General features: G+C 44.2%; 23 protein-coding genes across 28 annotated transcripts; 9 read left to right on the top strand and 14 right to left on the bottom strand.

The window, feature by feature from the left end:
* Positions 1-453: 453 nt before the first annotated feature.
* On the bottom strand, positions 454-10,984 carry LOC128299624 (14-3-3 protein epsilon). Of its 3 annotated transcripts, none has more exons than XM_053035637.1 (5): positions 10,796-10,984; positions 3,317-3,471; positions 2,895-3,209; positions 2,612-2,802; positions 454-2,457 (listed from the first exon to the last, which is right to left on the bottom strand). In XM_053035637.1, exons 1-5 carry the CDS (start codon positions 10,857-10,859, stop codon positions 2,400-2,402), a joined length of 783 nt encoding a protein of 260 aa, XP_052891597.1. In that variant the 5' UTR covers positions 10,860-10,984; the 3' UTR covers positions 454-2,399. The 3 variants fall into 3 exon arrangements, with proteins under 3 accessions (XP_052891597.1, XP_052891598.1, XP_052891596.1); XM_053035638.1 differs by having other exon boundaries at positions 454-2,459; positions 2,617-2,802; XM_053035636.1 differs by having other exon boundaries at positions 454-2,455; positions 2,622-2,802; positions 10,796-10,983.
* A 205-nt stretch (positions 10,985-11,189) lies between these two features.
* LOC128309977 (GPN-loop GTPase 3) lies at positions 11,190-12,329 on the top strand. Its single transcript, XM_053046496.1, has 2 exons — positions 11,190-11,320; positions 11,394-12,329. Exons 1-2 carry the CDS (start codon positions 11,276-11,278, stop codon positions 12,240-12,242), a joined length of 894 nt encoding a protein of 297 aa, XP_052902456.1. The 5' UTR covers positions 11,190-11,275; the 3' UTR covers positions 12,243-12,329.
* On the bottom strand, positions 12,256-13,992 carry LOC128309974 (polymerase delta-interacting protein 2). The gene is made up of 3 exons (XM_053046494.1): positions 13,756-13,992; positions 12,964-13,591; positions 12,256-12,891 (listed from the first exon to the last, which is right to left on the bottom strand). The coding sequence occupies exons 1-3, from the start codon at positions 13,854-13,856 to the stop codon at positions 12,415-12,417; spliced, it is 1,206 nt and encodes a 401-aa protein (XP_052902454.1). The 5' UTR covers positions 13,857-13,992; the 3' UTR covers positions 12,256-12,414.
* A 264-nt stretch (positions 13,993-14,256) lies between these two features.
* Positions 14,257-15,626, top strand: LOC128309317 (SWI/SNF-related matrix-associated actin-dependent regulator of chromatin subfamily B member 1). The gene is made up of 2 exons (XM_053045669.1): positions 14,257-14,413; positions 14,473-15,626. Exons 1-2 carry the CDS (start codon positions 14,333-14,335, stop codon positions 15,499-15,501), a joined length of 1,110 nt encoding a protein of 369 aa, XP_052901629.1. The 5' UTR covers positions 14,257-14,332; the 3' UTR covers positions 15,502-15,626.
* Positions 15,180-19,449, bottom strand: LOC128309316 (uncharacterized). The gene is made up of 5 exons (XM_053045668.1): positions 19,372-19,449; positions 16,322-19,313; positions 16,126-16,248; positions 15,966-16,043; positions 15,180-15,913 (listed from the first exon to the last, which is right to left on the bottom strand). The coding sequence occupies exons 1-5, from the start codon at positions 19,447-19,449 to the stop codon at positions 15,657-15,659; spliced, it is 3,528 nt and encodes a 1,175-aa protein (XP_052901628.1). The 3' UTR covers positions 15,180-15,656.
* A 301-nt stretch (positions 19,450-19,750) lies between these two features.
* Positions 19,751-21,289, top strand: LOC128298167 (uncharacterized). Its single transcript, XM_053033909.1, has 3 exons — positions 19,751-20,275; positions 20,341-20,611; positions 20,694-21,289. The coding sequence occupies exons 1-3, from the start codon at positions 19,847-19,849 to the stop codon at positions 21,212-21,214; spliced, it is 1,221 nt and encodes a 406-aa protein (XP_052889869.1). The 5' UTR covers positions 19,751-19,846; the 3' UTR covers positions 21,215-21,289.
* A 798-nt stretch (positions 21,290-22,087) lies between these two features.
* Positions 22,088-39,896, bottom strand: LOC128298432 (protein purity of essence). Its single transcript, XM_053034180.1, has 8 exons — positions 39,775-39,896; positions 39,534-39,631; positions 38,896-39,332; positions 35,979-38,528; positions 35,379-35,899; positions 31,423-35,312; positions 22,569-31,346; positions 22,088-22,489 (listed from the first exon to the last, which is right to left on the bottom strand). The coding sequence occupies exons 1-8, from the start codon at positions 39,894-39,896 to the stop codon at positions 22,353-22,355; spliced, it is 16,533 nt and encodes a 5,510-aa protein (XP_052890140.1). The 3' UTR covers positions 22,088-22,352.
* Positions 39,897-40,233: 337 nt separating this feature from the next.
* LOC128297964 (uncharacterized) lies at positions 40,234-42,033 on the bottom strand. The gene is made up of 3 exons (XM_053033684.1): positions 41,701-42,033; positions 41,330-41,635; positions 40,234-41,270 (listed from the first exon to the last, which is right to left on the bottom strand). Exons 1-3 carry the CDS (start codon positions 42,031-42,033, stop codon positions 40,407-40,409), a joined length of 1,503 nt encoding a protein of 500 aa, XP_052889644.1. The 3' UTR covers positions 40,234-40,406.
* A 201-nt stretch (positions 42,034-42,234) lies between these two features.
* On the top strand, positions 42,235-44,836 carry LOC128296799 (GATOR complex protein WDR24). Of its 2 annotated transcripts, XM_053032286.1 has the most exons (3): positions 42,235-42,403; positions 42,465-43,958; positions 44,007-44,836. In XM_053032286.1, the coding sequence occupies exons 1-3, from the start codon at positions 42,298-42,300 to the stop codon at positions 44,777-44,779; spliced, it is 2,373 nt and encodes a 790-aa protein (XP_052888246.1). In that variant the 5' UTR covers positions 42,235-42,297; the 3' UTR covers positions 44,780-44,836. The 2 variants fall into 2 exon arrangements, with proteins under 2 accessions (XP_052888246.1, XP_052888244.1); XM_053032284.1 differs by having other exon boundaries at positions 42,465-44,836.
* A 265-nt stretch (positions 44,837-45,101) lies between these two features.
* Positions 45,102-49,250, bottom strand: LOC128302442 (uncharacterized). The gene is given in 5 exon segments (XM_053039270.1): positions 45,102-46,904; positions 46,995-47,186; positions 47,263-47,714; positions 47,717-48,537; positions 49,237-49,250. Coding segments are annotated over 5 exon segments (3,282 nt in total).
* A 566-nt stretch (positions 49,251-49,816) lies between these two features.
* LOC128302461 (opsin-1-like) lies at positions 49,817-51,178 on the bottom strand. Its single transcript, XM_053039293.1, has 2 exons — positions 50,465-51,178; positions 49,817-50,388 (listed from the first exon to the last, which is right to left on the bottom strand). Exons 1-2 carry the CDS (start codon positions 51,176-51,178, stop codon positions 49,984-49,986), a joined length of 1,119 nt encoding a protein of 372 aa, XP_052895253.1. The 3' UTR covers positions 49,817-49,983.
* Positions 51,179-52,685: 1,507 nt separating this feature from the next.
* On the bottom strand, positions 52,686-53,887 carry LOC128302486 (ceropsin-like). The gene is made up of 2 exons (XM_053039324.1): positions 53,159-53,887; positions 52,686-53,087 (listed from the first exon to the last, which is right to left on the bottom strand). The coding sequence occupies exons 1-2, from the start codon at positions 53,885-53,887 to the stop codon at positions 52,686-52,688; spliced, it is 1,131 nt and encodes a 376-aa protein (XP_052895284.1).
* A 579-nt stretch (positions 53,888-54,466) lies between these two features.
* LOC128302506 (uncharacterized) lies at positions 54,467-55,405 on the top strand. Its single transcript, XM_053039348.1, has 2 exons — positions 54,467-54,641; positions 54,722-55,405. Exons 1-2 carry the CDS (start codon positions 54,467-54,469, stop codon positions 55,018-55,020), a joined length of 474 nt encoding a protein of 157 aa, XP_052895308.1. The 3' UTR covers positions 55,021-55,405.
* Positions 55,034-57,307, bottom strand: LOC128302471 (opsin-1-like). Of its 2 annotated transcripts, none has more exons than XM_053039313.1 (2): positions 57,283-57,307; positions 55,034-56,179 (listed from the first exon to the last, which is right to left on the bottom strand). In XM_053039313.1, the coding sequence occupies exons 1-2, from the start codon at positions 57,305-57,307 to the stop codon at positions 55,098-55,100; spliced, it is 1,107 nt and encodes a 368-aa protein (XP_052895273.1). In that variant the 3' UTR covers positions 55,034-55,097. The 2 variants fall into 2 exon arrangements, with proteins under 2 accessions (XP_052895273.1, XP_052895264.1); XM_053039304.1 differs by lacking the exon at positions 57,283-57,307 and adding an exon at positions 56,287-56,425 and having other exon boundaries at positions 55,034-56,217.
* Positions 57,308-57,507: 200 nt separating this feature from the next.
* LOC128302497 (opsin-1-like) lies at positions 57,508-58,889 on the top strand. The gene is made up of 2 exons (XM_053039335.1): positions 57,508-57,634; positions 57,707-58,889. Exon 2 carries the CDS (start codon positions 57,709-57,711, stop codon positions 58,810-58,812), a length of 1,104 nt encoding a protein of 367 aa, XP_052895295.1. The 5' UTR covers positions 57,508-57,634; positions 57,707-57,708; the 3' UTR covers positions 58,813-58,889.
* Positions 58,890-58,941: 52 nt separating this feature from the next.
* LOC128302452 (cilium assembly protein DZIP1L) lies at positions 58,942-61,558 on the bottom strand. Its single transcript, XM_053039281.1, has 2 exons — positions 61,456-61,558; positions 58,942-61,376 (listed from the first exon to the last, which is right to left on the bottom strand). The coding sequence occupies exons 1-2, from the start codon at positions 61,556-61,558 to the stop codon at positions 58,945-58,947; spliced, it is 2,535 nt and encodes an 844-aa protein (XP_052895241.1). The 3' UTR covers positions 58,942-58,944.
* A 91-nt stretch (positions 61,559-61,649) lies between these two features.
* LOC128298088 (DNA replication complex GINS protein SLD5) lies at positions 61,650-62,638 on the bottom strand. Its single transcript, XM_053033821.1, has 2 exons — positions 62,501-62,638; positions 61,650-62,434 (listed from the first exon to the last, which is right to left on the bottom strand). The coding sequence occupies exons 1-2, from the start codon at positions 62,636-62,638 to the stop codon at positions 61,859-61,861; spliced, it is 714 nt and encodes a 237-aa protein (XP_052889781.1). The 3' UTR covers positions 61,650-61,858.
* Positions 62,639-63,108: 470 nt separating this feature from the next.
* On the top strand, positions 63,109-102,429 carry LOC128299096 (AP-1 complex subunit gamma-1-like). Its single transcript, XM_053034958.1, has 11 exons — positions 63,109-63,347; positions 63,409-64,030; positions 64,113-64,273; positions 77,422-77,533; positions 98,469-98,536; positions 98,613-98,943; positions 99,391-100,348; positions 100,413-100,611; positions 100,956-101,076; positions 101,161-101,404; positions 101,489-102,429. Exons 1-11 carry the CDS (start codon positions 63,137-63,139, stop codon positions 102,131-102,133), a joined length of 3,672 nt encoding a protein of 1,223 aa, XP_052890918.1. The 5' UTR covers positions 63,109-63,136; the 3' UTR covers positions 102,134-102,429.
* Positions 65,603-67,026, bottom strand: LOC128299098 (sugar transporter SWEET1-like). The gene is made up of 3 exons (XM_053034961.1): positions 66,744-67,026; positions 66,279-66,684; positions 65,603-66,205 (listed from the first exon to the last, which is right to left on the bottom strand). The coding sequence occupies exons 1-3, from the start codon at positions 66,911-66,913 to the stop codon at positions 66,107-66,109; spliced, it is 675 nt and encodes a 224-aa protein (XP_052890921.1). The 5' UTR covers positions 66,914-67,026; the 3' UTR covers positions 65,603-66,106.
* Positions 67,836-69,144, bottom strand: LOC128299097 (sugar transporter SWEET1-like). The gene is made up of 4 exons (XM_053034959.1): positions 68,969-69,144; positions 68,614-68,899; positions 68,430-68,549; positions 67,836-68,352 (listed from the first exon to the last, which is right to left on the bottom strand). Exons 1-4 carry the CDS (start codon positions 69,142-69,144, stop codon positions 68,254-68,256), a joined length of 681 nt encoding a protein of 226 aa, XP_052890919.1. The 3' UTR covers positions 67,836-68,253.
* A 77-nt stretch (positions 102,430-102,506) lies between the features above and the next one.
* Positions 102,507-104,152, bottom strand: LOC128299099 (dynein light chain roadblock-type 2). The gene is made up of 3 exons (XM_053034962.1): positions 103,990-104,152; positions 103,812-103,890; positions 102,507-103,656 (listed from the first exon to the last, which is right to left on the bottom strand). The coding sequence occupies exons 1-3, from the start codon at positions 103,990-103,992 to the stop codon at positions 103,445-103,447; spliced, it is 294 nt and encodes a 97-aa protein (XP_052890922.1). The 5' UTR covers positions 103,993-104,152; the 3' UTR covers positions 102,507-103,444.
* Positions 104,153-106,228: 2,076 nt separating this feature from the next.
* Positions 106,229-109,808, top strand: LOC128310125 (glutaminase kidney isoform, mitochondrial). Of its 2 annotated transcripts, XM_053046677.1 has the most exons (3): positions 107,206-107,566; positions 107,781-107,877; positions 107,946-109,808. In XM_053046677.1, exons 1-3 carry the CDS (start codon positions 107,424-107,426, stop codon positions 109,542-109,544), a joined length of 1,839 nt encoding a protein of 612 aa, XP_052902637.1. In that variant the 5' UTR covers positions 107,206-107,423; the 3' UTR covers positions 109,545-109,808. The 2 variants fall into 2 exon arrangements, with proteins under 2 accessions (XP_052902638.1, XP_052902637.1); XM_053046678.1 differs by lacking the exon at positions 107,206-107,566 and adding an exon at positions 106,229-106,242 and having other exon boundaries at positions 107,781-109,808.
* A 507-nt stretch (positions 109,809-110,315) lies between these two features.
* On the top strand, positions 110,316-110,726 carry LOC128298757 (uncharacterized). Its single transcript, XM_053034535.1, has 2 exons — positions 110,316-110,324; positions 110,373-110,726. Exons 1-2 carry the CDS (start codon positions 110,316-110,318, stop codon positions 110,724-110,726), a joined length of 363 nt encoding a protein of 120 aa, XP_052890495.1.
* Positions 110,727-115,057: the final 4,331 nt, after the last annotated feature.

Below are 115,057 nucleotides of genomic sequence, written 5' to 3'. Positions count from 1 at the left end.
GCACTGTTAATAAACAAAAACTTTCCGAAACTTGCCAAATTCGCATTTTTGATGCTCCACCACAACAAAGCCAGCACATGCAACAGTCATACTTCCAACTCTCAACGCATAATCTAGCCACACATTGCTATGGGGGCTATAGTTTATATTACTTATAACAAAAAAAACGAACAAAACCCTACTATCGGACACCCCCATCACCATCCATTTAAAGTCCGCGTCAAATGTAATCAATTTCCTTCCATTCCATTTTCCCATTTCTTTTATTGCATTTGTTTTGCTGATGTGACTTGGCGCGCTGTTGATTCTACATCGCTTACGGTTTTCCATAGTTATTTCTTTATTTTAATATATATTGACAAAAACAATACACATTCAATGGGTTTGATTGATGATTTTTGTGTTTCTCAATTTCTTTGCCATTTTTCTTCTTCTTTTGTTCACTGCTCTGGATGCTTTACTTTAATTTTCATGTTTATTGAACACGCTTTACTCTTCCTCCCGCTGCGTGATAGTGTGTATGTGTGTGTTTATGTGCTTTTGCATTAGGTATACCGCATTATGTTATTAGTATCATCAAAAGCTGGGACAATTAACACAAGCCCTGGTGGAGGTCGTCACGGGCTGGAGGATAGAGTGCGCTACACTATAGCTTTGCCACACACCTCTAGAACTGTTCTTCCTAGAGTCGGAACAATACACACACGGGCAATAGTTTGTTGCTTCCTCTTCGGTAAGTGCTTGAGTAACAAAAGCGTCTGGTAAAGCAAAGTTAAAATAGATGAAGGATGTTTCGTGTGGGAATGGAAAAATGCGTCAAGTTATACTTTTAATTCCCTACTCCCACACAGCACTGAAAATTAGAAACGAAGTAGTAGTGGCGATATAATCGCTTTACAACTCCATGTTGCCCGTCGCCTGCAATGACTCCACAACCCTACGTAACCATCTTAATTAATTAGTTGCAATATATTTTGCAGGCAGAACAGAGTGCACTTTCATACATTTGTGTGGCTGCTAGAAAGCGTTTGGATCGCATCAGGATCCACAATTCGAAAAACATGTCACACACAACACATGTGATTTCCGACACGTAGCAATAAAGCGAAAATATTTCAAAGCTGAGAATCTCCTACAGACGCTCTTGCACTAACTCTAGTCTACTGTTACACTGTGGCACAGAAGCGAGGTAAGAGTGATGGATATCATTGAATTATACGGCATACGCCGTATATGTACGCCGCATATCATAAGGAAAACTGAGAGTGGAATGATTGACCAGGTCGATCGTGATGTAGGCGCAATGACAACATCAGGCTGAGCTCGCATAGAAGAGATATCGAATAGGCGGGTTGTGATGATGTTGTGATTGCAGATGACGGGTGGATCAGTGGATGTGAAGTTGTTCGTTTTGCTAGGATGAAACACGAAACATTTTCTTCCTTTATCTATAACTATGAGAATGTAGCTAATTTTACTTAAAGTATGAAGTAGTGTACTACGAGGGAGGCCGGGTATGATAATGCCTTCACAAAGCTGGTACAAAAACGCGCAAGGAAACGTTCCGAGAGACGCAAGTGATTTATGCAATGAAACTTGGGGGGAGAAACCTGGGACAAGACAAAAATGCGGAGAAGTACAAGAGAGTGTGTGTTTAAGTAAGAGTATGTTCTTTCCGGGAGCCTCGAAATCTACATAAACTGCACATATCATTTTAGAGGTTTTGTTTTGAAGTTACTGATCTTGTTCGGTTTTGCTGTGAGTTTTTCTTACATTGTTGCGCGCTGCCTGTCTCTCTCTACAATAGGAAACTTTCTCTCTTTCTCTCCAACACAGTGTTGTATGGTTGGTGTGTGATATCCTACAAGATTAGATTTTTCTTTGCGCTTCTGTTGTTATTATGCTTTTTTACGATTTTGCATTGTTGTTTAAGAGATAATTCGCTTTTCACGCGTGTGTATGTGTGTATTATTTTATGAATAAATGATGTTTTATTTCACTCCTTATTTTTCAATGAATTCCCATTTTTTGCTCTTACTCTCTCGCTCTTTCCATTTTGATGGTCTTCCTCTACGTAAGGTGCAATCGAAAGTACTGCCTTTAATTATTCCTTTCATATTTAGTCCTGTGTTTTACGTTCTAGTCGCTCTCTGTCTTCTCTGGAAATGTTGGTTAATAATGCTACCGGGACTGGATAATTCACACTTGAACTGCTGCTGGGGGAGTGGAACGATCATTTGCAAGAAGATTTTTTTCTTTTATTCCATCCCTTTTGCTCTCTATGTCTGTGTTTTGTGTATATTTCTTATGTTTATTTTCTTATTTCTTAATGCTTATCTCTTATCTTGCTTTTTTTAATTAATAAAATAAACTCACACATAAAACGAGACGCGCGCAAATTACGACACGTCTTGGTCTTCGACATCCTGGATTTGTTCCTTCTGTTCACCTTCTCCTGTGTGGCAACGAGAAGAAAAAAGAAAACAAAACACATGAAATTGGAATTAGTATTAGCTTCTATCTAAAATCTGTTTGATTAAGAAAATAAGCGACACATAAAACTGCTAACAAGCGATTGAGTTGACAGAAACACAATTCGCTTTAATGTTATTTCTTCTTACCGTCAGCCTGCATGTCGGATGTCCATAAGGTGAGGTTGTCTCGAAGCAACTGCATGATTAGCGTTGAATCTTTGTAGCTTTCTTCGCTCAGAGTATCCAGTTCGGCAATAGCATCGTCGAACGCAGCTTTCGCTAGACGGCAGGCACGATCCGGAGAGTTCAGGATTTCGTAGTAAAATACCTAAACAGGAAATAATACAACAAAAAAGCGTTGGTTTCCATATTCTACCTATTTTCTATTCGCTCTTAACCAAAACTTGCAGAGTTACTCACTGAGAAGTTCAAAGCCAATCCCAATCGGATTGGGTGCGTTGGTGGAAGGTCAGTCATCGCGATATCACTGGCAGCCTTGTACGCAACGAGCGAGTTTTCGGCAGCATCTTTGCGATCGCCACCGGTCGCAAACTCTGCCAGATAGCGATGATAATCGCCCTTCATCTTGTAATAAAATACCTTGCTTTCACCGGTCGTTGCACACGGGATCAAATGCTTATCGAGCACCTCAAGGATGTCTGAGCAGATATCGCGCAGTTCCTTCTCAACCTGTGAGCGGTAGTTCTTTATCATTTCGAGCTTCTCCTCGACTGCCTGTGATAAATAAGGATAAAAAGTAAAGAAATAAAAATCATTTAGTGAACAATTGTCCTTATCTGCGGAGGCTTTTTTGCATCCAGTACAGTTCATGGAGTTCACACCTTATTCTCTTCCTTCTGCTCTATCGAAGAGATTATCCGCCAGGAAGCACGGCGTGCACCGATGACGTTTTTGTAAGCCACCGATAGCAGATTTCTTTCCTCAACCGTTAGCTCCACGTCCATAGAAGCAACCTTCTTCATGGCTTCGACCATTTCTACAAACAGAAATCAAACAAAATAATCATTATAAAATGCGGCATAACTTATCGTATAAATTTTTGGACATATTTTGCACAAACCAAATGCCTGAGGGAATCGTTGAAATTTAATGTTGTTCGTAATTCATTTGCATTATATTACAGTCTATATGTTACTTTATTGTGCTTTATTCTTTTTCTTTCTATTTCTTCCATTTTAACATTTACACATTCCACACACCAACGGTATGTTGAGAGCAAGTCAGTTGGCAACAGCAATATTAAACAATAGGAAAGCATAACCATTTAAGGAACCACCGGAACCATTTATACCAGCCTTTAGTTTACCTAATGGACACATGGGTTTAGAATTGATTGAATTAATTCATTTATCGTTTTAATTGTCGTTGAACAAGCATAATTCCACCCATTTTGAAGTTTTTTTTTCCATTAAAAATTGTAATGCAAAACTTTTGATTAATTGTTGGTAAGTAGTGCTACTGTCTTACTGGCCCATCATGGTTTGGCTCTCAATTCATATGTGACATATTACACCGAAATTCATCATTAGCGATATGTTAATAGAATACGCTCATCATTATCCTAAACGCAGGCGCATAACTACACCTTTTTTCTCCGATTTATCATGTGTTGCATAGCATAGAATGTGAAGTAGTGGTGGGTCATACGATTCATTTTGCGACCCGACCCGGAGTCGGGTGCGAACCCATCGGAATCGATTCCGACCCGTGGGTGCAACGGGTACGGGTCGGAATCGGATCCAAGTAGGTTCAGTAGGTGCAACGATTCCGGTAGGTGCAAGCGCCCATAAGCGACTCCGACCCGTGGGTGCAGCGAGTTCGGGTCGGAATCGGATCCAAGTAGGTTCAGTAGGTGCAACGATTCCGGTAGGTGCAAGCGCCCATAAGCGACTCCGACCCGTGGGTGCAGCGAGTTCGGGTCGAAATCGCTTATGCTTGCTTGCACCTACCGGAATCGTTGCACCTATTTGTACCTACGGGTCGACCCGAACGGGTTCGGGTCGCTTATGGAGCGCTCCGACCCGGTAGGTTCGGGTCGACCCGCACATCACTAATGTGAAGGCAAGACAAATTTGCACTAGCTAGCAAATTCCTGTTTTAAAGGCAGCGCCTATTGCACTGCTATAGTGCTATAGTGTTTGTTCAATTTTCGCGTTATAGTTAACCACCTGGTTGCTTTGCACGGAACTAAGAGATGGATGATTTTTCGCGATGGCAGCAAGCAACAAGAGTACTTGGTGCCGGTTCACCAACAAACATAGGAAGAAGATCTATGCCGTTTCGTCGTTACGCAGCCGCCAGGGCTTGAGATTGCCGTTGTCCAAAACAGCCGCCAGGCGTTTCGCAGCGAACGTGCCGAACGAACAGTTACCTTTCTCATTCACATTCGCTCTAAGCTCATTGTTGCAGAACATGAGAGCATAGTGCCGTACATACACACACATACCCGTGCGCACACATTTGCTAAAAGACACGTTTGCTTGTTAAAACAATGGCTCAGTGTGGTACATTCTGCTTAGCATGATAGGTAAGGTAAAGGACATTGGAAATGTGGATGTACTTCAGTGTATTTTAGTGACTAGTGTTCCAATTTCTACAAACTTTCAATGCATCCGGAAACCACATTTTCTTTCCGCGCCAGCTACGCAATAGGTAGGGAACCTTTCACATATACACGTTTTTTCCACACATTTTTAGCCGCCAGAAAAGCCGCTAACGAGAAAAAACACACACACATTCACGCGCGCCCGCGAACAAACGCGATGTATACGCACACCGGCGTTGCTGAACACCGCGAACAGTCTTTGGGCCAATGGAGCGAAACCGCGGAACTTTTCTCTCGCTGCTCACCGCCTGCTGGATTTTGTCAGCCCAGAAACAGTAACCGCACATTCTTTTAACTTTACGACAAATTTGTAAGGTTAATTTCACGATTTTTTGGATTTAAGATCTTTAGATAAAAGTGTCACTTATACTACAAATTTTATAAAAGATAAATTAACCCTCACCAAGGAGTGTATCGCTCGCTTGTTTTAGTTTTAATAGTGCTATGGAAATACAACCGGAAACTGCCGAATATTCAATAAGATAAATATATCTACGCTAGCCATAGGAAACACAAAATCTCATAAAACATCAAACTTTTGAAAGAGTTATCAATTTTAAGCGATATAAATCAACTCCGAAATGTCAACACATGCGTATTAAACAAAATGATACGAAAAATATCTAAAATTCTCATTCTTCTATTGACTGCCAATTTGAAAGATGTCACAGCGTATCACAAAGAAACCAATGAATGTAAGTGATAATATATCACCACTACTACCGCCAAACCTCTAAACACAATACAAAGCTGGCAATTACGCAACGGTGGAGTAGAGTAGAAGAAAAAAATCCCTGCAAGTATGACAGGCGATACATCTTCTACAGTAAAATAAATTTTCATAATTAAAACATTTTTTTTAATAGATTACAACAAGTGGTGCAAAAAATTTCAGTTTCACGAATTCCGGTCAATTTTCCATTACAAGTAACTAATGAAGTAAAAAAAAAGGAGCTTGGACAAATATTTCGAATGAAGATATATTTTTTCCAAGGCACACAAGGAACGGACATGGGGAAAGCAATCTTCGCGTACAACGTAACCCCACCCACACAGTTTTACATTGCTATCCACGAAGAGTTCAGGTTATCTAGTCTTTTGATAGAATCGGCAAAAAATCAAATCAATTCACTCACTCGGGATAAGAGATAAATTCTAATCAATATGCGTTCTCCCGCGTCGTGCTGCCCACGAACAGTCATATCATTGCTGATAATTAATTTATTTATTTTCTGATTGAAATTCGTAAGACTCAAGGCATGATTATGTTTTACATAACAACATACAACACAGTGAACCACACCCTATCATACACGACTATAGCACACCACTCGAAAACCAATAGTATTCTCAATTAATAATCGCGGAAATTTGCCGATTAAAACTTTTTCCAATTCCTAAATTTGCGTAATACGTCTTCCAGTAATAAAAAAAAAGTTTGTGTAACACGAAGAAAAAAATCATATCGAAAACCCCTCAGCTTACTCAAATTATTAGGCTCAGAAAACATACAACTGCACAACGGTGAAATTAAATGAAATGTGCATGAAAAAAGCATCAACCTTCCACAATCAGAGCACAGCAGCGGCAGTGGCCTTGTGTACATCAAATTAACATCAATTTGAACCTATTCTGTTGAGAATGTAATCAAACCTTCCTACTTCAATAAGCTGGGGCTCGTGTGCTTTTCAACCTCCATGTTGTGAGGGTTTTTATTTTACGTGTAACACACCTAAACCCGCCTGTCATTTGTGTTCAAATGCCTTTTCTACAACATTTTTAAAGTATACTTCTGTTTCGCGTGAAGCCATTGGTTACATACATTCACACAAACACAAACGACGACCAGACCAGAAGCACACCAAACATTATGTACTAACATGATTTTTCAAAGGGTTCCAAATGGAATCCGACAAAAAAAGGCTGATGAACTAGTCACGCAGAACGAACGAACAAATAGCACACATCCAACAATGCAGACGACAACCTCCCTCCTCCCTCGTGGTGTGTCTTCTAAGTAGAACACATTCTACGTGGTCAAATCAATCGTCCAATAAGCCGATTCAACTCTTTCCTTCTTATTGCGAAACACGACAAGCTCAAAAAATGTATGCTTTAGCAACAGCAAATCTCTGCAGTTCTTCACAGTGTATTTTTGTATTCTCAATATTGATTTTTGCGCACCCGAGACTAATTCATCATGGTTACCTACTTACAAGCAGACCCCACGGAAGGCCTCGTGTTATCAGGGCGCCTGTCCATCTATTACCATGTGACCCCTTATATGCTACAATTTTATCCACACATTATTAAACCTTTTTATTTCAATCTGGTATTTGTGGCAGATGAAACGAGAAAACATTACCAGCTTTCACGTAGCCGGTTTCTGGAAGGTGGAAAATCCTTTGTCCAACTTGTTAAGACAATCCTAAACTAGACATCTCGTTGAAAAATTAACCCTGCGCTCGCGACTCCAATGCTATTAAATCGCACGTTTAATAATAGAGAGACCCGAGACAAGAGTACACCCGACGAGTTGTAAATTTGTTGCTTAACTTTCCGGGAAAAATCGCAAATCCTTCTTTAGCCGGTATTTGTAACGAGCAGCATAGTGGTCTGGCTTACATATAAATTTTTATACATATGAAATGTGTTTTGGATGTCCATATCATGGCAACCATTCCGTAATTCATAAGACTTGTTTTTGCTTGAATAACAGAATCCTGCAAGGGGTGTGGCTGACAAGGAAAATGTATACAAAAGAGATTCAATTCGCGACACGTTAAACCTGAACGCCAAAATTTTCAAAATCATGGGAATCTATCAACAATCATTCATAGCCTTAACCCATTAATTGTATTTAAAATCGTAATTCTGAACAATAGAATCATTATATTTCGATATATAGGTTCTTCAATACGTGCAAACACTACACAACCATCGAACCTGTCGCTTCCTTTTAATTATTTTCCCTTTCAGGGTTAAACGATACTGCCGTAATTGATGCATGACATTTACATACCAGTTCTTTAATATGAACTCCAAAATATAGTAAAACACAGTCCAGATCGATCTTTGAAGCTGGAACGGAACTGGAACGCAATCGTCTAATACTGGTGATAAATCTCAGGTGGACCCCGACCGTGTGTTGTACCATGTACCATCTAACAAGCTTTGGATAATTCAAATCTTACAGATCAAGACCAAGATGTTTTCTTTAAAAAGAACATGTCGTTTTTCACGTTTAATTTAGCTCGATAACCATCAGCAGCTGGAAAAGTTGATAACAATTTCATCAAACTGCCGCATGGTACCAAAAATAGAATTGTGCAAGATATTCACCGATAGCTTTAGGTCAACTTTTCCATTTTTCCTTCAAAAGCTACGGAGAAAGTGGAAAAGACAATGTACATTTTTGATCTGGTGTACGGATGATCTGGAAACGGACCTGCGCAGTGAACCAAATGGCTAACCATCAACTGGCATCTTCTTCACGTCACAGCCTGTGTGAATTTTACTCTTATTTCATCCATGAGTTTTGTTGCTGTAGAGTTTTGTGTGACCGTAGTCCGGGAATATTTTTCAAATAGTTCAGAAGATGTAATATGATGTAGCTCTTTTGTCATCATTATTACCTATTTTATTACTCCTCTCCCTTCTCCTCCCACATAATAATTACGAGTGTAATTGTATATTATTTAAACAAAAAACCTTGCCACTAAAACTGTAGCAAAGCTAAGGAAAATCTTAAGTATACATTTCAGAGAACGTTAAAAATACTACTCGCGCGCACCTGACACGCGCCTACCATTTCGTCAGGGAAGTACGGGCGCACACACCTATCACAAGGCCAACTTGGCAAGTGTTCGCATGTGAGTGTAGGAGTCGATTTTCTACCTCCAACTTGTACAATTTGTGCTCTTTGGAGTGATGTAAAAAATTGACTACTATTAACAATTGCGTGAAGTTTGAACGGGAAGTTCATATAACGCGTGTAGGATGATGTCAAGGAAACCATCAAATTCCGAATGAACTGAAAAAAGAGAAAAAAGGTAGTAGAGCAACGACGACGACGACCACGCCAGTCGTCGAGCCTCATTCCAATTGCGCGAATTGGGTTGGTAGTGGTGGTTATTCGACGCGATTCTACGATCGTACACACAAACACGCTTTGCACACATTCGCCATTCTCAGTAGTCAACCGACGATGAACTAACACATCAATAAATGATTTCATTCCATTGTGTGCAAGAACGTTTACACCTCGTGCGAATGTGTTGGTGTGCACAAATCCATTCCTCGGTTTTTCAGTCCATCCTTACCGGAAAACGGATACCGGATGGCAGATAAACGCATTTTTGGCAAACTACTACTCTCCGATCGTTATATCAATTTCATTTGATTGAAAACAGCAGAGAAGCCTGCCTACTATGATTGTGAAAACTGCCCAAAATTGCAACGTTTTTTCTGTGCTCGGAAGCCGTACACATAAAAAAGTTCACTCCTGAATATGACGCATCGAAATTCGAATGAAAAATTATAAGAGTGCTTGCGCTCTCTCCCCCCCGTGTCATATTCACACACCTTCCCCTTTTATGTGTGCTTTGGTGGCTCCCAATAGAAGCAGCTGCCCTTCATCGATTTTTCTCCTTTCCATCCTTCCACGGGTCCAACTCTACACCTTTTTCGTTGTCGATTTTTTCTTCCTCAACCTCGCCGCTCCTACATTGCTAGCGGCGTCGTATACACCCTGACCCGCTTGCTCCGAGTATTGCATGCATGTACAATTCCAACTCCGGATCTCAAGCTACTTCTCCGTACGCGATCTCAGCGCTCACGTACCCTTCTTCTCTTTCACACCAACGATCCCAAAAAGCACGTTGCTAACTGCTGCCCGTCGCTAAAACATTCCCGCGCATACTCTCTTCCGACGGGTGTAGCCTCTCTCACTCACCTTCACTGCGGACCCCGTGTCTACCATCCTTTTTTATCTTCTCCAACAGACTTAACCTTCTTCCTGACGTTGTCTCCTCTTCTTCCTGCTCATATACTTCCACACTCTACACCTAGCTTTCTACCTCATGCCCACACATACACACACACACGCGCGCACGCACGTTTCATGAGCTCATCAGCGCGCGCGTACCGTAACCACACTCACACAACTAAAGTGAAAACTCCGCAAAGGAGCCTTCGTTTTTTTCTCTCACATGAATGTGACCCACACCAAATTTTCCTCGCTTTTGCACATTTGGCCAACTTTTTATAATACTTTGTATCGAAAATTAAGACCACTTCCTAATTTGTGGCTGTTTTATCGCATACGCGAAACACGAAAATTGCATGCGGCGTGTCCAGAGAGAGGCTAGCGGCGGCGGCAGATTTGGCATCTCACACACATGCACACAGTCACGAGACGACTCATCGCCACTTTGTCTTCGCTTAACAACGGTTGTTTCTTGAAAAGACAAAAATGTACTATTTCCGCTATCTCAGCAGGCTGAGAAAGTACGATTTTCTTCACATGTTAATTCCTAGTTATCTGTTGCCCGATGATTCAAGCTTACAATACAGTGTCAAAAGATCTCGAAAACCCAGGACTCCTCCCAGGTATGCGGCAAATTGGAGGGCCTCAGAGAGATAGCGTGTGCAAAAGTGGTCTCTCGAGAAGAAAAGTAGCTTTTATCGAACTTACCGTCGTACCGCTCGGCCTGTTCGGCCAGCTTCGCCTTATAGATATTATTTTCGCGTTCCGACATTGCTGCAATACTAGAGTACCTCGTAGGGGTTTGAAGAAGTTCAGTAAAATCTTCCTTGACGGTTTTTCTAGATCGCGCACGAGAATGACGACTACCACGAACGAACTCTCTAAATGAACTGACAAAATGGCTGCCAACTGGGACCGACTCACGCACAACCACAACCACAGCCTTCTTCCTCCGTGCTGTCAAACTTCGGGCCGAATTATCAAATTTCGACCGTGTTCGGCTACGTTCGTATTGGTATAAAAATTCTAATGACAGTTGACGCCTGCCCAGGGTTTAGAAGGAATTGTAGCTTGCCCAAGGTGAGTAGGGACATTTTCTGCCGGGAAATTTGTTGCGACTCCACATGCCGTTTGTTTACTTGTTTTTGGTGCGTTCAAACAATCTATTGGTGAAATAAAAGGGACGCAATGCGGTACGGACAGCTCGTAATGGGGCCTGCTGGTAGTGGCAAGGTTTGTGATATGCTCTTTGCATCTCATTTGGTTTAGTTTTCCTCAATTTGATTGAAGCTCAACTCCATTGCAGTCTACATATTGCGCGACTATGCAACGGCACGGCTTTGACGATAAGCGGATGATAAAGGTAGTGAACTTGGACCCAGCCGCGGAACATTTCGACTACCAGCCTTTCCTGGACATACGAGACCTGATCCAGTTGGATGATGCTATGGAGGACGAAGAGCTCCGGTATGGTCCGAACGGGGGTTTGATCTTCTGCATCGAGTACCTCATCGAGCATTCCGATTGGCTCCGAGATCAGCTGTGTGGTGTCGGTTCCGAAGATGAGGATGATGATACCGGCATCGAGGAACCGGACGACGATTATATACTGTTTGATTTACCTGGCCAGATCGAATTGTACACGCATCTTAAAGCGGGCCATACGTTGGCACGATTGCTCGAATCGTGGAACTTTCGCCTTTGTTCGGTGTTTCTCGTAGACTCGCAGTTCATGATTGACGGTGCAAAGTTTTTGTCCGGCACGATGGCCGCTCTAAGCGTGATGGCTAACATGGAGCTTCCACACGTGAACGTACTGAGTAAAATGGATCTACTTAGTAAAGGACACCGTGGACAGATGGACAAATACCTCGACCCTGATGCACATGCACTGCTCGGCGAGGTTACAAACGAATCGGCATGGGGTCGTAAATATCGCAAGTTGTCCGAAACGATCGGTATGCTGATTGAGGATTTTAGTCTGGTTCGATTTACGCCACTTAACATCAATGACGAAGAAAATGTGGCCGATTTGTTATTAATGATTGATAATGTAATACAGTACGGTGAGGATGCGGACGTTAAAGTGCGTGACTTTGATCCCCCAGAACCAGACGAGGTGGAGGATGACAGTCGATACTACCAGGACGACTGAAAAGCTGTTTTGTGCGTGTTGTCCTAAGATACGTTTATATTCTTCTTCAAGTTTAATAAATTTAACGATTTAGGATTATTTACATGAGTTCTGACTGAGCGTGCGTCTTCCGTTTATGGCTCCAAAACTGTTTGATATTGCCAAAAATCAAACCATTATTTTCTGCCAATGATCAAACATTGTCATCTCCATCGTTTTTGTTATTTTTAGTGTTTGGTTTCGTGGATGTCGTTGTTGTTGCCGTAGTGGATGAGGATACAGTTTCATTGCCCCCGCTCGGACCTGTCCCGGAAGACGGTTGTTTCGAGGATACACCAAGGGTTGAACTCGTGTCGTCGATACTGCCATTGCCGCTGTTATCATCTGGTTTACTTTCGAGCGAGAACGGTGGAATACGGCAATCGAACATGTGACCATCCTCGCGCTCCATACGAAACGTACCCCACATATGACCGCTGGGTGCCTGCAAGCTAACGTGCGAGCTGTACTGGAAAGCGGGAAGACGCGGACTTAGGATGGGTTCCTGACCGACTACACCTCGTCCGCGAACTGTTTCGAGTGTACCGGAAAGTGAAAATATTCTCCAGTGTCTTTCCCTTAGCTGTACGCTTAGCTCGCCTAGGTTTTCTAATCGAATACAGTAGCGCCACTAGAAGTAAACAAACGATCAAATTGAAGCAAAACAGATCGTTGCGCACGTTAAATTTTGTTCATCCTTTACCCAGTAAACGGAAGCCGCCGGAGTTTCTCTGCAGCCCATGTAGAACGGTATGACTGTTACGCGAATACCTTCTGTCGTTTCCTTATGCACGTCGGACAGTTCCAACCACGGATGATTCTTCTTCTGCCAGGCTCGTAGTGTTTCCTGCGCTACAAACGGTGGATCTTTGTCTGGCTGATTGGCTAAGAACTTGTCGAACAATTCGTGATGCAAAGGATGCTGTTCCCCAGAGCTGTATGGTAGTATGTCTTCGTGCGCCACGTAATCCAGACCAGGAATTGCGTATAAACTCCGGCTTGATTCTTGATTCCCCAAGAATGTTACCGCTTCCGTTTGCGCTCGTATGTACGGACAATCCCGCTGATCGATCAACACTTGATAGAACGTGTGCGTTTTCTTCTGAACTTCTTTGCTCGCATTGCCAGCTGCACCGCCTTCGGTCGACTCCGAAGCAACAGTTTCCAGCTGGTTTCCTTTGGACTGATTCGGCAGATCACGGTCATACACTCGGGCAAGCCATGGGAACAGTATCACACCGCGATACCCAAATACTCGGTGTAGGAATAGCTGACCCGTTTCGTATTTGCCTTGCGCCTTTGGTAGCTCTAGTCTGCCTACCTCCGCCAATCTGCAACGTAAATAATTATATAACTTACACAAACTGCACATAAAATGAATTGCGGATTTGCTGAACCCGATGCTTGTTGCGTGCAGGGACAACCGTACGCAGGCTACAAGGGATCCAGCTTACTATCCAAGCTTTTGGCTTCCCAAACAATTGCACCATCTCACCGTGTGTTGTGATAAATAGATACTGAAAACAAGCGAACTACCAAATTGAACCCTGGACGGAAATGGCAAAGCGAGGACGCCTTGTACATTAGCGGACTCATCGTCGATAGATAGCAGGCCTACTGGTTGGTCTGGAAGGTTCACGATTATCGAGAAATCGTTTTCTCCAAAGCGCCGACGTAGTACAATTAGTGAAATTTAATAATAACTTTATTACTATCGCTATTGCACACACAGTTTTTTTCAACACAACACAATCAATGAAAACCGAATGTCAAACGTGCGGATGACATTTCTGCGGATTGCCGTTTACAGTACGTGATGGAGGAGTTCCGATCTGTACTGGAACGTGGGTGACTGTCGCTTCTGAGCTTTTTTGATGTACGTTTATATTTTTCGATGCACAAAAGACTCAGATAAGATAGCATATTGAATACTGCAGTAGAGAACCGGCAAGCTTGACATAATTTTGTGTGTTTGTAGCATTTGTGTAGAACGCCCGTAGAGCGGCTTGTTGTTTTACGGAAAGTGGACAGAGAATCGCTGTAAATTATTCGAACAAAACGTAATTTCTATCATGGCATTAAAAACCTACGGCGATAAACCGATAAGCTTTCAAGTGGAAGAAAATGGCGAATATTACTGCGTCGGATCGGAGGTATGTGCCCGATTTAGGACCAACACAAAGCTCGGCTACTAATGTGGTGATGTTTTCAGGTTGGAAATTACTTACGCCTCTTTAGGGGCAGTTTGTACAAGAAGTATCCGGGCATGTCCCGGCGCTTACTGACCAACGAAGAGCGTAAACGTTTGTTAGATTCTGGCATCAGCAACCACCTGCTATCCAGTTCTGTTTCACTGCTAAAAGCGACCGAAGTACAGGATGTGCTCGACGGAAATGATGAAAAGTATAAGGCGGTGTCTGTGCATACCTCGGAGCCTCCTGCACCGAGAGAAAGCAAATCAAGCAAGAAGCAACCGCCATGGGTTCCAACAATGCCCAATTCGAGCCATCTGGATGCAGTCCCACAGGCAACGCCTATTAATCGGAACCGTGTATACAACAAAAAGGTGCGCACGTTTCCGATGTGCTTCGATGACACTGATCCGACGCTGAACGTAGAGAACGCATCTCAAAGCGAAATTTTGGTTCCGATTCGTCTGGATATGGAAATTGAAGGTCAAAAACTGCGGGATACATTCACGTGGAACCGAAACGAATCCATGATCACACCGGAACAATTTGCAGAAGTGCTGTGCGATGATCTGGACCTCAACCCAACTCCGTTTGTTCCAGCGATTGCGGCTGCCATAAGGCAACAGATTGAGGCGTACCCGAACGAGCCGGTAGTTCTAGAGGAAGGCTCCGATCAGCGGGTTTTGGTGAAGTTGAACATTCATGTCGGAAATACGTCATTGGTCGATCAGGTTGAATGGGATATGGCAGAGAAGGAGAACAACCCGGAGGAGTTTGCCATTAAACTGTGTGCAGAACTGGGATTGGGGGGCGAATTTGTTACGGCCATCTCGTACTCCATTCGTGGCCAACTGTCGTGGCATCAGCGCACCTATGCGTACAGTGAAACTCCTCTAGCCACGGTAGAGGTACCCTTCCGGACACCGAGCGAGGCCGACCAGTGGGCACCATTCCTCGAAACGCTTACGGATGCCGAAATGGAAAAGAAGATACGTGACCAGGATCGAAATACGCGGCGTATGCGACGTTTGGCTAATACCTTTACCTAAGCTGCCAGGGTTTGTTTCGGTCATACATCTCTCATCACCATTCATCCTGGCTAATTCTGTCCATGATTCTATACATTTGTGCGTGTTGTCATAAGAAATAACTAACGATCAATAAACGGATAATATCGAATTGAAAATATTACACTGGAGTTGCGTTAATTAATTGGTGTACGTTCAAATTCCTCTTCATCGTCACTGTCTTCGCAATAAGAGGCATTATGTCGTGCGCGCAACATTCGAATAATATCAACAGCGGTAAGTGGTTCGGCCATGAGCTCTACGTTGCTATCGAGGTTTGTGTCTGGAACCGGCTCCGTCACAGCATTGTAGACCTCTTCAGTGACAGGTGCGACATCAGATTCGTTTCGGTCCTTTGGCACAATGCTAGTTTCTCGCTTTTCTTTCTCTGAAACTATAAAGGTAACAGTACGCTATAATGATTCCTCAATTCAACAATAACTTACTTTTATTGGGATGGAGCGACTCGAACGGTGCAACTAATGTGGTCTCCACAGATGGTTCTTTTTCGCATTCAACAACATCTGAATGAAACACAAAATTCAATTTAGCATTAGCTTTGTGCTAGATTAACATTATATGCTATAATACCAAGGAAGTACTCACCAATAAAATTATGCGCCATGGAATTTCTCTCGTATGCAACCCGGTTAAATGGGACTACAAGTATGTTCTGTTTCGTTACAGCAAAACATTCCAGGTCTTGATCATGATCTAGATTTTCGACATCTAAAAATAAAATAAACCCTTAAAATGTACAATTATGATGCTTCAATGAACAACGGGTACCCCTTTTACATACGTGTGTTAGAAATTATAGTATTCGGATCATTTGTCGGATGACGATCAACATCGATCATTATAATATCTTCGCTAGCAATTACAGGACTGGTACTGATCGCATCTACTTTCGAACATGAACTTCCTCTTGGAAGACTCGAAAGTGCATTGCTCATCATATGTTGCTGAGGCAGCTCCAACGGAACGATGACTCCTTCCAGTTGCGTATCTCTGTCTTGAACAATACACGTTTTCCTTGGGTCGTAAAATTGTTTAAAATGATACCGTTCGTCAATTGAACTCATTTTAACGTTTGTTTGTTCGTCGTAAATAATATTATTGTGTGACGTCCCTTCGAGTGGGGTGCTGTGATTCGCAACGGTACTAGCGTTCTGCTGCTGCACTAATGGCATTTCTTGTGGTATTTCGATAACAGTAAATGTTGGTACATGTTTTAGCATTTGATTTTCAACACCTTGAATGGTGGCCCTAGACGTCGTGGAAATCATCCCAGGGTTACATTGTTCATGTAGAGCTTCATTTGTTATCGATTTTCCCATATTGTTCGTTTTCAATCTAGGATATGATTTTAAGCTTTGGCTGTTAGGTGTGGGGGTTTCAATCCCGTCGTGCAATGTTGCAAGGGACTCACTTAAGTACTGATTATCACATTTAAACTCAGTTTGCTGGCCTGGAACATTTCCCGGAGCAGCTGGAAGATCCTTCGGATCGATGATTGTTATGTTCGTTACAATGTTTAAATTGTTTTCATTTAAAGCGGTTGCCGAATGTGGTGTGTCTGTGTTCACGTGGTCCGATTGCGAAACATTGCTCGATACGTTCATCAGCTTATCCACCTTTACCGGTACAATGTTGTGTGACAATGTTGTTGGATTGTCATGCCTTTTGTGGGACATACCAACGCTAAGATCTGGGCGTGATGATTCTTCATCCTCAAGCGAAACATCATCAATGTTGAGCATCATTAGCAGCATGGTCCAGTGAAATATCTTACGGAAGCGATCTACAAACGCTCCTATTGCCTGATCGTACATTCGTTGATTGAACGCGGCAAGCTTTTTAGGTTTTGGTTCGAGCAAGGTTTGTCTAGTTTGTACACTGCAAGCATTCAGGCAAAGACCGCGCAAACCCAACACCGTATTATAGTTGGGAGGAAAACGACAGAACAGCATAGCTTCACCCGAAGGTGTCATCTTGGGTTGCATAATAGCCACGATACTGGCCCAGTCCAGAGGACGACGAAGTACGGTCTGCATCATCTGAAGTAATTCACCGTTCGGATGCAACATGCCGCTTGGAAATCGTTCCGGTTCGGACGACAACTCTTGAAATCCTTCCAAAAGATAGAGCACAATTTTCGTCCCCGTATAAACGTAATTGTGTCTCTCGTTTACTGCCAGCTTGTAGCCGAACTTGTACCGGAAGCAAAATTTCATCTGTTCGTACAAACTCCACTCGGCCACTGTCGGTCTACCGACCTCTAACGGATTAAACGGCGCTCCAGCATTCCGATCAACGGGTGGTGCACTCTTAATTTCCACGATGGTTTTTATCCAATTTTTATCCGTCACGCTAGAGGAAAGCTTTTTCTTTTCTCTTCTAGGTACACTTTCCAGCGTGGCGTTCGGATTCCGCTCGAGGAATTTTTCGATGGTGTAATACCGAGTGCGGCAACTTAGCCGCGAATGGTTGCCGAGATACTTTGAACATTCGGCCCAGGAAAGTTTTGCCGGTCCTTCCTCGGTAAGATTTTCAGCGATGTAGCTCATCAGGCGCTTGTCCTCCTCGAGGCTCCAGCCGACGTGTGAATTGACGAAGCGCAGTGTATTCATGTATCGAGCCCGAACCTGTTTCGTCGTCCTACCCGGTAGTAGATCTTCGGGGAAAAATTTAAAATCATCGCCAAACTGCTGCACGTACGCGGTAATGACACAATCTTCCTCGGCCGTAAACTTGGCCCCCCTAAGCGGACGCAACAGGGTGTACTTGTACCGATGGTATACTTGTACCTTGTTTCGGTACGGCATCCTTTCTACGATTTTGTTCCAAATGATATTGTTTCCAATACGATTTTCATTCACCAAGCGCAACAATAGATCATCTTCTTCCTGCGTCCAGGGCATCTTTTTGATTTGCGACAGTTCCGAAAAGTTAGTCTGATAATGCACAAAGCATTGGTACTCGGAACGATTTTCCACGCTCACCGCTATAAGCACCCAGTTGCTGCGTCTGTTAGCTTCAACGGCCGCGACCAGTCTCGATTCTTCATCCGGCGTCCACATGCTTCTTTTCAAGCCGGGCATGAGGTAGTTGTTCCACATGCCCTCACAGGCGGCCGCAGAATGCCGTCCATTCATGATGGCGTTCGATATTTTTAACCAGTCCACGGTGAATTTTAGGCGCCCATATTTACCATCGTATGCTTGCGCTTCGTGCCAGATCTCTTCCAAAGGTAGCGTTTTCGATTCGATTCGATCCTTTATTATGCTCCGCGCATTGCCCGAATTGATGCACATTTTCTCCCGCAGCTGGGTTTCCCTTCGCACGAACTCGTACGCCTGGTTCGCTACGCTATCCTTTACCATCTTTTTATCATTGCTCGTCCAGAGCGTTTCAATCGATTCGAACATATCCAGTGGGAAAAACTCTTTCTTCACGTTCTTCCGGTACAGATAGTCCTCGTTGTGTGGACCGGGGTAGAGATCGTTATCTTTAAAGAACGGTTGTCCACAGATGTAACCCGGATGCCGGGGTCGTGCAGGGCGCGTTTTGAGCGTTAAATTTAACCGGATGTCATCTAGATTTTTTTCTACCTCAAGCATACGATTTTGGCATTGCAAAAGCATCCCTTCCAGTTTCTGCCGTAGAGTCATTAGTTTTGCTTTGTAATGGTGGTTCAGACCGACTGCATTTTTTGTCGTTACGTCCACATGCCCGCGGATAATATCTTCCACCTCAAGGGTGTGATTGAACTGTGCTGACGATTCTCCTTCCTGTGGAAAAAGTTCTGAGACATTGGTTCTGCTTCTCTTGATAATAACGAGTTCTTACCTCATGTGTAATGTAATCACTTTCTGCTTCGGATTCCGTATAGTACGAAGATTCACAGTCAGAGCTCACACTAGACATAGCTTTAGCGGATAGTTCACAGTCTCCAGGTTTATGTTTCACGGCACTAAAATGGGATTAAAAACTTTACTATTGAAGCGAATCGTGGTACATTAGCGTGCTGTTAGTAAATCTCGCTCGACAACTGCAGGCGGTTTGGATGTTTGTCTTTTGTTGTTATTTAGCGGTAACTGTCATTTCATCCCTCTGACAACAATATTTTCTCTCTCTCCGACAAGAATGATGGTTTGGCTGAAAGGATGTAAACAAAGCATCCATCGTCAACAAGCAAGTTGAACAATTCCCAGGAAAACGTACCAAACGCGAACCATCATCGTTTCAGCAGTTTGATCGTCTCGAAAACACTGCCCAAACAGTTTCATCGTTCTGCTAGCCGTCTTCGCATTTCTTTTTCGCAATGTCGCAAATTGATAATCCAATACACATTACGCATTACATTAATCCCCATCGATTCTATTACAAACCGGAAACGGCGTACATGCAAGAACATGAACAAGCAAGGTTTGCGGCCGCATTCAACGAGTACTGTGAAACCGAGTACGGTATAATTTACGAAACGGTTCGTAGCACTCCATCCTGGAAACATCCAAAGCCGGGCGATTTGGTAGCACTGCGCAGTAATCAGCTCCAGCGATGGATACGCTGTGAGATGGAAGCTGTTATGGTGGATTTGAATGAAACCACATGGTACTATCTGTGGGCCATCGATGAAGGCTTACCTATTAAAACACTTACCATATATGTAAGACCGCTACCGCAAGCTTTCGGGCAGGAACCGGCGCACGCGAAAAGAGGCGGCATGATAAACCTTCTACCAGGGGAGACGGTAAGTATCGTTGAAGTATTCCTATCCAAGCAAATATTTTTATCCTGTTTTTCCCTGCCATGCAGCAATATGATTATATGGAAGACAAACCAAGACTGGTACCCAGCACCAAGTGGAGTTGCGGCGTAGTGAGCACATTAGAATTGATGTTGGAAACTGCAGAAAGCATTTCGTTTTTCCCAACCGCTCAGTACGTATTGCAAAACGAAACGATTCATGTTGGTGAATTGTTTATTACCACGCAATCAAACGCAACACACAACGTGGGGGAAAAGCTTCGTGAAGCGTGCCCCAATCAATTGATACTTCCTCGAAAAGATGCAACATATTTTAAAGGTAGCGATCGTTTGGTCCATTCTATTCGATGGTTTGCTCAGAAATCGTATTCATTTGATCTTGCTCGTTTAATGTTTTGCAGGAATCGTGTTTCTCGAAGCGTTCTGTAAGCAGCGATACGTTAATAATGAAGGGTTGGATAATCATGTCGTGAATACTTTTGTAACCAAAATTAACCGTTACGATCCAGCTAGCCACGAAAACTTGGACACTCAAACGGATACTAAGGTGGCAATGAAGGTATACGAATGGTTGAAACAAAATCAAGAAGCACGCATTGCAATACTGGCACAGCAAAAGGCTGATAAAGATCGAAACAACGACGAACCAGCAATCGAGCAAACTATCATCATACCAGCAAAGAAGAATCTTGCTTCAGCATTTGCTTTGAAAAAGTATCTAGAATGTGCTAAATGCGAAATGGACAAAAAAGATGGGACGACAATTGTGACCGATCTTTCTATCCAAAAACGTGACGAGAGTGAAGTTGCCACTGTCTCGAATAGCAAGCCATCGAATTTAATCCTGAAAATGAAACGCCAGCAGATTATACGGCAAATGCCGAACATCGGTAGTGCAAGATCATCCAATGCTTCGGAATAATGAAGCGTTCTCGAGAGGAAAAGAACGAGTCCGGATATGGTGAATCAGGAATAAAACCCAATAATATTAGTTTACATGCACTAATTTACAATGCACATTTTGTAATAACACAAGTCATATTTCACTTTATGAGCGTTATTTTTTCTGTATTCATTATTACAATAAAACACTTTTTTTTGTTGTTAAATTTATTCTTATCTAGAATATGCATATTCTATGTTAACGAATTAACGTGAGAACGAATTACATTGAAGATAGGAATATTTTTTTATCTCTTCTTCTACTTATCCCGCTCATAAATGAGCACGTTCTGCTAAACCAGGCCAAACAGTGGAGGATCAATCCCCTTGGATGGAGGCCCAGGGCGGAATTATATTTGGGGCTTCTAATTTTAAAAAGTACACCGATTGAAAACTACCTTGGGCGTCAAATCGTAGAAGTCGTTCGTAAATGGAATTCGTAAGGAATCGTAAATGTACGTAAATGTGTATACATAGGTCCCCTCTCCTCATGCAAGAAGGGCCCTCGCAGGGTACAAGAGACCCCTGGCGAAATTTGAGCGCGGCCACTCCCCTACTGTTGAATATATGCAAGAACTACCCGGGGGGTGATTCAAAGTGAGTTCAGGGGCCCCTTCTTACTGCGCTTTTTGCTTTGCCTCATTTCAAGGGCCTCAATGCCCCCCTTCCCCCTTCATTGTTTTTTAAATTAGAGGCCCCATTAGAGTGGAGGAGAGGATCCTCCACTGAAAGGCTGTGTTGAAGTCAATGGCCAGATGGTGCGTTCACGAAGTGGACATTTGGTCGGTGATGAGTCTTCTTTCAACAACCTCGGCTACAAAAAATACTTTATCGTGTACTTGTAAAATACTTGTAATTATACTGTATAGTTTATTTCAATAAACACCATTTAATGACAGAATAAAACATAGTTTCAATAAGCATTTTCATTATTTTAATTTTTTAATATATATATGTATGTATTCACCTCTTCTCTCCACAATGAAAAGGTGGCTACATTGCAGCATGTGTTGCAGATCTTACATGAAAGCATCACATACTCCAATAAAGTAAGAAAGTTGCAATAGTTGAATTTCGCTAAGCATGATTTTAATTTGTGTACCGCGTTGCACCGTTTTCTAATTCGTATTGCTGGCTCCAGCAGTCGCTCCGGAACCACTTGGACCTGCAGCTGCAGATGAACCGCCCGGTGAAGGCAATGCTTGCAGTAGCTCTTCCATCCAAGCATCGGGATTCTCGATGTCTCCAAGTAGTCCTATTTGAGAAGCGAAAAGATCAACGTTAAATTATTTCGATTATTTTATTTCGAAGTGCAAAAAAAAACGTGTTCTTACCTGCTACATCGCAAAATTCACCAAACGAAGCACAAGGCAGATATTCTTCGGTGAATGTTTGCAACGTAGAGTCGGCCGTCTTGAGCAACGACTCATCGTTTCGGCGAATGTAGTTAAATAGCGAGATCGGCCAGTCTTCATCCTTCGGCGTCCCAACGGTGCGGAAAAAGTTGCGATAGATCAAATCGATCAGTCCCCAGAACATGAGATACGGCTTATAGATGTTGTAATCCTTTGGGCGTTTGTCGGCTGGTGCCAAGAATTTGCAAACTGTATTTGGGCTAACGTGCCGAGCCTGTGCGATCGCAATCAGACGCTGAAGATGTACTTGCTTATGGCGTGACCACAAGTCGGGTGTATGCAAAGCCAATGACATGGTGAGCAGATACAGTGGGCCTTCCGCTTCGTAAGCACACTCCAACCAACGTTCCGAGGGTTTGTGGCCAATGAAACCACTGAGTATCATCTCTTCTCGCGAGTATGAACGAGACGAGAGCAACGTGTACAGTCCATAAAATAGCAGATATGCTACCAGATGCATGTTCGACTGTGGTCCACCACCACCCGCATCCTCGTGGAAGCTTTTTTCCTGAGCAAAGCGCCAAAGTAGCAGCTTCAGATCGTGCATCGAGCTAGCGAAGGTGATTTCACATCGTTGCGTGCATTCCTGCATGTAGTTGTTGTGGCGTGCCATCGACGACGAGAATGAAGATTCACTCACATCTGGCCCCCACAACGGAAGCAATCCATTGCAGCGTGTGTTTGCATTCTGCAGCGATGCACTCTCCCACTCGTCACGAGATCGGGCCAATCTGATCGCGTTCATGTGACAGTCCACGTGCACGACGTTGAAATGTGTCACCGTAGTGTAACCGATCGTCTTCTTTTGCTTCATCTCAAACTCCTCAACGTTTGCGCGCTTGGTAAAAGTATAGATGCCGAGCACTTTGTTCGGTTGGCAGGCGTACCCTTCGCGGCATATGAAACACGCCAGGCCTGTTTCTTCGCGCAGTTTTTCAATCTGCGAGAGGATCGAACCCTTCGCTGTAACCTGCCCCTTTTCGTTCGTACGCATTCCAAGGGCGTCCAACTGTTTCTCGCGGGTCGCCATTGCAAGTCGCTTTTTCTCAGCGCGCGTAAAATCGCGCACCTCTTGGACACGCTTCGCGGTCGCCGGTTCAGTGCACAATGCCTCCAGAAGATTCTCTGCAAGCGATCCAACGTGCTCGTCGCTTGACACTTGTTCCAGGCGATGGATGATCGGAATTATATCCTGCGCAACTGCTAGCTGCGTCGCTTCGTGCTTTGTCGCTAGACCGGTAAGGAAACGGAGGATGTACTTGAGTGAGGCTCGCGATATGAATTCCTTCAACTCGTCCGAGTCGGTGCGCAGCAGCGTCGGTTTCACACACGGTGCATGGGACTTGATGTAGTTGAGTGCTTTCTCCACGATTTCCAAACTCATGATGTAGTCTTTCAGCGTTCCACCGATGGAATTGTGCTCGATACCGGTGGTCAGTACACAAAACAGCTCCATCTTGAACTCTTCCTCGGCACTGCGTTCCGCATCGAATCGATCGAAATCGAGCACGGATCGGAAATGTTCGCACAGGAGCGCCATCTTGATGTCATTTCCGTACACTAGAGCTGCAAGCACACGGATCAGGTGCCGCAGTACAGAAGGATTGCAGCGTACGTTGGAGCAATTGGTGCACGATAGTAGTGCTTGCACGTACTCCGGCCCTCCGAACGTAAGTGAAAATTGCAAAAACGTGTCCAACGTGTCGGAAGCAGCCTTGGACAAAATCGTTTCCATGATCTCCAACAATTGCTCCGTTACGGCAGACTGCTGCGTATCGCTCTCACTGCTTTGCAGACACAATTGTAACACCTTCAAAAGCGTGTTTATGGCCCCCAGTTCCGGTTGGCAAAGTACCTCCTGGCAACGGGACACCTTCACGCTTAGCAGGAACAATTTCAACAGAACCTGCAGTAAGGTGCGGGATTTCGATACGTTCTGCAAGCTTCCGATACGTTCTAACATCACTTTAAGCCCTCCACAATCGGCCAACACATTCGCCATCCGGTACAATTGTTCGTTATCAACCTCCTCTTGGCTCTTGGCATTTAGTGTCTCTATGAACTCTTCGGTCGCATCACCCAGCAAACCACGCATTCGATAGACGATTCGCAAACTGTCTCGTTCTCCGCCTTCTTGAAGCCAAATTTTCTTGTACACTTCCTTTACCGGCAGATCTAGGCTTATGATTTTGTTGTGAACCAACAACTCCATACCATTGTCGTCGTCCAGCAAAGCCACCAGTTCGCAGTCGATACAGATTTTGTTTTTAACATCACGCATCAGTGGGCCCAGACCTGCCTCATGGGAAGGATATGGATTTCCCAGCATACGGCCCTGCAGGTAATCCTCTTGCTGAGGATCTTTCTCTAGCGTGAGGAAAAATTCACCCACATCGTTTTCCTCCGGATGGATTATGGAGCACAATCGCTCGAACATGAAGACCGGTGTTTTTACGTCCGTGGTTGGTGTACGCCGCACCGTGTCAATGCAAACCGCCATAAATGCGGCAGTTTCTTCTTCCGTTCCCGTAGTCATTTCCTCCAGCATTTCTAGCAGCTTCTCTTGCGCATCATCGATTAAACGTGTGCGTTGTACAATCAGCTTACGAAGATCGAGATAGCCCTGAAGCACCGGTCCCAACAGTTTGCCCTTGTACGCTTTGCGAATTTGCGGATTTTCTAAGAAAAGTGCCATAAGCTCCACCAACTGCCGTAATGCATATCCTTGAGCTAGATCGGTTGAAAGTGTCGTTTCTTCTAGGCAATGGATCTTCTCAATTTCTACAGTCACCAGTTGAACAAGCAGTGTTAGGACGCCCTTCAGCGCAAGATATTGTCGCCATGGCGTTTCATCCGCCAGCATACGGTAAAGAGCCAAAAATTCAGCACTCGCTTCTCCACTATCACCGACGTAGCGTAGAAAACTAGTTAGCAGATCAAGAAGTTCCCGCTTGCGTTCGTTTGTGCGACTAAGCGATGTAATGAGAGCACAGGCTAACTGCCGTCCAAGACGCGAATTGGTATTAAAGAGGATAGGTTGCAGCCAAGCCGCTTGTAACTCCACCGGAATTGATAAAACTCCTTTAGCCAAAACCTTTTGCCGCCATCGTTTAGCGTACTTTTCCACAAGATACGCATTTCTTATAGTAGCTCGCCGATGTTCCAGGGCTGATCGGAATCCAGTTCCGATTGGAGGTGGTGTTACTGCCGCAGTGTTCATAGAAACCGATGAACTTTCGCCAAACGTACGGCGATTGGCGCCCACTGTAGCGCTTGCATTAGCTGTCGGAGGCATTCGAGCTTTCCAGGCAGCAAACGTATGATTTGCGTCTCCTGCGATCCATTTTTCGTAGCTGACAGTAATCCCTTCGACTGGCTGTACTGTGCACAAATCTTGCATCGTGGTTGCAACTGTTTCTTTACCGTGCTGCTTGCCTCCAGTGGAGATCGTTGTTGCAAGTATCGGCGGCGGACAGATAAGTGATTGCACAATACGCAAACACGGATGAATGACAGCAGTCGCTGGACCTCGGGCATCTCGTGAGGCCTGTAGGAACAGTTCGATAACAGTGCGTAGTTTCGTTTCCCAGCAGCTATCGTCCTGGCTTGTCATCGCTTCCAGCAGTGCCATTTCGTGTCGAACTGCCGAATCTAACGTTGACAGTGGAACAGTACCGGAAAGTGCCATCTTAACTCGATCTTGCAACAATTGACACAACGCTGCAGTTGCGTCGGGAAGGTCGCGTGTTAATAAACACAGCAAATGACGCACCTCGTCCTGCAGTTGATGAGTTCCACGGCGTAAATTATTTACTGCCAGCTCTTGCACCAAACCTTGACTGCATAATCCAACTCTACAGGCCATATTGGAGGCCATAGCCCGCAACAATGTGAGACATTGTTCGGTGGATGCAAGGGCACAACCGTAACACTTATTCAATGCAACCGTCCCTGTTCTGGAGGATATTCCAGTACTGGAGGCAAAGCTCGTTGACATAGACCCAGCCCCAGGTAGTGGTGCATCCATTTGGCTTCGATCGTACGCTACCAACTCCTTACGGCATGCCTGCACTTTTTGGATAATTTTGCTGAGGTCTTCAAAGGTGGTTTTGGATTCCACACAGTACTTTTGGGCCAGCAGCTGTATGACTTTGTTGACCTGTGAAGTTCCTCCTGCTCCACCAATAACCGAAGCTCCCACGATTGTTTCATCGAGTGTACGATCGAGCTTATGCTCGGACACTTTCTGAACAAGCAGTTCCAATATCTGCTTATTGTTTTGCAGCGATTTATAGGAACGGTCAGCTTTTTCCAGCGATGTGTGTATTGTTTGCACAGTTTTTGTCCGATCTTCGGCCGATTCGATCGGATCCACAGCGCAACACGCTCGCCCATAGATACTGTAATCAAATTTCGCATATTTGCAGAAGCCGCACGAATGACATAGGAACGGGTCTTTCTCGTCGTAGTTGATGGCGCGACATTTGTGACACTGGAACACATTCTCGCCGCAGTTACCACACACGCCTGGATTCGCAGGTACTACTGCACTGCAACGGGGACACTGCAGACTTTCGCTGGATCCACTTACTGTTTCATAAAAGTCAGCGTACTCGATCATCAAATTGCACGCTGTTATTGGAAGCGAGAAGTCGATTTTCACGTCCGTTTGACCTGACTGCAGCGTCACTTTGCGGGCTTTGTGCCACATCAGAGGGCGATTCTTCAGCTCTACCACTGCTTGCACAGTGCGATTGTTGTAGTAGATATTGATTGTACGCACCATTTTGGCTCGCTTCAGATCAGCGATACGTAGCACTATCTTCGAAATCGTGTGACTTTGCACCAGCTTCACGATCGTTGTAGTGGTGGTAAACTTGGAGTCCACCTTTATGGTTGACAGTTTGATATTGGAAAATGGAACCTCCGGATTATTACAAACAAGACATGGTTCCGATTCGAGATAGAATCCTTCGAGTTCCAACACTTGTCCCAAAGCGGTGTAGATAGGGGCATTCGGGTGTTTGGAGAGCAGCTCGTTCTGCTGCCGCAGCACTGATACCGCCTGTGCCGTGTAGTCCGGTAGCTTGTCTATCAACGAACGTGTGTTGAGCGTGAGGAACCCAAGTAAATCAACAAACTGCGCAGTGCGCTTTCCGTAAGCTGGTAGCAATGGCCACAAACTCCAGAGACACTGCAGCAGCGTTTCCTTATTGATGTCGCTGCAGTTATCGTAGAATGCATACACGAGACTGTGCGCTTGCCAGCGAATCGACGTTGAGTTCGTTTCGAGCAGGAAGCTGCGGATGAATTTGCTCATGCTAGCGGGACTGATCTGATTGAAAATTTGTGCCACTAGCGCTACACATTGCCCCGCATCGAATTTAGATTCTGACTGCGCTGAAATCGTGTCCGATTCTTCCGATTTGTCGCGATCTTTCCTGTCCTTCACAATGACCGATACTTTCATTTGTGGATCCACCGTCACGCCAGACGAAGATGATGCTTTTGATGGTTGCATCTGTGATGAAGTGTTGCAGCATATAGCTGATTGCAGAAGTTGCAAAATAATCGTCGAAACACCTTCTTCAAGCTGGTAGGTACTGATGTTCAAAAGTGAAGAAAGTATGTCAGCATTACGGACGCAGAACTTTTGCCAGTTTCCGGTTCGAATAGATGCTATCTCCTGACACGCGCGGAAATGCTCCGTCAGTTCGACTAACGAGTCGTAACTGAGAATACTCGAATGGCCACCATTCGTTAGTGATGAAGATGATGCGGCTTGAGCACAATTCAGCTCACAGCATTTCTTTACTGCCTTCATGTGCGTATCAAGCGAGTGGAGATCGCGCAACTGCCGATACTTTTCCTTGCTGCCACAGATATACAACAACAGTTTGCGAACTTGTCGACGTAAAACTGGTGACTGCATGTACATCATGTACTCACAGAGAATAGCAGTCATGTACTCGCACAACGAATGATTCCATTCTTGAGACGACGGATGACCCGAGGAAAGTTTCAATATTTGATACGGCAGTCTAACCGCCATCTCGGTAAGCACCTGCGAGTACAACTCAAACACATCGCCTGACCCTTTCGGTATGGGTCTCGCAAAAAACGGTTGTGTATCGGGTATAATGCCATATTGTGTCGGTTTCAGTAGAACGTTCGATGGAGTGCCTCCCGGTGCTGTTATTACCGGACCGTTATTATTTGATGTCGCATTTGACGTCCCGCCACCACTGGACGAACCAGCATTCGCTGAAGCATTGGCGGTGGTTGCACTTGTTGCCGGTGAAGCCAACTCGTCGACTGATGATGCACCGGAGGTTTTCCAATGGGGCAAAAAGGATTCCATTATCAGTAGACAATACGGGATAGCATTGTTTTTCATCAAAGCGTTAGCAGTGCTTTGGGCCAAAAATGATGCGTTGTCGCCTAAGGGTTGGTTCAGACCCGACCTATCCGCACTCGAGCTAGTAGCTGCCGAAGTGTTGCCAGAGGAGGATGATTTTGATTTCACTTTTCCCATCAACACACCAATCAGACGTAGAATGAGAAGCTGTACTTCGGTTTTTGCCGTTCTTTCAGCCATTTGATAAATTTTCGTTGATGGAATTTCTAGTCGGTCGATTAATGCTTGCAGCAAACGGTTCAAAGCTTGCTGATCCGGTTCCTGGGTACCATCTAGATCAGAGGTAAGCATTAAGATAACCTGCATAAACGGTATGCACTGTGCGCCATTTACTGTGTCTAGGGCGGAAAAGTTGTCCACCAGCTGATTCAAGATGGAGTATCGCAGCACGTGCAATTTGTTTGCAGTTTCTCCGTTTGAATCCGATGCTTCGGCTTCTGCAGCAGATGGTTGTGCTGCTGTTGCTGTAGTACCGGCCGATTGGGAGCTCATTTGCTCGACTACAGAAGTGCGCGGTGGCGAAGGATTCGGTTGCTCTTCGTACGTTGAACTGCGTCCAGAAGTTCCACCGATACTTTCGACGCCACTACAACCACTTTCGGATCCACCACTACCACTACCAGCATGTTCACCTGCCGGAGATGTTCGGAGAGTCGATCCTTCGGTGGCAACGTTGGAAATTTCATCATCATCCGAGCCACCTCCTGAGGCGTTAGATTCGACGTTAAATGAAGAACCCCCGGCAATGGCCGCAGCCAGGCTTTGTGCAGCAGGATTCCTATTTCTTCCTTGATAATTAGCGATGCTCTGCTGCAAAAGTTGCAGATCGGCTTCATTATCTTGCAGGCTAAGTGCGATCGCTATCTCCATTATAGTATCATCGTCCGCATCATGCGTCTCGAGCAAATGAGGAAAACCGACACCCAACAGAGCCTCAAGCGAAGCAAGGGCCTGATTTCCTGCACTTGGTTCTAATCCCAGTGATTCTATTGCGTCAACTTCCTGCATTCCACCGACGGCTGCCGCAGCAGCCGCTGCAGCAGCTACTGTTACAAATTCATCATTAGCCGAGGCAACGCTTCCCGATGAAGTAGAAGGTCCAGCAGCTCCGGATGATGCCGATCCAATCGATATAGTCGATGTTGACGGTCCCGCAGTGGATACTGCAACTCCTGATGTGGAGGGTGTAGGCGTGGAACAGACCGGAGGACTTTCGATTAGCACCACCTTTCGGCGCTTGACCTTCGGTCGCAATAAACGAATCATCGCTAGTTTCGCACTATGACTTATGATTGGAGCCGAATCAAGCAACAGCCGAACGAAAAGTTTCGCCATTCTCTCCACCTGTTCGCTGTCGGCTAAAGCGAATGCGTAAATAATTTCCACCAGCGAGTAAATGACCGCTTCCACATGGCACAGTCCTCGTTTAACGATCGCGATCGGTTCTTCGTATGCTGGTGTTATACGGTACAGTTCTTTCATGAGGATCATCATCAGTGAAAGAATGTCCATCTGTTGTTCGGCGCATATCTTTGCCATAGCTTGCGGCCGTTGAATTGCGATACTGCGCATCATCAACACTGCTCGATAAAAGGCTTCAGGATCAATATCTCCACTCTCGGTTGATTCGTACATTTTTTTCAACTGCCGATGTATATCGTTCAATATTTCCTTATCTTTGTACGTGTGGTAAGCCGCCTTGTTAGCGTGGCATGTCATAAGCACGTTGCGTGCGTCCTGCTGTACGACATTCACGGTCGGGAAGAGGATTAGATTTGTGGCTACATCGATAGCTGTTTGGCGATAGTTGTCATCACAATTTGGTCCACCTAACAGGGATATGCCACTGTCCAGCACGTGCAGCATACTGGAAAGCATACGATCCAATGAAGTCATATACATTGCTCCTACATCATTTTCATCGTTAGAAGTTCCCTCATTGCCACCATTTCCATTTGCGGCCGGCGTCGGTCCATTGTTTCCAGAACTACCATTAGTTATAGGCCCTCCAGCGGCATCTTCCGTTTCTTCTGGCCAGCCAAATACATCCTTAGTTTTTCCGTATATCTTGATACTGTCCAGTATCGTGATTTGTTCGGCATCCACCGAAGGTCCAAAGTGAAGGGTTAGCTTTTTGTCACTTTGAAGGCTTTCCTCTCTTGTTAATGGTATATCAAACCACCGGGCTCTTGTAGCTATGGTTGTAACTGATCGACCCAATATGGTCACACGTTGCGGTGCTTTAGTAACGTCCTGTGATCCAATTTGTATGCGAACACCTGTGCGAAAGATAAAAAAGAAATAACCCAATTAAATAATTACATAATGTTTTTGGTGTACTTTTTTTTCGCTTACCTGTAATGACCATATTCGGATCATTATTTGAGACTTCCAGCATGAATCCGTTGGCTTTAGTTGATGTCACATACAATCCGGTGGAATTTAAACGATGTTTCAAGTGCTGCGTATTGTAGATTTGCAGTAAATCGTTTCCACCATATTCTACTTCGTTCATCAACGTGCAATGTTCGAAGAAATCAATCGGGAAATTAGGAGTAGACCCCGCACTCCCTTTTCCGGTGGCCGACGCAGTAGCGTTTACTCCGTGGCCAGTTTGTTTTCCCATCTTTTTCGATTTCCTTGCAGATTTGCCATACATACTTCCTCCTGATCCAAACCAGCCGAACGATTGTTGATGTCCGATTGGTTGCACTTCTGGAGACAACCAGTAGCCGGTATTCTCTGGATGTGCAGCATATATCCTCAAACTGCCATCTTCGCAAAGCAAAATCAGTGTTGTTTTTTCTACACCAGAAACGCTGTGTCGGATGGCGACCATATCCATTATTTTTGCCTTTGCATTCTGTGCCTTGATTTCCTGGGCCATATATCCGTCTGGCTTGATCATGAAGATTACAGGATTGTTAAGGCTCTGCATCATTGCGCATACCAAACCCGGATGACCGGGGATTTCAGTCCACTGACAGAGAGGTTGTGTCGTTGACTTCGACAACAATTTGGAGCTGGGATTGCAAACTAGGTTGATGACACATTTGACACCATCATTGACGTTCGTGAGCGGTGCCATAAAGTTGCGACCAGCAGCATAACTGAAGAATAACAGCTGCAGGACGTGAGAGTAGTATATCGATACACCTCCTGCCAGAATCTGTCCGTTGTCGTCTGTTATCAGTGGATGATCAAGTTCGAGCGTACTTGTTACGTAGAAAGGACCATGCTTTGCCAGGCTTTCATCGCTAAGTGGTTGGGTATATATGTACCCCAATGAAGACATTATCAGCATGTAGTACGTACCCTCTTGATCGTAAACAAATGTGCAATCGCGAATCTTGCCGCTAGGCACCAGGAAGTAGTACTGCGGACTATAGCTGTCGTCAGCCAAATCGTAGATTTTAACAAAATCAGCTGTAACAAGAGCTAATTTGGTCTGCGAAGATGGTAGCCAGATAGCTCGCTTGATGAAATTTCCTGTGTCAAGCTGAGGAGTTAATACGATGTGATCATTTGCTGTACCCGTGCTGGTGAATGTAAGTATGTGACACTCCTTCAGGCCACACACAGCTAGAAAATCTTCGTTGGCCGGGTTTGACGCGAGCGAAAGTACGGTACACGGCACTGGAGCCGATGCGAGTCTGGTAAGCGTAAGCTTGCGTTTTGCCGCATCTGCTTGCTTCAACAGGGCCGATAATTGTAGTATCGTAACTTTTCCTTTCTCGTGAGAGATGGCCAATTGCTGACGTTTGCCATGAGGAGAAGCCAGACAACACAATGCCACACGACGCACTAGATACGTTGAGAGCAGCTGTTTAATCGTTTGACCTTGTTCACCTGAATAGTTCATGCGTACATTTTCGAAAGCACCTTCCTGCGAACCAAGCGTAGCAATCATGATGTCGTCGCTCAATACATACGATTTCTCCGGACGATGCAAACGCTCTAGTGCGCTCTTAGCACGCCAGTAACAGCCCACAGGAGAATATCTCGCACAATGTTCTTTGACTGTGGGCATTAGCGAATTGAAGAACACAAGAATGCATCGAATCACTGATTTCCATTGGCTAGGATTGTTCAGTGCTTCACGCGAAGTTTCTATGATTTTTGCCAATTGTTGCTCCTTCTCCGAAGCTTGTCCTTGTGCTGTACGGCTTGTACTGGGACCTTCGTGTGAAGGACTGGTAGGGTGTCGTCGTCTCATCAAGTTGCTAGCTAGCAAAACGCTTTCGGCATCATTGGAGCGTGGCAAGATTGAAGCCGCCGATGATGATCCCAATATTGAATCCTCGGCATGTCCAGAATTGCTGCGTCGGCTTAGCGCTTGGCACGAACCATCCTCTTTAGCGCCACAATCGCAAAAGAAGTTACCGTACTTTGCATAACTGATGTCATGATTTTTGTGGCAAACTCTTGCACACACTGAACAAACGCCCACACCGTCCACCATTTTGCACGTATGACAATAGTACCAATGCTGGTTCATAAAATCCTTTTGTGTAATAGAGAAGGTACAGAGCTTATTTCCGAGGCTGTCCTCATCGGAGTCGTCGACTGTGCTATCTTCCTCTTCAGCACCAAGCTCCTCCAAAATGTCATCCGCATCCAGCAGCGACTCTTCGTCCCAAGGTGGATTCAATACACGGCTGCCCTTAGCGCCCAGTCCTAGCAGTAGATCGCTCATATACTTCAGAATAGCGGTCACATTATCGAGCTGAATTGCAGCTCTCCATCCACTTGATCCGGTTTTTCCTGCATCTAACACTTGCGACCGGCATACATCCAACCAATCAATGGCAGCAGTAAACAGTATACCATGGCCACGGCCTTTACCAGCATCTGCAAGGGTGATCATCACCTGCAGGAGGTCAGAAAACTCTATTGCTTCCTGCGTCGGCGAAAGAAGGTTGTGCCCGATTTGAATTAGGGCCTGAAAAAGGGCTTCCGACACTGACGAGGAAATACGATTCTCCGCAACTATGTATTTAACGAGTGACTGGAGTAGCTTGCCGTTGCGTTCCAATGTTTCGCCTGATGCATCTTCAATAGCGACCTTGCCACAGCTCGTTGCTGCTGCCTGCCATCCACTTCCCTTAGTCATGCATTCATAATCGATATCCATGGCGTCCTGTTGCTCACCCTCGGTAGTGGTGGGTGCATTTGCAGCTGTAGTGTTGCTTTCAGATAAACCAGCTTCTACTCCGCCTGCTGCTGTTGCTGATCCCACCAGTTGATCAGTAATGCTCGGAATCGCGGATACTGTTGCCATATTTGTCGGAGTTGGTACATTGCTCGAATTATTGGATGCGTTCGGTGTGACACTGATTCCTCCAGGACCAAGTAGGATATGACTTAACCAACTCTTCAAACGTGCACTGTCGGTAACTGCCAGCTCTGCGATGCATGAACAAAGCTCCTCCTCATCGAAAGGCGCATCAAGTTTTTCTGCGGCTTGAAACAGCTTCTCAAAGAACTGAAGTACGCGTGTGGAGTACGCCTGCGAAATATTGGTGCCAGTGAAAGATAGCAAAATTTGTACCAGATTACCGGACTTTGATTCATAGAAAAAGTTGCGCATCGCTCTCAATCCGTTCGATTTTTCTAACATCGATTCCCAGTATTTGAGAATGTTGCAGAGCACCGATTCATCGATATTCGTGGCACAGCCTGTAGCACACAGGTCGGTATATTCGATGAGAAATTGGTAGCTATGCTTGATGATGTTTGAGAACGCGGCTAGCTGATATGCTTCGCAATTGCTATCTCCGCCCAGCAACGTCTCCAAGCATTTGTTGATCGGTCCGTGCAAGTATTCTGCACGCAAATCGAACACCATCGGGATCAGGATTTCCTTCAAACGTTCGTCCAACTTGATATCGTCGTAGTTCGGAAGCATGTAGTATATGAGATTGACCGCGGATTTGAGAGCGTTCTTCAGAGACAACAGTATGGAGTATGACAGATGTTTGGAGACCTCAGTCAGGTGTGCTTCGATGACCGTCAGAGTGTGTAATTCCACCGGAAATGATCCACTGATGAAATTTTCTTCGGTCAACGTACTCAAATTCTTGCGCCATTCAACGGCTATTACATCTTTATCGTGACCAGTGATACAACTAACTAGCTGCTGAGCAAGTTCGGAACAGAACGAATTCTTTGTGCCCGCAATGGCAATCAGTGGTTCAATCAAACAGGACGGTATTTGACCACTCAAATTCTGGAACATAGTTTTGCTGCAATGACGGAAAGAGAATGATGTCACTTCTAATGTGGAGCAAAGTAATGTCACGGAAACTTACTAGGTTGATTCACGAACTATTTCCAACACGTCCAGTAAAGCATGCATTATGTTCTTTGTCAAATCGGCACGAGAAACTTCTGCCGAGATAACAGACGGCGACCCATCAGTTAAAGATGTACTAGTTGAAGCGCCAGACACAACGATGTTTGCAGGTCCCGGTATTGTCGTAGAACTTGCTCCGCTAGTATTACTTTCGTTGGTGACTGCCGTCGAAGAGCCAGTGTTTGCTGTAGAGGCATTAGTAGTTGTAGCTGACGATGCTGTAGATGATGCAACCGTATTACTGCTGGTTTTGACAGCTTTCACATTAACACCCTCTTTTTCTGCCCAACAAACGGCAAATAGATGCGACATCAGACTGTCCAGAAGAATAATTTTCGACAATCTTGGTTGATCGGGCGTAAAGCTCTTCGCAAAGGATTCCAGTCCGAGCAAGGTCATTTTCAAACTGTACTTCACATCGGAAACATATTCCGTTAACCGGATCCACATTGCCTCCGCTGACTGAGTATACATTCCCTTGATGGAAAAATAAAACACAATAATATATCAGTAAGTTCGATTTTGGTTTGAAAACAGTGCCCATTATCTGGCTTACCTGTTTGACGAGACTGTTCACAATTAGATAATGCGAATGGGTTATTGGATGCAGGCAACGAATGGACCACAACAATGAATGTAGATTTGGACTCTTTTCCTGCATCAGTGCTTCCACGTGCTGCGTGGATGGTGGCAAACCAAGCAATAACTTCCAGCTAAGACTGAAACAATAATGCACAGCGCACAAAGTTTGAAAAGGGATACGTGCAAGGCACATGTCCGTTATGCCTAGAATATCAATTAAAGCATCAATAAGCCATGGATATTTTAGCTTGTCGGGGGTGCATAGAATAAAATTCCAGGCTAAACCGTCGAGCTTAAACTCTTGCTGCACCTTCGATTCGACTGTAGTCAGCGAGTAGAACTTGGGTTTCACGCCACCAACACTAAACTCGTTTGCCAGCTTACGGTGCTTGTCTTCGATGTCCTTTCGACAGAATGACATCATTTTCGTTTTGTAGTTTACCAAATCAGCCAATTTTTGTTCACTATCCAGCGTAAACACACTGAACAAGTTCCAACGCACTTGCTCCAGCAAAACGTTTGGTGGATTGTACAGATGTTTCATCAGATATTCCAGGAACAGCAGTAACCGGGACAGTAGCATGATCTGGTGATCTCTCAACGGTTTATCGGGTGTGACACTGCGACATACCTCCGAGCAGCGTATAACTCCCCCTGCCGTAAGCAGAAGTATAGATTTCTTTTGCATCAGGTTGAGTGAATGGAACAGAAAAAGCAGCAGCTGAGCATGCTCCACGTTGAGATCTTCTATCTCTGATTCGTTAGGGATGGTTTGGGTGGAACAAATACCTTCCACGATCGTGTTCACAAGACGATGCCACACAGACAGACAAGCTGCTTCTTTTTCCTGTGACGGTTTCAGCAAAAGAATTTGTACCAGCACGGCAAGTGTTCGTGAATATACCTGCAATGGCCAAATGTTTGCATCCTGTGTCCATGGCGATACTCCCAAATGCAGCAGCAGGGCAGACTGTAGCGATTCATTGAGCAGCGAGTTTGATATCAGATTATGCAAATAACGTCCAACGGCCCCAGAAAACTTTACCATGGCGTTTTGCCACTGCATGCAACCGGGTATATCAGTTTCGCCGCGAGCCGAATCCCGATCAAGATCGCGCAAGATGTTAGCTAATAGTACCATTTGTTGTTCGCTGAGTCCTGTCTTCACGTAACGACTCAGATAGATGTGATTTCCGCCGAGCGAAACATCGAAGAAGTTGAAAATTAAGGAGGCCAGATTAAGATATTCGTGAGGTTCATCTTTAGCCGGCACAAGATTGCTACCGTGACGACCTTTATCATCCTTATTTTCCTGTTCTTGCGATTCGGTCATCTCCTCATTCATATCCGGAGAAAGCGTTTCTTTGAACCAAAGTCCAAGGTAGCTATCGCTGTCCTCTTCTTCCGGTTCGCTCTCCTCCGAACAGGAGAATGTATCATTAAAGTATGTCGTCGAGTCACTGTAGCTCATCGGTTCTCCATCGTTTGTATTTTTGGTGTTAATTCGGCGAAGGGTGCATGCTTTACGATACGACACTGTAGCAAGGAATGTGAGTAGCTGTTGCAGCGTGGCACTGTTAAGCACACGTACCACGCGCTGAATCGATGTGTACTGTCCCAGAATATCAAATCCGGCCGATTCGATGCTACTGTATTCATCATCATCAGTACGGGAGTCTATCTTCAGATCATCGATCAGCTCCGTCATCAAGGTGATACTGTGACGTGCAATGGCCGCATTCAATACGCCAAATCCTTGCTGAACTTTGAACAAATTCACGCGCAATGCTGGTGACGGTTGAGCTGATGCCATTTGCGGTACGTCAAGCGTTTTTAGAGGACTGCGTCCCTTCAAACTTTCTTCCGATGTTTTCGCAGAAATGGGCACCATCTGTTGCAGTCCACTGGTGTTTCCGGAAGCACCCATCGTACCTTGGATGCCAGATATCAATAACCATGCACCCATACACATGTGGTTCTGGTAAATGTGGGTACGTGTAGACGTTTTGAGCATATTGCCAATTTTTGTAAATATTTCCAATCCCTTGTCTACAATCGTTCGTGCGAAGTCTTCCTCCTCTTCGGTTTCCTTTTGTGTTTGCGTTCCTCCTGCTTGTCCTTGCGCTTGCTGTAACTGGCCAGAGGATGCGGTCTTCTGCGATCCAGCAGATGCCATAGTAATAACACTCACAGCGGTCGATGTAAGTACGCAACAGTAAAGTGCTGACATAGCACACTGCGACAGGAGCGTGATTTTCTTCGGGGTTAGCGGTTCCAGAAGAGGTAGTGAGATCGCCAATTGCAAATTTGTAATGTCGGACTCCATCAGATTGAATATGTTTTTGATAGCATTCGCCTCAGTATTTGTAACCGGTAGATAAAGCGGTCGGCCCAGCATGGTGTACTCTTCGTACTTGAAACGATACTTGGCCAATGTTCCTAGCGCCGTCGAACACCATTTGAGTAACGATTCTCCAGCATTGATAGCATTCATGCATTGTAGATTTTGCTTCACGAACAAATCCTAAAAAACAAAACCAACACATTATAATGAAGTCAATTGTGTGCGGTCATGTTTGAAATTTACATACAGCCTATGCCATTACTCTATTGGAAGCCCAATAATTATTTTACTTGATACTATTTTTTTTTGCTTTAAGCTATCATAATTTGGCAAAGCTAGCATATGCAAAACTATTAGCATTAAACCACTAGTTTGTAACTAACAAACGCCTAATAGAATCCTTCATATTATACAAAAATATGTTAAAAACATCTTTCTGATAAACAAACACGTTCTGATAATACAGCGTAAACAAAACCACCACCTTTTAAAAAAATACTACAAACTGAAACATCCGCAAAGGACGTGTAGATGTTCTTTTACTCACCGTGCAGTCAATTTGTTCTTCACTGAGTGCAGCAAAAGTTACAGCCCAGCTGCACAATGGAGTCGTTAGCTGTTGTAAGATCACCGTCGACAAATCCGATCGCGAACGTTTCATTTCCGTTTTGGGACTTTCCTTATCGCTTGTGCCAGCGGCTGAGCTTCCACTTCCGCTACTACTTGGGGCTCCGACCGAAGCCGGTTTGTTACCCGGAATCTCAGGATATTTTAAGTACTTCATCCCTGACACGGAAATGATTGACGAAGCTGAGCTGGTAGCATTGGGCTGATTTTCGTTCGTTCTTTTCCCTTCGCAAAGAATCTTTAGGGCCATCAACAGAATGCTGGGTTTGCATGGTGCAGTTGTATCCAAATGTAGAATTATGTAACGAATCAATATTGAAGCAGCTTCCGTAAACTGTTGAAGTTGTGTTTGCGACACTGGTGCGTATAGAAGAATAAAGAAACAAATATCAATCCGTGACGGAGAAGTGCTTGCGCATCACTGAGTGATGGTGTCGGTAATGCGAGCACTCAAGAGCAGCAACAAAGTAAGTGCAAAGAAAACAACAATCCCGTAGAGTTGGAAGAAAAATCGATACAGTATGGCAGTCAATGGGGGATTAATGTTGCCGTACTTACATGAGGTGACCTGGCTAGTGATGTTTTCTGCAGCCAGCACAACGAAATTGTCGAAAAACTGCTTGTATGCGGCATCGTGCTCGAGGATTTCATTTTCACTAGAATGAAAAATTGCAATCAAAGCAACCACAAAATAATGGCGTAGTACGTGACAGCTGTGAGGTGAAAATTTGATGACCAATTTTCGATCGGAATTTACACCGATTCCCGTACGACGCGAAAGACGAAAACTTTTGCTTACTTTTGTATGATGGTTTTGATCAAGTTTAACACATCGGTTTTGCTGATATTTTCACTTGATGACGAAAGAAAAGGCTTTAAAATTGCAGCCCACTCAACACCTCCGGAGTGAGCAGCAGCCATTTTGCAACTTTTTCTTTTGATGTGAAAATTTTGACCGAATAAGCTATTGACAGCAAACTGCAGCGATTAGCTCGTAGTTAAACGTGTGCTTCAGAATCACACGGTGAACTGCGATGTGACCATTTTTAGCAATTGATGTCGTGGAACGAAAATAAGCCTTTCTAGGCGCATGATGAAAATTATTTTTGAAAAACTCATGCGTAGCTATTGGTTTTAAATGCAACAATACTGCTCTACGTTTAGCCACTGTGAAACACGGCACAATAATCAGCTGTCATCGTTCGACAGCCGTGTTGCCATGCAAAAGAAATTTGTACAAGTTTATGTTGATTTGTTTATTTCAAATATGCTGGTAAAAACGCACTACATTGCAAAGGAACGATTTCAGTTGATGAGCGATAAGCCGAATCAACAGCACGGTGAGTATTTCGTACACTGAGTTCTGAGTATAGTTTTTCTTGTTTCCAAGTTTATCTGCCCTTTTATCCTGGGTTCAATCAAAATTTCAATTCAACCGAAGCGCTTTCGTTTGGCCTGTTGATAGTTTGCAAATTTTGATGATGAAGGTGTAGATGATTCTGAGAAAGAACGTGGCTTTCGTACTGCACTTGAATGATGTGCTAACCCAGGAGATGTTTTAAGTTCCTGCAGTCCATTTTGCACGATAGTGCCGGTAAGGGATTTTTTCCATTGTACCACACGAACAAAGCCTTTGCAGCCATCAATATGGTTGCTGAACAGTTTTCGTTTGATGCGATCCTGACAGACTGGACATAGCATATCGTAGTCATCACGAGTGAAAGCAATGGACCGTTCAAATTGCTTAATGAATGCATCCGCGATTGTTGTAGTCGCTGGAGCTTCAGCGCAATTTCCCGCATCGACATTGATTGTGTCGCGAACGATGGTAGTGCGGACTTTTGGAATGTTGGAGGTTAGATCTATTAATACTTCTGCGAGCAGTGAGGATTTGAATCGGCAACGAATATTTTCACGCTTCGGTATCATATACCTGACGTTAACAGCGTATCGTGTCTCTACTTCACCGCAAGCAATCTTGCTCATTTCGTATAGTTTATAAAAAGTACCTCCGCAATTGTCGGCGTGCGTCTTCCACCATTCGTTTTGCAAACCGGGAGGACCGTCAATCGATCGTACAATCCCATAAAATGGTTCGTAGTTGTGGCAAATACCCGTGCAGCGATACCACTGATTCCTGCAGGCGAGGCTCTTGTTGAATAATTCGTGATTGAACGAGATGTTCGTCTGCAGCATGCTGTTTAGGAAGGTCATAATTTTACGGAAATTTGCACCATGTCCACTGTTGGACTCTTTTACACCATCCATTTTAAGAAGTGCATGTATCATCTCATGCTGAAAAATAAAACTACCAGTCAAATGTTTGCCAATCGCGAGGCTCATCGCAAACTTACCAGAATAATACTGATGATTTCTATGCGAGGACGTAATGTAAGCAGTGGCCCATTAAGTGCAATGGTATATCTGCCTTCATCGTCGTTAAAATTTCGATTGGTGCAGGAATTACCCATACTGTCCGACCATACAATGGTAATTTTTTTGTTCTTGAAACGGGACTGGAAGTACAATGCATCGAATTTGGAAAATATAGCTGCTATGTCCGGTAACACGTCAATGAATTTCCATTCGAAGTTGTACTCTGGATTCACATAAACTTGCAGCTCTTCTATGAAATATTCGTTGCAATTCAGATCTTTGGCCTGGAAAACGTTTGTACGTATACGTTAATTGCGAAGTATGAGAAACCGAATGATTCGCCACATACCTCTGCTTTGAACAGTTTGGGATCTGCAAAGGAACCATTGTCTGTACAGTTTTCTGCCATTGGAGAGATTCTTCTCTTTGTTATCTTTGGGTTAGCCGCGCTTTTTGATTCCGTTTCCGTTGCCTGTAATATTACTTCGTCGTCACTGTCGGAAAACAGTTCCACTGCCTCGGTTTGATACTGTAGTTGAAGACGCTTCGCGATTTGGTGATCCCGCTCAACAGAATCAACAATAAGCACATCTTCCTCACTGGAACTTATCTCGAGCGATTCTTGATTGAACTGTTTCTGCAACTGTTTGGCGAACAGATAGTCTTTCGCTTCATTTTCCATTTTATCAGTCATCGGGTCTTTGGAACACTACGAGAAGGAACTTTACCATACCGGTGGCAAAGCAATACAAAAATATATGTGCGCGCGTACGTGCATCCATGACAGATCGACTGGTGCGTTTAGCTGTCAGCTGTCACAAGGAAGTTCTGGAACGAAAATAAATAAAAACAAATCCCTTTTCTAGCAGAAAACAATTTCCCTTGGCCCTATCATTTGGTCATATTTGATCAATCTTGTTTGTCGTTTTGCTGTAATCGTACAAATATGGGGGATGTTAAAACATGCTCCATTCGCATTTGCCAAGACGGGCATGCAAATGCGCTTGCATTAAACCGTGAATGCACCCAGATTGCGGTAGCCGGTCGAAGCTGTGAGTATACAATATATCCTTGCTCAAAAGATTGAGCCTTATCGTTCCGTTCTTTTCGCAGTGCTGAAGGTTTTCTCCATAGAAAACGATGGCTTCACAGAGGTATGTAATATGCGTGGTGGGAAAAACCAAAACTTAAGCTACTCCTCGAATGATGTGGCTTGGAGCTCCCTTGATTCAAACATCCTAGCTACGGCTGCAACCAATGGCGTCGTGTCGGTGTGGGACTTGTCGAAGTTTGGTCGTCAGAAGCAACTGCTGGTGTACAACGAGCACGAACGCACTGCCCATTCGGTTGCGTTCCACGGAACGGAAGCAAATCTGTTGATTTCTGGTTCGCAAGATGGCACTATTAAATGTTTCGATCTCCGAACAGACAAATCTGCCATAAATACGTACTTTAGCAATTCGGAGAGCGTGCGAGATGTAAAGTTTAGCCCACACGCTCCGAACACGTTTGCGGCGGTGTCCGAGAATGGAACTGTGCAGCTGTGGGATATACGGAGAAATGATCGATGCACGGCCCAGTTCACCGCACACAGTGGGCCAATTTACACGTGCGATTGGCATCCAAACCAGCCATGGTTAGCAACGGGTAGTCGGGATAAACAGATAAAGGTGTGGAACACTAACCCAAAGAACTCGTCGCTTGAAACGGCAAAGAACGTATCACTTGAGTACACGATACACACGATCGCGGTTGTCGGTAGGATACGGTGGCGACCGGATAAGATGTTCCACATTGCAAGCTGTGCGCTAGTGGTCGATAACAGTATCTACATATGGGATCTTCGCCGACCGTACATTCCCTACGCGTCTTTCAACGAGCATTCAAACGTCACGACGGGAATTGCATTCAAGGGCAACGATCGGCATGTGCTGCTTTCCACCAGTAAGGACTCAACGATATTTAAGCACGTGTTCAAAGATGCCACACGACCTGCCATGAGGGCGAATCCGCAGGGAGCTAACTTTAACTACAAGGGAGATTTGTTGTACGCTTATGAAATGAAGCTGATTCCTCCGCCAGCACCATCGAGCTTACTCAGTCAGGGGACCGCTCTATTAGGTTCGCGTCAAAAATCGTCTTCCTCGGCCGACCAATTTCACCTGGCAAAATCGAACCTTTCCAACTTTTCCACCAAAACAATCAACGTGAATGCTAAGGACGTTACCAAAACGTCGCTACTGAAAGATTATTTAGCTCTGAAAGGATGTGCCAAGGAATACATGCTTTCGGGAGCTTCTCTTGCGGAGATTTGCAGTCATAATGCAGCTGTGGCAAAAAAATACGGCAAAACAAACGTGAGCTTTTTGTGGAACTTTATCTCCCAACTGTACGCATATAGTTCCACCGCTAACATGAAGCTCGAGCAACGCAACTCCGGTACAATTCAACATGTTGGTGGACGTTTGATGGCTCAAAACTCCAACCAATCTAGCTCGGGCCGAAGCGCTGAAGACCGTGTTTTGGGTACCGGCATTCATGCGAACGTTGGTGCAACGAATATCGTCAGTAATAGCAGCACCGACGACTATCTGGAGTTTGCGAATAGTAAAACCGTCATCGAAGCGCACGGTATGGGACAGCTACTTTCAGTAGATATAGAACCGGATAAGTGTGATTTCGTTTTTGGCGAGACAGAGCTTACGTTCGATTCGGTTGACTGTATAAAAGGTTTCCGGGATGGATTTCTTTACACGGGTCCGCATGACTTGGTGAAGGACTATACATTTCCCTCATCAAAACTAATGAACGCCCACGAACTGCACCAAGCGCAGCCCCGAAAGCATCTAATGGCAGAAAAATCACAGGAAACATCACCGCCACCGAATCCGGTGCCGTCTTTTCTAAAAATTTCCGATCATAATCCGACCCCATCCATCTGGGAACCTCATCAGGTACTGGCAGACTGTTTAACGCTGCAAACCGAGATTGGTGATGTACAAACATCGTCCTGCATTCTAGTGGCCCTCGGGGAGCGAAGGCACAGTTTGCAGATAGATGAAAGTTTTCAAGAGAACTGGCTGCTGTCGTACATTGAGCTACTACACCGACATCAACTTTGGAACGAAGCGACACAGATGATCAACATTAGCTGGATTCGGTCGGTGTTGGAGATGAATCAGCAATCGACGACAATGTATACGAGCTGTGGCCAATGTTCCAAACAGCTGGTAAGCTCGGTGGGTTGGTACTGTTCACGCTGTAAATCGGCCCAAACCTCAAAGTGCAGCGTTTGTAATGGAGTTGTTCGTGGTCTGTACGCATGGTGTCAGGGATGTTCGCACGGAGGCCATCTGGAGCATATGAAGCAATGGTTTGCCAACAATTCCAAGTGTCCCAGGTGCGGTCATTTGTGTGAATACGAATGAGCGAATAAACGACGTGAAAAGGGACTAGTAGGGATGGTTCCACAGCTGAATCACGTCTGATCACAGTCGCCGTTTTGTTCGGAATGAATGAAAGAACCCAGAATTGGTATAACCGATTCATACCTACAGGTAACTGACTATGGAAGTAGTTGTCTACATGAAACTGTAGTCCATACATACATTCCCTACATTCATTTCCAGGTTTTAACTTGTACACTCAATCCTTTTGCACAAATCTCGCATCTCAAATTCAAATTGAAAGTATGAAAGGAACTCTGTACTACCAAGCAAGTGATACACAGGGATTCTAGTTTATTGTCGCTTACATGTCCGTAGATTCGTCACTTGAACTTAAATGAAACTCAGCATTCTCAATGCCACATTCCCGTGCGATATGATTCTCCGCACTGGCGTACGTAGCGGTCAGTTTGGTAGCACTGTTGAAGATCTTCCGATCCGTTAAAATTCCACCATTGGGAGGAACGGCCACTGCGCCAGGAAGATGCTCTTTCTCGAACGCCTTAAGATCGTGTGCGCTGGTAACGTGACGCATTGGACGCTGCACCGGTACCTGAACGCCTTCGCTTTTATCCTTATAACGATGCAGAAATTCTTCAAATTTTTTGTTACTCTCACAGGTCTGAAAATCAAACTGATGTGACGGTGGTGGCCGTTTTGCACGGGCGCGAACTGGACGATTCATCGGTTGGGTTTTGTGTGACGGGATTTTGATATCGTTAGTTACGTGCTTGGTATGTTTCCCGTCTTTATGATTTAGTAAAGCAGTAAAATCGTTAGTAGGTAGAACTTTGGATGAATGATTCTCGGACAGCGGAGGTTTGGGTTCCTCAGCCAGCTGCGTCGTGTTGCGTGCAGATTCGACAATTGCATCTGGAAGTGTTTCGGATAGTTTTCGAAACACTTGCGGATGGGACGCATCTTGGCTGTCTTCCAACGTGTAAGAGGTCCACGAAGAATTGCGGCTCATTCCGGAGTGTTGGTGCGAGTGTTGGGAATTAAACGATGCTCTGGAAAAGTCCGACGCGGTCGTATTGCGGGAAGATTGGGACATTTGTCGAGGTACCAGAGATATACGTCGAGCACGATCGATATCATCCTTCAATGGATAGGGTTTCGGTGGAATCGGTGGCGGTGCCGGCTGCATACTGGAGATGGAGTGTTTTGGTCCCGGTTGAGGTGGAGCTGGTGCCTCTTGATCGACTCGTGCAGATAATTTACTCCGTGGGAGAAAATACGTCTCGATCTCCTGCAGCGATTTACCTTCCGTTTCGGGAAGTACTTTGTAAAGGATGATGGCTCCGAGAATCGTTACAAACGAGTAGATCCAAAACGTACCCGGTAGAGTGAATACCGCTAACATCTTGAGGAATGTTTTGTTGGCGATGAAACCAAAGATGTATGCGATTCCTCCTGCCAAACCAGAACCACCACTGCGCACATTCGGCGCAAACAGTTCGCCTATCAGTATCCACGGTATTAATCGAATGCCGATATGCGTCAGAAAGGCGCTGCCAAGAAGCAGAGTCAGCGGTATCCAGACGAATTTGTTCTTGTTAACGTGCGGTAGCGGAACAAAGACTTCTCTCGGGATTGCCGATTTGACGTACTCTCCGTAGGCGATCGTGATATTGATCGGATCGTTTAAACTATCGTTGAGGTAGTAATTGGTGAAGCTCTGTGCTGCATACACTATGCCTTCCAACGAACTGTTGCGAGTGTCCAACCTGTCCAGTACGCTACCATTGACGAATTGCATGTCTTCTATGTGCGTAAGGTTCAGTGAGTGCAGTTCGGAACTGTTGCGATGCCATTCAGCAATCACTTCCTTCGTTTTTAAAGGAATTACCGTAATATCGGCCTTAATAGAGGACACATTTGCTACCACGTTTTGAACGGAAGCGCCGGGAATATCGCTCAGGAAGTACGCATAACTGGCAGCTCCGAAAAAGCAGATCGCACATCCAATAGTGGAGATAAACACCAACGGCCGCTTGCCCGTGCGGTGCACTAGAAACACACAAAACAGTGTCCCGATCAACTCGGTCAGCCCGAGCAGACATGTCGCATAGTATTTGTTGATAGGGGCTTTCAACGTGTGAAAGATCTAATTGAAAAGGCCAATACGATAGAAACGTTAGTGGAAGGTTATTGGTGAAACATGCTAAAAAACCCGAAGGTGTTTAAGGCCACCTACCTGTACGGCGTACGTTTGAAGTGTCGTCATGCCGGAAAAGTGACCGATAAAGAAGCACAGCAGGATAATACCGAACGGTTGCAGGAACGCACGCTGTGTGTAGAGCCGTGCCTTGTCGACGATAGTGAAGTTCTTCTGCAGTTCCGCATCTTTTGTCATTTGATGTTCGATTTCGTTAAATTCCGCTTCAACCTATGCAATACACAATATGGGCTAATTAGCGCATTAGCCCGATAAACATCGTGCTCGAGTCTATTGCTCCACTCACCTGTTCTTTGGATGTCCAGCCTCGTAGCCAAGCAAGAGCGGCCTTGGATGCTTCGAGACGTCCCTTGCTCGCCAACCAAACGGGACTTTCTGGTATGAAGAAGAGCAATAATGCGGCCAGAATGGGCACGGCGGAACTGATCAGCGCAACTGTGCGCCATTTCATGAAACTTCCCATGAGAAATTCTATCAAAACGCCCAAGATGACGCAAGTGGAACCCGTAGCGGCTAGCATGCCCCGATAGCGCGGTTGAGTAATTTCTGCGACATAGGTTAGCACTGGCGCTTCGCCGAGTCCACCGCTGATACCGGCCAGCGCGAGTCCCATGTAAAGGAAGGTTACATCACTGGCAAAATGGAACAACATCCAGGCGATGAAAATGGGAATGTTGATGAGCTGCGTGGGAAAAGATAGGTTAGAAACGGGCACCAGAATGGTACTAACGTATGACGCGACATGCCACATACCTGCATTGCCCGTCGTCTACCAATCGGTTGAGCAAGCATGCCGGAAAAGATACTACCCAATGGAACGCAGATCAAGTTGATCGAGCTTAGCCAAGAAATTTGTTCTCGGCTAAGTGTCACGTCCCTTTCAAGGGCAGGCTCACGACCATCGCCACCTTGTATGGCGGGAATTACGATTGTCGGAAATCCCAGCGTCATTCCATACCCGAGCAGTAACACGTTTTTCACACCAACAGCACAGGCCTGCGCTAGAAGCGATTTGCGACTTCCCTCCAGTGGAGGTTCCGATTGCTTCATCACATCCATCCTAAACCTATCAGGCTTCGCTTCCTCTTCGGACATTTCGGCAATACACTGTTCACGGTTTATGTAATCGAATGGCGCGAACACGGTGGCCGGGTGGGTTTCGGCCAGCTGGTTGCGATATTGGTATGAAACCTCACGATCACTAGTGCAGCTACTCGTGCTGCTCGTTTTGCGGATGGCTAAACCGTACGGATCCGGATCTTGGAACTGTTCGCCGACAAACTTTAGCTTCTCTTTCCGTTTGCCATAGTTGGTTTTGCGCACCGCCAGTTGATATGGATCAGGATCTTCAAACTTTTCACCGGTAAGTACCACCTTCGAACGGGCCCGACACTTTTTCCTACGTTCCTTACGATGATGAGCACAGCATCCGGTTGTTTTGCGGCTACGCTGTGTTTGCAGTAGGTCGGTACGTAGTGCTTTAACGGTTTGCGACAATTTGGAGAACTTGTGCCGGTTGTAGCCGTCGACGATGTGAGGCTGCTTTCGGCAACCGTCGTCGCTGCGGAAGTTTTGCGAATCGGTTAGCGTCAGTTTGCTATTGCCCAAACACGGTGCCCCAGCACGTCGGTGGGTTCGTTCTCCAATAGCGGGGAAGGAGTTCGAAGGTAAATTTGTGTGTCCGATCGATTAGCGATGCGTTCCGTGCGAAGGTGTAAATAGGGAAACCGTGGTAACTCGTGCAAAGAGTGAGGTAAGCAAGGCAAAAATCGATCTTCATTCATATTTGCTTTTATCTCGCCTGATATCAAAACAATCACGGTTGCTCTGTATGCATCGAATGATCAGTTGAAGAATAGATTTAGCAACTTGCTCATCAAATCAAGCCCTTTTCGAAAGTAATTTTAAATATACTATTCTTGGTAGCACTCATCGTCTCTAAATTGTAGATGACGTGTGAGTGAAACAATATTAACATTTTAAAATTTAATTACAAAATAATTTTTCAATAAACGCTTCATTGCATTACAAACAATGAAACCTCACGAATTGAATGGCATTCTACTCGTGCTAGATGGATTGATAAATGTTTGTTATCCATTTTGATATCCACGTATGCAGTGGCAATTTGTCGGTGTATTCAAAATACCGTCTAAGGTAGTTATTGCTTTCGCATTAATCCATCATCCAATTTATGAATAGCGGCAATCGCCTTTTTTCCAACGCTCTCGCTATTCATCCGTTCGAGTTTCACACTTACCTTGCCTCGACCATGGCGCGGGGAGAGCTGCACGTTTGTATCGTCCCGAACTGGAATAGTTTCTCGTTCACCCCCGATTCTATGACGCACAACCGCTGCTGCTAAAACTAATAAATCGCGTTATTTTTAGATGTTTGGTCAGTACATCAAAAGCCGGTGAACAAAAGAACCTACATAACGCTAACCACGTTGTTTGATAACAGTGCCAAATTGGTAGCGCTTTGTGTGTAACACTGTTTTGCTGGAACGAACTTCATGCATCGATAAGTTATACGCGACTGTCCCACGCGAAAGCATCATCCCGCATTCCCCGGGCGATCGCGATCGCTAGTTGATCTGTATTCTGGGATTTATACTACGAACGCGTGTGCATGTGTGTTGTTGCCCGGCCGCAACCAGTCGTAAGGCATTTTATTGACCAAACGGGGAAGCTTTCGAGCGGGTTCGGCGAGGGCTGTATAAATAATTCCCCAATCCCATAACGGTGGGGGATTTTGCCGGGATTTCCTTTCGTGCAAGCCTGTGCTTTTCGCGCACTGGAGTGCTATTGATGAGTGGAATACATAGCAACGCACACGTGTCATGTTGAATTCTAGAGCTTTTATTTACTAAATAAAATTTGCATTCAAAAATAAAATACAAATTTTGCATTTGCAACCGTTCAACGTTAGCGTAAGATGAGGTCCGTGTGGTTTGAAATCTCGCATGCCAGCTTTAACCAGCCGCTATTGCACCAAAACAACCTGTTTAGGCTGGTACTTTCTCCTCCGTAACACCGGTGGTAGCCGATGCAACAGACTGTCCATCGTCGCTGGTATCCTGGCAGGATAGCGACGGGAACTTCTGGTACAGAGCAGCACGGTACTTCGGGTGGCTGATGCCGTACACAATTGGGTTGTAGACGGCGTTGGCCTTGGCGAACAGCGAGCCCCAGATAGTGGCCAGCGGGCTGATCGGAGCGGCCTTGAAGATTCCGGTGTAGTTGATGACCAGATACGGAGTCCAAGCCATGAACCACAGCGAGATGGTGACCAGGGCGACCTTGGCCAGCTTCATCTCCGTGCTGGTGTTCTGGGCTTCCTGCGAACGCAGCGAGGCGACGTTCATCTTCTTGGCCTGCTCGCGCATGTTCTTCTCGTGGGCGGACACAGCCTAGTGTAAAAATAGATGTTAGGGTTAAACATCGCCTTAATTTGTGTCATTGCGTGGTTGTTGGGAACTTTCATACCTGGATGATGAAGATGTACGAGTAGATGATGCTGAACAGAGGCAGGTAGTACACGAAGCCAGAGTAGATCAGAATGTATGATCGGCTGGTGAAATCCTGCGACAGATAGTCAGTTCCGCAAGCGGTCATGTTACCCTCCGGCACATATCGGTTCCATCCGAACAGAGGAGCCAAGGTCCAGAGTAGAGCAAACGCCCAGATGGCAAGGATGCGCAGCAGAGCTCCGTTGTTGGACATCGGTTTCGCCGACAGACCCTTTACGATGACGTTGTAACGGTCAAAGGCAATCATAGTCATGGTCCAGATCGAGGCACAGCCGAACAGCGATCCAAACATGGCGTAGAGTTCGCAAGCGAATGGGCCAAAGACCCAGGTCTCGTACCAGCAGTTGATCACCATCGGAGGAGCCATTGTAAACATCATCAGGAAATCGGAGAAGGCCAAATTGACCACCAGCAAGTTGGAGGGGGTTCGGAGGCCCTTGGTATTGGTGAAGATGTAGATGACGCATCCGTTGCCGATGATGGAAATCACACCAAGGATGAAGATGGCAAAGCCCAGGATCGAGTGCCACAGCGGGTTCATCGGCGGGAACTGGTACCAGTGGGCATCCACCATGTGGAGCATCTCCGGCGGCACCTTGTCGACGACGGTAACATTGCTGACCACCGACTGGGTCCAGGCGCTGAAGTGCGGCTCTGCGAAGGCTGCCATCCTAAATCCTTTTGTGTTAGTAGTAATCTCACAACACGAAGACGTATGTTACATCCACAAACTCTCAAAGAGTCGCTTGTTTGCTAGAGTGGCTTGGCCACGTACACTGCTCACTGTTTTGGATAAGCTGAAGAAAATCGCTTTTCAGGGCGAACTACTCCAGGCTTACTGTAGCTACTTGAGAACTCTACTCAACTGATCACCGGTGTTGTACCAAGGAACAACTCGTCCTTCTGCCAGGTGTGACAGGCTTTTATAGCGCGAAAAATTGGGCCGACCACGTTGCACTAATTTGATTAGTTATTTCGTTCACGGTTTTTGGCCAGTACCGCGAACCGCGGTGTACGTATTCATAATTTCGAAAACGCTAATCCTTAGCGTAATAATTTGTTCACTTTTTGGTGCTTCTTTTCGGGCCAGGCTTAGCACACGCGTATCGCTCTGCTGGCGGCGGTAAACCTGGCCAACGGATTATGCGTCACGGGAAATTTAATTGTGCCGTAGATGTTCAATGTAGCAGGTTGAATGTTATGCACGAGCTCCAAATTATGAATGATGATATAGAAGATCACATATAAAATAGTGTCCAATTACACTAAATCTAGACACATTCGACGAAACACTTTGATCAAATAATTGCTGTGCTCATTTTCATCACTTGTTATGCTTTGGAAAGATGATTGGTATTGTATTAATTAATGATTGCTCACAATACTTTATGTACCTACGATTACTCAGCTAATTACTGTTTCATCAAATACGTATTGTGAAAGCGAGTTTGGAGGTATTAGTCTGGTTTATCTATGGGACATTATAAATTCTTAGTTTCATAGAAAATTTGTCATAAAAAATAATGTATTGGATGTATAATATGCATGAATCAATTGTAGTGGTATGTTTTTCATGAATAACATCAATCAATGTAGTGCATCACGCACTAACGCAAGATATTCTTGAGTTCCATAACCTGTGTAATTCTTTGATGAATAATAATTTACGCTTAATTGATCGATACTGAACCGCTGTATAGTTTATAATGTGGTCTATTCGAACTGAACAATTGTATAACTTTTCTTTTTTATTTAGTCATAGCAAGGGCATAGTCAAACTAATTGTAATTGTTTGTTGAGGTTTGATCTTTGCAGACTACCGGGTTAAAATCCTTATTTGAGGTCTTCACCATCCATAGTCTCGCTTAGCTCCTCTTTTACTTTACTCATAGCTCAGTGTGGAGGAATGGAGTCACTCCTGCGACGTCCCTAATGGGATTTGGTACCAGTCTTATCATGTGCGAAATCAATGCCATCACCACTATACTATCGCTATCTTGGTTTAAACTAAAAAGCATTTACATACTCATCGACTGGGAGGAACGAGAAAATTTCGTGTAGTTTATTTTTCACATTGACAAAAGCAAACCGACATTATCACAATGAATTACAACTGTTTCCGGAACTTCAATTTAGTTTACATAATTTCCCACTTTGCAGAACACGCCACGCGTGGTTTAGGGTTCACATTGATCGGCAGCAGTCGCACAAGAGGCCACGGAGGTTTGATCGGTTGCATTATCCTTCCGAAGTGCCAACGATGGAAAGCGCTTGTAGAGAGCTGCTCTGTACTTTGGATGGCTGATGCCGTAAACTATTGGATTGTAGACGGCGTTAGCCTTTGCGAATACCGATCCCCAGATCGTTTGCAGCGGGCTAATCGGGCTGGTATCAAATATCCCGGCATAGTTTATTACCAGGTACGGTGTCCAAGCCATAAACCAGAGCGTGATCGTAACGAGTGCCACCTTGGCTAGTTTAATTTCCGCATTCTGTTTCGACGCATCCGATGAACGTAGCGAAGCGACGTTCATTTTTTTAGCCTGTTCTCGCATGTTTCGCTCGTGTGCAGCAACAGCCTGAATTGAAGAAAGGACATGATCTTCAGGTGAGTTTAAAACTCATGTGGAGCTGTTAATGTTTATGTTACCTTGAGAATGTAGGAATAGCAGTAGATGATAAGTGAGAGTGGCAACCAATAGACGAACGCCGAATACGCATAGATATAGGATACGCTAAGCCAGTCCTTCGAGAGGTAGTCCGTGCCGCATGCACTCATATTTCCTTCCGGTACGTAACGATTCCAACCAAACAGTGGCGCAAGCGTCCAGATAAGCGAATTGGCCCATACGAAGAGAATTCTTATCACCGATCCAACGTACGTGAGCGGTTTGGCGGCCAAACCCTTCACGATCACATTGTATCGATCGAAAGCGATCATTGTCATGCTCCAGATGGAAACGCAACCCGACAGTGAACCGAACATACCATACAGTTCGCACATGAACGGTCCAAATACCCAGGTCTCGTGGTAGGAATTGATAACAACCGGTGGAGCCATCGTGAACATCATCATAAAATCGGCAAAGGCCAGATTGATCACCATCAGGTTAGATGGCGTTCGGAGACCTTTGGTGGACGAGAATATCAAAATGACGCATCCGTTTCCTACGATCGAGATCATGGCCAGCACCGCGATCGTTGTGGCCAGTGCTGCATGCCACTTTGTCTCCAGCGGCGGAAACTGATACCAGTATGTGTCGACAAGATGGAGCATCTCAGGGGGCACTTTATCCACCACGGTCAAATTAGCCACCGAAATAGTCCACGTCAGTGCTTGCGGTATCTGTGGACCGGTGATGGGTACAGATCCTTCCATGATCAGTTCGATTTAGGGAACTTTTTCTAACAAAACACGCACACAGGCTGTACTGTAAGCTCTTCGGCACTGGTCACTATCTGGGATGGAAGTTACTGCACGACTCAATATCAAAAAAGTGTCGTTGTATCATATTTATAGCGAGCTGTAGTATATTAAGTGACGACAATAATTGAATTAGTGTCGAGCAATCAAAAATTTCCGATTGACAGGCATCACAAGAGCTTAACCCGTGAGATTAGTACACGGTAATATCATAGGACGCCAGGAGCCAACTTTTTCCCAATTGCGAGGAATCCCGAGCAAGGTGGCGTTGCGTCAGTAGCCGAGAGTTATGATTGCTACACGATTGTTTGCCGTCTTATCCGCTATGCATGGTGAAAATCAGCCAACCAGTTATGGTTCATCGAGAAGCAATGGTTCACTGGACGGGTAAGCCGAGTAAGCTGTGTCGTTCCCATTCGCAACGTCTGCGCAAGAGCGAATCAGTAGGCGATATTTGGGAAGAATGTTCCTGTGTTCATAGCTCCCTAGCAACCCGTTGGTAACAGTTGTTTGGATAACAGCAGTGACTGAGACATGGCGTTTGCTGGCAATATACAAACTTTTCGTAAAAATTGCGCCTCTCAATATTTTCCTTTCCAAATTAGTGCTAAACACAAGTTCGAGAAGTTTGGTGAGGATGGTAGTACAGAACAAGCTTGCACGGAGTATGATAACAGTTTTGTCCCGTTTAACAATTACTCCAAACCAGGTAATAAAAGCTGCTTACTTGTGCTGAGACTTGTGCTAAAAATGCGAATTTGCTTTTTTTCCTCCCAACACATTCGTCAGTACTGCGCCGTGATCAACTGAGAGAAGTGTACAAGGAGAAGTTAGAACAAACTTTAATGAAAAATGTAAACGAACAGTTGGAAACCATTCATCGCCAGGAAGTGGAACGAAAACAGCTAAGGAAACGGATGAATTATTACATGGCAAAGGAAAACCAGCACGATCCTCAGTACAGTCTACAACGGACGGATGATGTGGTAACGTTCTGGAGCTATCGCACCCGGCGGAACGCCAACCATCGACGAAATAACGATTTCACTAAGCCCCATGATGAGAAACTGGACGTTCAGTTTGAATAAATAGCCGCTTTGATGTGTTTTTAAATGCTTAACATTCTTTGCTTTATTGCACAAGCTTGTTATAAAACTGTTCATTTTTAAGCTTTCTCATCAGAGGCCTGGGTAGCACCGGATGCTACCGACTGCCCATCATCGGCAGGTGCATCCTGGCACGATAGTGACGGGAACTTCTGGTACAGAGCAGCGCGGTACTTCGGATGGCTGATGCCGTACACGATCGGGTTGTAGACGGCGTTGGCTTTGGCGAACAGCGAGCCCCAGATGGTGGCCAGCGGGCTGATCGGAGCGGCTTTGAAGATTCCGGTGAAGTTGATGACCAGATACGGAGTCCAAGCCATGAACCACAGCGAGATGGTGACCAGGGCGACCTTGGCCAGCTTCATCTCCGTGCTGGTGTTCTGGGCTTCCTGCGAACGCAGCGAGGCGACGTTCATCTTCTTGGCCTGCTCGCGCATGTTCTTCTCGTGGGCGGACACAGCCTTCAGAATGAAGCTGTACGAGTAGATGATGGTCAGCAGGGGCAACCAGTACACGAAGATGGCGTAGATGATGATGTACGAGCGGCTCAGCCACGTCTGGGTCAGGTAGTCCGTACCGCAAGCGGTCATGTTACCCTCCGGCACATATCGGTTCCATCCGAAGAGCGGAGCCAAGGTCCAGAAGAGCGCGAAAGCCCACACGCCCAGGATGCGCAGTAAGGCTCCATTGTTGGTCATTGGTTTCGCCGACAGACCCTTCACGATGACGTTGTAACGGTCAAAGGCAATCATAGTCATGGTCCAGATCGAGGCACAGCCGAACAGCGATCCAAGCATGGCGTAAAGTTCGCAAGCGAACGCACCAAATACCCAGGTTTCATGCCAGCAGTTGATCACCATCGGCGGCCCCATGGTGAACATCATGAAGAAATCGGAGAAGGCCAAATTGACGACCAGCAAGTTGGAGGGCGTTCGGAGCGACTTGGTGTTCGTGAAGATGTACATCACACAACCGTTACCGGTCATCGAGATCATTCCGAGCATGAAGATGGCAAAGCCCAGGATCGAGTGCCACAGCGGATTCATCGGCGGGAACTGATTCCAGTGGGGATGCACCATGTGGAGCATCTCTGGCGGTACCTTGTCCACCACCGTCATGTTACCGCCGCCCTGCGTCCAGGCATCGAAATGTGGTTCCACAAATGCAGCCATTGTGTAGCTGTAAACGAGAATTTAGTTCAGTTCAGTTCAGGAGAATTGGCATGCTTCGATTGCAACGATATCTTACATTGATGTAGGTAGAATGGCACCGTTCAACAATATTTAAGCCAAAGAAAATCGTTGCTACACGAACTACTTCGGCTACGCAGTGATAAGAATGTTTCACTCTGGGCTTCCCTACACCGACTCGATCATTTCGATGCACCTGCAAGCTATTTATACGAGTAAGAATGCAGTTCCCTTATGCACCATGCTTCTAGTAATTGAATTATGTTAAAGGGTTTATTATCGTAGGAAGAAATATGCAAACATTCCGAAAGAAGCAAGAAGGCCACCAAGAATTGATTTCGTTCAATATCGATTCGCTTCTTCTAAGCTGAACACGTGCCAGTATTGAAATGGATTAAAAAACAATTGTTTAAAGAAGATGATAAAGAACATTTTACATTTTAATGTAAGAATTATTTTACGCCATAGTCAAATTCTTCACAAGTGCTACTACTAGCTGATTGAATAAAACAAACTCTCAATGTTCGATACTCTTCCAAATAGTATCGTTAGTTATCCAAATAATTTCTGCGCTTTATAGAAGCATATATAAACGAAATCATATGCTAGTTATTAGCTAGAGTGTTATTGCGAGGAAATAGTGAATCAGGATTATTTCCATTACCCTGAACAAGAATTTTTAATGATCATTTCTTTAAATAAGAGCCCTAATGTGATGATATCGTATCTGATAATGATAACGAGCCTTACTATGGTTTGCCTTTGAACGATACAGCAAAAATTATGATCGTAAAACATATTGCTCCCCTTTCCATATAATTGGGGGCTAATTATGCTCTGTCCCCATAAGTCCCATATGGTCCCACATAAGCACAGGAGTTCTTGGCTTCTTTTTAATTTTTTTTTATAAACTATTATCAAACGTGACATGTGCACTTGCGATTGTTCACAAACATCCAACCAATTGATAAAAAACGGCACGATAGATAATGTCATGTATCAGAGAAGTAGTATAGTTTTAGTATAGTATTTCAATGTCAAGGTCTCAACTACAAAGAATGAGAAACGTGAGATCTCATCGATCGGTGGCTCTACGTAAAATGGTGTCGGCATCTTATGGTGTATGCTGTTCCAAGTGTGGCGTTTACGTTCCTTTACGCTAGCGCCCTAAGTCAATTTGTACCGATAAAAGGGGTAATTCAATTAGAAATTTCTTCGGCATAGTGCAAGCACCATTTCTATAAAAACGTTCTATAACCGGCCAACGAAGTTAGTCATTGTTTTGGCGCAGAGCAGTTACGTGTGTAGGGAAAGGTATATTGAAGTAGTTCGATTTCGATCGATTTTCTTCAGTGGAGTGTGAACCGCAGATAGAAGGATTCAATTTTTAGTATTTGCGAAATAAGGTACGATCGTCGCCGAAAGATCGGCTCCAGCAATTCCAATTCCAATTGCGTTAATTCAAAAACCTTATTTAGAGATGGCTGCATTTGTGGAACCACATTTCGATGCCTGGACGCAGGGCGGCGGTAACATGACGGTGGTGGACAAGGTACCGCCAGAGATGCTCCACATGGTGCATCCCCACTGGAATCAGTTCCCGCCGATGAATCCGCTGTGGCACTCGATCCTGGGCTTTGCCATCTTCATGCTCGGAATGATCTCGATGACCGGTAACGGTTGTGTGATGTACATCTTCACGAACACCAAGTCGCTCCGAACGCCCTCCAACTTGCTGGTCGTCAATTTGGCCTTCTCCGATTTCTTCATGATGTTCACCATGGGGCCGCCGATGGTGATCAACTGCTGGCATGAAACCTGGGTATTTGGTGCGTTCGCTTGCGAACTTTACGCCATGCTTGGATCGCTGTTCGGCTGTGCCTCGATCTGGACCATGACTATGATTGCCTTTGACCGTTACAACGTCATCGTGAAGGGTCTGTCGGCGAAACCAATGACCAACAATGGAGCCCTACTGCGCATCCTGGGCGTGTGGGCTTTCGCGCTCTTCTGGACCTTGGCTCCGCTCTTCGGATGGAACCGATATGTGCCGGAGGGTAACATGACCGCTTGCGGTACGGACTACCTGACCCAGACGTGGTTGAGCCGCTCGTACATCATCATCTACGCCATCTTCGTGTACTGGTTGCCTCTGCTGACCATCATCTACTCGTACAGCTTCATTCTGAAGGCTGTGTCCGCCCACGAGAAGAACATGCGCGAGCAGGCCAAGAAGATGAACGTAGCCTCGCTGCGTTCGCAGGAAGCCCAGAACACCAGCACGGAGATGAAGCTGGCCAAGGTCGCCCTGGTCACCATCTCGTTGTGGTTCATGGCCTGGACCCCGTATCTGGTCATCAACTTCACCGGAATCTTCAAAGCCGCTCCGATCAGCCCGCTGGCCACCATCTGGGGCTCGCTGTTCGCCAAGGCTAACGCCGTCTACAACCCGATCGTGTACGGCATCAGCCATCCGAAGTACCGGGCTGCTCTGTACCAGAAGTTCCCGTCGCTATCGTGCCAGGATGCACCTGCCGATGATGGGCAGTCGGTAGCAACGCAAGCCTCTGACGAGAAAGCATAAGGGTGAAGAGGTTACAAAGTTAGCAGAGAAAGGTACAGAAATCAAGTCGAACATGTTTCGGATGATAAATAAGAATGTTATGTACAGCATTTAAACAAATCTAAATGTGTAATCTAAATAATTGAGTGGCTATCATTTATCTTCATCAAAACTGCTAATATTCCAATCGGATTCGTCATCTACTTTAATCTTTTGGTGTTCATATTTTTGCTGTGTGCGTAAATATTCTTCGGTTGTTTGCTGTTGTCCGCTTGGCGCGGATGTTCCAGTAGATTGAATATAATCTGCTTTGTCCAAATTAAACAGTACACGTTTTTTAGGGACTGGTTTCGGTTGTATTGACATTCCGTCATGTGTACCACTGTTGTCTGCTGGGGTTTCCTGTGACATCAAGCTCTGCGTATGGTCATGTACCTTGCCTGTTGCGATTGCAGGATGAATCGACTTAATGGGGGTGTGCAGCAACCGTTCCACATGCTGATCGTAACCAGAGAAAGAAGCGCGCTTGGACATGTTGGGAATTGTTGTGGTGGGTTCCTCCGCACCGGACAAGTGTGTCATGTCAGCATGAACGGTGATGATATCGTCATCGGTCAGTTTTATGGTTGGCCTGTACGACGCTTTCTGGGTCCCAGGCAGTGCTAAGCTAGTTTTGCCTTTAAACACATTCAAATCGGTTGATTCTACTGTGCCCATCATTTCCGGTAGGTGTAACTTTTGCTTTGAAGGAAGTAAATCAAGTGCTGAAGAAGCTTTCAGACGGGGCTGGGTCGTGGGTCCTTTAACAGAAGTGGGATGCATTCCTTTTCTCGTGAGAATCGGTTGATCGACGGACGTTTTTCGAACGACTCCTTTTGCTGGCGGATTCTCGTCCACTTTGATCCGAGTCAGATGATCAACTTTTGAAAGCAACTGATTACGTGTGATAAAGAAATGGTTGTGCTTTTGTTTTTGAACTTCCCGTCGATCTGCTAAAGCTTTGCAAGCCGCGTTCAAATGATCACCAAACAGTTGCTTTGATTTGGGATCGACTCCAATTGCTTTTAAACGGGCACGGAATTGGGCTAAGATTTGTTTCTTGGGCGAAATGAGCAAGGCACGTTGGGAAGATTGAGCTGGAGGCTTGGTGTCTTTGGCCGATTCTTGTATTGCGGCAACTATGGTATGTGGTGCTTTGGGAGTTAGTTGATGTTTTTTGACTACTTCAATGGTATGCCGTAAATCCTCGTCACTTTCCGCTTGTTCTGATTCGGACGAAATCATCTCCTGGGTATGTGTATTGGTTTCATTCATAACCTTTGGTTGTTCAGTTAACGATTCACTTTCTATGGCAATCGTTGGAAGTGCGGTCACTTTTAAACCAGTCGAATGGAAGGATCCTCTTTGGTTAACAGGCGTGACAGCGGTATTAGGCGTATTTGTTGTGTTTAGTTCTAAAGGACGTGTTTGGAGAAGTAATTTCTCTATCTGTTCCATCTTTTGTGTGTATGTCTGTTCGAACGATCCAATAGCTTGTTGCGTCTGCTTCTGACTTATTTCGTACATTTTTTCTAACTCTTTATATCTATCCTTCCAAATGGCCTCTTCTATCTCCGGTACAGGGGTATTCCGTTCCGACCTTTCCATGTTTTGAATAACATCAACTAGGTTCTGTTTAACGGTTGCTATTTCCTGGCAGAGAGTTTGCCTTTCATCATTCTTCCAGCTTTCGAAAAGGAGCTTTTGTTCTTCCAAAAAGGATTGCAAATCGGATTTGGATATAAGGTCTGCGGAATGGACCGGTTTTTTTGGTTGGATTGGGGGAACTACGGCGGATTCTACAGCCAGTTGGGTATCGGGTTGCGTTTGTGCTTCCTTATCGTTGAAGTCCTTATCATCCGTAAGGTTGCTTTGAATCCCAACACTGTGGAGTATTTTGGCTGGTGGTTTCTCGGTCGCACTGCTACTATCTTCGGAACAAACGCGACATCGATGGTGTTTCGTTCGCTGGTTGTGAAGATCTTTTTCGGCCACGTTGAGTCGTTCCTTTAGCTGTTTTACTTCCAACTCGAGTTTGATAGTATTTATCAGGTTGGTGTCTGTCCTGGACGGTTTACGATCGAATGCGGTAGTTTCGGCTGGTCGGACAATAGTTGCATGTTTTCGTACCATATGCGCACTCAGCAGTTCCGGGCTGATGAAATTTTTCGTACATTTCGAACACGGATAAATAACGCTTGTCACCTGCGAGTGTTGGTGTTCCATGGTTTCGACCCGTTGTAGCTTCCTTTGCAGTAGTGTTATCTCTTCGTTGCGTTTTTTGTTCATTTTCTCCAGGCGCGTATTTTCATCCTGTAAACTTTGTATCGTATTTCTTATTTCTAGCACCGTTTCATCCAGAAACTGCTTGCAAAACAGCAGATACTGAATGCTGAACTGTGCTAGAACGAAATATTTTCCTATCGCCGGATCGAGAATTCGATTATTTAATACGCTTCCGATGGGTACTTCCGATATGTGGGGAATGAATTCGTCCAATTTTTCGTAATCTTGCTCGCTCACAATGCCATACGGATCGATGGAAGCTGTATAAGTGGTGAATGAAAACAGTTCTTGTGTTATATTACGAGATGAAACGGAAGAAAAGCAAAGCATCACTTTTACCAATGAAACGCCAGTCGATGCAATGTCCTGCGGAAAGCTCACGTATCGTAAAACCAGCTTCTCTAGCGATTTTCGGAAAGTTGTGATGCCATTTGTATGACATACTTGTCGTTCGAAAGCACCGTCCGGTATAGGTGGCTTGGGGTTTTGCGTCGTCAGTTATATACTGTAACCACTTCACTTTATTCCCATCTCTCAGTTCGACAATTTATCACCTGTAACAAAGTGCATCATTGTTGCCTTTGTTTCCTTTAATATGAAGGTAAGGTTTCTTTTGCTACGACGTAGCGACCCTAATGTTACCATAGTTACGCTATTGTGCAATACAAACAAACCTTGTAAAACATGATACATATTTAAATTTGAAAACAACATACTACGTTAGGACGGCACAGCACTTGCATCATATCAATTCTAGCAGTCCTTCTATCACCAGTGTTTCAATATCTCGATATCGCAACAAATGTACTGCGCCAGCATGTATGTTGACCGAATGTTCACCGCCTGCCAGGGAATATTCCCCTACGTCTTGTCTTGCTCTGGCGAATACGTGTGTGTCCAGATTTGGCACGACTCGACGTGCTCGTTCATCGTCTTGATGGTTTTGCGGCATGTGCCGAGAGACCAGCTCGTGGAAATGGGTTTCAACGATGTCGCGAAAGTCGTGCGTAAACTTTTGTTCCGCCTCCGACAGTCGTTTTGAATTAGGCGGTCTGTTAGATTCCACGTCAAGAATGTGAGACGCGTACGTTTCCAGCTTTTGTAATCTGCACCGCAGATAGCTTGCTACGATGAATCGGATCCTTTCTACTTCCATGCGATGTACGATATAGAGCAGATCGTTCTTGTTTGCTGTTGCAAGATTTTCTTCCATGTGCACCAGCTGTATCATGACCATTTCTACCAAAGCATCTTCGTAAGGCAGCACGTCAGGGGCAAACTTTTCATTTATCCAGGCACGTTGAAGCGCTTCCAGTACCTAAAAGGCGGATAGAGCATGGGATAAGAATATTGGACAAATTGTTATTGCTCATGCATGGTTTACCTCTTGTGAGGACATTTGTATCTCCTCTTCATCGTCTTCAAGTTCTTCGGCACCCGCGTTTTCTAAACCCTTGTAATGCAAACCAGTTTGATAACTTCTTTCAGTTCGATTTTCGGAATCAAATTCACTATTATCCATCGTTAAATTTCCTCCAACAAAGATGATCTGCGGAAGCAAACAGATTTGCGCGCGAATTTAATCACACTTGATATACCATCGTAGCGAAGGTTGGTCAAAAATGTGCGATGTCAGTGCGTAGGATTTATTTTTTTGCTAGAAATATAAATACCTAGGGGTTTGAAAGTGTGAAAATTTACTAAGATTATAATAGTAGGTATAATAATAGTTGTTTACTATGATTTCCTTTTTTAAAAATTTCATTGCGGGGACAGCAATTTCCTTTAATTTGTACGGTCGTGTTCCACTGTGATATTTTAAACTGTCACAAGCGTTTCTGGTACCAACCGCAAGAGGTCGCTACTACGTCAACAATGATTTGTTTACATTATTACCAGGCTGGATTATTTTGCTGTAAAGCACAGCGTGTGCCTTTCGCTATCGTGTGAATTTCGCTATTTGTAACGCTTCAGGTGAAAGTGAGTCAAAATCGAATTTCTGCCTTGGCTTCACGTAACAATGGCGGATCAAGAAACGAATGGTTATAACGATGAAGCAAGTGATTTTAAGCGTAAAAGCAATGCTAATCTTCGCGAGATCGACCCAGAGGATGACGGTGAAGAAGCGAGCAAACAGTCGGAAAAAGTGCAGGAGTACATAAGAAACATACTGAACGAGCGGGTAGCTTTGGATCGTAAATATCCCATCGCTGATCGGTTGTTACAACTGGGTAAGTCCCGTTACGTATGCCTTCTTTCCCATTCCATACATGATTGCTGATTGTTTTGCAGAGATTGAAACTGCACAGAAAAATGGTAAACCTCCCGCTAGACGCTACATTGATATTTACCGGGAAAAGCCCATCAAACTGCAGGTGAAAGTAATTGTGCCAGTGAAGGAACATCCAAAGTTCAATTTCGTCGGTAAACTTCTAGGGCCGAAGGGAAACTCATTGAAACGGTTGCAGGAAGAAACGATGTGCAAAATGGCAATCCTTGGTCGTGGTTCGATGAAAGATCGCAAAAAGGAAGAGGAACTCCGGTTAGCAATGGATCCTAAATATGCCCACCTCAATGATGATCTGCACGTAGAGATTAATGCACTGGGTCCACCGGCGGAAGCGCACGCCCGCATTGCATACGCACTAGCCGAGGTGCGGAAGTTTCTCATTCCGGATAGCAACGATTTCATCCGGCAGGAGCAAATGCGTGAAATGTTGGAAGATCCTGATTGTGATCTACCGGTGAAAAAAGCGTTCAAAAAATCGATCACTCCACATACGACGGTTCATGATGGTCCACCATCGTCTAGCTCACCAGTACCTGGCCCATCCCGCGCGGTACCACCACAAAGGAAGATCTTTTCAATTCTGGACAAAGCACGTGCGGCGCTAGAAGACAGCCATTTTCCGCGGTATGGCTACGGAATTTCTAGGATGCTTCCTGGAAGAAATTTCTGTCCTATGCCTTTCATGCCTTTCATGCATTCGTTTTAGTTCCACTACGGTAAGATACGAAGAGCCACGGTACGAACGGGAACAATTCGAATCATCGTACTGTTACCATCAACCACCTCCACCTCGACTAAAGTATGAGACCAATAATTATAATGACGATTACCGGAGAGATTACTACCGCAATTCCAGTTCTTACTCTGGTAAGTACATTATGTAGATTTTTTTTATTGCAACGCAAACAAAATTATCAACCACAGAATTCCGTGTTAAATGAGCTGCGCGTAAACGAAACAATACCATAAAAAGATACACTATAATAAAATCATTTAATACCCGCGAACACATAATATTACGATAATATTTCAAACATCTAAACTTGTGTCCAGAATCGTTGCCAGCCGCTTCCAAACCCAACACCACATCGATGAGCAGTCGATCGTGGAAATCGTCAACGTACAGTGGAAGTTCAACGCGAGAGCAAACCGATCTAAAACATCACACGACCCGGGATCTGCATTCATATCGCCATACACCGTATGCCCGACAGTCGAAATAGAAGTTTGTTAAAGCCAACACCGACTGTTAATATCCTCAGCACCATGATAATCGGTTTCATTTGGCTTCTAACTGCAGTTGCAAATTTAACAACTTGATCTTAAGTACCCAGAACGGAGGAATTTAGTCTGCAGTCATGGGTAGATTATACAATCAGAATTAACTAGACAGAGAGCGCCTTTGCTATACGCTTATTTTAAAGGATGTGATTCCAAATAGGATGGAAAATGATGGTACTTCTTGTACTAATTAAAATAACGTAAACATTTTTTTTCTAATCTGTTCAAGATCGTTTATAAAATCTATCACATTGAACTTTTGGAACGTTCAGTAAATTGCATGTTTTAGATATATTTTTTGCAATAGAATTGTTTTCTATTTTCTTTTCTACGATTAAAAAAATATTTTCTTTGGATATTTAATTGGAGCTCAACTAATGACCTTAAAAGGCAAACTCTGGCCTAAGATGATAATGCATCATGCAAGCGCAAATCTTTCACAATCCATGAATTCAATAGAATGCTAATAATGAATACAATATTAGTAAAATAATATACCAAAACTATAAAAACAATACCGAAAAGTAATAAATAATTACAATTAAACTGATAAACCACACACGTAAATCATAAACAAATATAATAGAACAAATCAAATGGAGTAAGCATGAAAATAATTGTAAAAAAGTGCAGAAACATTCGTTATTAAAATCGTTGTAAGAACGAGAAAAAGTAATGTGTGAGAAGAGAAACTGTTTAAAAACTATAATAGCTTAAAGGTATAAATAGAAATCAACAACAAACAAATTTTTAACATTAACGTACAAACATTGTCGTCCAACTAAGTGAAGAAATTAGCATAACAATTATTGCATCGACTGAAATGTAATGCACTTTTCCGTTTAGTTCAGCTCTTCAGTTTGCAGTGTATCTCACTTTTACTTATACATCCTGGAGTAAAATCGAGCTACGACACTGTATAATCGACAAACAATTGTGATCAATTGTTTTCCCATGAATGGCAATTTTTATCAAACGATTACTTGATGAACCACTACCACTAGCGTCCCCATTATGGAGCATGCAATGCAGCATGATCGTTGAGATATTATTTATACTTCTGTACTAAAACAAATCATTGAGTAGAATTAATTACATACAACAATACATTTTATAATACGGTGAATGTTGTGCAATGTAATAAAGAGTTTTATTATTAGGGCTAGTAATGGTTGATTATGAAATGTGTTCTCATAGCCCGCCTTTTTGTGCGTTAATCTTAAGTAGCAATCTCTGTATTTTAAAGCTTCACGCGTAGTTGAACAATGGATCGCATCATGAATGATTTTAAAAATGCTTAACAGTATAGTTAATCTCGCAATTTTATTAGCGACTATGACACACGCATATTTTAGTAACCTTTTTGCGTTTTCATCGCTTAACAATGCCCTTAGAGCAATTTGTTTATGAATGTTTTGTTCATTCCCGTTTTTTACTCGGTGGTGTCGGTTTCGAAGGATAAATGGCAAACAGTGCCAGCTGGATGCCACTGAGCGTAACAGCAGCTAAGTTTTGTAGCTTTAAGAAACAGAACGGAGATAATATTAGATCTGTGGGGTGTGAAAGAATCAGAAAGACCATCATCACTTACCACAACGAACACGTTGTTCAGGATGATGCCGTATAGTAGCCAGCTAAGTCCAACGATCGTACCGGACAGGATCATGGCGAATGGTAGCCCTTCTGTGCTTTTTCGACGTATTATGTCCGGCAAGCCAAATAGAGGCTGTCCAATAAGGCAAAGCATCAGCACGGTGATGATCAAACCGAAGCGATCCTCTACCACTGATGGGTTCTCGATCTTCACGTAACCGAGTAATGCGATCGTAAACAATGCCGTTCCACCGACTTGGCGCCAGAAGCTGGAACGACCGGTGGGCGGTGTGTAGAACAGGAAAAATGTAGCATAGACCAAGCTGATCGTGAGACCAATAAGATTTGCATTGGTCATAGCAGAATCGTTCATCAGCATTCCATGCTGCAGGAAAAGAACGGTACTAAGGGGAAGATGTTCAGAATCAGAATGGCAATTATTAATGCAATAATATGATCTCACAGTCCACAACCACCGACGAACGGCATTGCCGAGAAACCGTCCGATGTGCCTTTCTTCCGGATGTCGTTGCATACAAAGCAACCGCTAAACATCTGTCCGACCGTTAGTATACCGGCCGCCATTCCGACCTGTTCCTTGTACGGTTGCAGAGCTTCCGATATTGCTTCCATGCTTGCGAATTTGTCTAGCACGATATTCACTCACTCACGCAGCTTCGGCACAGTACAAAAATCTCCCTTCAAGGTCAGGGAGGGCGCGCTATGTTGCGTTGATGCTTCTCCGTTTGATACGGTCCGGCGACTAAGTGACAGTTTGTTCCAACCAACGCAACAGGGCGGCGATCAACCACCATCGGTCCAGCTGATGAGAATCGGAGCTCACAGTGATTTCGGGTGCGACTGTAGTAGTAATGTTTGGGGTACACGGTACGTGCGACCGCCATCGCGCATCCATCCTCTTCGCGCGCTACTGATGGCTGAATGTCGAGGTCAACTAGCGCGCTGTTCTTACCGTTTCATCCCCCTTGTTGCTTGACGATCGATTACAATATGAAAAACGTGACTTGGCAGGTTCTCCTATCAGATGCGTTCGGCGAGACAACGCTCACCAATATGTGTAGCCATGATGCGCAAAGTCGCAAAAAACCCACACGCTTACCACCACGTGGTTGTAGATGACAATTGGAAATAGGCAGGCAAGCGCAAGCTGGGGATGTAGTTGCAATAGCTCCAGTATAGTTGTTTCACGCTATACAAATAGCTCCAAATTGTCTTTGAAACCTTTGAAAACTCCTTTTCGAGAAGTGCACGTAGCGGTTTATCTTATCTCGCCGTTATTATCTCTGTTTGAATCTGTTTCGAGATAAAGTGACAACTTTTGCACTTCGTGATACAATACGGAGAGAATGATGCTGATGCCTTTTGTTTTGTATAAAAAGTCGAACTTTTTATTTTTACTCAGTATTTCTGGATGCCTCTAAGAGGATAGTAGACTCTGCAAGTTTCTAAAAAAGTTTATTTGTCCGGAAATGTTCTTTTTTAGTTCTGAGAGACATTCCTTTCCAAAGTTAATAATCTCGTAATCATCTTCAAAGTTTGTGGACAGCATAATTCAGTAACGGTTCATCAGATTTGAATAGGGTTTAGTAATACACAATTATTTTTGTCATCGCACATAACCGTAGTCTCCGCAATGTTTCCCGTTCAGCAGCATAAACTTGTGAACCATATCGGTCATACACTTCCGCACGATGCTTTCTACGCTATGCATTAAATCATTCATTTCTTTTATCATTTTAAATGCACTTTCCCCTAAACAATTGTAACGTAACAAAGCGTGTCGTGTGTAATCGTTTTTTGCAAATCCAACTTATCCTATCAGTGCAGCATCCAGAATCAAACCATGAACAAACGATGATTTCGCGCACAAATGCCTTATCAACTGTCCAACAGGCCGGTCAAACTTTCATCCCAAATAGCAACGGAGCAAATAGAGAACTCTGCACGGTGTATTAGTGTTGCTTTTTCCTCTCATCGGCTTTGGATGCTGGGTAAATGATAAACAACGATAGCTGGACGGTGCACAAGCCCATGGCAATGATTTTCTGAACCTGCGGATACAGCGGATAGACGCGAAAAACGTGACGGGCAAATTCGCGCATAAAACATTCATTCCTCTGTCACTTACCACTATGAACGTGTTGTTGATGAGTAGTCCGTACAGCAGCCACAGGATGGTTGCACCGGTCGAGGCGAGTATTGCCGGCAGTGGCAATCCTGCACTGCTTTTGGCGCGAATAATGGAGCGCTGTAGCGAATGGAGATGGATGTTCATAAATCGTTCGAAATTTGAAGTAAGGTTTTTTGCCTACCAACTGAACCAGCGGTAGAGCGATGAAAGCGAGCGCTAGCACTGTGAGCACCAGCCCGAGTCGGTACATAATTTCGGGACTGTCACCTTGGGCGCCATACGCGTACAGACCGGCTGTGATGGTGGCAGCGCCTGTTGTTAGTCTATAGAAGGAACTCCTCAAATTCGCCGGTGTGTACCAGCAGAACCAAAGCGAGTAAAGCATCGAAAAGGTTAACGTAATAATGCTCGTCCAGATGAGTGCCGGAGCTTGAAGTTTTTGGGAATACTGTAGTTGAAGAATGGAGCTGAAAACCGAAACCAATATATGAGCGGTGTTGTAACGATCGATGGCGGCGATCATGCATCACACTCACAGTCCACATCCACCGATGAAACGAAGCGGTGATACACCAACCGTAGTACGTCGACGCCGAATGTCGTTGCAAATAAACCATCCCGCTATGTACTGGGCCACCGTCAGCATTCCGGCTACCTGTCCGATCCGTTCTCGGTGCGGTTCGAGAGCAGCTAATAGCTCCATGGTAAACATTCGTCCACCAACGATTACACTGACTGATGGGGTGAACCGAAACCAGACGAAATGGTCTGATCTCGATTTGAGATGCTCTCGGAAAAGCTCATCCAACATAGCGACATCTTTATGGTGGGAATGTTTACTCGGAGAGCAGACCAGTGGTACTGTTGCGTCTCAGAACATCTTGCAAAGCGAGCTAGCACTTATCTGGAAGCGAGTAATCGCTCATTAGATTGTTTGTTTTTTAATCAACAACTGTAAGCTGAGCGGCTTAGCACTGCTGTGGAAGCTGCTCACGAGTGTTTGATGCTATTTTTACTGCTATTATGTCAAATAAGCATCTATGTAGTTCAGTTTGATGAAAATGTTCCTAAAAGATAGGGTTTCATTGAAATTTCTTTAAAGATTCAAACTTCGAGCAGAAACTCAAAACTTCAAGCACAATTATCTTGAACACATGTTTAACGAGATGTCGGACATCATAGTTCGTTAAATTTTGCTAGGTTAATTCTGTCATTTTATGGAGCCTTTTTTCTGTGTCTAAAATTCCAGCCCTTACTACAATTATTTTTTCTGAAAAGTAGATTTTTTTCTTCAAAATATTATCCAATAATTATTTTTCAATATTATCTTAAAATCTTATATTAATTAGTGATTCTATTACATCTTGAACGATACAGCAGAATCGCATTTGTCGAAGTTGGCCAATGTTGGACAGAAACGCTCCTAAAATGAAATCCTTATCCTAATGAAACCTCAATACCACACTACAACTGACTATCTTCACTAACTTGTACCATTTGTACTGGAAAGTTCTAACTGTGCCTATTTTTGAAGAATTGCAATATTTTATTTCATAGTCAATTTGAACCGAAAATTCACTCACTGTTATGTGCACCGAAAGAATCTCCCTTTGCTTTTCCCATCCATTAAGGGACAATGTCTTATGACTGTGTTGGGCCACAGTTTTCACACCATCATTGCATCCGCCTTATTTACTGCCTCATTTGATGACATGCTTGATATACCAAACCAAAACTTTCTCGTTTCGGCAGCGACTCTTTATACGTGTGCACAACACACAACACTGCCGTTTTGACTTTGGATGTGGGCATTTTTGTTTCTGACGATGCTTTCTGTAGCGATAAACCATTGCTTCGTGAGTGGAAAAGCGCTATTTTACTTCCATTTTTGGCTTTTGTTTGCTGGCGCGAACCATGCAGGGAGAGTCCTTTCAGGCTCGCTGGTGATGTGATTATGCACTGGAAGTGAGTGCAGTAGATAAGTAGGTAGGTATGATGGGAAGGTAATTTCGTGAAGTCGTTCAACACCAGCACAATAGTAACTGTTTGCTCTAGGAGAAGCAAGCATGGTGGAATGTGTAACGTCTTTGTGAAAAGGCAAACGCTTCCATTTAGCGTGCAATTTTGAGATGTTGAGTGCAAAACAATTGGAAAAGGAGAAGCTTTGTCGCTGTTAGTTACCTGCCGTTGATGCACTGAGGAATTGGTGGAATGAATGGGCCATGCATGCGCTTGCCTGACGTTTGCCGCCAGGGATGGTGGTTGTTTCGGTTGAAATTTAAAACCATCTTTCCGTTCCTTCACACCGAAACACATAGAATATATCGAGAATAATGGAACCAGTACAATAATGTGCTTTTTTGTGCTTCCTGTTGTTTTTTTTTGTTCCCGTATTTAAATCATCTCTTTAAAGCTTTTCAGATTCAAGCCCTGTAAGCAGAACAATATATTGCATTCTTTAAAAAAACACACACACGATATGTCAGAGTGCAGCAACACTGCTCCAAGTTTACTACATCTCCACCATCACATTATGTTGATGGTAATGATGATGTAGCAGACAGACACCAAAAAAGAGATAAGGTGAAATGTGGGGCCCGCGCGAAACAGTGTACTCCCGCCGCATTTTGAGCTCTCGCGTATGTTATTGCGCGTTATTCACCTTGATGGATACCGTACCGAGCTGGCAAAAAGGGTCGTAATCCTTACCGAACGATGAGGCTTGCATGTGTGCAGCTTGTGTTTATGAAAATTGTAGAATATTCACGTTTGCACGAAAATGCTGGAATGTGGAACAGTGCGTTCAGTTTTCCAATTGTTTGGATGGGTAGAGTGTTTGAAGTGTTACATCATAGCGCTCGTAGTACAGGTTGATTGCAAGGTTTTGAGAAAAGTTCTCGATCGATTTCATGAAATAAGGGCGATTTTCCAGTGCTGAACATCTGTAAGTAAGTCGCAGCTATTTCGACATAAATGCAACAACCTTCGCTTTAACTATTGGCACACAAACCACCGCACACCGTTATCGGGCCGTTTTGTGCTTATCGTTTCCCGGCCATAGTGGGTTAAATACATTTGATAAGGGTACGAATGCGCCACGTTCCCTGCCAGGTTGATGAAATGTTTGTACCGCGCTCATACGTGGCCATGTATCGAATTAAGTCATACCTTGGCTGCTTCTTGTGCGATTACTTCCATTGAAGCTGCTCTCTGTTTGGGTGTGTTTCGGGCGGAGCATCGGCTAATGGATGAAGGTTGATGTGAGGCTTGCTCATCTATGCGAGCTAATTTGTCATAACCATCGCACCATCCTCGGTCAACTGTTTGTGCTGAGCGATGGGTTTGAGACTGAGCGTTCCTCTAATGATGACGTATGTAATTAATGAAGATAATAACGAAACCTATCGTAGGCATATTTTGGGTCCTTTTGCTGTGCCAATCGGCAATCGGCAGCCCATCCCGTTGATTTCAGCTGTTCTGATTTCAGCTTATACGTGTGAGGATACAGCTGACTGGTTTGCATCAATTTGTGTTGTGTTTTATTTGTTTTTATCATTTATTTTCATTAACTCCGACATCGGAAAGGAAAATACGTTTTGCGAACAACACCGGTAGAGTATATCACGGGGCCTGATTGTTACTGCACAGTTGTTCTGGCTTAACGTGGATGGAAATCATGGAACAGGAATGGAGTTTAATCTTGCTTGGTATACCGAGCAGATTATCGGGTGGAGTGTAATGTCGAAAGGAGGTAATAGTAGCAGTATTGTGATGGCGAAGTTTGTGCCGTTTGATTGATTCTGGTGGCCTGTCCAAATGTTTATTTCTCGCTGTTGTATTACGAACGTGCACCGAAAGGGAAGTAAACAATGAGAGAATTGGTGTTGGAAAAACATTATTCTACCGTCACAATAGACCCCTGGTTGGAATTATTGATTCGGGCATGACGAATGTAATGCATTTTCAACTTGCCGAAAAGGGTGCATTTCCAAGAACTCACTTGAGCTTAATCCTTGAAGCTGAAATCACATTTTAGGCTTTATTCATTTGCTTTCGCACAAATAACACCATTGATTATGTGTTATAAGCCGAGCTTTTCGCTGAGCGTTTGAATTCTTGAAGCGCACTGATGATCCCTTATGCGTATATTCTACATTCATCTTCCCAATATCCGGATAACTGGTGTATCCTTTACCGGAGTTCTACGAAAGGCAAGCTATAATCCTGCAATTCAAATAGCTTCCAGTTCTCAGCATGCACTGTGCATGGTTTGCCAAGCGGATTGTAATAAGGTAACTTCCTGCAGAGCTAGATGGCGCTAGATAAATTTGACGACGAAATTGGATACCGTTCAGCCGAGGGAGTACGACCACTTTTACGAGATTCGTTCCATCCACTAACGAGCATCATTTTTCGTGAAACCCTTACGGTGCAGTAAGCTCATCATCGATCATGTGCCCAACCGGCATGACTATTTGCAACGCATTATTGACGGGACGGGTTTACTGTGTGCTATTCTTGGTCAAGTTTCACTGCTTGCCCGTACGCCATTTCACGCTATTCAGTAGACGAGCGGAGGAGGGAAAATTGAACATTGTACAAAAGCACAGATTGACAATATGCGGAATACAATTGACCTGTCCGATTGACCTAGACCGGCAGCAGGTAAAGCGAGCACTCGCAGATACACGCAACCGCACCCAGAGCATAGCAAAGCTCATAAATTAATATGCAAATTTGACTGACATCCCATTAATTGCCACCGCCCGGTTATAACCGTGCCCGGGCGTGATTCCGGTGACTGGGTCGATACCGATCATTATGCCACCTTCCACCAGCGGAGTGGCATAAAGGTGGGGAGTTATGAAAATTAAATACCCACAAATTGGCCCCCAAATGTTTAACGCCTGATTTGCACAGTAAACTTTCAAGAGAGATTTAATCATACGCTTTCTACTTTTTGCTGGATGCTAGTGACATTCGCGAAAAACGAATTTTATTTAAAGCATTCGCCGCTGTATGCAAATTCTGTAGTAAACCTGAAGATGAAGTTGAAGTTTGCTATTTGTGTGTAACGAATCTAAGGTCGAATGTCGCCGAAGGAATGGCATTTTCCAATTTTCCCACACCGAACCAAGTTGCCCACTTAATCCCGACGACATTGCAATGCTTTTCAGCCCTGGATTGATTCCGTGAAAACCGATTGGAAACGGAATGTTTGCTGCAGCAAATGAATCAAATTGCTCTGAAGCTCGATGGAAGGGGGTGGTAAGAAATCGGAGTGCCGTGCCCGGATAATCTTCTTCGCCGTATTCACGAACCAACAGTCCGCAAATAAGCGAGATTGAATGTTGCCTACATGACGTCAAAAACGGTAATTTCTCGTGCGAGGAACAAGACAAATGGAATTTTCACACATTTCTGCACAAGTAAGACTTTTGAATAGATAACTGCTGCGTTTCCCTGAATGCATGTTTTACAAACGAATTTATAACTCATCACTGTCTACCCACCCACCGTTTGATATCGGTCGACGAGCGTCTTGCATCGTGACGATAATTTACACGTATATATACGCTTTGCATAATTATTTGATACGCGTCGCACAGCAGTCGTCAAATAGAAAACTGAATTTCAATTAGTTCACCTGTAGCCGTAGAAATGTCCCGGCAAGTTAAAGTAAAAACCAAAATAAAGAAACCCCGCTTTAAAAGAACAACCCCCGGCAGCCGGGCGCAAAAACACGGCTTCAACCCCTTTTTCCATGCACGGTGATAAAACCTGTTTGCTCAGCTGATAACGCTCAGCTGAAGACGAAGGCGGTCTAAATTTCCCTTGTTCATTCCGTGGTTTTTCGGTTGCTGCTACACGGCAAACAGAACCGGAACGCTTGGCCAAGTTTTGTTGTTCGGGTGTTCATCGTATCACTGTGTGCCAAATGCCTTCATTATGGGAAGTTTTAAAGTATTTTTTTATTAGTGTTAAATATTTGTTGGGAGTTTTAGATCTGTTTGTGTGGGTTTTGAATGGAGTGGGCAAGTTCGTAATTTATAACTTATATATTAGTTAGTTATTAATTAAAAAAAACCAGACAGATTAATAACTCAAGTGGTATGCTCGCCAGTAAACTGAGTTACACAAAATGGCCAATCCGCAGTCGTTTCTCCAAAACTTCGATTGACTTGAAATGTTTCAAATTTTGTTTATTTATTTCTATTAATATATTTTAATTTGTTAAACTATTTATTTATCAATTACATGATTCATTTGTATCATAATTGATAATAATGTTGATTTAATCACAGAGCTGGAAGTGGCACACCAAACTAATATTGAACGAATATTTTCCGACCGTGCGCAATGTTCGGGAAAGCCCATAGTGGATCGATCGGTTCATCCGATTCATCCACCTTCCTTATCACCATGGCTTCGGTTTGTTTGGGCCGCTTTTCCGACGGAACCGTCCGGCCACAGAACAGCTGCTCACTTGTCGAGCAAGTTCGTCGCGCGCACACGGGCAGTTCGAAAGTCAGTCTAGCGAAAAACGTGCTACCGACAGGACTACCTTTTCGGTCATTCCGGTGTGTGGCCCATTTGCCAAATCTTGCCTCGGTGTCCGACGGTTCGGTTTGCTGCGCGTGTTATCTACCGTTCAGCCGAAGGGGTTGCGTTATCTGTCTCCTCACAAGGTGGCTGATTTGCTGCTATCTCGCAGTGGAGTGTTTTATTTTCTTTTGCGTTGTCCAGCGGTTGTGTAAATTTCAACACGCAGTGGTGATTCAGCACGGTTTGGGGAAGAAAAAAAAGCGCAAAACAGCAAAAAGAAAAAGCCTTCCATGCGGCCACGTTTCCACGGCACACTTTCGGCAAGTGCAATTTTATGTAAATTGCGCGAAAATCGCGAAGGAAGGACACCAGCGGAGTGGGGGAGTGTTTGTTCGCTTCGTAAGGCGCATGGAAATTAGCTACCAAAAACCAATTTAAAGTGGAATAATTACAGCTCCACCGTGTTGTGTGGGGACAAAACCCCCATGCAGGGCCAGTGTAGCTGGCGGAATGTGGGTTAGTTTCTTATCGTGGTCCTTTCCGGCCTTCAAGGGTTGCATTGTTGCAGAATGTGTCGGAGACGAAGGTGAAACGAAGAAAAATATCATATTCGTGTTAGAATGTTCTTTTGTGCGAAAGGAATCCCGCTGGCGGGGACACAAACTCTTGGCCCCTTTTTGTGGTGGATGGTTACAAATTCCTGCCGGAGAGGTAAGCGTGTGGCATTCCAAAGAGATTTTACACCGGTGAATGGCGGCGCACCTCTTTCCGGGCGACTGTTCCTTGTTAATCCCCGCGAACAATCGTTTCATCTTCGTAACTTCACGCCTCAACGGGAATGTGTTTTGTTGTTTTGTTGTGCTTGGTTTCGGTACAAGTGTTTATGCGAGGTAGCATAAATTCTGCCTTGCTGGCTCACCATTTTCCACCACCATGGTGGCGTCGAGAGGAAGGATCGTACCTGCTTAACCTTGCCGCTTCCTGAGGAAAGCGCTTCCGGATATACAGCTGAATTAATTCTGCTTTATTTTATTTATGCATTCAAGTATTGTATACTGTGCGCTTACATTCACCGAACGAATTCCGAAAAGCCCTTGAGTAGCAGGAAGCAACCCGGCGAAATCAGGCGCTGATCCTCTTACCGGAGCGTCATTCGTGTGTAAGGATTTTACAGCGTGAAACAAACAATCTTCCATCTCGGAACCGCGACTCGCGATTACATTTGTGTCGACGAAGAACTTCAACGACAACCCACCGCGCAGAGCTATAAAGAATAATTTGCCTGCAGGTTGTGGCCGGTGTATAGTTGGATTCGATTACCCACACGAAGCCGGTGTTTACTGACGCCAGTAATATCAACGTGGCTTACCGAGAGTGTGTTTATTAAGGGGAGTTGGATGGTTGGTGAGTTATCGGAGGTCGCCTAACAACGAGGTTGGTGCGGTCCAACACAACCCATGGATAGTACAGAGAGAGAAAGAAAGAAAAAGAAAGAGCGCAGACTTGACCCGAGGGTTTGTGGTGCTGTCACTAGTGCCACTTTACCTTCCCGGCACGGTAAGCCAACCCCAAAAAGGACAAAGGATCCCTCCGCCCACGCAGATCGGTTACTTTACGCGTCTTTCACGAAGGTAAAGCGCGCTTCCGTTGTCGGGAACTGTGCGCTTGAGTGACTTTTCGTTACGTTTGCTTTGACACGTAAAAGTAACTGCAACCGGCGGGTACCACGCCACTTCAGCTCTGCTGTGTGAGGTCATCAGGCACCCGTAGCTGGTAGTGCTCCACGTGTGCCTGAGTGCTTGTTTTGAAACGCTTTCCTTTTGCTCCAGTATCCCCCCATTCTTCATCAATGGTGTGATGAAAATCTCAAAAGAAAACTTCTCCCACAGTGTGTTCCCCTCTCCGGTGGCACGATGTTGTAGTCCTTGCCCTGCAACTTCCCCGAGCATGCAATGGTGAAAGCGGTTAAAATTTAATTAAGAGGGTGTTTATATGAATAAAAAAGCGTCCATCTCAGGGCATTGCAAGTCTACCGGCAATCCGTTTGAGGGAGGATTTTGTAAGCGATGAAGGAAAAATGAAAATTGCAAACAAACGCACCCACCCTGAGAGCTTCTTCGTGTGGTGTGTTTTCTGCTGTTCACACGAACACCTTTAGTAATATTGCCGATCTTGCTGCTGTGTTCTCTGTTTGTAATGGTTTTTTGTTTGCTTTACCGGCTACTTCATCAGCGTAAGGAAAGTGTATCGCCGAAGCGCTGAAGTGCAGTGGAAAACTCAAACGCTGAGCTGAGTGAGTGAAAAGCGACAAAAAACGTGCCAGTGTGGGGCGGTGTTTTTGGGTGGAAAATTTGCTTGTAACATAAATTCAGTAGTGTATATTAAGAAAAACACTCACACACATACATAATAGTGCAGTGTTTTTTTTCGGCAAAAACGAAAGGTTCGATCGCCGTTTTTCATCATTCTCGGCTGCCATCGCAAGACGTCATCAACAACATGTACCCGTATTATGAGACCGACTGGAGCATTCTACCGCCGGAGCACAATCGAAGGTACGTACCCATACGACCGATGCGAAACCGACGGTGTGACGGTGACCCTAATGATGGGTACATTGGGGGAGGGGACACACGAGAAAGTGAACATGTCGCGCGTGTAGTGCACGGGAGGACCGTACGCCGAAGGAAAAACTTTCGGTGACCGGTGAGACTGGTGGGAAAAGTTTTCCACTAGCGTTTTGTTTCATATGTGTGAGCGTGTGTATGGATGTGTTTTGCAGAGGGGTTTTTTTTTTCAACTTCCGTGCCTTATTGTATTATCTCATGCTTTCTCTCTCTCTCTCTCTCCCTTTCGCTCATCACCGGCACGGTCGACGAAGATGCGGTATATGCGCTTGTTGACCTTTTTGCCTGTTGACCTACACAACTGGAAAATCGTTTTTTTTGTTGGTGTTTTTGTGCCCCATTCGGATTCGCTAGTCACTTCCTCCCATATCCAATATCCGTCACGTTCACTTCCTGCGGCACAGTGTATTAGCCCGGTTTGTTCTTTCGTTCCTGCTGGGGATGGGGCTTTGGCTGCACGCCTGGCGCTGCACGTGGATCCATTGCTAAGGGATTGCAGAAAGGGTTTTTTTTAAATATGAAAAGTGCTTCTCAACGAAAATGTTCCTACCGTGGCACCAAACACTGGGTCGCACAGCACAGAGAGTCACGGCCACGGTGCGATCGAACGTTGGTTGCGAATGGTGCATTCGGCTGGTGCACCGTTGCGGTTCAATATTTTATTAGACACTTAGAGGGAAGCGTACAACGCGTACACGCTAGACGCATAAGGGACGAAACCTCTCGAAAGCCGATTGCCCGCCGTGTAGTGTTGGTGAAGCTGTTGAAAAATGCAACAGTCGATTCGCTTTTTCAAGCCGTTTTTCGTAACATAAGGCTATGGGGACACACACGGATGGCTGACTTTCCCATCGACGTGTAACGAGTTTAAGAAACGTTATTTGTGATTCTCTGTTACATTGATTCGTTCGAACTCAATTTTTGTTTCTAGAATATTCTAAACGTTGGAGGAAATGCAGGACTTTTTTTTTTAATATTTCAAAATTTTATCCTTTGACCTCACACAGAACAATCTCACCGCTGTGTAACACTTTAAACTAATTCTGCGGAATAGGTGGCCAGATCTTGATGTATAAAAGGATGTGAAATGCAAGTTTAAGTATAATTTTCTAACTAAAAACAGAATTTGATGAAATATCAGAACAGAATAATTGATGAATTGAATAATTTGCTAGCGTTCAATAAGATCAGATTGATTCGATTGATGTTTAATTGTATAACAAACCTGAGTTGACAAAATATTCGCCCTGTTTTGCTGACAAATTGTTCCTTCTGTACTGAGTAACTAACTAACTTCCCCCCAATCCCAACAGTTCCCAACGACCATCGATTACCGACAATCGTGAAACAATGCACGATAACAACATTACAATTAAATGCATCACCTCCGTCAAAGGTTTACAAATAGTTTTATCGAAGCAATCAATAACACTGTCAGTATTGTTTGAGCAAACTTTCTTCCGTGTGGGAACATATTCCCCGATGGGTCAGATGTTCGGAGGCATCAAGAGGATCGCTTTCTTGTCTACTTTGCTCGTCTCCTGCTTCGTATCATTTTCACTTTCTTCATTTCTATTCGATTGTGGTTATTTCTTCTACCGCCTTGTCCAACTCCTCCACTCGGCAAAAGTTACAGCAAACTCTGGGCAGCAGCAAAATGTGGGGCTAACTTTGAATCCAGGGTTGATTTGATTGAACTGGAGACACACGCTCCGGGTGTACTTCCCGGAATATTTCACTTCCCGGATGTTTCATCAATCGCAACCAGATCGATTCAGTTCCTACGTTCCCGGTCGGCAGGTGCGTCCCTGTGTGTACGTGTGCTTGTTCGACTTTCAGTAGTCAATTCGTTCTTGGGAGTAGGTAGTAGGTTGGGAGATCCAGCGAAAACAACTTCCAACAACTTTGCTACGAATGCCTATTCGGGCATGATGTGTTTTTCGTTGCTCTTTTGCCTCACTGAATGCTTCATTTCGCACCGCTTCGCTGTTCCGATTTGTGGTTTACTTTTAAAGTCTTTAACTGTGTATTGGGACGAAAGTGTTTTCTTCTTCTTCCACGATGTATTTTTGTTGTTGTTGTTGTTGGGCAATAAAAACACGCTAGCAACTCAACGCGCCGCGGCTCACCGAAGAAAATGTGCCCCGGGGAACAAATGTTGACGGAAATTGTTTGCGTATTTTCCGTGTTCACTCTTCACCGAACCCACCGCGAGATGGTGGGGATTCTGTCCACGAAGCGCAGAACTCTAAAGCTGGTTTGACGGGTGGATCCATCAAATGGAATGTATTCGCTTCGGTCGAAACTCGCGAAATCCTTCGGCTCAGCCATTGAGTGGTTGATATTGATGGGCCACTTGGTGTGCGATTGGTAGAAGAAATATTAATAGCGCTACGAAAAAAAGGGAGCAACATAAGTCGCCAAGATAGACAGAAAATATGCGACTATATTTGTAGGTTTTTATTGATTTCTACCATTTCGCTGGTCAAAAGGTATTTTGCCATGGGTCATAAGAATAAACTTTTCCTGCTCCCCTGTCCCTGTGCTAACGTAATCTATTCTGGTGGAAACGATGTAGTAAATTTGGTCGCATTTGCTTGTTGTTGAAAGTTGAAGGGAGAAAGCTGAAAACGGAAGAATTCGGGAGGAAGATGTTTTGAAACAAAATAAGTCCCCGTAAAGAACATTTACTTATCTCGCATTGGTTCGAAGTGTTGTCTCAACTAACTTATTATCCTCTCTTGAGAAGTATATCCTCAACAGCAACCTCCATCAGTGGTGTTTGGTATTTAGTTTCTTGCTTGAGTGTTGTAAACTTAGACAAACTTTATGTACACCCAAATTAAAATTAGACGTTAATCTCTATGATTGCATTAACCCATCCGTTAGGATCGTGGGTTTAAAACGATTTGCTACTACGAACTTCAAGCCCCAAAAACTTCACATGTAACTAAACACACAACTTGTCTTATTCAATTTGAATTAATTTTGGCCCAACTTAAGCTAGCGTTACGTTCCAACGAAGGCTTCCTTTCCGATCCTCTACTCCCATAAGTTCAGTTCTCACCTGAGATGAGAGCTCGTAAAATGTAACAACTATTTTCAAACTGCCTCCAGATGTTAAAAGCTCGTTAGCGAAAGCTAGCGAAACTTTCCCAGTACATGTAGCGAATGCTTTCTTTCATTTGATAGCGCAACGTCCAAATGGCGCATTATCGTCAGGCTAGAATGGAAATGCTAATTGCAGCCATTCACCTACAATGTTCTAATGCTCACTTTTCGTGTTCTGCCTAATTATGAGCCGTGGCATACTCTTTTCGAGGGAAAATTTTCCACCGTTTTCCTAAGTGCGACCGTTTAGTCTAAAGTTCTATATACCTATAGGAGCCATCTCAACCACCTCTCGGTGGATCACATTATTGGCCGTGCTCCCTTTAAACAATCACCATCTCCACAAGCTCTATTAAATTCGTAGTGGCCCATCTCTGGATCGATATCAGTATCAACCTGCCAAACACGGTAAAGGTCCTGCCGCTACAACGTTTTTCATTTCCGATTTGCGATCGAATGACATGCCGCGAGAAAGCAATGATGGAACGTATTCCTCCCTGCTTTTCGCCTGCACTTGATTTGAAAGTCAAAATGTAGCTTCTTACCAGGTCGTTTACCGTCCTGATGGTCGTTTTGCCAAACGGTGGCAAGAATGTTTGCCGAATCGATCGTGTGCCATCGTATGCCGAATTCAATCACGCCAGTAAACGAGATGAATTTTTTAAATAAAATTCCGTCCCATATACCGCCGCCACCGACGTCTGGCGAGCGTTGAGTGAGCGATTTGTAATGTACACCGCACTCGAAGAGATTTGATGCAAAATCGACATGGCTCTGGCCGTATCCAATGCCTTCATCCATTGTGACACGACAGCTAAAGGCACTTATCGGGCTTACCGGGAAGTAATCGTGTCAGTTTGAACGATGACAATAAGATGCCACCCGAGGGAAATATGATCGACAAATACAAATGTAGGATCATCTCAAATTGCTGCAAAGTAAACCATGATCGACCAAATGTTCGATTGAGCTCATATTAAGCTCAGTTAACAGTTGACTATATTTTCATTGTTTTAAGCCGTGTGTGTAGTGTAGTTAAGAGAAATAGAATTTTCATATTTCTTGAGGATAAGATGTTTGTTCCTATCTCTTGCCTGGATTTGGTGTTAGTTTGTCATGTTATCGTACATGTTCGCGCCTATCGCTAGTATCAATTTATTGGTCAAATAGATGTACCAATAATGCACGGTTCGTTCGATTAGCTGTCCACAGAAAAAGAAGATAAATTCCTTCCCATCGTCATTGCACGCTCCAGCTGGCATGAAACAATACATGGCCAATCTTTTCCAGCTGATTAGGTTACATTTAATGGTACGGCGTGCTATCCATCTCGCCCCCAGTTAACTGCGTTATCTGCGTTGTGCAGCACAAAACGAACCCAATTCAAACGATAGCTGTGATAGTGATTGACCTCTCGAAGTTCGGCGTGTTCGGAGAAAGCGAAAGAGCACAAGAAAACCATCAAAGTGGATACGGTCCAATGAGAAGGATTAAGGAGGTCACATCCCCCGCTGTGTTCCGGACTTTGGTTTTCTCGCTCCGCATCGCTGTTTTCTCCGAATACTGAAACAATATTAACATCGACACCCTCTGCTATCGGTGAATGGAATATGGGTTGAAAGATGAGCAAAACCTCGCTGGCCACAGGCACTCCACAGGCACGCGGATGGTAGGGGGAAAACTTCCCGGAACACCCCCATCATTGGGAGGCAATTCAACAGGACAAATAGAAAAACGACGCCCCAATATTGACACGATTTCCACCCGTACCCGAACGCGCTGACCAGTTCTTTTGCTGGCCGTAGGAAACTTTCTGTTTGCCAACGAAATTAGAGCACGTGCAATTTTTCCATCCGATTATCTTCCGATTGCCGAAGCATCCAAGTGACACAGGACGCGTTGTACCGCCGGGAGTTTGCCATGTGGAACTGTTTGATTTTCCAACTCCAAACCAAGGAAGGACACCGTCAGATGGTTCGAACCTTGGCCAACATAATTTATAACCAAATCCTTTCCGATTCAATTGTTTTAATCCGTTCAAAGTTGTCTGGCGTCATCGGACGGTTGTTCTTCTGCCGGACGTCGCAAGTTCCCAGACTTCGCAGAAACACATGTGTCACACGCTGCGTAACTCAAACGCAAAGCCGACAGCCTGCCAGGGCGGTGAATGACAATCCCTGACAACGTCTGCCTGATTCCGTGCTTTGAAACATAATTAATCGTTTGTTTTAGCCCGCCAGCACTCTCGTCGGCAAACAGAACACGAGCACCACAAACATATGGGCTGGCAGTGGACATTTCCCACATAATTTCCGCCCGTTTGCGTGCCTCTCCTCGCTCCCCGAAAGGCACTTTATGCGGACGAGGAAAAACACAATTCCGGTTGAAGTGTGTCCCCAAAAGCGGTTTATTTCGTTGCCCGGTTAAAGATCACACCGAGAGTAGAATCGGTCCGAAGACACAGGAAAAATTGAACGTGGAACGGAACCGGTTCAATGGTCACATGAAATATTAACCAAAAACCTCACCGGTGTGTGTGTGTGTGTGTGTGTGTCGGATGTCTCTTGGGTTGGGGTCCATTAGGAGTTTTGCACGGGGCAGAAGTTGATTGCAGGGAAGATTCGCTTTTGACTTACCGAAAACCCCAACCCAATCGGTGGAACGAGAGTCCCCCACTCTGTGACGACAGCGTTCGGAACGTTGTGAAGAAAACCCAAATGAGCTTCTCGGTGTTCGGGCTCGCAGGAACCATTAACGAAGAGTGTTCGAAGGTTGCACACACCGAAGACGCACACGGAAGACGTTTGGAGCGTGAAAGCCAGCAACTAACCGTGTGCCGGTGGTTAATGATCGTACGCGAAAATCCCATCACCATCACAAGGCGAAACCGGTGTGTCGGTTCCGGTGCAAAGATTGCCGGGGCGAGAAAATGCTCAGCTAAGTGTTGGTGAAGAACACACTCACACACACACATACACACTGTGACGTCAATAGGGCATTGGGAGGGAGAACGGGATAAAAACCTTGGAGAATTCTAGGCAACTATGTAAAAGTAAATTATTAAAAATCATTTGAATTCTAAAGCAAAGGTTTCATTACTGGCACCGTTTGTCATCATCTGGCACAAGCCAGATAATCCTGACTGTACAACAGCAAGCACGAGCTTAGTCGCCTTATTTGCTATTTGCTCAACACGAGAACGTGTTCATTCGCTTTCAACACTAACATCGCCATTTCAACCCCGTTTGCCCGTGCCGTCTTAATTAGCTCCGTGTTGGAACTAATGCAAAGAAACCACAACTAACAAACCGAGTCTCTGTCGCTAAAATGCCGTCAGGTGTCATGCGGTGACACTGCACGGAGGTGTACCGGGAAATTGCCAACGGGCGTGACGAAAGTTCGTTTGCGGTTACCGAACCCGTATCGTCGGACGGGTGATCTTTGGTTGATTGAACTTAACGCCAGGAGCAAATGAATCGGAGCGCACACCGGGACAGTGCTCCGATCGATGGCAGGATGGAACCCTTTTGTGGGTTTTTATATGGTACAACAGTGCGTAATTGTCACTTTGAACAGGTGTCGGTTACTCGGTTACTGTGATTGATTGTAATGTAAACTGCATCACCCTCGTGAAAGTAATTTTATTAAAAGTTCTCATGTACATTATCGTTCAAGTGGACGGGCATGGTTCTGGAATCTACTGTCTGTTTTTGTTTTTCTCACTACTACCTGGTGGAGGTTTTGATAGGGCCATTTTCTTGGCTCAGTTTACCGTCCGGATGGAATTTGATAGCGGTCCTGTCGTGTTTAGAGTAAATAACCGGGCGCCTCCATTCCAAGTAGCAACACTATCTAATGCGATCGTGTCACTGCTCCCAAAAATTCTCATTTAATCCGTTTTTCCTTATCACGAAAGTGGGTTTACATCTTGTTTGAAAATCTTTCTGCCACCCAGGATCCAAAAAACGAGGTCCAACAATACACTAATCCACCGCTGATACGTAACTAAATTACACCATCAAAAACCCTCTTGCTTTGCTAATATTAAAAAGGGGTCTTCCAGTTTGGCCAAAGTTTTACGATGCCGTACTTTTGTGGCAATAAAAAAACCCAACGCCTCCCGCCCCCCCACACCCACACACACATATACACCGCGCCAAAACAAAATGAGCAATCGCCAAGAAAATGGGCAAAGATCGTGCACTGTTTTTTTTTTGCGCTTAATCTCAGGCGGCTCCATTGCAAGTGTAATAGGGATACAGGGCAGAGCGCAACCCAATTCCCAGAACTGATTTTATGTTTGCGGTGCCTGATTTGGGAAATCGAGCCATAAAAAGGAAAGCAAACCACACCGCACAAGCTTTTGCGCCCCGGGTGCGGGAAGAAAATTTGTTTCCTCCCTGGTGCTGGTGATGATTCGCTTTAAAAATAGAACGAATGGTTAATGAGCTTTCCTTGAGCGATTTTTTGCCATTTTGCCCCCTCCAGAACGATCGTAATACCGTCATCAGTTACAGATCCGCCGACCCCGCGTTCGAGTGCGGGTTCCCGTATTTCCCCTGGTGCAGTCATTTACGGTGCCGGAGTTGTACGGGGTAGGTACAACTTCAACTAATGTATTTCATGCCATTAGTATTCGCTTCAGCAAATGTATTTTCAACGTTAAACAACGATTTATCGAATGGACAAAGCGGTGCCGAATGCAGCGGTACCGTTGTTTGCCATTTTGCTATTCCACATCCGGGTCATAGGGTTAGTTTTGCCGTCCCCGCATCGCCCTTCCGAGTGGGGAACATTTTGATCAACCTGTGATTTATGCATAATTTCTTCCGATGTGTTTCTTTCACTAGCCGTTCCGTCCGTTTGGCGAAAAAATATGGAAGGATTGAGAAAGGAACCGGAAAATGCTGAAAACGAATGCCGGAACCATCATTGTTCGCATACGGTCCGATGCCGCCCGTGCCCTTGAATGGTCGATTTGCTGTATCCGGACGGTAGAATATCCCGTGTAAAATCCACGACCTACGGCGAGACGTAGGCGAATTTTTCGGTGTGTAATAAATTTCTATGACCTTCCTTTACTTACTTTCCGGACCGTACGGGACCGGCTCGCATATACCGAAAAATACTGAAGAGCCGTCCGTTTTCATCGTTTGCTGCTTTGACCTCTTGTTACGCTAAACCGTATCACACTCCATCATGAAACTAGTCGGCGCCCTATTGCGAGCGAGGAAGGGAAATAGCACGGATTCGGTTATTTCCTTACGTTCCGTACCGGTAAACGTGCCGTATTTTATTTTTATGCCAACATTAACACTTCACTTTACGGTAAATACCATTGGAACTGATGGAACCGAGGAACCGTGGCCCATCCTTTCGGTGATGGATGTACCGCCACAGGGAAAGGACAGCTTGGTCAGCTCGTAAACGATTTGTCAACGCGATTACAGTTCGCCATCGGACGAGGAAATCGCGCACAATGACAACAACCATCTGACGAGTGTATTCGATGGAATAAACCCTCGAGGTGCAAGATTAACCACAATCCGAGGGCCGATAAAATGAGTACGCACGCACGCGAAAAAAAGCGCAGCTTTTGGTTTTGTTTTTTTGGAAACCCTTAAAATTCCCATTCGACTTAATTCCAAACTCGCACAAAGCGCTCGTTTTAGAGGAAAAGGACACGAGATTATTAATGCCAAAGGATTAACAGAACATGGGCTCTCGGAATCTCGTTTAGAATTAATTACTTTTTTTGCAGCTTCTGGTGCGGAGCCACTGAGTAAACGTGGATAAAGGGACCGTTTGCGTGTTTCAAATTCCATTGTACTTGATTTGTCTTTTAATATGTAATGAGCCATTTTTTGTACGTGTTTGACTACGTTAAATTTTATTGTATTAATTCTTTACTGTTGTGGGTGTATACTTACATTAAATGGGGCAATTGATCCGGGTGAAAATATGCGAAAGTATGCATAATAATACTCAAATAAAAAAGCTTTTTTTTAGTTTTAATAACCATGTCCAACAATGTTATTTATCTCCAAAAGTTTAATTTGATTTCTCGATTTAAAACTAATGACCATATAATAATGGTGCTTACTGTAGAAACGTAATGTGTAGGTGCTATTTGAAAAAAATTGTAAAAATTCCATGAAACAAATAGCAGTTCTACATTGTTAGCTAGTATAACTAATTCGATTTGATATAACTTTATACTTCATTTTTGTTGTCAGGAGCTGAAGTTATTCGTATTGTTTTTAAAACTTGCCTAATCTGTCTTTTTTGTATTTTATTTATCTTTCGTGTTGTCCGGGTCTTCAAAAGTGCCGAAATGTGGCTGAATAATCCTTTACCAGCGGATACTTTTGGTGGTGACACCCGTTATAATTCGCCTTTTTTCCTTTTGGAGGAGGTATCTTACAATCTTATCTTGCACCGAACACACAACCATGCTCAAACCAACAACACACGGCGCTGTATGATGGGATGACAGTGGAAGATTATTACTTTTCCCTGAGGTTCGTTTTTTTATTGCTTTGTTTTAGTCTTCAACTTTTGGTTGCATCTTTCCACCAAAAGGGCACACGGCAACATCCATTCCACGGTACCGCACGAGCCGTGCGGGAAGCTGTGCAACTGGTGCAGTGAGATGACATTTATGTTCCGAGAGCATACAGTCACAGTCGAGAATCCCACAAGCTCATCGAGATACTCTCGATACGGCGAAAGTTTGTGTATGTTCTCGCTGTGCTCCAGCACAGCAGGAAAGTTACAAACACTGCGTATTGTGTTGCACACCACCGTCAAGCGTACTGCCCGGCAAGACACGGTGTATCTTATCAACAGATAAGAATGCTTGACGTTCAATCCTACGGAGTACGGGGGAAGTGTGCGTGTGCGAACGATGAGTGTTGCAAGCGAAGCATAAAACTTGTTCCACCATCGACTCATCGTACTTTGGGTTTGGTTGAAAGCGTGTTTTTTTTTGTAAATGGTATGTCTCCGTTGCTTGCAAACTGCTTCACTGCTGTGCTTTCACTGTACTTAGTACGTTAGTCATCCTCACCTCAACCAAACTAACATCAATTTTATCGACATCGATTCCACCTCGGTGGCTGTTGTCGTCCAACACTTTCCACTCGATGGGCTTGGGTTAATGTGTGCATAATCGATACGAACGGTTAGTTTTTTCCACTCAGCAGGCACTGAAAGCTCCCGGAGAAGATGTTATGTACGGTTTAACACTTTGTTGTACCACCGTCAATCTGCTTTGAAATTCTCATCTCGAAGCGCCTGCCTACGCCAACGATTACTGCGCACACCGGATCGACCACCCAGGCAGGTAGGCAGGTTGATCGGCCTACGATAAGACAAATTTAAATGTTTCCCGCAAACGTGTGGAATTTGGAGGAAAATGTGGAAGGAAAAGAGGAATTCCAACCTCATGAGCATGACGAATTGGAACGGTACAAATAATCCTTCGTGCTTTGCTCGTTTCGGTTCGCCTGTTAGCATATCGTGATAATCACGAAATGGAAATTTTGGACCACGAACGCCTCACAAACACTTGAACGAGGTGTGCGTAAAGTGGAAGTGGCTGAAAATCGTATATTTTCCCAGGAGAACGTTCGTCCTCGTACACAGCGGAAAAGAAATGGAGATGAATTTCGCGGAACGAGAGCGTCGGGATTTTCCATCGAAGGTAGGAAAGTTTGGGGAAACGAAAGGGAAAACAAGCAGCAAGACATATTTTGTCTATGTAAACACATGAACACTGTTTTTCAAATAGGATTTCGTGAAATTGATTGAATTATCGATTAGTAGAATGATTCGTTGTACCATTTGGAAATGCTCCACCAAAAGGCCGCAATTCGTACTTTTTATTTATACAAACTAAACGAACGAGATTGTCTTGTCATCTACGTTGGGTTGCTGAGAATGCTTATAACAGCAACGACAGCAATTTTGCTAACAGGATGAACGAGATAGTACAGTGCGTCACATAACTATAACCTCCCATAAAATTGTGACGCAAAATGTGATTTATTTATTATGTTATTGTATAATACACATTTTCATAATAATTTAGCGTAAATGTAATGTATAATTTTTGTGTGTATTTTAATATACAAAAAAAAATCTAGTCTTATGGCTATGTTACACACTGTCAATGGCAAATAATTCATTTTTATTTGAACAGGAAAGTTAGTTTTCCAAACACAATTTAATTATTTTCTAACGTTCATCGTCCTACCAGCCTTTTCGCCGAGAGAAACAAACAAACAACGGCTTGAATTTATGCTCTACAATCGCTCAGCCGTGTTGAACGAGCAAAGTTTTCGAATAATACCAACCGAAACCAACGTCCAGCTGGTTTTTAGTGCCGCTTCGTGTGGTTTCTTTCATCATCGGACGATTCATTTGCCACTGCTTCATGCTGATTTACGAATCGAGTCGAAAGATTTGGTCTCGATTTGCAATCTAATCCGCAAAACTTTTCACCCTTAAAGCAACTGCGATCAAGGATTTGTTATCGGAAATGCGAATATTTTTTTGTATCCGTTTAGGTTATAAGTTGAAGGCAAAAAAAATGTCACAACTTATTGAATCGGCCTACGGCGAAAGTTTTAGTTTATAACCAATGGAAAAAGTTCTGTAAATTCTGCGGTGATTGAAACCCCCGAGGATCCTTCTCGCACCGAAAAAAAGCAATGTGATGAGCAAGAAAATAATTAGAATTAATAGCTTTTCCCTTGCTATTGATGAATGCGCGAAAGGTAAAATTCATTAACGACAAAAAAACGGAAACCCTTAAATTAAGATAAGTAAAACGATCCGTGGTGCTCCCGACGGGATCAATGGGACAAAAAACTTTCCCGTTGACCCTTAATTGGACAGTAATTTATTTATTCTTCCCGAATTTATACCAGCATACCCCACGCAAAGCTGCGCTTATCAGCAATCCTCAAAACCCAATCAACTGTGCGTTCTTTTCCTTTTCATTTTCCACGTCTTTCGCTGTTCGCTGACATTGCTCATAATCGTTCCGACACTTTCCATGGAATTGTGTCGTCGAGATGGATCGGTTTTTTCTCTAACGATTGGCTTTTGCCCACATTGCCCCATAAACCGTTGTCCCAGGATACGCTGCCGTCCCACCACGACAGGGTGTGCTTGAGAAAATCTCACGAAAACCACTTAAGATGCTTATCGAATGACCGTAAACAAGTGAAAGTTTCCGAAGGAAGCACGCTCTCGCCGCTTGAAGGTTATTCGGCCTAAGGAGGAAGCACTTCCGCGTCAGGGCACGGCTGCCGATAGAGGAATGTTTGCACGGGAAATCGTTTATCAGCTGCTTAGATAAACCGGATTTCTTTCAAAAGCTCCCCTCGGTAAAATCCGGGGCCGGGTAATGGATCTCGGGCAGGAGCATTTGCTTATTTCATTCAACTACAAAACACGTACTGTTAACTAAATTGATACTAGAATCACGATAATCACTTTATAAAGTGATGCTTGAAGAAAAACCTGTTCGCCTACAACCTGCAGGGTTGTGGAGTTCAACGTCGTTGTTCTTTCATAACAAGAAGTTGGAAATTTGCGAGAGAGAATTTTAATTAAACGAGAGAGAAAACTTTTAGCGCACAGCTTTTAACGAATCTTTTATAACAAGCTTCGCTTTCCACGTCGCTTTTCGATCGGTTCTACCTGATTAATGCATTGTTGGGGTTGTGATAAACATTGCTTAACTCGCTACTCCCCTTAGGGGTAGACGGTAACATCAGTCCCCGAATGGTCTTAAGCGGTTTTCCATTGTTGTTGCCAGGCGGCATTTTACCGAAATCAGTTAGAGAAAGTTTGCCTGCGAAGAACTTTTGTTCGCCCAAACGACATGGCGACTTTCAGCCGTGTAATTCCCATCGGGAGCGAAAACTTCGCCCCAGCCCACCCCAGCGCAAAACGGTTGCAAAAATCTGTTGCAAATTAGATTCCTTCATTCAGCACAGTACCGGCAGCAGCAGTTCGACGTTGAAGCGATCCGATTCTGTGTCAACCTAGCGCACGCTTCAGTCCAGTTGCAGTGTTAAATTTCCTATCGACTCTGGCTCGATTCATTTGACCGGCTTTCGGGAGCGGAAATGGAAAGCATGATGGAAAAACATGGCCCCGACATTTCCCCCTGTTCTGTTTGTTAGCATCCCAACAGCGCCCGGAAAGAAGCGACAACACGGACGCGCCTTTTGTCCTACCGTTTTGGGTCGCTTTATCAACTGGCGGGCAAATGAAAGCACTTGTCATTAGTTCATTCCGATTTCATCTCACAACCTTGAATGGATGTTTCCTGCTGCCATTTCCTCGGATTTTGGAAGGAGTGAAAAGCAAAAAACAACGAACCATTACAGCTTTTCCAACGTTTCGCGTCGCACGACACGTTGCTTTTTAACGGCTGGGCTTGAAATTTAAAATCCAGAAATGTTGGAGGATTAATTGCTGTGAAGAATTCGCCGGAAATGTTTTAATTGCCCGTTCGGAATGCTCGAACGTGTGACGGGGACGCAATGCCGGATGCGGATTTAATCTCCCGAAATGGGCACGTTAGCGTAAACTGCTACAAGGCCGAATGTTATGATCGATCGTAAAAAGCTCGTTAAAATGGTTTAGTTTTTTTTGCACAACGCAACATAGAATGTAAATTCAACCTTAAAGTTCCTCATTGCAGGAAGAAAAAATCCACACTCTATTAAATCAAACATTTGCTGCTCGTACCAATTTGGAGCACAAAAAATGGACTAGCGACTTACTGTTAGTTATAGTTTCCGGTAGGTGATGAAGGAAGAACAAGTCGACACTATGTTTACCTACATCAATGTCAACCGTACCGCAAGCTTTTTGCTTTTTTTCCCTTTTTGCCAACGTTCGATGTATATCATCGTACCAAATTAGCTTCTTATTCATTACCTGCCAGCTCCCTGGACGATGTGATTCGTCGGGTTCCCTCCAAAACAAGCAACTAGAATCCATGTTTCCATGTTTTTCCGTTTTTTTTGTGTTGTTCCTTCAATGCGAACTAAAAAGCCTATCTGTTGGGGAGATTTATTTACTCTTCGTGCTGCTCTATACAACCACCGTGTCCCGGGAGGCCCCCGAAAATACCCCGTGAATGTGCCCCACAGAACAACTGGCGGCCTGGTTCACCTGTGGCTGGTGCACCAATACGAAAGCTGGGCCCCCAACATGACAGGCTCATCAAAGGTAAAATATTCTCCCAGTTCCTACCGTGCGGAGTTGGGGAACCTTTTCCCAGTTTCTTTACCTTTTTGTCGCAGCCATCAGTGCTGCCCATCGCTTCTTGCACCGGTGCCATTTGTGTCCAATGAGCCAGGGGGTGGGAAGGGGGAGACCCAGCAGCTGCGAAAACGGGCTTGGGAACTGTTTTTGATCGTCACTGGAAGAGCAGTTTGTTTTACCGTTTTACCACCTAGCATTTCGTTTTTATTTTTATTTCAAGTTAACCTACACGTTGGGCCCAAAACAAAATAGTAAAACGATGGCAAAAAAGGAATGAAATCCTTATTCGAGCTGTTGGGTCTTCACACTAAAGAGCCCCGAGTTGCTGAACGAACCAGAAATGGCTGGAGCTTTATGCACCAGCACCTTTTTAAAAGCTCTTTGCATTTCCCTGTGTGTGTTTGTGTGTGTGTGTGTGTGTTGGACGGTGGACCATGTGCATACACATCAGTTCCACTTTGTTTGCTTTCATCCGATTGAGTTCCCGTGACATTTGGGCGACGAGTTGCACCGAATACTGAAACTACAAGCTTCCAAGGTGTAGGGCCAGTTTAAGATTGCTTTCCAAACCAGAGTTACCCTACCTCGCATTTGCTCTTTAAATGTAGGATTTCTGGACAATTTTGACCTCCGTCACTTAACCAACATTAGCAAACAAAAATATCCCATTACGATAAGCGATACTAAACAAATACGCGCCCTTTGTTGGCAGGTAGACTGGATTCTGGAAGCAGCAAACTCGACTGTCGAAGTTGAAGAACAATACCAAGTCCATTTACAATATTGAAGCAGCAAAAGTTTACCTTTTGCTTCCCGTGAGGTAATGAGAGCTGATTTGATTTTCTTTATCTTTTCGAGTATGGTAAACCTGATCCACCGCCTTATCGTTCCATTGCAACATTAACCTTTGGTTACATGAATTCCTGGACAATGAAGGGAACCACTTCCAGCAACGACGACGTAGCGTGGTGACAGTCAATGAAGCGTCCGGATGGCAGTGTAGATGTTGTCATTGAGTCTGATAAATCGATAAAACGAAGCGAATGAACGTGTAACAGCAAAACTTACGATTCAAGTGCGATAACGTGTGCGTGTCTGTGTTTTGTGTGGGGTGAAATTCGGTGACGACCAGTAGGTAAGCAGAGACAAAAGAATAGTTGTCAGTTAAACGTAAAAAAAAACGTACTGGCCTACCGATCAATATCTCGGAGTCTCTCGTCATAACGATTTTCACGACGCGATAGATACACACGGCCATCATACACAATTTATCGTCGGTCAACGGATTGCTAGGATTGCTCCATCGCCGTTTCGTGTGAGCGTGTGAAACCAACCGAATATCCAGTGCCAACCTCAACGCAACTAATGGCCAATACTGAACCATATTTTCCAATTCCACACCCAAAAATCTCACTCGCTGTTGATCGGAGTCAGCAATGTCAAGTTAATAAGCGATAGAGCATGTTGTATTCTTTTTGTTCCGGTTCGCAATCCATACCGCACAATGGAAAAGTAAACACGAAGAAAAAAACATGAAAATGCCACATTGCCACAAAAGATAACAAAAAAAAAAAAAAAAAAAACAAAACGATGATCTTAAATGGCATGGCCTGTTACTGGTTAGATTTGTGGAAATTGGAACAGGACGTCAACGCTGTCGGGTTTGCAGTTGCCTCGGGAAGTGATAAAAAATAATGAATATTTGCAAAACGATACGATACGGTTGGCATTATTGTTAGCTGACAACCGCTGCTGGTTGTGGTAGCGGCGCTTCACTCAAGGGCTGATGTTTGCGAGCTTTAGCAAATAAACTTGTCCTGATGTCCTGTTGATCCTAATCAATGCTAACGAGTGCGGATTTTTCTTCTAGCACTTCGGTTCTGATAGGGCAAGATGTAAAGGTGTTCCTCGAGGAAGTAAGTACTTATTGCCTTGTTGAGCGGTTTAAACACTGAACGAAATGAACTCTCCAGAGCGTTGCGAGAAATTGTGGCACCGCCAACAAGCCAACTTGAGTTGTTTCACTTATTGGTTTGAATGAAACACTCTCATTCCTGCCAGGAACTTTTCCGACTTGTTAGTTTTATTTTTCTAAACAACTTTTTTCATTCATTCATTCGCCCAAATACGAAAACCTTGTACCCAATTACGCAGGAATTCGCCAAAATTCCGAAACATCATAGAAACATGAGTATGGGGTGGAAAGTTTTGCAATTACTTCCAATCATCCTTATTGGAACAAAAATGGGAATGGCTTCCAAACCATTTAAAGTTATCATAACTTTATCAAAAAAACCTCAATGGGGGGAAAATCAATTTCATGAAACTCATATCATTCCTTCAAGAGCACGCACACATTGTGTTATCTCCAGTGAGTAAGCCAGGAGAAGCTTACCCGTTGCTTGGCTTTTTACAGTGCGTTACTGCCACAGCGCTCTATCCGGGCACGTTGCATACGAAGAAACTGCGAATGCATCCTTTCCTGCCCACATAAGCACGAAATCCATTATAAACGAATAGCTCTCATGCTTCGTAACCAGTCCGTCCCAACCAACCCGAACGAAGCGCTCGAGAAAATAAATCTTCCTTCACAAATGGGCAAATTTGCGGCTTCTTACCATATCATACGTTACCAAATGCACACGTCGACAGCTATTTCCCGGTGAAGAAATATGTTTCCAATTCGGTCTAGGCGAACAAAAAAAAATCGACCAAACCCCAATGAACTTGGAATAGCTTTCGAATGAGCTCGTCTCTCGACCCGTTCGACACGATAAATGTTTGCTCGGGTAACTCAATCATCTATCAATCGTACATTTGTGTGTCTGTGTGTGTGGAAGTTTTCCATGTGCAGCTGAAGCTCAAGCAGCAAAAAGCTATCATAAGTAATTATTCCATTTTTCTTGCCTCCTAAACGATTGCTGGAAAAGATTGTGCAAAAAAGATGCCAAAAAGCCACCCCGGGATAGTGATTAGTTTGCTACTGTATTACCGTGCAAAAGGTTCCTTGCGTTTCAGCCACGACCAAACCCTCCTTCGCAGAGCAATCCCGTTTGTAGAGACGTAGCCGGCTCAAAAGACACAACTGACACACAAGACTATCAGCGGTAAAAGATCACTCGGGCTAAATAGAAGCGGAGAAAATGTGTGAGTGATCGAGGGAGGAGCTGGAGCCAGCTGGGAAGGATAATCGACACAAGAAATGTATGTCTGCCATTCAAAGCGGGGTCAGGAAGAAAAGAGGTACCCACCAGGCATGGCCTTCCATTTGGTAGCAACGAATGGTGGGTGCAAATTTATGGCTTCACTTCCGTACGCGTCCAATTCGGGCCGGGCAAACACTGTGTATGAATATTTGACGATTGGGGCGCACCGAAAAGCGGTCGAGCATGGAAGACGGAGTAGTAAATGGTACCGAGCGATGATCCTGGTACCCGGATGGTGGCAGGATGTGATGCCAAATGAAACCGGTCCGCGCTTATCTGGGGGTTGCTTGTTTTTTTTTTGCTGCTTCCGTGGTCTAATTTTGCGTGCAACAGCTGTTTGATTCGTTCAAGCGTGAAAAAGGGCAAACCGAGCCGAGTTGTGGTTGAGCAATATTTCGCGACAGCTAGACAGACGTTTCGTGCGTTTCGTTCAATAAACTGATGGAGTAGAAAAATGGCTTTTGACAAGGCTTTGAGTGTTGGGCACGTGTGTACGCGGTACCTTTTGCTGTTCATACACTAACGCGAAGGAATGTATTACACGACCTGGATGTACGTGGCCGAAGTGAGCTGAATACAAGAAATAATATAGCAACAGAGGAGGAAATTTTATGGAAGCCATGATTGTTGCTCGGAAAATGTCGTCTATTTTGTTTAATACTGCCCGTAGTACAAGAATCCTTGAAGATACTCCATGCTTGGCAGTATTTGCAGCAAACAAAGCCACCGTAACATCAAAGGTGCCTTTCTTCCTTCGATCTCGCTTCCCTTCGCATCATATTTGACCCTTTGCCGAGTGCTACAATGTTATTGTGAGGGCAGATATTACCAGATTCGAGCGCACACCCTGCAACACTCTGATAGTTTCACAACATGACACCCATGAATATGACTTCTGTGAATGGCCTGTGCCTGTGCCGGGTGTGCCCTCCGGGCATGTATTTGTTTGTGTCAAACAGCTTTCTTCTGTACATCAAACAGGCCGCAATACTGGACGATCAAGTGACACACCGAGTGGCGGGGAGAGAGTTTAGTTAGAGGCGAGCATAAAGTTAAAACTGTGACAATGTCCCAAAACCACTGTTCATCGGACTCTCGTCCTGTAGGACTGAATGTGGATTGAATGCTTGGCACGTACTTTGGTTCCGGGGATGCTTCTTTTTTTTTTGTACCAACTTACCATTTACCCAGCTGCCTTATCGCGAGGAAAATGGGGTGGTAGCGTCACGTTCGGACGCCAACCATCAATCAAACGAACTCGGACGGGTCTTCGCCCAGCCCCTGAGCTGGGTCAGGAACTGGAATGGGAAACCTCAAAGACCATCTGTTGTACGCAAGCTGGTTGTGTGTTGTATTTTTTTCCTTTAAAGATGAACATACATCCCTTTGAATATGGTTCGAAGTTCCAGCATGATTCTTTTCCACTTAGGACGCAGAACCTGGTACTGCGGTTTTTGGATTACATACCGGATAGTATGTGCACGGAAATATGATAGTTTGTCACTACAGACAGTTATTAAATTGTGTCCGTGTATTGGTTGGAAGGATTCCAGTAAACCGTTCAATAAATAGCATTACTGCTCACAAGCGCTTTTTCGCATGTAGTAAATGGATTGTTGCTTCTGGCCCAAATGGAGACGCCTGGTTGACGTCAATAGAGTTTCTCGCTTCCCATGAAATAATTTTACAATTTCACACAGTTTACTGACACTTCCAGCTCCACTAAGCACCAGTTCTGGAATTCAGCATAATGGGAATGAAATATTTTGATTATTATCTGTCCCTATTATCATCCATTCATCCAACTCAAGATTAATACATCCGTTCCATCCCTTGATGCTTGATGATAATGTAATGGTAATGGCGAAAACATATCTCCCCATTTGGTCCCGTTGCGTTTCGATCCAGGCGGGGGAGCGAATTTTTGACGTATTTATCACAGTGGGATTATTCAAATATGAGAAAAAAAACCCTCGGGATGCTTATACAAATAATTTATGGACAATCATTTTGTGGTTTATGGCCCGCGCCGGCTTGTTTCACTGTTGTGCTGTGTGCGAGCGTCACCTTGCGGTTGTTGCTGCTGCCAGGTCCGACTGGCTGCTGTGCTTTAATCAAATAAAACCCACATCATCCGCGCAATGCCAGAAGCCACCGTCCAATACTGACCTACAAATCGTGCGTATTTGCATGTGTTTTTTTCTAATTCTCTCTTTCTCCTTGTATTTGATTCCTACGCTTCTTTTTCCCATACCTATTTAAACCTACTTTTTGATGTAGTTGCCGCACCCAGATTAGTCGGTGTGCGAATGGACGAAAGAAGCCGAGCTTGCCCAGTGGTTGTGCAAAATAACGGCTTGTGGGATTTACTGTGGTACCCGGCCACACTTTGACGGCCTGGTATGTTTCTTTTCATGGCGGTTGTGTTTGTGCCACTGACACGTAAACTGATTACGAAATTGAAGCTTTGCTGTAAATGAGAGTTAGATGCGGTACCGTTCCTTGGTGCCCATTTACGATCCGGACCACGGGCGAAGATCCTTCTTTGCTTGATTGGGTTGTACTAATAAAACCGTGATTGTTTTATGGATTGTCAAGCAAAACACAGGGCGCTTCGTTTATACATATAACCAATACCGGCAAAGCATTTCGCGAAAAATGTATAAAGCAAGTGCGCTTAGAAACATTTGTGAAATGTATTTTTAAATAACATTTTAGCATGAAAACCGAACATGTTATAAAGTACTTTAACATAACAAAAAGAAACCTGAGTTAGGTTTCAAACGATTTGTGGGCAAGCTTTTTCCACAACCTTAAAGTCATTTATTTCTACTAAGGGAAAACCACATAAAGGAAACGCAGTGTGGGTGTTAGTTAAATGGTATGAACGACACCAAAGGCAAAGCAATGAAGGCTAGAGCAACACGCAAGTCGAATTCTTAACACCTTCCTAAACTAATGATGATGAAAAATAGCCCACAGACAAACCGCCGAGCAGCTGAGTAGCGTTACAGCACGATGTTTGCCTTTTCCGGTCGTAAAGAGCCCGAAACAAGAATAATTTAATCATTAATGAGCTTTGTTTTTTTTTGTTGCTTCTGCTCAAGTTGATTAAATTCGTTCATTCCATTACATCGAACGGGAAAAATAATATTGTGGAACACCACGCATAACATTAGAAGCTTTAATTAAAAATATATAAATCAGACTCTAAAACGCCTCTCGCTTTTCGTATTCTCTTTTTCCTCTTACAGGTATAGTCCAGGACTGACCATCAACAACATTAAACAGGTGATCAACGAAACAATCGAAACAAATATCTGTAGGTATACGGCATGAGTTGCTAACAGTGCGTTCCAATTTAACCAATGTTCGACGTTTCCTTCTCACCTCTGCAGTACGAAAACCGGCACCGACACGCTTGCGGGAGCTCATACGACAGATCCGGGCCTGCCGAACAGCGGCCGAGGAACGTGCGGTAGTCAACACAGAATGTGCCTACATCCGGAGTACCTTCCGCGAGACGGATTGTATCTGGAAGTGTCGCAATATGGCAAAGTTGCTGTACATCCACATGCTCGGCTATCCGGCCCACTTCGGACAGGTGGAATGTCTAAAACTGGCCGCAAGCTCAAAGTACACCGACAAACGGATAGGGTATCTGGGCGCGATGCTGTTGCTGGATGAGCGTACCGATGTGCACGTGTTGCTTACGAACTGCCTTAAAAAGTAAGTAACGCGTTTCCTTGGAAAAAAGGGACCGGTAAGCCAAAACTTTTGACATAAAACGAGTTCCGAACGAAGCTTCGTAGAACTGAAAAATCCTTGGACTGTAGGGGTTTACTTCACGCAGAAACATACTAAAAGTCGTAATTAAACGACCGTAATAAACCATACTAAGTGCATAACGGTAAAGCAAACTGGATTGTTAATGAGCTTTGACTATTTTTATGTTTAGCTCTGTAATTCAACTAGCTCCGTGCTTTCCAGGGTCTTTGAGTTGAATGTGATAGAATTTAATTAATTAATTTAGTTAAAACTCCGAGTCAGTCAGTTCTCTTTTGTACATAATCCAGACAATGTAAAGAATTCCATAAAATATAGTGATCGCTAACAAAAATGCATCTTACCATTTCGAACCTCATCCTTATGTACTCTGTTTATCTTCCATTCCAGCGATCTCAACAGTCCCACACAGTTTGTCGTAGGTACTGCACTGTGCACACTAGCCGCCATCGCATCGCCCGAGATGGCCCGGGACCTGTGCAACGATGTCGAGCGTCTGATCGTGTCCACCAATGCGTTCCTGCGGAAAAAAGCGATCCTCTGTGCCTTCCGGTTTGTGCGCCGCGTCCCAGAGCTGATGGAGGATTATCTGCCAAAGTGTGAAGTGTTTCTGGCAGACAAAAACCACGGTATCCTGATCGCCACCATCACGCTGATCACGGAGATGTGCGAACAGAGCGTGGCCGTGTTGCGGTACTTTAAATCCATCATTCCCACACTCGTTCGCATGCTGAAATCGCTCACCGTGACTGGTTATTCACCGGAGCATCTTGTCAGTGGTGTAAGCGATCCATTCCTGCAGGTTAAGATACTACGTTTATTGCGTGTACTCGGTCATGGCGATCCAACACAGTCGGAAATTATGAACGACGTACTAGCGCAGGTTGCCACCAATACGGAAACGAGCAAAAATGCCGGCAATGCGATCCTGTATGAAACGGTTCTCACAATTATGAACGTCGAATCGGAAAACAGTTTGCGTGTGTTGGCAGTTAACATTCTCGGACGCTTTCTGCTGAACAACGACAAAAACATTCGCTTTATCGGGTTGCTAACGCTCGTCAAGACCGTGCACAAGGACATGACGGCGGTACAGCGACATCGCATAACGATCCTCGAGTGCCTTTCGGACGGTGATCCATCGATACAGCGATGTGCTATGGAACTGTCCTTCACCCTCATCAACACACAGAACATCGAAATGGTTGTACGGGAGCTACTGCGGTATCTCGAATCCACCGATGCCGAAATGAAGGCGCTCTGCAGCAGCAAGATCGTACTCGCGGCCGAAACATATTCGCCTTCGATCCGTTGGCATCTCGATGTATTACTGAAAATTCTTACAATCGTAAGTAAGGGAATGCCATCTGCTGGAAAGAATAGCTCGTGAGCGATTATTATCCTTCTTCTAGGCCGGTAATAACATCCGGGACGACGTGATCTCGTCCACCATACAGCTCATCTCGAACAGTCCGCAGCACGAGCAGCGATTCATTACCAACAAGATGTGGGAGGCTATCATGAACATGAACCAGCTCGAGAACCGGCAACCATTGGTGCAGGTGGCCGTGTGGGCGATCGGTGAATATGGGGAAGCTGGAGGATTCGATGGTAAGCTAATGTATTCTTAATTATAAAAGTTCTAATCCGCCTTGGCAATGGTTCTTCATCAATCGTTCCTATTGCAAACGGAAAAAGACTTTAGTCATAGCAATTAATACTAATTTGAAGTTGCATAAATAATAACAAATGCCAGTAGCATGTGCTATTCATATGAAATTTGATACTCGTTAGAAAGATTACTCCATGATTCCACAAATACTTTCCCCCAATTGGATCAATACACGAAACATCATCGATTACTTGAGTGTAAATAGGCACCGTTTCGACGTTGGTACATTAGCTGCATAAAACATGGGTTAAATATTTTATTTTTTCTCGCATTCCCAACGCAGAGTTCGAACTAATTGAACACTATCGGCAACTGTTGTGGGCACCGCAGCTATCAATCACCACCAAGCAGTACATTCTGGTATCGTTGGCCAAAATCAGCGTTCGAATAGATGGCTGTACACCGTAAGAACCCCTGAAATGTTCCACTTGATAATACATCGGTACTGATCACGCAAACTGTTACTTCGTACATTGTATCGCTTTTAGGGACATTCAAAACATCATCAACTCGTTCCGAGTGCACATGAATATCGATCTGCAGCAGCGAGCAAACGAATTTTCGCAACTGTTCACCAACTACAAACACCTTCGGAACTCATTGCTCGAGAAGATGCCAAAGTTAAAACTATCAGAACTGACCACCTCAGAATACAATGCTGACTTTGCGTCCCCAGATTCAACCGAAGTTGAACAGCAGCAAGAAGAACCGGTCTCTGTTCAGGAACCATCGGTAAGCTAAATGGAGTCTTTGGTGTAAATCTCTTCAAATGATCTTGATAGTTTAGTAAATATTTTGTTCAATTGTCTTTTTAAGAACCAAGACATATTGCTGGATTTGTTGGGTGATTGTTTCAGCAGTGATGGGAACGGTAATAATGCACTTGCCGTTGTGCCCGTCTCGCAACCGCTGTCCACAACTCAGCCCTATTTGCAAACGACGAGCTTTAATCAAAGCGCACTATCATCGTATAATAATAATGGACCAATGGCAGCTGGCACTACCGACAGCATAATGGATGTACTTGGTCTAGCAGCACCAAACCAAACGCATCAGACAATCGATCATACTACGATACCCGCGATCGACGTTTACAACAAGGACGACGTCTATATCCGATTCTTTATCCATCCCTATCCCACCATGGGCGAACAGCCACCATCATCCACCGGAGCTCGTATCACCGTACAAACAACCAATGGATCCCAAGCTACAATCGAGAAGTTCCTCTTCCAGGCAGCCGTGCCGAAATCGTTCGTACTGACGCTACGTGAACCGTCCAGCACGGTGATGCCCCCGGGCGGAACGATCATGCAGGATCTGTTGATTGCACGTCAAACATCGCCCACCCTAGGTGGCACCGGGTTACGCATGAAGGTTCGCTTTTCGTACGAAATTGAAAATTACTCCATGATGGAACAGATTGATGTGAACGAGTTTCCGAACGGTTTTCTGCGCTAGCAGTAAAACAATCGTTAAGCGTTAACGTAGGATAGCCAGGAGTTGAAAGTAAGCCAACCGATTGAATGGTAGGATCGCCTTAGCACTTTGCAGAAAGTAACACAATCCAGATGAGAAATAAAAAATGTAAATGCATCTATTGTTAGAAAGAACGTATAATGGTACAAAGCATACGATAAAACTGGGGAAAAGCCGCATAATCATTCTTTTGTACAGTGTGTAAAGAGAGAGACACAACAGAACTGCACTATACAAATGGAAAATTTACCGCGCTACATGCCCAGAGAGATATAATACTGCAAAATCAGGATTTTTGCTATACATGTGAAAATTGAATACAAAATTTCCCCCTTGTTCTGCTTTGATATCATCCATCTATCGGGATTCACGGCTGAAAAGCCGGTACATGTGATCAAAATGTATTTTATCAGCAAAAAACACACCCACCTAAACTACTTACTTTGTATGCGTAATAATGGACCAAACTGTTAAACCAGAAACTATCCTAAGCTGTCTTTGTAGAGTGGAATTCACCCAGTACACTTTCATCTTCACACCGTAGCAGAATCGTTGACATTGAGGCACATGAATAGACGAGGGTAAAAATATCCCTTTACGCACATCCACCGACCCGTTCCCATTGATTCACATCATGAACATCGAATTGACGGCAACCAAGTACTTAACGACTGATGAAACGCTCAATTACAGTTTTCTATCAAGTAAGCATTTCACGGTCCGGGAAGTTTGTTCGTAACTACTACTTTCTAAACAACTTACAAATGTGATTTAAGGAAGAAATTCATCTGCGAATCTATTCTATATCAGCGTTGTACGATGCAGGGAAGAGAAAGCTGCAGTCCGAACGAGTGGCAAAAAAGTATTCGTTACTTTGAAACCGACGGAAAACAACTGTTCGAATGTTTGTGAAGCGAGATTTTAGAAATGATGCAAGAGTATGAATGTGTTTTAATCTTTTTTTTTATATAGATGAACTATAAATAAAACATGTTAAGAAAAAACTGTCTTCAAACCCTGGCGTGTGCCTGTATTAATATTTTATCGCGATATTTTTTCCTCTTTACGGATAGACACTATAAATTATGTTGGAAAGTGGATCGTGACCACTAAGCAAAAATAGCACAAATCAATCTATGAATTTTATATTAAACTTCTCTTCAATTAAATTGCTTTTCGTGTACGGTAGTGCACAAGGTTTCATTTTGATGGTTTAAAGGTTCTTACCGGCAGAAACGAGGAAAGCTAGAACAAAAACTGCCCTACTGAACCGTGTGTGGCTGGTCAACCAGTTCAGTCCGTCGGATTTTGAATGACAATTAGCAAAAAGTCCTTATCTGGAGCCACCATTATTTCATGCTTTTTGGATCGGACCCGCAGAAAGGATAAATCGTTCGAAGGATCCAGATCACGCACCACGGACCGGGCTTTATCGGACAGCTGGCTCATTAACCCGGCGTACTGCACGGTGGACGTATTGTCGAGCGTGCTTTTTACGGGGATTCCTACGGTTACAGAAACAGAAGCTAGGTTAGTAACTGGTCGGAATATTTCCTACTGCAATCGGTCCTCCATCGATGGCATCTACAGAGTGACACCCAGTAGTCACAATAGATGACATCATCAAAGAAGCACCGTTAGGTATCACACTGCAACTTACCTTCATTGTTGACTACAATCGTTCCTACAACACCTTTGTGCGATTGAATTCGTTTTAGTGTCTCTTCTACCTCTTGCGACTGTAAAGAAAATAATCAATCGAATTGTATTATTGCTGGGAACTTCCATTCTGCAGACGTTGCCACCTGCTGCAGGAATACTGTTTGTATCTTGCTCACCATTTTCTCGTGCTAATGGAAACTGTACCGTTTGCCGACACGTTCGTAGTGCTTATTAACCTTCGAAAACTGGGTTCAATGGAAATATTGGCCGAAAAACCCTTGCAAAATTGTCTTTTTGTGGAAGATATGAGCAATTTTCGTCGTCGCAGCTACCTTCGATTCGTTTTGTTTTGACAACCAAACGCAGCGTTACCATGATGACAGATCTAGATCTGTCGTTTGAAACGATGTAACGGCGTTACTGTTGGTGGTGAATGTAATGAACAGGGTGGTGAATAAGCAAATGAAGATAATTTTTGAATTGAAAACTTAAATTTGCATGTTTGCTGTTAATGCAACCTTTTAATCCTGGAATTGTAATAAAGATGACAACCGGACAGTAAAAATAATATGTCTTGCATTACCCCGCACTCAAAATGTATTCATTGCGTAGTGTTATAAGCAACACGTGCTACAACTGTAGCTTGAAACATACAATTTCCCTGTTGGTTTGCAGCTTGTATCATATGCTAAGATTACGGAAACGAATGCTTTGCATTCCAGAACTAGCATCATTTTAATTTTAATTGTTCTCTGCAGTTATTAAGTATCCCATTCAAAATTGGAATTGTTGATTTTTCTCAACCATGCAGGTTTAGATGCGTAAAGTCCATGATTCATCCAATTTACATCGCGCGCCGCATCACGTATGCCCTAGCAGCAGTTTTTTTTCCATCTTTAGTCACCTCTTTATATGGCATTTATCAGCAAAACGATAACGATGCTGTATCATATGGTATGGTATGAGTCGGTATGTTTACATCTTTGAGCTCTGTTGCTCACAGATTTATCCTCTCGTGCGCACATAACGCGCAAATAGAAAACGCAAGTACCACTACATTCAACCACACACCTGCCGGAATGTTACCCATTTTCAAGACCAACTCGTACGCTCTTCTGTTTTAAAGTTACACACATACGATGAATTACACCCACCTCAGATGATGCGATAAAGAGTGGCACTTATGCTCACTTTTGGGAACGTTTAGTTTACTACAGGAATCGCAAAGGATAGGACTATCACCGTTGCACAAGCGCAGGCCCACCATCGCCCACAGACTGTATGTCGGCAAACTCAAGCAGTGAGAAGAGAAAAGAGCGAATGGAGACAGCTGTACATTGTTGAGAGAAAATATGTAACATGAGTCCTGGATAGTGTACCGCGTGTCCTTGCATCTTCCTTATCTGTGGCCAAAGGAGACCAAACGCTGATTACTTCACCAAAGTGATTGGCAACAACCTGACGCCATCTAAAGTGCATCCGCGGAGGATTTAACGATTGAAAAATTTCCAACGTAAAGTGGGTGGGAGACGTGAGAAAAATCGATTTACATGTAGTTCTTTTACTGCCCTTTTCAACAGTAAATGACTGCGGTTTTGTGTAACAGTGAATGGAACGCTCTCGTAACAAGTGAACCCCACGTGCTGTCAAATTTTCGGCAGGTTAATAATCAATATATTTTACCACGTATAAAATTCGCTCATTGCGAAAGGTGAATAACCTTCTGGCGACCCTTTAAAAGTTATTACTAGGCCAAAAATCAGCAACGGAATCAATAGATTGTGATTACCTTTTGGAGTTTTACAGTGCTCCACCGCGTAAAGTAACATTGTCAAGCAGATTTTGAGATGATTATCTCTCGTATAAGTGTAAATTTACAAAACTTAACACATCACCTTCAGTGTAGCACTGCAGCGAGTGTTATTAGTCACGGATACAGGGGTATCACGGGTGTTGCTAGCTTAGATACATCTTCTATACGAGCAAATCCAGAAAATTCTTCAAACAAACACAGGTAATTGATGATGAAGCCATCGAACGCATTTGGAGAATAACTCTTCCAACGGTAATTCTAACACGAAGTAGTTGGTTAGATAATAACCATGCCAGTTAGTGGGAGGACGGACATAATCGGCCACCCAAAACGTGTAGCTATAGCTATCAGCTGTTTGGATAAACAAAGCAATTATTTTCCACGCTTTGCATATCAGTTAAACTTATGTAAATGAACCTACTTTAGTTTTATGCATAGAATAGCAAATTACACAATTTCACAATATTGCTTTAATTTCCACATTACGACCATTCTAAAGCATGAGTTGGTTTTTGTTTTTTTCCTCGCTTTTCAGATTTTGGACAACCTTACGTCCTTACAGCCAAAAAGCCCACTTCTATAATGTCGATAGAAAACGTCCACCTCCGTCAGATGAGTAAGTATCATATACGTACAAGCTAAAGATGGCTCATTCATTTTTTAAGCATAATACTGCAAAACTGCGTCAGAATCACGCGCCAACACCAGCATTTAACTGGTTTCATGTTTACCTTCCTCATTGGGGTGGATCGGTAACGTTCCAGTGGGCAGTTGTAATGTTTGTTGAAAGTCCAAGATTAGAACGAACACACTGAGGTGACAAGTGTTTACTGTATTATTTGTCTGGCGGATGCGTCTCAGCATCTCGTACAGCAAAGGTAGCATGCGATACCGTCACGGAGGAACAGACTTATTACGTCTTCAAATACACTTTATCGTTTCCCACGCAAGAATTGATGACGTAGAATGTATCAAGGGGATAGAAGATGGATGTATAAAAAGCCTTACAAAAATCCTCAATCAACCATACACAAATTACCAGCAACATGAGTGCGTCCTAACACATGGGCTCGTCTTACGATTCTATTAAATGAATCCAGCAACAAAAACCATTTGTAAACAACTTCCTAGTGAAGATTGGTCCCAAAATCTGCGTAATATGCCGCAATCGCTTTCCCTGGAAACTTCTTCTTCCTTCGATCGGGCTCCCAAACCATCAACGGATGCTAAGCAACAGTACAAATATTTATCGCCAGTTGTTAGCGGCTACTTGTCAGTTAATGAGTATAAGCATTGTCCGCTGCATCAACATACTAAGAGCAAAACAGCAACAACCGACGTTTGATAGTGATAATAAAAACATCCACCCATCTCTTTCAACTCAATGGTAGTCCATTTTTCCGCTCCATTTCTCTGTCCCCTGTTGGTAACAGGTTGATTGGTTCATGCAACGTGTTCAATCGGCCGAACAAACGATCGTCGTAAAATAAATCAAATAATGCTTGCGCACGAAGAATTCAGCAAGAAGCTCGTGCGAAGAAAAGTTGCTAATGTTCCGGGCTTGATAAAAATTCAAACGACGTTCGCTTATATATTTATCACACCTACACTGATCGAATATTTCGAACAAATAAAAAGCCCTGCGCAACGGTCGAAGTTTTGATACTTAACGATCGCTATCATTCGCGAATGGTTGTGTTTGATCGAAAGTGGCGGAGTTGTGCTTGCGTTGTGAAGTCGTTGTGCTATCGTTGAGTGGATAAGTATTTTAACGGAGGAAAATAAGTGCAACACAGTATGGAGAATCTCATGCAGGACGATGATGCGGACCAGCAAACGCTGTGCGAACAAACGTTTCAAAAGTTAAATCGCACGAAAAGCAATGATGTTACTCCCCAGCAACGTGAAGCATTCGTGAAGTTGCTGGCTAATTTCGTGAGGTACGGCAACCGTGACATTTCTCGCTGTAAAGTGCTTCATAACGAAGTTGTTGAAAGTGTCAATATGGATGTACAAAATTATTATCCTGAGGAATTTCAAGGAATTGATTTGAATTTGGTGAAAGTTTGATACTGTATTTATGGAGATTGCATGTTGAGATAAAACTTTTACTTTCGCAGTTAGTTTACTAGATTTTTACATTCCTCTTTTTAGACAACGCGATTCCGACAAGAAACACTCCGAGGACCAACTGTTCCAAATGTTTAAGAACAAGGAAACGAACACAGTTAATATGGGAAAATTCCTGGCGGTAAGAATATTCGTGGTGTACTTTATGGTTTTTGAATACAAGCCTGGTTTCCGGGATGTCTCCCACAGGAATTGCGAACGATCGGCATTCGAAGAACGGATCCTCGCATTCAGGAGATGATGGAAAATCTGAAGCGTGTCCACAAGCTCAATAACTACGAGCACGGATCACCCCACACCCAGCATTTGAATGAGGAAACCTTCAAGGCCGTAATCGCGCCAAACATTGTGCTGATCGCTCGTGCCTTCCGTCATCAGTTTGTCATTCCGGATTTTCAGGGATGCACCAAAGACATTGAGGAGATCTACTGGAAGTGCAAGAGCAACGCGGATGGTAAGGTAGCCAACTACATCCCTCAGCTCTCGCGTGTTAATCCGGACTACTGGGGCGTTAGCGTGTGTACGATCGATGGTCAAAGGTTTTCGATCGGTGACACGTCGGTGCCCTTCACACTGCAGAGCTGCAGCAAACCTCTCACGTATGCGATCGCACTCGAAAAACTGGGCGCCCAGGTGGTGCATCAGTACATCGGCCAGGAACCGAGTGGACGCAACTTTAACGAGCTAGTGCTGGACTACGAGAAGAAGCCGCACAATCCGATGATTAACGCGGGTGCAATTTTGACCTGCTCACTGCTGAAGACACTCGTCCATCCGGAGATGACGTTGGCGGAGAAGTTTGACTACGCGCAGACCTGGTTTAGTCGCATGGCGGGTAATGAACCGCTCGGGTTCAACAATGCCGTGTTCCTGTCGGAACGTGAGGCTGCCGATCGGAACTATGCGCTTGGCTTTTACATGCGCGAGCACAAGTGCTACCCAGAGAAGGCGAACCTGCGCGAATGTATGGATTTCTACTTTCAGATCTGCTCGATGGAGGCCACCTGCGATACGCTCTCGGTTGTGGCGGCCACTCTCGCCAACGGCGGTATCTGTCCGCTGACGGAGGAGCGCGTTCTGCAGTCGGAAAATGTCCGTGACGTCCTGTCGCTGATGCACTCCTGCGGTATGTACGACTTTAGTGGTCAGTTTGCGTTTAAAGTGGGACTGCCGGCAAAATCGGGTGTATCGGGCGGCGTAATGCTGGTCATTCCGAACGTAATGGGTATGTTCATGTGGTCACCACCGCTTGATCCACTCGGTAACAGCTGCCGCGGAGTACAGTTCTGTAAGGAGCTAGTGGACGTGTTCAACTTCCACCTGTACGATAACATCAAGCACGGTTCGAACAAGAAGGACCCTCGACGCCATCGGTACGAAACAAAGGGTCTGTCGGTGGTGAATCTGCTGTTTTCCGCTGCAATCGGTGATGTTACTGCTCTGCGCCGTCATAAACTGTCCGGGATGGACATTACGCTCTCCGACTATGACGGTCGAACGGCACTACATCTGGCCAGTGCTGAAGGACACTTTGAGTGTGTTCGGTTCCTACTCGAGCACTGCGGTGTTCCGCATGATCCGAAAGATCGCTGGGGCAATCGACCGATTGATGAGGCGGAAACGTTCGGCCATGACGATGTGGTAACGCTGCTGCGACAGTGGGAAGAGAAGGTGCAGAAGGCTCAAACGTGTGACGCTAGCGAAACGGGCTACAACTCCGACCAGGATAGCGATGCCTCCAGTGGGAAAGGACCCAAAGCATCGAAAGGGTCAGAAATTTTACCCTGAGCTGTGTGAAGAGTTACTAAAAAATACGACAATAATTATGATGCTATCATTGCGAACAGTGAATCATCTGCCTCATTCTACGTTATTTTAATCAAATCGATAGTCAACTAGATATTAGGCATTCATGTACTCGTGTTTCATCACATATTACCACTGTGTGTGTATGTGTACCTATATCGTACGCCATTGTAACTAGTGCATGTCAATTATATTCTATCGCTATCGTACACATCCAGAACTCATACCACATACAACTAGCGAAAATGCGTGTGAATCGAATAAATCAATAAAATAGAACTTCTAAAGAGACTGTACCCAAAGCGAGGCGGTTTTTTTTTTATTGTACCTTTTTTATTTCGCCTAGCTAAGCATAAAATAAAACAAATTATCAACCCTCCGTAGGGCATGCTGCCGATAAATAATCGGAATCCCATTATGGAAGGTGAAAAACAAACACTAATGCTTCTAATGCTTTGCGGTCTAATGACACATGTCGATCCACACCGGTTTTTGGAAACAAAAGGGTTGCATTAGCATAAGCGTCTCCCCTAGATACAATTGTGTCTAGCTTTTTTTTCGGTCTAGCTGCGACTTGAGCTTGGGTCTATGATAGGAACCCACGTGGGTGTGTCTTTCTTTTATCGATTACAACTCGAATGCAAACGATTGAAGGTGGCATGGTTCTTGGTTAGTTTTCGACATCGGTTTCAGTCTTGTGGTAACCTCTATGAGTGAACGAAATGGTTTGTATCTGAATTCGGATTTGTGCAAATGCAGTATGTACACTTCTATTCTGTAAAATTGCTAAGGTTTTCTAACCTTTTGTAGGAAAAACCACCAAGTGTGCCACCACCCGAACCGGAACCGGAGCCGGAAAATTTGCACGAAAAATACATCGACTATTGCTTTGAGCGTATTCGCCAGGTACGATTAGTGAAGCAAGTAATCGTGATGAACGAGTGTGGCCATCCAGTAAGGAGCACGATCGAGAACACGGAGGAAGCGATCACCACTGCTGGGCTGTACGCTAGCTTGAAGGATAAAGCATGCTATTACCTGAAAACAATTGATGCAAATGATGATTTTCTTATGTTGCGTATCAAAACACGTAACAATGAGGCTATAATTAGCACCGATCCCGATCATGGTCTGCTCTACATCACTGTTCAGGTCCCGGAATGAGAATAGTGAATTGTAATAAAATCAACATAAGGGAAAAGAAATTATTCTTTAGAACGACCTATTTGAGAAGCGTTTCAGTCTTCAGTACCATTATATGTTTAAACTTTTAAAAGCACCCCGTATAATTTTGTAGTTTAGGAGCCTGAAAGTATGCAATGTGTACTTTTTTGACCACCGTTGCAGCGATGTAAGGCGCCCGATTGAAAATGTCAATGTGCAGTTAATTTTGGAAACTATTTCATTAGAAATTTCTATGCAGAAAAATTAATTATATATTTGGAAAATATAGAAAAAAAAAATACATGCATGTGCGTTTTCAAAAGGACAAGAAAAAAATGCCTGTTTCCTTTCCTTTCGATTCATTTTTTTCCTGTTTTTAAAAAGAAAGTAATTAAAAAAGGCACGTAAATGAAGCTGATATAAAAGTCAAAGCACAAGTCCGGTACTAGTTAACCATATATTTCTAAGAACCGTTTTTTACTCTATCGTTATATCTTTACTTTATTCTCACAGTACGACGATAGGTATACAATTTCCATTTTGTAATGCATCCCGAACTATGGCTACAAACTTGCACGACCGCGCGAATATTACTCTGACATATTATTAAAACGTCCAAAGTGTTTTCAAAGTGCTAATTGGGATGCTTCATACTTTCTACCTCACGGCGATTGTCAGACATTTTCACACATTCTGCAAAAAAGAACGGTTGCGAAAATAAAACCCCTTTTTCTGCACCGTACTGCAGCAGAGGTGGAATGTACAATGTTCTGAAAACAATGTTTCGCAACGTGCGTCAAATTTCGTGCACGTGGACGTATGGACGTGCGCACGCGGCACAAATGTATTTGCATCCCGATCTGCCCGATTACAAGAAGGTGCCAAAGCGTTCACAGCTTCACCAAAGACGAAACGTAACCGTGGTAGTATAATAGTCTGAAAGACTGGAACGGGAACTGAAAAATGTGTGTATGCAAATTATAGTAATCAGTCGCACCACATTCTTCGGATGCGTTTCGTAGAGGCGTTTGCGTATCGTTTTTTTTAGCCTCTCTTCGCATTTCACATTGCTCGCCGTTAATTAAATGATATCACCTTACAGCTTAAGCTTTATTTCAGCAATCGCTTCCACCTGAGCAAACTTCAGAATGATGGGCACCGTACTCCGTAACCCATCCCGGGTGCCCGCGTGCGCCTTGGAATGGTCAAGCGGTTTGGTTCCTTTGCTCGCAGAGGCCAAGGTGAATGCACTCTTCGTGTGAGTGTTTTGACATCGAACGAAAGCTGACAGCTTTATTAAGGCATCCTGGGTGAAGCATTTATTCCATTGCATAAATTCCATTCCTTTGCTTACAGTCCGTGGCGTGTGGCATAACTGCCGGCTATTCTCGATATCGCTTACTCGAGGGTACGATGATCTACGATCGAGTGATTCGACGCAACGCGTCACGTGTGTGCTGAACAGGGCGAGGTTCACGGTTTTACCTTACGATGATTGTGAAAATGGTACGCCTAATCAACTGTGACACGTGCTTCTTTGCTGTACCTGAAACATTCCAGAAGTGTCAGTGACGGAATATGTTAGAATGCTAGGACCCTCTGCACGAGTTGAATATAATAAAGAATTATTTCTTATTAGAAGAGAATAAATATTAAGAGACAGCAATATGCTATAAGAATCACATTTACACCCTTTTAATGACATGTGCACTAAATGACTCAAGACAAAACATTGATTTTTATATCCTGGACACTTCTTTTGATCTATTGTTGGAAAAATAGTGCAGTGCAGAAACTCATAGCAAAATCATTTAAACAAACGAACGTCGATTTCAAACACTAAAATTCTGTCGATTGAATGCACAATAGATAAGTCATGAAATGTCAAAGCAATTATGTGGGAAATGGCAAGAAATGAGGAACACAAAAAAGCATACGACACTGCAGATCTCATCTCTATCCAGAAGCAATTGAAAGATTTCCACCAGTAATCATCCGACTTTTAATGGCAATCGCTATAAAAAGTCAATCTTCCATCTAGGGTGAATCTTCCCTATGGATGTGCAGTAGTTTTCTGTAGTCTGAAAGATGCGGATACTCAAGAATTCACGTTTCATTCTAGATTACCGATTGGTCGGAAGAAGCATAGATTGAATGGAATCTATTTCGATGTGTAGCGTGCCGATCAGGCCTGCTGCAGATCGACTGAGGTCGTGAAACGTGTGCGACAGGCATTACATACCCCAACCGGCAGTGACCATCACGGTCTGAAGAATGGCGCTAATCCAAAGGGAGAGTAATTAATTTTTTTTCGCTTTCGCTCGATCGATACATCGCTTACACGAGCGGTTGCTTCACGTAATGCGCAGCAAACAGGCCCGGCCAAGCAGATGAACTGTCCTCCCAAGGCCAACGTACCCATGAGTGTGTGTGTGTGTGCCTGTATGTGGGGGGTGTTTTTTTTCGTCCCGTGAAGTTGCTCCGCAGCCACACGTTCTGCGTTTGCGACAGAATATCCTAATGGGTTTGGTGCTAGAAGCTGGACACCTGGGATGACGGTGAAGCGACGCTAATTCAAAGATTATTAGCCACCCATTTGCGGAAGGGTGAGTGAATCTTCCCGGTCGAACGCTATCGCCATTGCAACCGGTTAATGGAGTCATTACCGTTCCGGTACCGGGCAGAAAGGCAACGAAAGCAACAGTCGCACTAAATGCGCCATCGCGAGATGACCCCCGTCGAAGGTGTAAGTAAGTGAATTAGCCGGTCTGTTCTTTGCCGCGGACGCATCCGATTGCGATCGAACTGCGGAATTTCGATTCCCTCGATGAGTTCGTTCGGTGGGATGGGTGAGTACGACACTGGGAAAGTCTAACCGGAGGGGTTTGGTTTAATGACGCATTACACCGGTGGTAAATAACTTTATCGTGCGGATAATACCGCAGATACTTTGCGCGTTTGGTATAAAGAGCTGCCGTGAGAACACTTTCGTCGTAATTCTATGACCGAACGACTCTAGTCGAAAGTTTCAATGTCGATCGGTTGAGCAAATGAAGATACCCAGTAAACAGTAAAACTAACGAAAGCATAAAAACGTACCTAAAATAGTAAAACTAGTGCTATGATTGTTTTTTTAAATATACAAAAATGCGAAGAATATTTTCATATTGCCATACGAACTTCTCAGTGGCTAAAAATCTTGCTTTTCTTTTCGATACACTCGGTGTGGAGTGCGTTGAAAATATCAAAGGTTGCGCATCGATCGTTAGCGATCGATCTTCGATATGTCACAATTTACTAACGTCGCTAAATGGTTGTTTGGTCGAAATGGTAGCAACCCCCCTGGACTGTTCGTGCTCCGTGAACGGTGTAATTAAATTTTAATTAGGAAGTAATTTTACCGATCACCCACATGGGTGATCACCTCAGCCTTTCGAGGAGGGATGATGGGGTAGTGCGTCTCGTGTGCAGTTTTGTCGCTAAGGTTTGGTTGCGTGCTGAATGTGTTTCACATGTAGGAACGCGGACTGTTAAATAATCGTCCATCGGTAGACCACTGGTGGTCTTTGGAGGGTTCCATTTATGGGACTGCACATTCCTGGTCAAATTGGGAGAGCATGGACATATAATGGCAGGTACGGCAGCAATGGTCGATATGTACGCTCATCTGCAGACACTCGTGGTCGGATTTCCTTCCTAGTATGAAGCAGTATGAACGATCGTGCCGTAACGCTTGCTAGAGTAGGTATCAAATGAACGGAATAATTATGAAGCGTAATTATGAAATATCAAACTAGTACTTATAAAAGATAGTGAAGAAATGAAGGAAGATCATGAATAGAAAAAGTAAGTACAAACAATCATAAAAATGAGAAGAAAAAAAAGTGTTAAAATAAAAGGTTTCGCAATGTATGTGCTTAATGTAACCAGCTTCGCTATAGGTGTCAAACGGTGCCAAATTAGAGTTGCAGTTTTACCGCGAAACAATTCAGCTCACGTCCGATGCCGATCACGACAAGCATTAGCTTATTGGAGCTGGCACACTCGTGTGCAAAGCTCGTGCGTAACCACCATTCCTGATTACTCGCATAATTAGGCTTCCCGTTGAGAGAGACTTCGTGACATTACTTCGACGATAGTGTGTTAAGTTGAGAAATACACAGTTTAATTTGTGTTTACGTCACAAAGTAGGTGCCAATACAATGTTAGAGGCACTGTAGCATCACCAAATAATGTTGAACACACAGTTTTTGGTTTCAAGGCTGCCGGTAATATTTGACGAACGTGACGTGATGTCATACGAACAACAGGGATTTGTTTTACTATTGGCA

Source organism: Anopheles moucheti, chromosome 2 (assembly GCF_943734755.1).
Source record: "Anopheles moucheti chromosome 2, idAnoMoucSN_F20_07, whole genome shotgun sequence".
Classification (NCBI taxonomy): Eukaryota; Metazoa; Arthropoda; class Insecta; order Diptera; family Culicidae; genus Anopheles; species Anopheles moucheti.
The sequence above is the reverse complement of the archived record's forward strand: the minus strand, read 5'-3'. Positions and strand labels throughout refer to the sequence as shown.

Coding starts and splice junctions, on each gene's coding strand:
- LOC128298167 (XM_053033909.1), top strand. CDS start 19,847: ATGTCGCAAATTGATAATCCAATACACATTACGCATTACATTAATCCC. Junction 20,276..20,340: donor ACCTTCTACCAGGGGAGACG/GTAAGTATCGTT, acceptor CCTGCCATGCAG/CAATATGATTATATGGAAGA. Junction 20,612..20,693: donor AGATGCAACATATTTTAAAG/GTAGCGATCGTT, acceptor AATGTTTTGCAG/GAATCGTGTTTCTCGAAGCG.
- LOC128298088 (XM_053033821.1), bottom strand. CDS start 62,638: ATGGATAATAGTGAATTTGATTCCGAAAATCGAACTGAAAGAAGTTAT. Junction 62,435..62,500: donor TACAAATGTCCTCACAAGAG/GTAAACCATGCA, acceptor TCCGCCTTTTAG/GTACTGGAAGCGCTTCAACG.
- LOC128302452 (XM_053039281.1), bottom strand. CDS start 61,558: ATGTCATACAAATGGCATCACAACTTTCCGAAAATCGCTAGAGAAGCT. Junction 61,377..61,455: donor CATCGACTGGCGTTTCATTG/GTAAAAGTGATG, acceptor CCACTTATACAG/CTTCCATCGATCCGTATGGC.
- LOC128302471 (XM_053039304.1), bottom strand. CDS start 56,210: ATGGCTGCATTTGTGGAACCACATTTCGATGCCTGGACGCAGGGCGGC.
- LOC128310125 (XM_053046677.1), top strand. CDS start 107,424: ATGGAGAATCTCATGCAGGACGATGATGCGGACCAGCAAACGCTGTGC. Junction 107,567..107,780: donor TTGCTGGCTAATTTCGTGAG/GTACGGCAACCG, acceptor TCCTCTTTTTAG/ACAACGCGATTCCGACAAGA. Junction 107,878..107,945: donor ATATGGGAAAATTCCTGGCG/GTAAGAATATTC, acceptor TGTCTCCCACAG/GAATTGCGAACGATCGGCAT.
- LOC128302506 (XM_053039348.1), top strand. CDS start 54,467: ATGGCGTTTGCTGGCAATATACAAACTTTTCGTAAAAATTGCGCCTCT. Junction 54,642..54,721: donor TAACAATTACTCCAAACCAG/GTAATAAAAGCT, acceptor CACATTCGTCAG/TACTGCGCCGTGATCAACTG.
- LOC128302461 (XM_053039293.1), bottom strand. CDS start 51,178: ATGGCAGCCTTCGCAGAGCCGCACTTCAGCGCCTGGACCCAGTCGGTG. Junction 50,389..50,464: donor CGTACATCTTCATCATCCAG/GTATGAAAGTTC, acceptor TTTTTACACTAG/GCTGTGTCCGCCCACGAGAA.
- LOC128309317 (XM_053045669.1), top strand. CDS start 14,333: ATGGCATTAAAAACCTACGGCGATAAACCGATAAGCTTTCAAGTGGAA. Junction 14,414..14,472: donor ATTACTGCGTCGGATCGGAG/GTATGTGCCCGA, acceptor TGATGTTTTCAG/GTTGGAAATTACTTACGCCT.
- LOC128299099 (XM_053034962.1), bottom strand. Junction 103,657..103,811: donor GATTGTAGTCAACAATGAAG/GTAAGTTGCAGT, acceptor CTGTAACCGTAG/GAATCCCCGTAAAAAGCACG.
- LOC128299097 (XM_053034959.1), bottom strand. CDS start 69,144: ATGTTTACCATGGAGCTATTAGCTGCTCTCGAACCGCACCGAGAACGG. Junction 68,550..68,613: donor CTCTACCGCTGGTTCAGTTG/GTAGGCAAAAAA, acceptor CATTCGCTACAG/CGCTCCATTATTCGCGCCAA. Junction 68,353..68,429: donor TCAACAACACGTTCATAGTG/GTAAGTGACAGA, acceptor CTGTATCCGCAG/GTTCAGAAAATCATTGCCAT.
- LOC128298432 (XM_053034180.1), bottom strand. CDS start 39,896: ATGGCTGCTGCTCACTCCGGAGGTGTTGAGTGGGCTGCAATTTTAAAG. Junction 35,313..35,378: donor ATAGTTCGTGAATCAACCTA/GTAAGTTTCCGT, acceptor CCGTCATTGCAG/CAAAACTATGTTCCAGAATT. Junction 31,347..31,422: donor TCCGAATATGGTCATTACAG/GTAAGCGAAAAA, acceptor TCTTTCGCACAG/GTGTTCGCATACAAATTGGA.
- LOC128296799 (XM_053032284.1), top strand. CDS start 42,298: ATGGGGGATGTTAAAACATGCTCCATTCGCATTTGCCAAGACGGGCAT. Junction 42,404..42,464: donor TGCGGTAGCCGGTCGAAGCT/GTGAGTATACAA, acceptor TTCTTTTCGCAG/TGCTGAAGGTTTTCTCCATA.
- LOC128309316 (XM_053045668.1), bottom strand. CDS start 19,449: ATGTCTAGTGTGAGCTCTGACTGTGAATCTTCGTACTATACGGAATCC. Junction 16,044..16,125: donor CATGGCGCATAATTTTATTG/GTGAGTACTTCC, acceptor TGTTTCATTCAG/ATGTTGTTGAATGCGAAAAA. Junction 15,914..15,965: donor GTCGCTCCATCCCAATAAAA/GTAAGTTATTGT, acceptor TTACCTTTATAG/TTTCAGAGAAAGAAAAGCGA.
- LOC128302486 (XM_053039324.1), bottom strand. CDS start 53,887: ATGGAAGGATCTGTACCCATCACCGGTCCACAGATACCGCAAGCACTG. Junction 53,088..53,158: donor GCTATTCCTACATTCTCAAG/GTAACATAAACA, acceptor TCTTCAATTCAG/GCTGTTGCTGCACACGAGCG.
- LOC128302497 (XM_053039335.1), top strand. CDS start 57,709: ATGGCTGCATTTGTGGAACCACATTTCGATGCCTGGACGCAGGGCGGC.
- LOC128309974 (XM_053046494.1), bottom strand. CDS start 13,856: ATGAGTCCGCTAATGTACAAGGCGTCCTCGCTTTGCCATTTCCGTCCA. Junction 13,592..13,755: donor TCTATTTATCACAACACACG/GTGAGATGGTGC, acceptor TTTACGTTGCAG/ATTGGCGGAGGTAGGCAGAC. Junction 12,892..12,963: donor CGGCGGCTTCCGTTTACTGG/GTAAAGGATGAA, acceptor GTTTACTTCTAG/TGGCGCTACTGTATTCGATT.
- LOC128299096 (XM_053034958.1), top strand. CDS start 63,137: ATGGCGGATCAAGAAACGAATGGTTATAACGATGAAGCAAGTGATTTT. Junction 98,944..99,390: donor CTTACGAACTGCCTTAAAAA/GTAAGTAACGCG, acceptor CTTCCATTCCAG/CGATCTCAACAGTCCCACAC. Junction 101,077..101,160: donor CGAATAGATGGCTGTACACC/GTAAGAACCCCT, acceptor TATCGCTTTTAG/GGACATTCAAAACATCATCA.
- LOC128299098 (XM_053034961.1), bottom strand. CDS start 66,913: ATGGAAGCAATATCGGAAGCTCTGCAACCGTACAAGGAACAGGTCGGA. Junction 66,685..66,743: donor TTCGTCGGTGGTTGTGGACT/GTGAGATCATAT, acceptor TCTTCCCCTTAG/TACCGTTCTTTTCCTGCAGC. Junction 66,206..66,278: donor TGAACAACGTGTTCGTTGTG/GTAAGTGATGAT, acceptor TGTTTCTTAAAG/CTACAAAACTTAGCTGCTGT.
- LOC128299624 (XM_053035637.1), bottom strand. CDS start 10,859: ATGTCGGAACGCGAAAATAATATCTATAAGGCGAAGCTGGCCGAACAG. Junction 3,210..3,316: donor AGCAGAAGGAAGAGAATAAG/GTGTGAACTCCA, acceptor TATTTATCACAG/GCAGTCGAGGAGAAGCTCGA. Junction 2,458..2,611: donor CAGGCTGACGGTAAGAAGAA/ATAACATTAAAG, acceptor TCGTTGCCACAC/AGGAGAAGGTGAACAGAAGG.
- LOC128309977 (XM_053046496.1), top strand. CDS start 11,276: ATGCGGTACGGACAGCTCGTAATGGGGCCTGCTGGTAGTGGCAAG. Junction 11,321..11,393: donor GGCCTGCTGGTAGTGGCAAG/GTTTGTGATATG, acceptor ACTCCATTGCAG/TCTACATATTGCGCGACTAT.
- LOC128297964 (XM_053033684.1), bottom strand. CDS start 42,033: ATGGAAAATGAAGCGAAAGACTATCTGTTCGCCAAACAGTTGCAGAAA. Junction 41,636..41,700: donor CCAAACTGTTCAAAGCAGAG/GTATGTGGCGAA, acceptor AACGTTTTCCAG/GCCAAAGATCTGAATTGCAA. Junction 41,271..41,329: donor AAATCATCAGTATTATTCTG/GTAAGTTTGCGA, acceptor TTTATTTTTCAG/CATGAGATGATACATGCACT.